Source organism: Nilaparvata lugens, chromosome 9 (assembly GCF_014356525.2).
Source record: "Nilaparvata lugens isolate BPH chromosome 9, ASM1435652v1, whole genome shotgun sequence".
In the NCBI taxonomy this organism is placed as follows: Eukaryota; Metazoa; Arthropoda; class Insecta; order Hemiptera; family Delphacidae; genus Nilaparvata; species Nilaparvata lugens.
The window spans coordinates 16,665,579-16,809,757 of record NC_052512.1 but is presented as its reverse complement, the minus strand read 5'-3'; the positions used below and the strand labels follow the sequence as shown (position 1 = coordinate 16,809,757).

Sequence of the window (144,179 nt, the reverse complement as noted above, 5' to 3'; positions counted from 1 at the left end):
TACACTGAAAATTATATAAGAGGTGAAATTGGAGAGAATTCTTCTCAGTTCTCTGTCTTCGAGTTCAGAGGAAAATTTTCAGGTACTCAGAAGTTTCAAAAGTCAACAATTTGCTAGTTGACCGAGCGAAGTGAGGTCTAAGATTCAAGTCGACGGTTTGGCATTTCTCTTAATGTTTAAATGTTTAAATGTTTAAATGTTTAAATGTTAAATGTTTAAATGTTTAAATGTTTAAATGTTTAAATGTTTAAATGTTTAAATGTTTAAATGTTTAAATGTTTAAATGTTTAAATGTTTAAATGTTTAAATGTTTAAATGTTAAATGTTTAAATGTTTAAATGTTATATGTTTATATGTTGCGCATTTACGGCGAAACGTGGTAATAGATTTACATGAAATTTGACAGGTATGTTCCTTTTTAAATTGCGCGTCGAAGTATGTACAAGGTTTTTGGAAATTTTGCATTTCAAAGATAATACTGGGTGCGGCAGGAAGGGTGGATGTTTTTAGAACAGATAGTATTCTGATTTGGGTAGTCGGATTGGGCCAGCTGAAGTGAACATGTGTTCGGTAGATCATACCATTTTTTCTAGTCATTGTTTAATCGACATCATGGATTCGTGGAATGTGCAACATCGTGTGTTTACTTACGACAGTTTTGTGCGTAATAATGAGAGTATCATTACAGTTCAGCGCGAGTTTCGTCGTCATTTCAATCTTGCGAGAAATGAAAGTGTACCCACTCGTCACACCATTTTACGTTGGGTAAAATCATTTCGTTCAGTAGGAACAGTAATGAATAAACGACCACCAGGGGCTCATCGCACTGTACGCACTCCACAACATGTGGAAAGAGTTCGGCAAGCCATACTCCGTAGTCCTAATCGATCTGCTAGGAGACATTCTTCTGAACTGAACATCAGTGATCGGTCAGTAAGGCGTATTTTACATAAAGATCTAGGATTTCATCCCTACAAAATGGCCATGGTTCAACAATTGAATCCTGGCGATTATGTAAAGCGGCTGAATTTTGCTCGAGAAATGGGTGCCATATTTGACCAAAATGAAAACATCATTTTGTTTACGACAGATGAAGCACATTTTTATTTGAATGGTACCGTTAATCAGCAGAACTATCGTTATTGGTCAGATGAAAATCCAAAATTAATGCATGAGAGACCATTACACAGTCCCAAGGTGACAGTTTGGTGTGCTGTGAGCAGTATATTTGTTATTGGTCCATACTTTTTTGAAGACGACAACGGGACCACTGTAACTGTAACCACAGAACGTTATAGACAGATGTTCACTGAATAATTCTTCCTTCCTGAATTAAGAAGGAAACGTATTCCTATCCGGCAAGTATGGTTTCAGCAGGACGGGGCGACAGCTCACACAGCAAGAAATTCAATGGAAGCAATTCGGGCTGTTTTTCGTGGTCGCATCATTTCTCGGTTTGGTGACATTGATTGGCCTCCTCGTCTCCAGACCTGTCCATGTGCGACTACTTCTTGTAGGGTTCCTGAAGTCACGTGTTTACCAGCATAAACCACGTACACTTCAAGAACTAAAGGGAGCAATTCGTGAGGAAGTCGAACAAATTGGCAGGGCAATGTTAGAAAGAGTACAATCCAACTTGCTGAAAACGGCCGTCACCTGTCAGATATTGTTTTCAAACATTAATTTTCTAAAATTGTAAAATAATGTGAATATTGTTCTGTAAATAAATGTTTTTTTTATGCATAGATAACGACATATTACTTTTTTGAAAACCGTTCATCCTTTCTGCCGCACCTTGTATGAAAGGAAAAAGGAGCCTCTTTCATACGTCAATATTAGAGTAAAAATCAGACTATAGAATTATTCATCATAAATCAACTGTCGAGTTCACTATAAATTGCATGCTATGACGCATGCAATTCAATATCTCAATGTAACTTGTTAAAAAATTAACAGCTTTGTAGACTATAAATTGCATGCCTCATTGCAATCCGCATTGAATGCAATTTTAATGCACTATTGAATAGGATGCAAAGAACTTTTAACTGCTCGTCTGGGCGCCTATAGTGTGGTCCACGTTATAATGGCAGTAGATAAAGATAGAAGAATTGCGATGCCGATTCTCTGCATTAATTAATTATTATATTTCTACACTGTTAAAAACATAATTGACATCGTTGTGGACCTAGAAAAGGATAGTAAAACCGGCTTTGTCAAATGATAGACAAGGATAGCAAAACCAAAGTTGATCAAATCTGTCATTATAACGTGGACCTCACTATAGATGTCTTCTAGTTTTCTCGCTCTAAATTCCGGAAAGCGTTATATGATAATTAAATCTTGTGTAAGCATGATCTGATCAAATAAATAGTTAGTGTATCAGTGTGGATGTGCTTATGGTTTGGGACGTCGTTATGACTGCGCGAGGTCTACTGTTCACAGAACTACTAGTATTTATAACATTTCCCAGAAGAGGGCACTTGGAGCCATTTGAGTGAGGGGGGACCAACTGCAATGACCGGTGGAGTATTCCACGCCTCGCCACTGAGTAGACCTCGCGCTCAGTAAGTTACATTGACCTGTTGCTATGTTTTCTGGAAAATTAATAAATATTTTTTTAATTTATAATGTCTAGAAAAAATCCTAAATTTTAATAAACATAAAGCTTTCTGTCCTATCGTACCGTGGCGTGTCGTCCCAGAATGTGAGTGTGAGCGCTGTTATCGGGACTGGCTGCAACTATCTACAACGTTGATGGAAAGATACATTTTCAAGATGTTCGATGTTTTTGAACGGGTAGTATTATAGTCTACTAGACAGCTGATTTATGATGAATAATTCTATAGTCTGATTTTTACTCTAATATTGGCGTATGAAGGAGGTTCCTTTTTCCTTTTATTTTATCGTTGAAATGCAAAATTTCCAAAAACCTTGTATATACGTCGACGCGCAATTTAAAAAGGAACATACCTGTCAAATTGCATGAAAATCTATTACCGCATTTCGCCGTAAATGCGCAACATATAAACATTTAAACATTAAAACATTTGAACATTAAGAGAAATGCCAAACCGTCGACTTGAATCTTAGACCTCACTTCGCTCGGTCAATAATAATTAACAACTTATAATTTATTATATAATTATATATAAGGAATTAAAATTATTTAATCATTTTTAAAGAACTTGCTGCTGGCGATCTATTCTAAATTTGTAGTTTAAACTCTAGTTCTATTTTGTAGGGTTGCTTGTCTTGAATTTTTTGGCAAATGAATTGAACAAAATACCTTATTAGTATGAATATAATCATAAAACATGTATATTTATTTTGTACAGCATATAAGATGTCTGTTAATAGTTCAAACAGATAATTAGTCGTTTTTGTTTTTCAAATTGTATGATAATAAACTATTGGTAACTGTCTCTTTTTGTTCTCTTAGCACATTCTTGAAATTATCACAGTAAAGCTGCGTTTACACCGGAGTTAATAACACACGAGTTATTAACAAAAAGCTATCAATTTGACTGAATCGTCAACAATTTCTCTTGACAAAAGTTAATAACTCATGTTTCTAACAGAAAATTCCTTGTTAATAACAAGATCTTGTTATCAATATAATTGACTTCCATATGATTTAATTTAACGAGAGCATTCATATGATATAACAGCCAGAATAAAAAGCAAAAAATTGTCTTCAAAATACTTTAAATTGAAACATGTGTGTGATCATTTACATAATGATCTTCATCTGATCTAATGTAAATAAATTATAATGCGTTTACACCAGAGTTTAAAATAAAAGTTTTCAACATAAGTTAATAACATTTTCTTTTGGCTGCTAGTTTTGTTATCAAGAGAAGTTAATAACTTTGTCACGTGTTTTGTCTGCAGCTGTAGTTATTAGGGAACAACTGTAGTTGTAGGGTAGGGATGCTGGGCGAGGGGGTTGCGGGGAAGATAGTAACCTGTTATTAACTAGTAGTTCTGTGAACAGTAGACCTCACGCAATATTCTCATCAACAAGTACCTGATTGAAAATATAGACCTTATGGAGATACAGCAATAGACTGGCTTCTCCACACATCTGTGTAAACACTTGTCAGCTGATTTATGATGAACTAGATCCAAGATCCGTTCAATCTGATAGGGAAAATAAATATTTTTCTAATAACTTTGGTGTAAACGCAGCTTTAGGGCTGGTTTCCGAGCTCGGTATTCAGCTAAGTTCTAGACTTTAAACAGCTGGAGTCAGAAAATTGGCTCGGGGCGTAGTCGTAGATTTTATGATAATCTTTATTTTATCATTTCTATAAAATTATTATTGGAAACGTTTTTCCTTGACGTAATGAAACATTCCTGAATAATTCAGAAAAGATGAAACTTTACACATTTTCTCTTCATTTTATTTTGTGTTCAATTTTCTTGTTTTTCAAAATTTAATTCAAACGTGTACCACGACTACGCCCCGTTTCGGAAAGCCAATTTCCTGACTCCAGCTGTTCAAAGTCTGGAACTTAGCTAAATCCCCAGCATGGAAACCAGCCCAAATTGTTTCCAAGGTAAAATAACTTGTCGCATTGAATAATGAGAATCAGCTTTTCCTGATTCGAAAAATCTCTCCTCTCATGAAATGCTGCGAAGTATTTTTTGATTTTTCAATTTCATATTCCAAATAAAACAATTTTCAAATGTCTTCGAAATCAAAAACTGCAATTTGATTGAGCTCATTTCTTATGCTACCATATTTTGAAACATTTCAGCAACACAAACGGAAATCCAAATCAAATGCTGTAAGTCACCCCGAAGATATCTGCTATTGCAAATATTGACAACAGGGTAAACAGCTAAATGGAAATTCGATGAGCGTTAGTATCCAAAAATTCAGCTTTGAATAGCGCTTATCGAATCTCCATTTAGCTGTTTACCCTGTTGTCAATATTTGCAGTAGCAGAAGTCTTCGGGGTGATTTACAGCGTTTAATTTGGATCTTCGTTTAATAATAATTATTATTAAAATTCATAGTTTCAAGGATGAATTGGAAGAAGCCGAGTAGGTGAAGGAGGGAAAGAGAAAGATGACGCTGATAAAATAGGGAATAGGAGAGAGAAGGATGAGGTGACGTCAGTTAGAAGAATGATTGATGAAATGCCAAGCCTTGTCAGTTTGGTTGATGGATCGTGAAGTCTATTAGGCGTAACTTGTGCAGAATTTTATATTGTAGGTGGTAATATTTGAAGAAACCCAATCAATTTCCGTCGTAGTTTACTTTGGGTACTTATCAGCTGCCAACTTAACTATTGGCTGGAACTTGAAAATTCTCTGTGGCCAATTGCAAAGTTAAGAACGGTTCAGTTGGCAAACTTGAAACCTCCTTGAAAGCTTTTCTATCAGAATGTTGTGGAACTTGACCGTATTTATAGTGAGGTCCACGTTATAGTGGCAGTGTTTGATTAGCAATGGTATTGCTATCTTTGTCTATCATTCAACAAAGTGGATAGCGCTATCTAATTCTCGCTTTGCTTTGTTGCCAGATCGTCTTTCAACAATGTAGAATTAATAATTAATTAACAAAATATTTTATCTTAACTACGAAAATTCATAATGAAATTATTGCTCGCTTTGCTCTGTTGCCTGATCGTCTTATAACAATGTGAAAATATAATTAATTAACAAAATATTGAATCTTGATTATGAAATTATTGAATAAACAATTTCTTGTTTGATAGAATATAACTGATTATTTTAAACTAGAATGAACAGTTAATATTACATCAATAAACCGGTATCAGTTACCGTCTATAGAAGCCATTGACAAGACATAGGATCGGCAACGTTGTTCTGCTATCTTTCTCCACTGTCATTATAACGTGGACCTTACTATAGAAGGTTTGAAACTCATAAGTAATAGAAACGGCCCTCTCAACATTTTCAAAAATAAATGACATTTTGAATGATGAATCCAATCCATGTTTTGGACCTATTTCCTTCTGTTTACTCTCTCATATTTCCTACTAGCAGGTAACCTGTGATCCGCAAGGGTCTATTTTAAAACTTGACAAACTGAAAACTTGACGTAATGAAATGTTTGAGAATTTAAAGTAGGCCCATAACCATCCTCGGTTGATTAAGAATCTATGCAAAATTTTAAGATAATCAGTCCAGTAGTTCAGACTTTATTATAGTATAGATTTTCAGCAGAGTTATTGTAAGATCTCTCATGATTTATGCATTAATGAAGAATAATAGTAGTGTTGACAGTGGAGAAAGATAGCAGAACAACGTTGCCGAACCTGTGTCTTGTCAATGCCTTCTATAGACGGTAGCTGATACAGGTTTATTAATGTAATATCAACTATTCATTCTCGTTTAGAGTAATCAAGTATATTTTATTAAGCAAGAAATTATATTTTTCAATAATTTCATGATGAATTTTCATAGTTAATATGAAATATTTTGTTAATCAGTTATTAATTCTCCATTGTTAGAAGACGATCTGGTAATTATCGATTTTGGCATATTATGGCATATGTGGCATATTATGGCATATTATCTGGCAATTATCGATTATCAATTCTGGCATATCAAAGCCAGAAAGAGATAGCGCTATCCGCTTTGTTGGATGATAGACAAGGATATCAATACCATTGCTAATCAAACACTGCCATTATAAAGTGGACCCCACAATTGTTTAGATTAATACGGATCTTGACAAACATCATCTGTTTAGTATCGATATCGGCGCACCGAGCTTCACTCGTTATTTTTACTTTCCTTGCCCTACTAGAAAAGTATTGCTTTCCAAAAAAAAACTAAGGTACCCTAATTACAAGTTTTCTATACGTTTCAAGGTCCCCTGAGTCCAAAAACATTATTTTTGGGTATTGTTCTGTGTGTGTGTGTGTGTGTGTGTGTGTGTGTGTGTGTGTGTGTGTGTGTGTGTGTGTGTGTTGTCACGTTTTTTTTTATAATTAAATAACGATTAGCCTCCTGCTTGGCATCAATCGGTAGAGCATGAAAATATTTTAATAATTATAAAAATCAGGTCGTGGTTTTTACTAGGATATAGTCTCATAAAAATCTTTATAGGCCCAGATATGAGCTTCCACAATAATACTGATAATTTATTAAAAATATATATGTATATATAAGGCTTATATCCTACAGTATAGAGGAATAAAAACTGAATCATACACCATAAAAAATTTGATACATATATTAACAAATATCTCAAAAATAAATCAGAGCAAAAATATATAGAGCGACAGAGATATATAATATAAGACAAAACAATAATCGAAATCAATAAAATATCACAGGCCAATACTATTCTTTAAGTTCTATAGCACGAAACGCTACCATGTGCTTTCATTTTATGATCATATGCATTTATTTGCATGCAGCTTCGATATCAGCTTGCTGATACTTGTGAACTTGGACGATCCTATTTAGAATCTGAATTTCTTAAATCAGCATGATAAATTGACAAACTAGTAACCCAAATATATATATTTAATTCTATAGTTTCCAATAGATTTCTTTGTAATAAATATATTTTTTATTTCAGGGTGCGAGATTCGGCACCTGATGGAATAGATAGATCAATTCATCTAGTGAATCAGAGCTACATTAAATTATCGCAAATTATATTGTAGAAATTAATGATCATATAAATAATGTATTAACAGCCTAGATCTTAGTATTCTTTGATTGATGGATCATTTGATATATGGACTGATTCGTTACTATCTAATAAAATACCTTTTATACTATCTTTACTTGCGCAAGTATTTTTACCAAATTCTTAATTTATAAAAAACCCTTTCGACGAGCTAGCTTTGATTCTTATTTAATTTCGAAGCACTGAGGGCGCCCTATCACTATTTCAATATTTTTCACTCACGTGCCGGAATTTTCTATGAGCTGCTGGTGTCGACCCAAACTCCTGGTGGTCCTGGATTATTGTAGCCGGAGTCGTCTCTTCCAAGGGGTTATAAAATTATTCAAAAATGACTTTTGCTTTACAATAGCATCACAAAGTCTTATGAGAAAATTTAGTAATTCAATTTAACTTTAAATTATTGAAAGGTACAGTAAGGTATTGCGCTCTATAATTTTTGGTGACCTCTCATGGTGGTAGTTGGCAGGCGAGTGTTGGTTCTCCTCTCTCATTTTTACAATTTTCATTTCCGATTTCCAAATTTACATAAAATTTAAATATTCTGTTCCTCCGCCATTCAAGGCTCAAATAGATTGTATCAAACTATTAAATTATTACTTATGTTACATCTTTCATAATTTCTTTGCCTTCAGGCCATATACAAAATATAAACTGTACAACAATAATTTACAATTTTTTATCATTTGTAGAAATATATACAAATATATTTGAACTGGCTCACTATTGCCGCCTATCAATTGCCACTATTTGATTGGTGCATGCAAATTATTACAGTATTCATGCGCCCAGTAACCTCCTACTTCCTTAATACATTTAATTATTTTTGTTGGGGTTTTTTAATATGCCTTTTACATGCCAAGTAATTTTATAAAGGTTATAGATTGATTCCTAAATTACAACAATTAGCCACGTGTAACGTTTAGTTCCTCAAGTTGCATACTGTTTTGCCACAATAAATTTCTGCCAAGGTGTTTGGTCAGATTCTACGTTGTGCGACTCGGTCAATCATTAGGTCGCCGATCAGTAGATGTTTTATGCCTAACCTCAAATTTTCAATATTTTATATAATATTATACCGGTAGCAAAAATTATTTCCATTTCTATTAGGCTGTTGTACAATTTAGCCAGGATGTCTGATATTATCTAATCTTTAATGTTATCATCTTTGGCGATATTAGCCTATTACTTCACTTAGACCTATAAATCTTTCAACTAGGGATTTTTATTTATCCATCCAAATTTAAATACGTTACACAATGTGTGTGTGTGTGTGTGTGTGTGTGTGTGTGTGTGTGTGTGTGTGTGTGTGTGTGTGTGTGTGTGTGTGTGTGTGTGTGTGTGTGTGTGTGTGTGGTGTGTGTGGTGTGTGTGTGGTGTGTGTGTGTGTGTGTTGTGTGTGTGTGTGTGTGTGTGTGTGTTGTGTGTGTGTGTGTGTGTGTGTGTGTGAGTGTGTGTGTGTGAGTGTGTGTGTGTGAGTGTGTGTGTGTGTGTGTTGTGTGTGTGTGTGTGTGTGTGTGTGTGTGTGTGTGTGTGTGTGTGTGTGTGTGTGTGTGTGTGTGGTGTGTGTGTGGTGTGTGGTGTGTGTGTGTGTGTGTGTGTGTGTGTGTGGTGTGTGTGTGTGTGTGTGTGGTGTGTGTGTGTGTGTGTGTGTGTGTGTGTGTGTGTGTGTGTGGTGTGTGTGTGTGTATGTGTATGTCTGTGAACACCATAACTCCATTCCTAATTAACCGATTGACTTGAAACTTTAAACTTAAGGTTCTTATACCATGAGTTCCGACAATAAGAAATTCAATAAAATTCAATTCAAAATGGCGGAAAAAATGGCGGATAATTACTAAAAAACCATGTTTTTCACGGTTTTCTCGAAAACGGCTCTAACGATTTTCTTCAAATTTATATAATGGATAGCTATTTATATGCCCCATCAACTGACATGAGTCTCATTTCTGGCAAAATTGCAGGAGCTCCGTAATATTCTTGAGAAAAATGGCGGACAATTACTAAAAAACCATGTTTTTCACGGTTTTCTCAAAAATAACTTGACCGATTTTTTTCAAATTCATACCCTGTATAGTTATTTATCAGCTCTATCAACTGTCATGAGTCTCCTTTCTGGGAAACCAATGGGGGGTCTACCCATCCTTGAGAAATCGACTTAGTAACCTCCTCCTCGTGCATGAGGTAGGTAGGTAGAGCAGTTCATAAATAGAACACATAGTCGAGATGTTTTATCTAAAGAACAGCTGTTTTGACGACTTAAAAAAAATATCTCACAATTTCACAATTTACACAAAGGAAAAAGTACTCTGAAAACTATTATATACACATATACACAAAGTAGTCTGATCATAGTTTCAAATATGTTGCCGCCAATCATCATAATGTTATTCCCCTAAATTATTCCCGTTTAAGAATGAGGCTCACAGTTCAATGAGCAAGAAAAGTTGTGTGAGTGTACCACACCACATTTTTATTTATTGATAAACAAAGCACAATTCTATAAAATGATCATATTTTTATTTCACGTCATCTTATGAATTTGATATGGCTCGTTCATCAATTGGGCTAGTCAGTCGGGTCGAGCGAGGGGTTTGTTACCACTGTCTGAAAAAATGGCTTTTGGTGGCCCTGAAAGGGCCAAGTTTGTTGCTGGTGGCTCTGAAAAGGGACCAAGATTGCTGCTGGTGGCCCTGAAAAGGGACCAAGATTGTTGCTGGTGGCCCTAAAAGGGACCAAGGCAGGCTAGATGTTTAGTAGTCGTCGACTGGCGCAATACCACGCCGCGCGAGGGTCCCGGGCAGGTCCGTCTGGTGCGAGAGCAGGCCGGCAGGGGCTCAAGTCAATGGTTCGCAGTCTCCACTCTGGTTACCCGGGCTACGGAGAGGGCTGACCGGGTGATCTACTAGCCAGAGGTCGTGCCGAATCTCCGCCGGGAGGACCTCCTCGACCACTTCCTCGTTTAGAAGGGGCCTTCGGTCAAACCCCGGTCAGGCAGGGTCGTAGGCTTCCGCTGCACACACTCCGATGTCGGTTCGGCACCCAACCCGCGCGCCAGTTTTTAGGCTGGGGCGCTAAGTCTTGGGGCGCAGCTGGCGCGGCGGTGTACAGCCTCAGCCTCTCCTCCACCTGGCGAAGCCGACGTAGGGCCCTCCTCTTCTGGATTCGGCGGCCGGCTCGGTTCCTCCTAGGCATCGGCTGGGTAGTAGACAAGGAAGACACCTCAGGTTGCGGTTAGTCTCGCCGTGGTTCCCTCATTGGCCTGCTCGCTGCTCTGCTCCTGGTCTCGGTAGTGGTCTCGGCTGGTAGTGGTCTCTGGTAGTGGTCTCGGCCGGTGTTCTCTTCTGGCTCTTCAGTGGAAGGCTGCTAGTGAGCAAGTGCTGAGCGAGGGTAACTGAGTAGCCCCCTTTTATTCACATTCCCCGAGTTCACCTGCGCTGCTATTGGCCGGCGGTGCTCGGCCAATAGAAACGCAGGAACCGGTGGCGGCGACTGAGGCGCACCCTGGTGGCAGGTGGGTCAACCACTCATTTGGTTGATGCGTGGCGTGGGGAGCAGAGCATAGCGGCAGGCTGAAAGGTAGCGAACGCGAGGGAGGTATCAAATTTCAGGGATGCGATATTTTGATTTTTCACATACTTAATTTTTTACTATCCACAGCTGTTTCAGCCAAGGATGAATTATCCTTTTAATGTCGTTCAGCGAGATTTCCAAGAATGAGACCTAGTGCAATCGAATCTTCATATCATAAACCTACTATGTTCAAATTTCATGAGAATCGTTAGAGCCGTTTTCGAGATCCGTAAAACATAAATAACCAGATATAAAAATCTGGTGTGGTACACTCACACAACTTTCCTTGCTCATTGAACTGTAAGCCTCATTCTTGAACGAGAATAATTAGGGGAATGACATAATGACGATTGGCGGCAACATATTCGAAACTACGATCAGACTGACCTACTGTATATGTCTATATATAATTGTTTTAAGATTGAGTCTACTTTTTCCTTTGTGTAAATTGTGAAATTCGATGATTTTTTTTAAAGTCGTCAAAACAGCTGTTCTACAGATGAAATATCTCGACTGTGTTCTTTTTATAAACTGCTCTACCTACCACCTACCTCATGCACGAGAAGGAGGTTACAAAGTCCATTTCTCTGGGATGTGGTGGACCCACCATTAGTTTCCCAGGTAGGAGACTCATGCCAGTTGATAGGGCTTACAAATAGCTATCCATGGTGTAAATTTGAAGAAAATCGTTAGAGCCGTTTTCGATAAAAACGTTTAAAACATGGTTTTTTAGTAATTATCCGCCATTTTTTCCGCCATCTTGAATTGAATTTCATTGATTTTCTTATTGTCGGATCCTCATGGTATTTTAAGTTGAAAATTTCAAGTCAATCGGTTAATTAGGAATGGAGTTATCGTGTTCACAGACATACACACATACACACACAGACCAATACCCAAAAATCATGTTTTTGGTCTCAGGAGACCTTGAAACGTATAGAAAACTTGAAATTGGGGTACCTAGTTTTTTTGGGAAGCAATACTTTCCTTACCTATGGTAATAGGGCAAGGAAAGTAAAAATAACCAGATATATAAATACAGAAATTGTTTGCTTAATATAATAGGATAAAATGTATAAGGACGGAAAAATACCATATGAACACAAAATCGATCTCCCATAGGTACCTTGGTGTAGATTATTTAGTGGAGAAGAAATAATTATTTGTGCCATCAAGGAATTAGACGTTGAAAGAGCATGTTTGAAAGCGGAATGGTGAATTTACGTGAGTGGCTTAGTGGGAGAGCAAAAGCATTTGCCTCACACACACTCACACACTTACACACTCACATATCTGAACAGGCTCTCCAAAGTGAGTCATAATTCACTTCTTACTCCCCTTACAGCCTTGTCAGGGGGGGGGGGTAGGTTTGTTCTCCATTTTGGGCAACGCTCGCTTGCAACCCTTTACGGACCAACTCTGTATATATAGTATAATACTCAACAACAACTAAGCCAACGCTTTGAAGGCTCCGTTGGAGTTGAGCGAAAATTTGAAGTTATAGTTTGTGTGCCATGTTTCCACCTATTGCGTACACTCCTATTCATTTTCTTTCTCTCTCTTTTTCATTCACGATCATTCTCCTCCTTTATCCGTCTCAAAATGTTATTCCCTTCGCTCGCTCTCTCTCACTCTTTCTCTCTCTCACACATACACACACATCTCACAACCTCTTCCCCCCTCTCTCACACTCTCTTTAGTAGAGAATTAGTGGTAAGGATATTTTTAATATTCTTTTCGAAGAATGGACATTGATATGTCCAAAGCTCCACCAATTTATGTAGATGCATGACAAAATTATCTATAGTTATTCCAAATTGATTTTTTCATATCATAAACAGTTTAATGATTATTTTCTTAGTCTATATTATTTTAATTCATCTATAATTTTGCTGTATTGTAAGCTATTGTATATAAGTGTATAAGCCAGTATATATTGTAATCTACATAAATAAATTACTCAATCAATCTCTCTCTCTCTCTTTCTCTCCGCCAATTTATGTAGATGCATAACAATAATATCTATTTTATCTATAGTTATTACAAATTGCTTTCTTTCATATCATATACAGCTCAATAATTATTTTCTTGATTTATATTTTGTAAATTCATCTATAATTTTTCTGTATTGTAAGCTATTGTATATAAGTGTATAAGCCAGTATATATTGTAATCTACATAAATAAAGAACTCAATCAATCAATCAATCAATCACCCGGTCGCGTGTTGATGGGAAGGATATTATTTTATATCCTTCTCAAAGAATCAACAATTATTTGTTGAAACACCGCCGATTTATGAAGTTACATTACAATTTTATGTTATCGTTATTCTAATTGCATTTAATCTTCATTCTCATTGATTAATTATCTATACTTTGTAAAATTCGTTGAATAATTAGCATTACCGTCATTTAATGTAAATTAGTGTATAAGCCAGTGATTATTGTAACATACATAAATAAAGAAATCTAATCTGATCTAATATAATCTCTCGTTTTGGTAGAGAGTACTGGAAGAATATTTTGAATGATATTCTCTCCGAAGAATGGACATTGATAATGTCCAAAGCTCAACAGTTTTATGTAGATGCAAAACAATATCTATTATATATAAAAGCGAAATGGCACTCACTCACTGATCACTCACTCACTCACTCGCAGAACTAAAATCTACCGGACCAAAAACGTTCAAATTTGGTAGGTATGTTCAGTTGGCCCTTTACAGGCGCACTAAGAAAATGGCTTTTGGTGGCCCTGAAAGGGCCAAGTTTGTTGCTGGTGGCTCTGAAAAGGGACCAAGATTGCTGCTGGTGGCCCTGAAAAGGGACCAAGATTGTTGCTGGTGGCCCTAAAAGGGACCAAGGCAGGCTAGATGTTTAGTAGTCGTCGACTGGCGCGATACCACGCCGCGCGAGGGTCCCGGGCAGGTCCGTCTGGTGCGAGAGCAGGCCGGCAGGGGCTCAAGTCAATGGTTCGCAGTCTCCACTCTGGTTTACCCGGGCTACGGAGAGGGCTGACCGGGTGATCTACTAGCCAGAGGTCGTGCCGAATCTCCGCCGGAGGACCTCCTCGACCACTTCCTCGTTTAGAAGGGGCCTTCGGTCAAACCCCGGTCAGGCAGGGTCGTAGGCTTCCGCTGCACACACTCCGATGTCGGTTCGGCACCCAACCCGCGCATCCAGAACCGCGCGCCAGTTTTTAGGCTGGGGCGCTAAGTCTTGGGGCGCAGCTGGCGCGGCGGTGTACAGCCTCAGCCTCTCCTCCACCTGGCGAAGCCGACGTAGGGCCCTCCTCTTCTGGATTCGGCGGCCGGCTCGGTTCCTCCTAGGCATCGGCTGGGTAGTAGACAAGGAAGACACCTCAGGTTGCGGTTAGTCTCGCCGTGGTTCCCTCATTGGCCTGCTCGCTGCTCTGCTCCTGGTCTCGGTAGTGGTCTCGGCTGGTAGTGGTCTCTGGTAGTGGTCTCGGCTGGTGTTCTCTTCTGGCTCTTCAGTGGAAGGCTGCTAGTGAGCAAGTGCTGAGCGAGGGTAACTGAGTAGCCCCCTTTTATTCACATTCCCCGAGTTCACCTGCGCTGCTATTGGCCGGCGGTGCTCGGCCAATAGAAACGCAGGAACGGGTGGCGGCGACTGAGGCGCACCCTGGTGGCAGGTGGGTCAACCACTCATTTGGTTGATGCGTGGCGTGGGGAGCAGAGCATAGCGGCAGGCTGAAAGGTAGCGAACGCGAGGGAGGTATCAAATTTCAGGGATGCGATATTTTGATTTTTCACATACTTAATTTTTTACTATCCACAGCTGTTTCAGCCAAGGATGAATTATCCTTTTAATGTCGTTCAGCGAGATTTCCAAGAATGAGACCTAGTGCAATCGAATCTTCATATCATAAACCTACTATGTTCAAATTTCATGAGAATCGTTAGAGCCGTTTTCGAGATCCGTAAAACATAAATAACCAGATATAAAAATCTGGTGTGGTACACTCACACAACTTTCCTTGCTCATTGAACTGTAAGCCTCATTCTTGAACGAGAATAATTTAGGGGAATGACATAATGACGATTGGCGGCAACATATTCGAAACTACGATCAGACTACTGACCTACTGTATATGTCTATATATAATTGTTTTAAGATTGAGTCTACTTTTTCCTTTGTGTAAATTGTGAAATTCGATGATTTTTTTTAAAGTCGTCAAAACAGCTGTTCTACAGATGAAATATCTCGACTGTGTTCTTTTTATAAACTGCTCTACCTACCACCTACCTCATGCACGAGAAGGAGGTTACAAAGTCCATTTCTCTGGGATGTGGTGGACCCACCATTAGTTTCCCAGGTAGGAGACTCATGCCAGTTGATAGGGCTTACAAATAGCTATCCATGGTGTAAATTTGAAGAAAATCGTTAGAGCCGTTTATGAGAAAAACATTGGTTTTTAGTAATTATCCGCAATTTTTCTCAAAAATATTACGGAGCTCATGCAATTTTTCCAGAAATGAGACTCATATCAGTTGATAGGGCTTATAAAAAGCTATCTATGGTATAAATTTGAAGAAAATCGTTAAAACCGTTTTCGATAAAAACGTTTAAAACATGGTTTTTTAGTAATTATCCGCCATTTTTTCCGCCATCTTGAATTGAATTTCATTGATTTTCTTATTGTCGGATCCTCATGGTATTTTAAGTTGAAAATTTCAAGTCAATCGGTTAATTAGGAATGGAGTTATCGTGTTCACAGACATACACACATACACACACAGACCAATACCCAAAAATCATGTTTTTGGTCTCAGGAGACCCTTGAAACGTATAGAAAACTTGAAATTGGGGTACCTTAGTTTTTTTGGGAAGCAATACTTTCCTTACCTATGGTAATAGGGCAAGGAAAGTAAAAATAACCAGATATATAAATACAGAAATTGCTTGCTTAATATAATAGGATAAAATGTATAAGGACGGAAAAATACCATATGAACAAAAATCGATCTCACCATAGGTACCTTGGTGTAGATTATTTAGTGGAGAAGAAATAATTATTTGTGCCATCAAGGAATTAGACGTTGAAAGAGCATGTTTGAAAGCGGAATGGTGAATTTACGTGAGTGGCTTAGTGGGAGAGCAAAAGCATTTGCCTCACACACACTCACACACTTACACACTCACACATATCTGAACAGGCTCTCCAAAGTGAGTCATAATTCACTTCTTACTCCCCTTACAGCCTTGTCAGGGGGGTAGGTTTGTTCTCCATTTTGGGCAACGCTCGCTTGCAACCCTTTACGGACCAACTCTGTATATATAGTATAAATACTCAACAACAACTAAGCCAACGCTTTGAAGGCTCCGTTGGAGTTGAGCGAAAATTTGAAGTTATAGTTTGTGTGCCATGTTTCCACCTATTGCGTACACTCCTATTCATTTTCTTTCTCTCTCTTTTTTCATTCACGATCATTCTCTCCTCCTTTATCCGTCTCAAAATGTTATTCCCTTCGCTCGCTCTCTCTCACTCTTTCTCTCTCTCACACATACACACACATCTCACAACCTCTTCCCCCCTCTCTCACACTCTCTTTAGTAGAGAATTAGTGGTAAGGATATTTTTAATATTCTTTTCGAAGAATGGACATTGATATGTCCAAAGCTCCACCAATTTATGTAGATGCATGACAAAATTATCTATAGTTATTCCAAATTGATTTTTTCATATCATAAACAGTTTAATGATTATTTTCTTAGTCTATATTATTTTAATTCATCTATAATTTTGCTGTATTGTAAGCTATTGTATAAAAGTGTATAAGCCAGTATATATTGTAATCTACATAAATAAAGAACTCAATCAATCAATCAATCAATCACCCGGTCGCGTGTTGATGGGAAGGATATTATTTTATATCCTTCTCAAAGAATCAACAATTATTTGTTGAAACACCGCCGATTTATGAAGTTACATTACAATTTTATGTTATCGTTATTCTAATTGCATTTAATCTTCATTCTCATTGATTAATTATCTATACTTTGTAAAATTCGTTGAATAATTAGCATTACCGTCATTTAATGTAAATTAGTGTATAAGCCAGTGATTATTGTAACATACATAAATAAAGAAATCTAATCTGATCTAATATAATCTCTCGTTTTGGTAGAGAGTTACTGGGAAGAATATTTTGAATGATATTCTCTCCGAAGAATGGACATTGATAATGTCCAAAGCTCAACAGTTTTATGTAGATGCAAAACAATATCTACTATATATATAAAAGCGAAATGGCACTCACTCACTGACTCACTCACTCACTCACTCGCAGAACTAAAAATCTACCGGACCAAAAACGTTCAAATTTGGTAGGTATGTTCAGTTGGCCCTTTACAGGCGCACTAAGAAAATCTTTTGGCGATATTTTAACTCTAAGGGTGGTTTTTAAGGGTTTTAAGTTCTTTTAACATGTATATTCTTCTTATTCCAATATCTTAAAATTATAATTTTACTAGCCGTCAGGCTCGCTTCGCTCGCCTTATCCGTCTAGCCAGGGGGCTCCGCCCCCTGGACCCCCGACTGGATCGTCCAAAAGTGAGATCAGCGGGCTCGCTTCACTCGCCTGTATGTAGACCTCAACGGAACCTCTGTACCGAATTTGAACGTATTATGTCAATTTGATCTCGAGAAACACCTGTTACTATATCGGCGTATCTTTGGCGAACAAAATTCTTCCACCTCAGCTAAACCTGTGTACTGAATTTTTTTTAATACATTTCCATCAATTATTGAAAAAGGTGAGGAAACGCAGAAAAGCTGAGAAAATGCTAAATTTGGCTAATTGGATAAATTTGTATTTAGGAGGTCCTGGATAAATGCATTTCAATCTTCAACTTGGTGCCAACCTAACAAAGTCAACTCAACTTAATATGCCAACCTGACAAAATGTTTAATTTAGTTACCAGAACAACTGTATCGAAGAGGTACTCTCTCTAGAATATAGTTCTATATTAACATATGGCTAGACGGATATGGGGAGCGAAGCGAGCCTGACGGCTAGTTATCTATATAGTTACTCCAAATTGCTTTATTTATATCATATACAGTCCAATGATTATTTTCTCAGTCTATATGTAAATTCATCTATAATTGTATATAACATACAAAATTTTAATTATAAATGCTTAATTTTTTTTGTGATTGTCAAGGAAGATATTTGCTTGGTTTTGTATTTTAAAATTAATTAATCTGATGAATTCAAAATTATTGTAGTACATACATTTTTGGACTTAAAATAGTGTGTGAATTAAGTTATCATTTACATAACCTCTAGACTGTGTATTCTAAATTAAGGTTTCAAGCAGTTTTGGGGAAATGCCTGTTGTTTTTACCTGCATTGCATCTATTGTCTACTAATAATTTTGCTGTATTGTATATAAGTGTATAATCCACATTAATTGTGGATATAAGTGTATATTATAATCCACATTAATAAATTACTCAATCAATCAATCTCTCTCTCTCTCTTACACACACACACATGAAGATGGTTATAGGCCTATTTTAAATTCTCTGAGATTCCATTACATCAAGTTTTCAGTTTGTCAAGTTTTAAAATAGACCCTTGAGGAGCACGGATTCTCTGCTAGGCAGCTACAGATAGCAGATCTCCGTACCTGAGCCCATGTTAAACCATGCAGCCATTCGTCGAAGCATTTTCAGATAATACGGTAGCCTATATATATGTGACCTTTATCAAAAGCGTGACAATCATGACGTAAGTAAACTATGAAGGTATTCCCACTGAAATGTGTATTATGGGAGCATGTAGCCTACTTTTGATTGGAATAAATTTACATGACCACTTGCGTTAGATTCACTGTGAACTGATGTCCTGAAGCAGATTAATTTTAGAATGCCAGCCGATGACGCAAATGTAGCTGTAGTGAGTTCCACATTATAATGGCAGTGGAGAAAGATAGGAGAAAAACGTTCCCGATTCTCTGTCTTGTCAATGCCTTCTATGGACGGTAGCTGATACAGGTTTTTTGATGTAATATTAACGGTTCATTCTCGTTCAAAATAATTGATTATATTCTATAAAGCAAGAAATTATATTTTTCAATAATTTCATAATGTATCTTTATAATCAAGATGAAATATTTTGTTTATTATTAACTAGTAGTTCTGTGAGCAGTAGACCTCACGCAGTATTCTCATCCACAAGTTAGTACCTGATTGAAACTATAGACCTTATGGAAATACAGCAATAGACTGGCTTCTCCACACATCTGTGTAATCACTTGTCAGCTGATTTATGATGAATAATTCTATAGTCTGATTTTCACTCTAATATTGGCGTATGAAGGAGGTTCCTTTTTCCTTTTATATTATCCTTGAAATGCAAAATTTCCAAAAAACCTTGTATATACGTCGACGCGCAATTGAAAAAGGAACATACCTGTCAAATTTCATGAAATCTATTACCACGTTTCGCCGTAAATGCGCAACATATAAACATATTAGTGGAGTGGCCGTAGTCGAGTGGATCAGATGCTGGCTTTATGATTCAGAGGCCCGGGTTCAAATCCCGGCCTGGGCAAAAAATTTATCTCGGGCCACTCCCGTGTTTCGGATGGAAACGTTAAGCCGTCGGTCCCGGCTGCCTAAAAAGCAGTCGTTAGGTCATGTCAGAGGCCCTGAAATTGATCAGCTGCGACCTGAAAACTCTGACACCAGACCTGAGCCAGCTAGGTCACTCGATATTATTATTATTATTATTATTATTATAAACATTTAAACATTAAGAGAAATGCCAAACTGTCGACTTGAATCTTAGACCTCACTTCGCTCGGTCAATAATTGGTTTTGCATTGTTGAAAGACGATCTGGCAACAGAGCAAAGCGAGAAAGTGATAGCGCTATCCGCTTTGTTGAATGATAGACAAGGAAAGCAATACCATTGCTAATCAAGTCATTATTACGTTATTATAAATGGACCTCACTATAGTTATAAATATGGGGGTACCGAGTTCGCTGGAAATTACAAAGGCAGAGATGCAAATTTGGGAATAAATGGACGCGTAACAAATTCTATTTCCATCAAATTTCACAACTTCAGAGTTCACTGTGATTCACTGAGTTTCAAGCTTATTTCCAATTTTAGGTGGAAATGTTACTGAACATTAATTGTAGGGATTTTCATGCTGAATCTTTTCCACTTTTTTTGTTTAAATTGTATCTGAGGCCTGATAATTGGGAATCTAAAATCAAACTTTGCAAAGATGAGGTGGAGCTCCTGAAATTTTTACAGATATGGGACTTGTGGCAGTTGATAGAGCTTATCAATGACTATTATAAGTATAAATTTGATCGAATTCGATGGAGCCGTTTTCGAGAAAATCGCGAAAAACCCTGTTTTTGACAACATTTTCGTCATTTTAGCCGCCATCTTGAATTGGATTTGATCGAAATTGTTCGTGTCTGATCCTTATAGAGTCAGAACCTTAAGTTCCGAATTTCAAGTCATTCCGTTTATTGGGAGATGAGATATCGTGTACAGAGACGCACATACACTCATACACACACACCAACTCTGGCAACTGCCAATCAACAAAGTATTGTTGCCAAATCAACGAACTATCGATTCTATGCTAGTATGGATATGGATATAAGTATCCGTGACGTCATGCTTATCATGACGTCGAGACTCTGCTCTCTTCCTTGTGAAAAAGTGTTCACCAATACCATTGCTAATCAGACTCTGCCATTATAATGTGGACCTCACTATAGGAGAAACGGATAGTGATAATGATGAATAATAATAAGTAAAAATGAAATAAATTTTATTCAATACAAGATTCAGTAAACATGGATCACATAATAATGAGAATCATCAATACAATATTATATCTATTTGCGTTCTTCCCTGTCTGAATTACATAATACAACATACACAATCATGAAAATTTATTCCATCATTTACAATCATTCAAACCTATGAATAAGAATGCGCTTTTAACCTTCCGGCCGTCGCGCTGTTGTAAAAAGTACAACAGTGTCAGTTTTTGCTGCACAAAACTATTGGATGGGGTGGTGACAGTGAATGAGTCACCTATGCATTCCAAAACTTTCCCCCCATCACTCCACTGAGTTGCAGTATCAACCGAGCAATGGTTCAGTCTTTAGGTGCCAGACTGGCACCTAGACTGGGAATAGACTGATAGGGAAAGACTGTATACGGGGACTTTAAACGAGCCAATAGCACAGAATTGATGGCTTTGCTTGGTGTACCTTATTGGGCTGTGAAATGGTAATCATTCAAATTTTCATAGGCGTAAAATAATCCAAGATGGAAAAAGTAATTATACAATTAATTAATGTTTCGACAGTAAACAGAGTACTTAACACTTGGAAAATTGGATGATGTAAAAAGTACAACACGCGACTCCTCGTGAGAGTGAGTAGGGCGCGACTACCGGAAGGTTAATACAGTGTAAAAGTATAATAATTAATAGAAAAATCACAATCTTTTCATAGCATCTCATTCACTTAACAAAATATGGTTTCTCGAAAGTTATTTCCAAGTTTAGCCTACTAACTCACGGTGTTGGAACATTTCAAAAGTTTGATGAAATTGCATCAAATATATTAAAATAAGAGTATATTGAGAAACACTTGACTCACTTGGGAGACTTTTCAACAAATGAATATAAACAATATAAAAATCTTGAAGTACCCTTTATTTTTTGAACAGAGTTGTTGAACTATTTCAAAGTTTAATAAAGGGTACTTCAAGATTTTATATTAAATATGTTAAAATAAGAGTATATTGGGAAACACTTGACTCACATGGGCTACTACTCTTCAACAAATGAATATAAACAATATAAAAATCTTGAAGTACCCTTTATATTTTGAACAGAGTTGTTGAACTATTTCAAAGTTTAATAAAGGGTACTTCAAGATGTGTATATTGTTTTTATTAATTTGAGGGCATTGAGGTATAGCTGTAATAAATTATAATGTAATGAATGAAATACATAATTTTTCTCAATGAAACTTGAGAAATATTTTACTCTTTTAATATTTGAATTGAAAGTTGAAAATGCATCTTGAATGGAAATTCAGGAATTTTCAAATATAAAACTGGAATTAGGCCTCTCTAAACGCTAGTTGCAATATTGAGTTTTTTACAACCAAATTTATTCAATAAATAAGTTAGGTATTATAAAACTAAGGAAAATACCCTCCATACTCAGATCTATAATATATCACTAGCGAGTCCAACCCGTGTTGCATTGAAATACATCATTACTTGATTTAATACATTTATGTTTTGATTAGGATTTCTAGAATCTAGACTTTATACAAAACGAGAAGTTAGCCAACATTAAATACTTTACAATGGTTTTTACCACTAGGAACCAATAGGACATAACTTAATAACTTGTCTTAAACTTAATTAGTAATATAGGATCATTCGTCATAATTAAGGCTGCGCAAAGGCTAAAAATAAACTTTCCACTCGTGACATTTTTCAAAGTTTTTCGATTTGTATATCATCAAGCTATCAAAATGAAAACATTTTTTTCCGATCATTACTTTTTGAGATATTTTTAATAGCCTGAAGTTTAAATTTTTGGAACAGAACATTTCAAATTCGGTAAGTAATAAATCCATGAGATTTACAGGGTAGATTCTTCATGATGTTGTTGATCTAGTAAAGTGAATATTTTCTGAAAATATCAAATTTTGAGATAGTAATTCAATTTACTAAAATGGGCAAAAATAAATTTTAGTTGAGTTATTTTTGGTAAATTGAATAACTTTTGCAAAAATTGAATAACTTTTGCAAAAATTGATATTTTCAGGAAATACTCTTTTTACTAGATCAACAATACTATGAAGAATCCATCCTCTGAATCTCATGGATTTATCTCTTACCGTACCGAATTTGAAATGTTCTGTCCCAAAAATTCAAACTTCAGGCGCTCATATCTCAAAAAGTAATGATCGGAAAAAAAATGTTTTCCTGAGAAAACTTTTTCATTTTGATAGCTTGATGATGTACAAATCGAAAAGCTTTGAAAAACATCACGAGTAGAAAGTTTATTTTTGGCCTTTGCACAGCCTTAATTTGATAGAATTTCATTTAATGAACGATATGAGTATCAAATTCAATATGGTCGTTGATCACAACTTTAATGCAACCACGACCGTTGAAACGTTGCATTTATTCGAGCACATAAGAAATGCAATTCATGTAAGAGCACCTTCAACCCCAGAAATTGAATATAAAAGGTTGTAATGGAACAATTCGACGTTGAAAAAAGAATAAATTCATAAAAATTAAGAATTAGCAACAAATCAATAAAATTTCAGACAAAATTTCCAAGTCGCTCTAAAACTTTCATGACGCCTTGCTTTGAGATTATTTTCTCAAGTATGAATTTCAACAATCTGAAGTTATTCTATTTACATAATTAAATGTAGTTTTTTTATCTACAAGCAATTTTTCAAGAAAGACGACGCGAAACATAGGCTACATCCAATCGATAATAGATATATTGTTGTACACAATGGCTTGAGCCAAGGTTGTCTAAAAAATGTTCTTCACAAATAGGTTTCTTCAAAAATATGGAATAAAAACGATGTTGTCAGTTGCACATAATTTATTTGAGCCAAAATTGAGTTTCAATGCACTAAGGCATCATCTTTAGTGGTATTTTTTGGTTAGATTGTCTAGTCGCGAGAAAGACTAAGGCTCAACTCACACTTACGCGACTCAAGTCGAGAAGAGACTCATCTCTAGTCGAGAGCATGTCTTTTCAAATGGTGACGTCGCGGAGACTAGAATCGACTTGTCCGAGTGTCACCATATTTGGAAACACATCGACTAGAGTCGAGTCTCTTCTCAACCTGAGTCGCTTAAGTGTGAGTTGAGCCTCAGAATTTAGACATTTAGACGCTTAGACTGTCTAACCAAAAAATACCACTAAAGATGATGTTTTAGTGCATTGAAACTCAAGTTTGGCTCAAATTAATTATGTGCAACTGACAATATCGTTTCTATTCAACCTTAATATGGAGAAATTCCACAATATATCTATTTATAATGTAAATTTTTTTCAAAAAATTGTATTTTTTTCCTGTAGAAAACAAGAAATAGTTTAGAAATAGAGCCTTAGAATTTAGACGCTTAGACTGTTTAACCAAAAAATACAACTGAAGATGATGCCTTCGTGCATTGAAACTCAAGTTTGGCTCAAATTAATTATGAGAAACTGACAATATCGGTTCTATTCAACCTTAATATGGAGAAATTCCACAATATATCTATTTATAATGTAAATTTCTTCAAAAAATTGTAATTTTTTCCTGTAGAAAACAAGAAATAGTTGAATGTTGCTGTAAAAAATGCGAACAAATTACCAAAGTTTGTTAAATTCTCACTTGACAAGTCTGGTGTTGACATGGCTTTAACATAATTTGTTCAACTACATATTGAAATTGATAAAATACAAACATTATCAACAAATTTCAAAGAACATAGGGTGTAAGATTTGTAATGATGGCTTGAACACTAGATTTCCCAGAAAAGATTAATCATATATGAAAATACTGAGATATTGCAATTATTCAAATGCTAAAAAATTAATAATTATTATTAAACCAAAATCCAAATTGAATGTTTTAAATCAACCCAAAGACTTCTGCTACTGCAAATATTGACAACAGGGTAAACAGCTAGATGGAAATTTTGATGATTATTCCCGGGCTGACAAATAATTTTTGAACAGTAGCGCTCATCGAATCTCCATGTAGCTGTTTACCCTGTTGTTAATATAATTGCATTAGCAGGTGTCTTTGGGTTGATTTGAAACATTCAATTTGGATTTTGTTTAATAATTATATATTATGTTGTATAAATCGACTTGAATCTATCAAATATACAATATCTAGAATACATATAAATAATTAATATATATGATTTATCACAAATAAAAATACCGTCAACATCGAGATAGGCTTCTATGCATAAGAGTTAAAAACACACATTTCTAATTTTTGTTCGAAACTTTTCTTGCACTTATTTATCTTATAATATCAATATGCATAGCACACTAATGACACCATCGATATCAAAATACTGTACAATAGTGAAAAACAGGCTTCAGCTCGTAAAAAGTGCATTATTTATTCTTCGTTAACGATTAGGCCTGATTCGAAAATGTGCCTTAATCCTACACAAATCAGATCTGCATTTGTTTTGAATTACAATAAAGTATCAAAATACTGTATAGAGATGGAAATAAATTTATTGGAAAACAGCATTTTTTGCAAATGCTTATTAATGAATAATTATTATTTAACGGAAATCCAAATTAAATGCTGTAATTCATCCCGAAGACTTCTGCCACTGCAAATATTGACAACAGGGTAAACAGCTAGATATAAATTCGATGAGCGCTACTATACAAAAGTTCTCAGCTTTGAATAGTAGCGCTCATCGAATTTCCATCTAGCTGTTTACCCTGTTGTCAATATTTGCAGTAGCAGAAGTCTTCAGGTTGATTTGAAGCATTTAATTGGGGTTTTAGTTTAATAATAAATACTGTATACAGAGTGGGTGAGAAGTTCGAGAACGGCTTAATATCTCATACACAACGGTAATTTGATGGTGGGTGTGATTGGGATCCCACTCAAATTGATAATACTACTTTACTATGACTAAAATGGTACACAATCTTGGATCCGCCATATTGAGTGCAACTTCATTTTTTTTCAATAGGAAGGTGGTCATGCAATACATGATTTAGATACGAAATTTCAAGAAAAAATTAATGGCGAAAACCGCATATCGATATCTCAAACCGTTCAGAAGATATTCACATTATTAATCAATATCATCCATATCAGAAATGAAATACATAGGTGGTATTGATTAATAATGTGAATATCTTCTGAACGGTTTGAGATATCGATGTGCGGTTTTCACCATTCATTTCTTCTTGAAATTTCGTATCGAAATCATGTATCGGATGACCACCTTCCTATTAAAAAAAAAAGTTGCATTCAGTATGGTGGATCCAAATGGCGGACCAGATTTTTGAAGTCATAGAAAAGTAGTATTTTAAATTTAAGTAGGATCTCAATCACACCCATCATCAAATTACCATAGTGTATGAGATATTAAGCCGTTCTCGTACTTTTCACCCACCCTGTATGTTGAAATGATTCAAAGCTGTTGGAATTGATACATGACACCATTATTGTTTTCAAATCCTTAATATTAATTTCAACCTCAAGGTGTTTGTGTAAAAAGTCACATTACAATGTGTATTTATTTAAATGCGAAAACAGCTCACAATTTCCGAACGAGGATACAGTTCAAGAGCAGTCAGGTACTCACACCTGCAGTGAGGTCCACGTTATAATGGCAGTGTTTGATTAGCAATGGTATTGCTATTCTTGTCTATCATTCAACAAAGCGGAAAGCGCTATCTCTTTCTCGCTTTGCTAGATCATTTTTTAACAATAATTACGAATTAATAATTAATTAACAAAATATTTCATACTTTTTATGAAAATTCATTGTGTGGTTATTGTAAAATAAAATTTCTTCCTTGATAAAATATCATTGATTATTTAAAACGAGAATGAAAAGTTAATATCACATCAATAAAACTGCATCAGCTACCGTCTATAGAAGGCATTGATAAGATAGAGGATCTTTCTCCACTTTCATTATAAGGTAGACCTCACTATATCAAGCAAGACTTTTTATTTATTTTTTTTCAAATTCATTCTTTATTGCATCTGGCTTTAGAAGTAGGAAACTTCTTAAAATAGTTAACAATATTAACTCAATATTCTTACTATAGAAATGAATGGATTCAGGCCCACACTCAGGTACGATTATATTTTTATAATCAAGGAATACTTGACTTCGAAATCGAAATATTTTTGTCAGAAACGTTTGGAGCCTTACATCAATGAACTTGGTCGTGTTTCTTATCGTCTAGCACTCTGCTTCTCCAGTATTACGAGGCAGAATATTATTCAATAGCTGTACAGTTCGCTAAATTTTTCTGCTCAATACATAACCTCGTAAACTGTGGCTTTTTTATCTCCAGAGCCTGTCACTATGTATTTATCATCCGCCGAGATATCACAGCTGAGCACTGAGGAGGATTCTTTCGACTGAAAAAAGAGAGGAAAATTTATTAGTCTCAACCAATGTAACTAGAATACTAGAATACAGATGGAAATTACTGAGGTATTGCATTTATTCAAAATATCGGGGACCGAGCTTGGCTCTGGAGTACAAAAGCATAGAAAATTTATCACGAAAGAAGAAATTATAATAACATTCATAAAGAAATGTTCTAGCTAATCACAGTAAATTGAGATCAATTCCCATAGGAATACAGAAATTTCCCTCACAAAGGCCCGGTTGCACAAAAGCCGGTTAAATTTTAATCCTGATTGATTTCACGTGAACCAAATCAGAGAAGACGATTTCAAAAAGATGGATCCACTGGAATTAATCAGGATTGAAAATAACCTGGCTTTTTTGCAACCGGCACCAAGTACCTGATTGAATGATTACAAAATTTCAACAGCTGAATCATAATTTTGACACAGTCCCACACACATGAACTCGCTCACTCACTTCTATCATCAACAGACGACGAAATAGGTATTATCAGCTGTTTTTCCAAGGATGAATAATAATTATCCTCTTAATGAGCTTCAGCGAGTTTTCCCAGGGATTTGACCCAGTGCAATCGAATCTTTATATTATAAACCCACTATGTTCTGAATTTCGTGAGAATCATTAGAGCCGTTTTCGAGATCCTGTGAAATACAAACATACAAACATCTAAACATCTGAAAATATAAACATAAATAATTGCTCGTTTAATAGTATAGGATAATAATGGATTTATAATTATTATTAAATGAAAATCAAAATTAAATTCTGTTATTCACCCCGAAGACTGCATTTCGCTACTGCAAATATCGAGAACAGGGTAAACAGCTAGATAGAAATTGACAGCATTTAATTTAGATTTTCGTTCAATATTAATTATTACCTAGAATGTATTATCTGTATCTCGATGCCAGCATCAGTACTACTTGATAATGCTGGACCCAAAATATATTGGGATCGGCCACTACCTCCGTAAACAAAGCCGTAGTGCATTCGTGTGACGTCAGCACAGGTAGGGCTCCTACACCAATAAAAGCACTAGCTGATATATCAGCTGAAATCAACTAATTTTTATTGGTGTAGGAGCCCTACCTGTGCTGACGTCACACGAATGCACTACGGCTTTGTTCACGGAGATAGAAGACCAGCCCATTACATCTGTTCTGATCAGTTATATTAGATAAATAAATTAAATGTTTATTTCCCAAAAAAACTAAAACTACTACATCAATTACAGAAAATATTAGATAAATTACAATTACATACAATAGTTGACCGAGCGAAGTGAGGTCTAAGATTGAAGTCGACGGTTTGGCATTTCTCTTAATGTTTATATGTTGCGCATTTACGACGAAACGCGGTAATAGATTTTCATGAAATTTGACAGGTATGTTCCTTTTTAAATTGCGCGTCGACGTATATACAAGGTTTTTTGGGAATATTGCATTTGAAGGATAATATACAAGGAAAAAGGAGCCTCCTTCATACACCAATATTAGAGTAAAAATCAGACTATAGAATTATTCATCATGAATCAGCTGTCTAGTGGACTATAATACTACCCGTTCAAAATCATCGAACATCTTGAAAATGTATCTTTCCATCAACGTTGTAGACAGTTGCAGCAGACCTGATAACAGCGCTCACACTCACATTCCGGGACGACACGTCACGGTACGATATGACAGAAAGCTCTATGTTTATTTAGGATTTTTTCTAGACATTTTAAATTGATAAATTATTTATTAATTTTTGAGAAAACATAACAATAGGTCAATGTAACTCACTGAGCGCGAGGTCTACTGTTCACAGAGCTACTAGTTAGTTACAAAAAAAAATATAATATGTCCTCTACATGTTTAGTGATTTCTGTGTGGAAATTGACCTACTCCACTATGGCCTACCATGTTCTAGAGTAGGTAAGAGTAGGTAAACAAACGAGATAGAAAGACTCCACTTGAATGGGCTACTTTTACAAATTAATAAAAACAATATGGAGACTTGATATAACGCATAGTTATATCAATATAAATTCTGATATGAAAATATTAAGCATTGGTAATGAAAGTAATAAATTGAAGAAGAATGTAAAAGAAGAATTTCATATCTATAAAACTGCAAAATTAAATAAGAATAATTTAATAAATATAATTCAATTTGACTTAAATAATCCTATTTTTGATAAAATTGAAAGTGAATGAAATTTAAATTTATCCTATATACTATTGAACGAGCAACTTCTGTTCAAATGTTTAGAGGTTTAGATATTTCGATGTTTATATGTTTGTATTTCATCGGATCTCGAGAACGGCTCTAACGATTCTCACGAAATTCAGAACATAGTAGGTTTATAATATGAAGATTCGATTGCACTAGTCTCAAAGGATAATTATTATTCATCCTTGAAAGAATATCTGATAATAATTATTTCGTCGTCTGTTGATGATGGAAGTGAGTGAGCGAGTTCATGTGTGTGGGACTGTGTCATAATTATGACTCAGCTGTTGAAATTTTGTAATCATTCAATCAGGTACTTAGTGCCGGTTGCAAAAGAAGCCGGGTTATTTTCAATCCTGATTAATTCCAGTAGATCCATCTTTTTGAAATGGTCTTCTCTGATTTGGTTCACGTGAAATCAATCAGGATTAAAATTTAACCGGCTTTTGTGCAACCGGGCCTTTGTGAGGGAAATTTTTGTATTCCTCTGGGAATTAATCTCAATTCACTGTGATTAGATAGAACATTTCTTTATGAATGTTATTATAATTTCTTCTTTCGTAATAAATTTTTTATGCTTTTGTACTCCAGAGCGAAACTCGGTCCCCGATATTTAAATTTTATAACTTCAAAAAAATAATGAATTCTTCAATGAGAAAATGAATCTTCTCTTCTTCTTCACGTGCCTGCTCCGTTTCGGATGTTGGCGATCATAATAGCTATCCTGATCTTGTTGACGGCACTACGGAACAGCTCTGCAGATGACTGGTGAAACCATAGCCTCAGATTTGCCAGCCATGAAATTCTCCTTCTGCCAGGTCCCCTTTTTCCGTTGATTTTTCCTTGAAGGATCTCTTGCAGAAGTGTGTATCTTGAGCTATTCCTCATAATGTGGCCGAGGTATTGGAGTTTTCTACTTTTAATGGTATTCAGGAGCTCCGGTTCTTTATTCATTCTCCTGAGAACCTCTTGATTAGTAACTTTTTGCGTCCAGGATATTTTCAGCATTCTTCTGTACAGCCAGAGTTCAAAAGCTTCAATCTTTACCATTGTTTCTTTTGTGAGGGTCCATGCTTCTACCCCATACAACAGAACGGAGAACACATAGCAACGCAATAGTCTCAATTTAGTTAATAGAGTAAGGTCGTGACTCTTGTACACCTTACTCAATTTATTGAAGACAACTCTTGCTTTTTCTATGCGGCATCTTATCTCTTGTGTGTTATTCCATTTCTCATTGATGATGGTACCCAGGTAGTTATAGTGTGAGACTCTTTCTATTGCATCTCGATTAACAAACAATTGTACTCCACCTACATTCTCCTTGCTTATTAGAAATGAATTAATCACATGAAAATAAGCATAATATGTTCATATTGAATAGTATCAGCTTGTTTATTTATTTTCCACATTTCAACTTAAAAATGACCTGTCGAAACTAGTCGTTGTAATAAATAATAAAAGGTACTTCAAGTTTCCATATTGTTTTTATTAATTTATATACTAGATATCTATACTATCTCTACTTATATATATACTATATCTATACTATAATATATACGACATAACTGTATATCTACTCTTTGATATGTAATGATGAAACAAGTATTTTTCATTCACTTGAAAATGACTTTAAAGAGTTGAAACATGTTGTGTAAAAGAATAAAAATGAATGTTAGAGAGGGTAATTTGTAGTTGATTTAGATGTAATTCACCTGGAATATGCTGGCACCATAGGGCGTTCGCCAGGCATTGAGCAGGTTGTCCTTGCCGGTGGAGACAAACCACTTGCCACAAGCGGCGAATCGCAGAGAGAGCACACACGACTCATGCAGGTGCAGCTGGTACTTGTCAGGCTTGTGCGCGTGCAACACTTCCACATTGCTGTTCTCCATGCCCACCGCCAGCCACTCGCCTGTCGGGCAGTAGCCCAGCGAGAAGATCTGCGAAGCGAAGTCGTGTTGGTGCAGTTGCCGGCCCTCGCGCAAGTCCCACGAACGCACCGTATTGTCCAGACCTATCACAAAATCAACATAATATTTCATGTGACTATTGTATAATTACAGTATTTCATCAATGTATTATGATTGATTGATTGATTGAGTACTTTATTTATGTAGATTACAATATATACTGGCATATACACTTATATACAATAGCTTTCAATACAGCAAAATTATAGATGAATTTACATAATATAGACTAAGAAAATAATTATTGAACTGTATATGATATGAAAAAGCAATTTGTAATATAATAACTATAGATAATTAGTTATTTGTATATCTAGAGTGAAAAGTACGACTTTTTCTCCCTGTGGGAAAAAGTTTGAAGCCGAGGCGAGGCCGAGGGCAGCAATTTTCCTGAGGGAGAAAAAGTATTTTTCGCTCGTGATGTACACAACATTTTTCCTCCATCTACATTTTTTATAGAAACTGCAAATAAAATCATTGTAATAACTTAAGTATTGGTGACAATGATTCCTAACAACATAACCTAAATCTAAAACCTAAAAACCGGTCGTCTGATTAGCACTGCCGATTGCGCTATCTATCGGCAAAAGTTGTAACAATTATATCAGCTGAGCAGCTACCAAAAATGGCTGATTCCAGATCACGCGGTTCAGATTCGAATTGCAGATCAAAAATATTTGTTGGCTGGTATTTTGAATAGAATAAAATATTTTAAAATTTGTATAAATTTTTATCGTCTACTTAAATTAAGAATATAATAATTATCATACAAACATATATTTCATGAGTTAATCAAATTTCTGGTTGTGGTATTGAATTCAGTTGACTCAATGACAGACACCTCTATTATGCTTTCTCATCTGAGCTTAGACCTTCTAACCTATTACAATGTAAGTTTCAAAATAGAGATGCTCCCCATGTTATTTAAATGGAGTCACTTTTACTCCCTAGGGAATTTTTCTGTTTTTTACTACCGAGAGCGAAAAAGTGACACTTTAGTATTAGGTTTCAGGGAGTAAAGTGAGTACTTTAGACTGTAGGTGGAGGAAAAATTATATTGTTATGCATCTACATAAATTGGCGGAGCATTGGACATATCAATGTCCATTCTTTGGAAAGAATATTAAAAATATCCACCCCATTAACTCTCTACCAAAAATGATATGTGTTGAGAACCTACTTTAGGTTGCTCTTCTTGACTTATCCTCAGTCTGATTATTCGGATGTTTGGGATGCAATGAAAATAATAATTGGCTAATAATAATCAAATCAATTATTTTTCAATGGCATTAAGGAGGCGATATGCACACCGGAGAAACAAGTTTCAGGAAACGTGAAACGAAAGTTGCTTGCAATCGACTGATAAGATTCCACAGGATTGTGCACACTGCGTTTCATGAAACTCCAGTTTCTTTGATGCGTGAAACCAGATTTCGTGAAACTCGAATAATCGGTTTCCTCTAGCTGTAGTTTCACATTGAGAAATTGTGTGATTTGTAAAAAACTGTGTGATAGCTATTTGTAATTTGTGTGATAGCTTAATTTGAAATTTGTTTGAATTATATCTGAGACCTGATAATTGGAAATCTAAAATCAAACTTTGCATAGATGGGGCGGAGCTCCTGGAATTTTTACAGATATGAAACTTGTGGCAGTTGATATAGCTTATCAATGACTATTTTAGGTATGAATTTGACACACACACACACACACACACACACACACACACACACACACACACACACACACACACACACACACACACACACACACACACACACAACACACACACACACACACACACACACACACACACACACACACAGACCAATACCCAAAAACCACTTTTTTGGACTCGGGGACCTTGAAACGTATAGAAATTTAGAAATTGAGGTACCTTAATTTTTTTCGGAAAGCAATACTTTCCTTATCTATGGTAATAGGGCAAGGAAAGTAAAATGACCTGTCGAAACTAGTCGTTGTAATAAATAATAAAGGGTACTTCAAGTTTCCATACTGTTTCTATCAATTTATATACGAGATATCTATACAATATCTACTTATATATATACTATATCTATACCATATATACGACATAACTGTATATGTAGTCTTTGATATGTAATGATGAAACACGTATCTTTCATTCACTTGAAAATGACTTTGAAGAGTTGAAACATGCTGTATAAAAGAATAAAAATGAATGTTAGAGAGGGCAATTTGTGGTTGATGTAATTCACCTGGAATATGCTGGCACCATAGGGCGTGCGCCAGGCATTGAGTAGGTTGTCCTTGCCGGTGGAGACAAACCACTTGCCACAAGCGGCGAATCGCAGAGAGAGCACACACGACTCATGCAGGTGCAGCTGGTACTTATCAGGCTTGTGCGCGTGCAGCACTTCCACATTGCTATTCTCCATGCCCACCGCCAGCCACTCGCCTGTCGGGCAGTAGCCCAGCGAGAAGATCTGCGAAGCGAAGTCGTGTTGGTGCAGTTGCCGGCCTTCGCGCAAGTCCCACGAGCGCACCGTGTTGTCCAGACCTAGCACAACAGATCAAATCAACATAATATTCCATGTGACTATTGTATTACAGTACTTTATCAATGTATTATGATATGTGTTGAGAACCTCCTTTAGGTTGCTCTTTTTGACTTATCCTCAGTCTGATTATTCGGATGTTTCGGATGCAATGAAAATAATAATAATAATAATCAAATCAAATATTTTTCAATGGCATTAAGGAGGCGGGATGCACACCGGAGAAACAAGTTTCAGGAAACGTGAAACGAAAGTTGCTCGCAATCGACTGATAAAGAGTACACAGGATTGTGCACACTGCGTTTCATGAAACTCCAGTTTCTTTGATTGCGTGAAACCAGATTTCGTGAAACTCGAATAATCGGTTTCCTCTAGCTGTAGTTTCACGTTTCACATTGGGAAATTGTGTGATTTGTAAAAATTTGTGTAATAGCTATTTGTAATTTGTGTGATAGCTTAATTTGAAATTTGATTGAAATAAATCAAAGTATAATATAACTAATTGAATTATAAGTAATTTAATTAACTTAATTTGTGATTGTAATTTAAAATAGTTTTACAAAAAATTATGGCAGGAATTTCATTCCAAGTAAAGTTGGCCGGAGCTGTAGAAAAACGCCCGTGCCTTTATGACTTTAAACTGAAGGAGTACGACTTTAAACAGGGAAAAAGTACAGATTGCATGGGAAGTAGTTACAAAAGAAGTGAACAGTTCAGGTATTCATTTTTATTTATTTGAAATAGTTAATCGAAACCAGTAAATCAACAACAAACAAAATGGCTGGCTCACAGCCAGCCTCCAGTTGGTGTCCCTCTTCGTTATTTGTGCACCAACCAATGTCACCAAACGATCAAAAAGTGGCTTAGACATTCGGAAAAAAATCCTTAAATTTGATAGGATCACTTATGAGCAGGTTCGCAACAACGAGGGAACTATGGTCTCGATCCCTGATCAGTGGGTGTACCCAGTATTTTCGTCTTTTCTTTTTATTCCGTAGCCAGCCATCATGACAAAACGACCAAATTGAATTGAATGGAATTGAATTGAAAATGTCTTTAAATCGTCATCGCAATCCATTGTGAAGCTGACGGGAAAACAGTTTATTTTGTATGCATGCGAGAGTAAAACGGATTGCATGAAACATGCTACCTGGAACTTGTTTCACGAAACGCGTTTCTCCTGTGTGCATCCCGCCTTATGTGGACAAACTTTCCCACTGACTTTAATAACTATATTACTTTACTCACTATATTATGATTCAATACAAATTTGTACAATCTATTGACTACAATATAGATAACGGATATATTGAAACACCTTTCTGTAGGCTGATTGATGACAGTGGATAGAAGCTCCATTTCAATTATTTAGAAAAAGGCTACAGTACCACAGAATATACAGAATGGAAACTTGTAATCAATCGCCTATCTAACCAATGCTTTTTACATGACGCCAATACTAAACACGTCACGTGACCTTGGGAAGTTCCAATCCTGGTCTTCTGATTGGCTCGTAGCAGTGAACGAGATCAATTGATCCGGATCATTAAAGTGATCCGAACCTACCATCAATACTATTACAATGCGGCGCTTCCTAACAAGATGGCGGATTTTGGCGTCAGGGTATAGCCAAGTTTCCATACTGTATGTATACTGTGACAGTACACAGCTGGTTGATTGAAAATCCATTTTAAGGCCGGAGCACACATAACCGCACCGAGCCCGCGCCGCGTACGGCCGAGTGTCGGACGTACTACGGCCAGTGAGAAAACAAAGTCATCAAACGTGTACATATACTACCGCACCGTGCCAGCACCGTCGCCGTGTTTGTCACCGACTAGTTTAGTTTACTTTTTAACGGTGATGATGCGGCCTCGTGTAACATGGAGAGTGAAAAACTTATTGAAGAGATACGGAACTTTCCAGTTCTGTACGACCAAAGTGATGAGAAATATCGCAATGCCGAATACAAGGAAAGAGTATGGAAAGGTTAGGTTATTTCCAAGTATTTTTTGTCATACGAAAATATTCGTAGAACTTCATTTCATCATCAATGGAACAAGGTATTAAATTCTCCCTCAATGGGTCTTGATTTCCAGGCACTATCCACTCTTCCTTCACCTACTGTAATTGATGTTTCCTCTTTTTTTCTTCTAGAGTCAAGGCAATCATTGCTAAATAACTGTTCCGAAATTTAGAAAACATGATTGAGATCACACCCAGAGATCAGAGCACAGTAGCACAATGTCAAAATCTTATAAAATTTAAGAATTAACACAATTTGAGTAGTTTTCTGATCACATTCAGAAATCAGACGACAGTAGCACTACAGAACTGAGACACTGCTGCCGCTCGGCTGTCGCACGGATATGTGTGTTCTCCTACCACCATCACCGTGTCGCGGACGTAGCTCGGCCGTACGTCGGCGCGGGCTCGGTGCGGCTATATGTGTCCCGGCCTTTATTCTGTTAAAACAATTTTTGGAATCGCAATATATTATTCTTCAAGATGAGCTTTTTTCTAGTATTTATACTAACTTCTTCTATGTGATATTTTAATTGAATGTTATTTTGACAGGTGTTTTCTAATTTAACCCTTCATGTTATATAGATTGCTAAACTATAATTTCTGACGTTGTCCATAACTTTTGTAATGTTGAACGGCAATAAAATTATTTTTATTCATTTACAGTAATTATATTGATGAACTGACCTCCAGTCCATAGCTTGGTGCCATCAGCGCTTATATCAATGCATGATGCTCCGTCAGTGTGGCCTTGGAATTGCCGTACCAAAGTCTGATTCTGCAGATCCCAAACGGCTATATTACCGTCTGAACAACAGCTGAAACATACCTACAAACAAAAATGCAGACATATTAATCTATACTATATTATAGGAAAGAACTGGCTTATACACGTACAGGATAGGAACATTATGATTGACGTATCATCACGTCTGAACTACTCAACTGATATACTTGAAATTTTGCATATAGATTCTTGATTAACCGAGAATGGTTATAGGCCTATTTACAATTTTCCAAGATTCCATACCGTCAAGTTTTAAGTTTGTCAAATTTTAAAATAGGATCTTGCGGAACATGGGTTACCTGCTGATTTAGAATAAAACCAATGAATAATCAAATAGAAAAATGTTTAATCATTTCAAACTGAAATAGAATGGAATAACTGCAATGGATTAATCAGTACAATTCAGCTACATTGAATTTCTTCATAGTATATTCTTAAGGCTGTGCAAAGGCTAAAAATTAACTTTCTACACGTGAAATTTTTCAAAGTTTCTCGATTTGTATATCATCAAGTTATCAAAATGAAAAAGTTTTTCAGGAGAACAATTTTTTTCCGATCATTACTTTTCGAGATATGTGCGCCTAAAGTTTAATTTTTTGGGGACAGAACATTTCAATTTCGGTAAGAAATAAATCAATGAGACTTGGAGGATAGAGTCTTCATGGTATTGTTGGTCTAGTAAAATGAAAATTCTCTGAAAATATCAATTTTCAAGAAAGTTATTCAATTTACCAAAAATAACTTTCACTTGAGTTATTTTTGGTAAATTGAATAACTTTCTTAAAAATTGATATTTTCAGAGAATTTTCATTTTACTAGATCAACAATACCATGAAGACTCTAACCTCCAAGTCTCATTGATTTATCTCTTACCGAAATTGAAATGTTCTGTCCCAAAAATTTAAACTTTAGGTGCTCATATCTCAGAAAGTAATGATCGGGAAAAAATGTTTTCCTGAGAGAACTGTTTCATTTTAAGATCTTGATGATATACACATCGAAGAACTTTGAAAAATATCACCAGTAGAGAGTTTATTTTTAGCCGTTGCACAGCCTTAAAATGTGAATTCAAGGCTACTTATTTTTTATTTATAAAATAACATCATAATACCCTTTTTTGAAAAGTTTTTAATATAAAATAAATTATCAAAAACACAAATTGGAACTTTATAGTAAACTTGAATTTCAAAAACACTTATCAAGTGAAAACGTACTTTCAATGGGTGCATTTTCACTCCATAAGTGTTTTTAAAATTCAAGTTTAATTTTAATAGTGAAAGTATGGATATGAAACAGTGTTATTTATAGTAATAGATAGTGAAAAGCAATAAAACTGATTTACTCTGACAATGTCTCATGCAATTTTGAAACTGTTCTTCAACAAATAAATATTATTATCATTATTTGGAGAGAGCTATCCATAGTTTTCTGATTTCTTGGTCCCTACTCAATGTCTAGCTCATAATTATTATCACTGTGATATTCTCTCATGTCTTATATATTTTTCGGTTTATACAATATAAAGAAAATATGACAGAAGTTAATCAGTGGCTGATCCGGCCAGAAAAAAAGTTTAGGTCCTATTTCAGGGGGGGGGGTTCCTATATCTTCAAATCCTCCCCTGGATACATGTCGCCCCTGAGTACATGGAGTGTTGCCTACATGAAGTGTTGCTATAGTGAGGTCTACGTTATAATGGCAGTGGAAAAAGATAATAGAACAACGTTGCCGAAACTCTGTCTTGTCAATGGCTTCTATAGACGGTAGCTGATACAGGTTTATTGATGTAATATTAACTGTTCCTTCTCGTTTAAAATAAGCAATTACATTTTATTGAGCAAGAAATTATATTTTTCAATAATTTCATAATGAGTTTTCATATTTAAGATGAAATATTTTGTTAATTAATTATTAATTCTACATTGTTGAAAGACAATCTGGCAACAGAACAAAGCGAGAAAGAGAAAGCGCTGTTCGCTTTGTTGAATAATAGACAAGGATAGCAATACCATTGCTGATCAAACACTGCCATTATAACGTGGACCTCACTGTAGCCTAAGGCATGAATGCTCACCTTAGAGTCAGGACTTATTGCAAGCGCATAGCAAGCCGGCGCGCTGGAAGTAAGCTCGGCTTTGATACGGGGCGTGGGAGTAGCTAAGTCCCAGATGCTTAGATTACTTGCTTCTCCTCCCACAATCAAAGTACGGGCATCAGGCAGCAACTTCACCGATCTTATGTAGTTGTCCCGTTGCTGCAATAGTCAAACATATGATAAATGATTATTATCAAACGAAAATCCAAAAATGACAAATAAAGACATTGAATTGTTAAAAATAATATGAGGGGGTCAGAATACAAGTGGTCCAAGTGACATTTTTCATTTTTTTTTTAGTTAGCTACAGTACCACAGCTGTAATCCATAGCTGAAAGTGGTAAAAATCTAGTATACAAGAGGTATAAGCGTAAGTCTAATCAGTGCTGACATCTGGTGTAAAAATTTTAAACAACATTTTCATACAGCTTTTTATTTGATTAAACTAGTAGTTCTGTGAACAGTAGAACTCACGCAGTTATGAACCGCAGCCTCCTCTTATACTGTCCATAAGAGTAAATCCTGTCTGTATGTCGTATCGGCGAGATATCGGTGTGAAAACGGCTAATGGCTGTTGGGGTTGGTGTATCAAAAATGCTAACATCAAAAGCTAATCTCCTTCAAGACATACTGGCAACAGGACAGCCCGAGTTCAAAGCAGAGAAAGTTCGAGAGACAATCTATGTTATTTTAGTTATTAATTGCATGCGTTATTGCAAGCAATCAATAGTTCATTTTTAATAGTGCATAAAAATTGAATTCAATAAGGCATGCAATTTATAGTCTACACAGCAAATGATTTTTTATTTTTCAAGTTATACTGAGATAATAAATGAAATAAATAAATGAAATAATGAATTGCATGCGTCATTGCATGCAATTTATAATCAACTCGACAGCTGATTTATGATTAATAATTCTATAGTCTGATTTTCACTCTAATATTGGCGTATGAAGGTGGCTCCTCTTTCCTTTTATATTATCCTTGAAATGCAAAATTTCAAAAAACCTTGTATATACGTCGACGCGCAATTTAAAAAGGAACATACCTGTCAAATTTCATGGAAATCTATTACTGCGTTTCGCCGTAAATGCGCAACATATAAACATTTAAACATTAAGAGAAATGCCAAACTGTCGACTTCACTTCGCTCGGTCAACAAGGGGTCCAAGTGACTTGGATCCCTTGTTTACAGGACAACGGTTGCTCGTATCCATAAAATTAAATTTAACCTTGATTAAGCCATGTCACCAAGCGAAAGATACCTCAAGAACCAATTAGCGAATCAGATAATATTGCAATGACGTCATTAACCATTGTTCAATTGCTGGTAAATTTGATAGATTTATGTGTAGCTAGACAATAGAGTTTTGTTTAGTAAACAAGGGGTACAAGTGATACTTCTTATCACTATTTAGCTGATAATTGAAAAAGGAGAGCAATTTGAGACATGAAACTGTACGTTTGATTTGGTAAAAGTATACTGAATAGTTATAGGAATAGGTGAATATCATTTTTTATATTCATTTCATGAATGAAGAATTAATTAATGTAAGTAAACTTAAGGCTCAATTCTGGGAACTAACAATATGCCACTTGGACCCCGTGCATTAAAACCCCTTCATATGCACCTTTCCTTATAGGGCCACCACAAAACATCCAAAAACATATAAAAAATAGAACATTTCAAAAGGGTAGCCTACTTGAGAATTTTTATTTCATTACATCGAATTATGTAGAAGAGCAGAAGATTCATTTATGATTTGTTTTTTTCTTTGTGTGTATTGAATGCTTTGACAATGATTTTCACCTCAAATCTGAAAATAATCTTAGGAAGCTCTCAAAAACATACAATTATTGTATGCTAAATCTTCTTCCTATCTGTCTGAGAGCTTCAAGTTTCTGTCTGAGGTCAGTGTGCGAGCAACTCGTCGTGGGGACTCACTGCTGTATTTTCCTATATACAGGACAGCAACTTTCGAAAAGTCGTTTACCATCACGGCATGCAGACATTGGAACAATCTTCCCGATGAGATTAGGAGTATTGAAGGACATGCTCGCTTTGGGGTGGAGGTCAGGCGACTGTTATTGGCGGGTCTGCGGGGGTAGTGCGATGGTGGCTAGTTGCGATGCAATTTGTGGGCTGTGTGAATGTTGTATGAATGATTTTTGCTGAATTTTCTTTGTATCAACGTTCTTCCTATATTATTTACTTGAATTTATTTATTATTATTTTTAGTTATTTTGTAATTGATTGATTTACTTAATTTACTTTTTCACCAGACAAAAATGGTTGATTTTTATTTACAATTTTATGCATTATTCTCAGTTTCATATTGTTATAGTTCTTTTGTATTATTTCTTATTGTAATGTATTATTATTTGCCTGTAAGGTTGAGTGGTAGAAAGGGCTGGCTTTCTAGTCCTAACTCCGCCTAATAAAGAGTATTTTCATTTCATTAATGTATATAGTAATTATTATTAAACAAAAATTCAAATAAATGCTGTGAATCACCCCGAAGACTTCTGCTACTGCAAATATTGACAACAGGGTAAACAGCTATAGTAAGGTCCACGTTATAATGGCAGTGGATATAGATAGAAGAACAGCGTTGCTGATTCTCTGCCTTAATTAATTATATTTCTACACTGTCAAAAACAGATTTGGCATCGTTGCGGATCTAGAAAAGGATAGTACTACCTGCTTTATCGAATGATAGAGAAGGATAGCAACATCAAAGTTTATCAAATACTGTCATTATAACGTGGACCTCACTATAGATGGAAATTCGATGAGCGCTACTATTCAAAAATTATTTGTCAGCCCGGGAATCATAAATAGTTAATGGATATTCAAATTCGAATTTTATTTATTGTCCACATTATAATAACATATCGTATAGGCACAGTCAATAAACATTTGAGTCACACACCTTGAAATTGAACACAAAATAAAATAAAGAGAAAATAGTGTGAGGTTTAAGCTAGTTTGAATTATTCAGGAATGTTTCATTTCGTCAAGGGAAAACGTTTCCAAACATAGAAATTATAAAATAAAGATTACCATAAAAAATCTGGTGTGGCGCACTCACACAACTTTCCTTGCCGTTATGAAAATTGATCAACTGACGCTAGTGTACTCGCGCATCACAAGTCTACTACTCAAAGATATGAGACAGCTGGTGATGGGTCAATAACGCTGGAAACACACGAGGTCTGCTATCTCTTCTTAGTGAATGATTTAATAGAACCAACAGCTGCCAACAGTTTGCAATTTAATAATCACATTTTCTCGGATTTCGAGCGTATTTTCATTTTTAGGGAACCGGAGCCTGGCCATCGCATTTCACATACTCCCATCACACTCAATTTCATGTGAGTCATCTCCTGTATCGCATTGTGAATTTTACCGCTCTGACTCATAGTTTTCACATTCCATGTGCCAATCCTGATCTCATTCTGGCACTTCAATCTCTCAGTTACACTTGAAACTGCTCCTCCCGGAGATCCGATTGAGGAGCTTACTCCGGAATTGAATTTCGCTGCAAGCATAGCCATTAGATTCTACTAGGACTTATCCTGTGTGGATCTTTAATGAGGTGCTCGTCCTTCCTTTCTTCCTCATCTCTATGCCGTTGACCGCATTTTGCAGTTCATCCGCCTTTGGAGCCCGTTCCCAAACTCCAGGACAAATGGGTGCCCTCTCTATTGTCTAGCTACACATAAATCTATCAAATTTACCAGCAATTGAACAATGATTAATGACCTCATTGCAATATTATCTGATTCGCTAATTGGTTCTTGAGGTATCTTTCGTTAGGTGACATGGCTTAATCAAGGTTAAATTCAATTTGATGGATACGAGCAACCGTCGTCCTGTAAACAAGGGATCCAAGTCACTTGGAACCCTTGTTGACCGAGCGAAGTGAGGTCTAAGATTCAAGTCGACAGTTTGGCATTTCTCTTAATGTTTAAATGTTTATATGTTGCGCATTTACGGCGAAACGCAGTAATAGATTTTCATGAAATTTGACAGGTATGTTCCTTTTTTAATTGCGCGTCGACGTATATACAAGGTTTTTGGAAATTCTGCATTTCAAGGATAATATAAAAGGAAAAAGGAGCCTCCTTCATACGCCAATATTAAAGTAAAAATCTGGTGTGGAGCACTCACACAACTTTCCTTGCCGTTATGAAAATTGATCACCTGACGCTAGTGTTCCCGCGCATCTCAAGTCTACTATTCAAAGATTTGAGCCAGCTGGTGACAGGACAATAACTCTGGGGACACACGAGGTTCTTCATAGTGGATCATTAAATAGAATCAACAGTTTGCAATTGGATAATCACATTTTCTCGAATTTCGAGCTTATTTTGAATTTTAGGTGAAAATGTTACTGAACATTAATTGTAGATTCTCATGCTCAATCTTTTCCACTCGAAATTTTCCGTTGAAATTGTATTTGAAGCCTGATAATTGAGAATCTAAAATCAAACTTTGCATAGATGGGGCGGAGCTCCTGAAATTTTTACAGATATGGGACTTGTGGCAGTTGATGAAGCTTATCAATGACTATTTCAGTTATAACTTTAATCAAAATCGTTGGAGCCGTTTTCGAGAAAAACGCGAAAAACCCTGTTTTTGACAACATGTTCACCATTTTAGCCGCCATCTTGAATCGCATTTGATCGAAATTGTTCGTGTCGGATCCTTGTATTGTAAGGACCTTACGTTCCAAATTTCAAGTTTCAAGTCATTCCGTTAATTGGGAGATGAGATATCGTGTACACAGACGCACATACATACACACACACACACACACACACACACACACAACACACACACACACACACACACATACAGACCAATACCCAAAAACCACGTTTTTGGACTCAGGGGACCTTGAAACGTATAGAAATTTAGAAATTGGGGTACCTTAATTTTTTTCGGAAAGCAATACTTTCCTTACCTATTGTAATAGGGCAAGGAAAGTAAAAATCAGACTATAGAATCATTCATCATAAATCAGCTGTCGAGTTAATTATAAATTACATGTCATGACGCATGCAATTCATTATCTTAATGTAACTTGGTAAATAAAAAATCATTTGCTGTGTAGACTATAAATTGCATGCCTCATTGAAGGTATGCCTCAAGAAGTCTTGATGGACTAAGGGCTGGTTTCCGAGCTCGAAATTTAGCTAAGTTCTAGACTTTAAACAGTTGTAGTCAGAAAATTGGCTTTCCGAGACGGGGCGTAGTCGCAGTCTATGTTTAAATTAAATTTAGAAAAACTAGAAAATTGAACACAAAATAAAGAGCAAATAGTGTAAGGTTTCAGCTAGTTTGAATTATTTAGGAATGTTTCATTTCGTCAAGGGAAAACGTTTCCAAACATAGAAATTATAAAATGAAGATTATCATAAGAACTATGACTATGTAAAGCGAATTTTCTGACTCCAGCTGTTCAAAGTCTAGAACTTAGCTGAATCCTGTGGATTGGGGGAGCTTTGAGTCGATCATCGTACTCAAGAATGTGTTGAAAACCAGAATTCACCCACAGTATCCCTGCTTGTCATAGGAGGCGACTGAAATGGACCTAAAGTTAACTCCAGAAGTAGCCTTGCCTTCAAACCCACGGGATCTGCCCCATCAGGGCAGTTTCGGAGGGGCAAAAAGAAAAACCCAAGAGACCAGAGATGGGCGAAACTCCAGGCACAAATGTGGGTCGAGAGGCTGATTCGAGGGTGGCCGGGCGCCCTAGAGGCACTTTGGCGTCCCCTCTCTCAGCGGAAGGACCTATACAGAAAAGCCATGAGTGGAACTCACGTAGGTCACGAGTTTGTGGGTGGAGAGGCCAACTCACCACTGCTCGAAGAAGGGCAGCCATTTAGGCAAGACTTCTTGGGAGAGAAGAGGCTTTTGACCCTGCGAAGTTTCGGAGCGGCAAAAAGGAAAAACACAAGAGACCAGTGATGGGTGAAAAACCAGGCATAAATGTGGGTCAAGAGGCTGAGTCGAGGGTGGCTGGGCGCCCTAGAGGCACTTTAGCGTCCCCTCTCTCAGTGGAAAGACCTACAAAAAGGCCAGGATTGAAACTCACGTAGGTCACGAGGACTAATCAGTCTGAAGAGACTGCCAAGCATATCACACTGGATTGCGACAAGGATTGCAACCAGGTGATGGATGGGATGTTAGTATAGGGGAAATAGGGAATTTGTAATTACGGGGAATTAGAAACTCTAGAACATTTTTTTGTTGCGCTGCCCCATGTATAGAGGATGTAGAATTAAATTTCTGGATATAGGCTATATTGTCGAAATATAGTGAATAATGAGGACAGGTTAATGGTATTACTGTCGAATCTGACGGAGGAAAAATAAACAGAGTTTTCATCTATGTGGTTGAAGCATTAGAAATAAGACAAATGATATGTGATCTTGTTTGAGAGTGATCAGAAGCTAATTATTCCTCATAGGAAATATTGTAACCTTTACCATCAAAATTGTGTAATATTGTTGTTTATTTGTATATTGTTATGTAGAGAGTTTATTTTTTTACTGTTTGTTGGCTCAACTCTATTTGTATGATTAATGTAAACAAATAAATTGATTATTATTATTAGTATAGGGAAAAACTCCTAGTTCTTGTAAGGGACATAGGTATTGGTTTGCCTAACTAACTCACTACTAGGGAACACAATAAGCTTCGGTTGACGTGGAGGGTTCTTTGAACCTTTGGATCCTTGAATCCGTTTCTTCAAAAACAATAAACAATAGCTGAATCCTGAGCTCGGGAACCGGCCCTCATTGTTATTTTCATATCCTGAAAGATGTAATTAGAGCTGCAAGACAGGCGACTTGGAACCGGGTTGACTGATGTCCCAGACCTTCACGCATCCCTTGCCGTTGGTAGACAAACTTGGTTAGGTTAGGTGTGATTATTTGTTAGGTTAGGTGTGGTTATTTGTTAGGTTAAGTGTTGTCAACTGTTATGTTAGGTATGATTATTTACCAGACAGTCAAGCTGCGAGACAGGCGACTTGGAGCCGGGTTGACTGATGTCCCACACCTTGACGCATCCCTTGCCGCCGGTGTAGACGTACTTGGTGGGGTTGGAGATGGTGACGGCGCAGACCACCTCGCCGTGAGACAGGGTGTTGATTTGGCGCGCGTGCCGTGGAATGCCCGGACCAATCAGCGCATCCGGCGGGAACGGCACCGGCTGTAGCTGGCCTTCGCCATTCATGTGAAATGAGTAGGCACTGGAACATTTGTTTCATCTATTTATTAATTAATTTGTGACGTGTTTGGCTTGCCACTAACGGTAGGAAATGCATTTTAAACATGCATGTTATCATGCACACGTGTGTGTGCATGATAGCATGTTTTGTCATCAGCGAGAAGAATTTATTTATTTATTTATTCACTATTTTTACAAGAAAGCACTTGAGAAGAGCAATTACTATTTTTTAGATGACACTTCTAACATAACATAAACAGCCAATAACAATAAATAGATCACTGGAAAATTACAATCCTATTATATTGAGCGAGCAATTTCCATATATATGTATATTTTTATCTCTTTTCTGTATAGGGCTACTTGTAATATAAAAATAAAGAAAATGAAAATCTCAGTACCCTTTTTCGAAATATTTTATCACAACTTGAAAATGGCATAAATGTCCGAAACATTTTGTGATAAAATATTTCAAAAAGAGGGTACTGAGATTTTTATTTTCTTTATATTTATATGTATATTTGTATTTTTATATCTGGTTATTCATGTTCAACGGATCTCGAAAACGGCTCTAACGATTTTCACGAAATTTGGAACATAGCATAGTAGGTTTATGATATAAAATTCGATTGCACTAGGTCTCATCCTTGGGAAAACTCGCTGAAGGACATTAAAAGGGTAATTCATCCTTGGCTGAAACTGCTGTGGATAGTAAAAAATTGAGTGAGCGAGTGAGTATGTGAAAAATCAAAATATTGCATCCCCGAAATTCATGAGATGACATATATAGCCAACTATGAAATATAAACACAATCATTTTAGAGAACTGTGTTCGGTTTATCAATAAATAAAAGTAACGAGCGGAGCTTGGTGCCCCGATATTTTATGATGATAAAAAATTCAAACTCCAATTGAGCAGCGAAGAGAAAATTACCAACATGATCAATATTGGTGTTGCTATCCTTGTCTATCATTCGATAAATCAGATAGTCCTATCCTTCTCTAGCTCTGCAAAGCTGCCAGATTGCTCTTCAACAATGTAGAAATATAATTCATTAATAGAATATTCAATCACAATCATGAAAATTGAGTCATTTGGTGAATGAAATGTAATCGATTATTTCAAACAAGAAACATAATTCAAGAAACGTGAAGTTAAATAAATGACAGCATGCTTAAATTATTGGAATTTTTCAATATTCGCTGACTGAAGTTTTAAAAAATTCTCTTTTTATTGTCACTGCCGCCGCCTCAACAATAAAAATGTATTATTACTGTTGTGTTAAACAATTTTTCCCCTTTCCTTTTTATTTCATTCCTTTCTAATAAATTTTTGTTATTTTCCCTTTTTCTATTAATACTCTATCAAAATCTGATGTATATTTCATATTTTCTTTTTGAATTTTTATTTGTTTTCTTTCATCTTATACTTTTAAAATCTAAGTGTAATATTTATTTTGTCTAAGTTTATTTATCTTTGTAACTCGTATTTTTTTGTAACTGGGCACCCGCCGAAAATCTTTCGGGTTTGGCAGGACCCTCAATTGTAAATAAAAATTTTTATTTGATTTTTTGAATGAACAGTTGATAGTAAATCACATAATACCGGCATCAGCTATCCTCTACTGACTGCAGAGAATAAGCAACGCTGTTTTCATATCTTTCTCCACTGCCATCATAGCGTGGTTCTCACTGCAGTTGAATAGAATAAATAAATAAAATGTTTACTTCCAAAAAAAAAACTAAAACTACAACATCAATTACACAAAATATTAGATAAATTACAATATTACATACAATAGTTAGTTACAAAAAATTGTATAATGTGTCCTCTACATGTTTAGTTTTTTCTGTGTGGAAATTGACCTACTCCACTATGGCGTACCATGTTCTAGAGTAGGTCTTGTTAGTTTTTTGTGCGTATTATTAATTAGTTCGTGTTTAGTACGTCATTAGGTGTTATTTGCAGATGATTGTTGTTGAATAATCAAGTGAAAGTACTTATTCATTCTATTACACTGTTAAATTACTGACATCTGAACAACAATTTCTGACCTTGTCCAAAACTATTGTAATGTAGAGCGGCAATAAAATTATATTCATTTATTCATTTAATTTACTCACGGTTTTCCTCCTGGAGTTCCAATACCGTTCGTCCCAGACCTAGCATGTGGATGAGCATCATATCCTCCCATCTGGAAATAACAAAATTAATTAAGAAAAGAAAACTAAAAATATAATTGAGAATTAGTAAAAACCATGTAGGAATATATGACAATCACATCAAGATGTAGAATTATACTCTGTGAAAAACAAATTCAGACCTGGACAAAGTTGAGACTCGGTTGCCAAATTGTGCGTTTTTGCGACGCTTCATTCAAAGATTTCAAACCCTTAATACATGAAGATTTTGTGAAGTGAAAATCTACAAGATTTAACCTATTTCGGACTATGTGTAACCTTATCTAAATTTGGAAGAGGAATAGAACAAGGTTACGGTACCTATTTTTTCTCTCCCTATCATTTTGTTGATGTAGGCTACTTATTGTATGGATCAATGAAGAATAAAGAATATAACAGAATTTATCAAATGAGACAACCCAGAATTACTGTGTTGTCAAACTAAATTAAAGTCGAATATGGTCTTGCAACTTGCACAAAAAGGTCGCACAATATTTTGCAAAGCGGATATTTTTCTCAAGTCTTTTTATTCTTTTTTTATTGATTCATACAACAAGTATATCATCAAAAATTATAAGGAGAGAAAAGATAAGGTAACCTTGTGCTATTCCTCTCCCAAATCTAAATAAGGTTATACATAGTCCGAAATAGGTTGAGTCTTGTAGTTGTTCACTTCACAAAATTTTCAGTTGGTTCTCAATTATTTTCACAAAATGGCGATTTTTAAATTAAGATGCTTCAAAACCAAACATAGGAGAAAGATTTCACATTATTATCACTAAAATAGGAAATATTCACATATTGTTGGAGCCAGCTCTAGTTTTCATTTTTCGTTTTTGAATTGGACGCGCGCTCCTCGTTCAGTTCGTATTTCTTTCACTTGAGTGCGTCGCGCTCACTAGCCGGTTAGGCTGTTTCTTTCAGTTCAGTCTCGCTTCGTAATAGCTTGCCTCGAGTCGGGAATTGATAATTATTATTCGTCGATCATTCCCAGAAGAAAATTGTTCTTCAAATTATTATTTTTTCATTAATGTGAAATCGTACACCATAAACCTACGTGTGGAAGAGTGTTTGCCAAACTCCCTTTAGTTGAAAGTTTTAAACTATTATTTTTCGATTGGAAAGTTCACCGATCTATAGTCTTTAAAGACATTGTAAATATCTCGTCAGAAATATATGTGCAACGTTATATGATGGAAGCCGAATTTACCAACAGTAGATGACAATTAAGCTTGCCTTTTCACCATCCTTGATTCATCTCCTACCTCGGGGACACCTGAATACCTTACCTGGGAGTTGTAAGCTTAATAATATAAATATTACATTAGGTACTCTGCAGATTTTCGGTGAGTTGTTCTTTTATATATTCATTGCATGTACTTGTTTCTGTAGAGATATCACTTGTTTCTTTTCTATTCAATACAGTCCACTTTACATCAAAATTATTGATTACCAATTTAAAATCAATATAAATTTCTTAAAGTTGAACCTTAGAGTTTACACTGGTCCTCCGGGCCGGATTTTATTGGCTATTTTTTATTCAAATATTTGGCAAGCACTTATCCAATTTTATTGTAAATCGTTTGTGCATGCTAGGGTTCAAACCTGTTTGTACATTATGAATTGAGCCGATCAAGTTGGTTCACTCTTATCTCTATTGTCCGATCGGAACCGTTACTTTGCAATGCTGATAACGTTATCGCTTAGCTTGCTTCGTCTATTGAGCTTTCTCTGTTCAATTTGTACTAACATTATCATTTTGCTTGCTTGAATCATCAATGAAAATCGTTCATTGTTGCATTCGTAATTTTATTCAAAAATTAGTAAATGAAAATCATTAAGACCTTTCCAATATCCAATCATGAGTGAAAAGAAGTTAAAGCTCAAACGAGCTAAACTTGAGCAATATTTCTATCGTATTCAACGTACTTTCGATTTGTCGAAAAAGGCTTTAAAAGAAGAAGCTAGTGCTAAACAATTTCTAATTCTCTATAGTTCCACTCTTAAAACTGTTCAGGATTATGAAGCTGTTGAAATGGAAATACAGGAGCTTGAAATGGAAAAAGACCCGGAATTTGTACCCAAATTTAGTAGTTCACATATGGAAATGTTCGAACATATGGAAGCAATTGCTAGTGAATTGAAAAAACGCAGTCAGGTTGTACCTAGTGTTTCTACCCCGGCTCAACCTGTATCTTCCAATAAGGATTCGTCTAATATTTTACCGAAAATTGAAATTCCTGTGTTCGACGGAGATCAATCAAAATGGGCGGTATTCTACGAAATGTTTAAATGCATGATTCATGACAACAAATCGATTCCAAATCAACAAAAGGTCCAATATCTGGTGTCCAAACTATCTGGAGAAGCGGCTAATATTTCACGTCATCTACCACCTATTGCTAATAATTATGAAATTATTTGGGATGCATTAATTAAGCGGTTCAATGACCCCCGCTCACTCTCAAATGTGTACTTGAAACAAATTTTCGAATTCAATTGTCTAAAATCTGAGTCTCGTGCAGGTTTAGTTTCTATAGTCGATCAGTTCTGTGGTTCAATTACTGCTTTAAAACGCCTACGAGGTGAAGATGTATCTGATGCAATATTTCTGTTCCAAGCGTTGAAAATTTTAGATCCTGTTTCTCGAAAGGCATTTGAAGCTTCAGTTCATACTAAGGATGATCCCACATATACTGATTTTGTTTCATTCATCGAAAGGCAGATTAAATCGTTACCGCATGACGAATCGTCTAAACAATGCAAGCCAGTAGTGAAACCAATACCAAAATCCAAAGTGTTGGTTGTTCAATCGAATTCGCAAGTGACCAAATCACCGGTAAAAATATCAGAATGTCTGAAATGTTCGATGACAAATCATAAATTGATCAATTGTCGTCTTTTTCGTCAGTTATCACCTTGGGACCGTTTTCGTTTTGTTAAGGAGAAGGGTTGCTGTTTGAAATGTTTCTCCCCAGCCCATCGTAGTAAAGATTGTACTTCTTCCAACTGCGAGGAATGTAGTCAGAAGCATAATTCGCTTTTACATTTCGGAAATGCTTCAAATTCGGATGCGAAAAAGGTAGAAAATAATACTATTACCTGTTGTTCTATCGATTCGAAGTCGGCACCGTATAGTGTTCTACTATCAACTGCTCAAGTCGAGGTATCTGATAAGAGAGGTAGATTGCACAAAATAAGAGTTTTAGTTGATTCAGCTAGTCAAAGTCATTTCATTACTCGTAAACTTTGTCGTAAATTGCAACTATCGATTTCTCCTTTCCAATTAATTGTGAATGGTTTTGGCGGAAATTCGCAATCAGTTTTTGGTCGTACTTTTGTCACGCTTCAATCTCGACTCGATTCTAGTGTTAAATTTTCCATTGAACCATTAGTTGTCGAAAAAATCATGGAACAGCTTCCCACTAGTAAAATTGATAATTCTAAATTATCAAATTTGTTTGGTCTTCGACTTGCTGATGAAAGTTATCACATTCCCAGCGAAATTGACGCTATTATAGGAGCTGAATTAGTGCCCCATATTTTCCGAAATGGTCGTGTGGAAATTGATTCGAATTATTTGATGGCCTTGGAAAGTGTTTTCGGTTATATTTTGATGGGTAGAGCCCCTATTTTAACTCAATCTTCAGAAAATTCAACGTGTTTGATGACTTGTCTAACATCACCGTTGGATAAGTTAGTTCGAAAATTTTGGGAAGTGGAAAGTGTTCCAGATGTAGGAAAACAACTCACTGCTGATGAGTTGGAATGCGAGAAGGATTTTGCATCGTCCGTTCGTCGTGAAAATTCGGGTAGATTCGTTGTCTCATTATCGTTTTCAAAATCCCCTGATTGTCTTGGTGATTCTTATGCTATGTCAGAACGTCGACTCATCAGTTTGGAGAAACGACTGGCACGTGATCCAAACATGCGTTTAGTGTATCACGATGTCCTCTTGGATTATCTCAAACAAGGACACATGGAATTGATAAAAAATCAGAGTGATAAAAGTGGTTATTTTATACCTCATCATGCTGTAATCAAAACTCAGAGTCAATCAACGCCTTTGCGTATTGTCTTTGACGCAGGCGCGAAAACTACTACTGGAGTATCATTGAATGATATACTTCATATCGGCCCCAAGTTGCAAACGGATATTTTCGTTCTGTTAGTCAATTTTCGGTTATTTTCTATCGCTGTAACTGCTGATATAAAGCAGATGTATAGACAGATTCTTGTCGATGAATCGTGTCGCAAATTTCAGCGTTTGTTATGGAGATTTTCGTCCAATGATCCCATACAAATTTTTGAATTAAAAACTGTCGTATTTGGTCTGAGTGAGTCACCGTTTCTAGCTCTCAGAACTGTCCATCAACTTGTTCAAGAAGAAGGTGAAAATTTCCCCGATGCTAAAGCTCGTATTCCGAGTGACATGTTTATGGATGATTTGGTGACAAGTGTGTCTTCTTTAGGTGAAGCAAATCGTCTTTGTAGTCAGGCTAAAGAATTGTTCGAGAGAGGCGGATTCGAACTTACTAAATGGAGTTCCAATTCACCTGAATTGATGAATGATTTCTCGGAAGATGAAAAATCGGCCTTGTCTAAAGATTTCGAGATGGGAAATTTGTTGGCTGTCCTAGGTTTGAAATGGCAACCTGGTAGTGATTCGTTTTGTTTTTCAGTGAATCCTAATCAGTCTGTTCCTACCAAACGTCACATTTTATCGGTAGTAGCACGCATTTTCGATCCTTTGGGACTCTTGTCACCCCTAACTTTGTTTCTTAAATGTTTAATTAAACAATTATGGAATGCTGGTCTTGATTGGGACGATTCAGTACCTCTCTCTATTGCGCTTCAATGGGAGACATGTCAGAAGGAGTTCCCTTTTATTGTCCAATCTCTTCATACCACGTCATTTAGGAGTGATGAATGATTCGAAAATTAATGTCATTGGTTTCTGTGATGCATCGACTTTAGGTTATGGTGGTGTGATCTACATAAAATCTCAAATGGATATGCAACCTGCAACTATCACATTGTTGTGCGCTAAATCAAAAGTCGCGCCATCTAAGACTTTATCCATACCTAGGCTTGAATTATGCGCAGCGCTCTTGCTCGCTGAATTAATACAGGTTGTTGTCTCTGTTTTGAGCCTTCGTTGTCACGTGACTCGCGTTGTTGCATTATCGGATTCTACTGTTGTCTTACATTGGATCAGGGGCTGTCCATCCAGATGGCAATCTTTCGTCGCTAATCGAGTTACGAAAATTCAAGACTGTCCTATCAACGACTGGTTACACGTGGCAGGAAATTCAAACCCAGCTGATCCCATTTCGAGAGGTTTATCCCCTTCTGAAATAATTAATCATGATTTGTGGTGGTCTGGCCCCTCTTGGCTAATGTTAGAAGAGAGTGATTGGCCCGTCAAGGTCGATCTGGAACCTATAGAGTGTCTACCTGAGGTCAAGGTTCACTCAATTGTCACTGTAGTACAGTCGGAAAATTCATCTATTAATTCGATTCATCTTTTAATTGCTCGTTGTTCCAACTACCAACGTCTATTGCGTATCATGGTGTTAATATTGAAAGTACTTCGTCTATTGCCTAAACCTCATGAATTAGATTTCGATTTGGCAGAAAAACATTTGTGTAAAGTCGTACAAAAAATTCATTTTTCGAAAGAATTACTGGAATTGAAAGCTGGAAAGAATGTACTTCTCATCTTCAACAACTGTCACCCTTTCTTGATCATGATATTATTCGTGTGGGTGGACGTTTACAAAATTCTGAGTTGAATTATGACAGCTATCATCCGATTATATTACCGAAAAATGATCCATTGGTCACGCTTTTGATTGATTATTTTCATGAAAAGCACTGTCACGCTGGACCTCATTTATTGGCGTCTATTTTGAGACAAAAATATTGGATTTTATCAGCCCGTGTCCTTATAAGGAGTCATGTACGAAAATGTAACAAGTGTTTTCACTATCGTCCCACTCTTACACCGCCGAAAATGGGCAATCTGCCAGCCTGTAGAACTCTGTCGTCTAAACCATTCGTCAAATGTGGAGTTGATTATGGTGGACCCATTCGAATCACCATGGCCAGGCGTCGGAATCCTTTCATATTTAAATCGTACATTTGTCTTTTTGTCTGTATGGCAACTAAAGCCGTTCACATTGAATTAGTTTCGGACTTATCGACCCAAATGTTCTTATCAGCTTTTCGCCGTTTCCTTGCTCGACGAGGTCCTTGTAAGGTCATGTATTCCGATAATGGTACCAACTTCGTCGGCGCCTATGATGAGCTAATAAAATTGTCACGGATGCTGAACTCCAAGGAATATCAAAACCTGCTCCAGAATGAACTTGCTGATCATAGCATTGAGTGGAATTTCATCCCGCCAGGTTCACCTCACTTCGGCGGTCTTTGGGAGGCGAATATAAAATCAGTAAAGTCACACCTGTTTCGAGTTATTGGTAACCAGTTGTTGACTTACGAAGAATTGAACACTGTCTTAGTTCAAATTGAGGCTGTACCTAACTCACGCCCGTTATGTCAAATGAGCGCGGATCCGAGTGAACCCCTCGCCCTCACACCGGCTCATTTTCTCACTTTGACACCTCTTAAGTACCTTCCTATGTTAAATGTGGAAGATCGTCCAATGAATCGATTGGATCGGTTTGAATTAGTCAATGAAATGGTTCAGTCTTTCTGGAGTCGTTGGCGCAAAGAATACTTACATGAATTACAAACCCGTGTGAAATGGTGTAAGGATTCCACCCCTCTCACGGTTGGTACAATCGTCCTAGTGGATCAACCAAATGTCGCACCGTTGAAATGGCCTATGGGGGTGATTGAGGAAGTATTTCCCGGTGCTGACGGTGTCGTTCGAGTGGCTATGGTGCGGTGCGCCAATGGTCGCTTCAAAAGGCCGGCTACAAAGTTGTATCCGTTGCCTACTCAATAATTTTCCTTTGCATTTTTTGTTTTATTCTCGTTTTGTTTTATTTTTATTTCTTTCGTCGTTTATTCATTGTTTTTTCGTTTCTTTGTTCTCTAGCCTTGTCTGAAAATAGCTTTTCAGCCGGGGGGGGATGTTGGAGCCAGCTCTAGTTTTCATTTTTCGTTTTTGAATTGGACGCGCGCTCCTCGTTCAGTTCGTATTTCTTTCACTTGAGTGCGTCGCGCTCACTAGCCGGTTAGGCTGTTTTTTTCAGTTCAGTCTCGCTTCGTAATAGCTTGCCTCGAGTCGGGAATTGATAATTATTATTCGTCGATCATTCCCAGAAGAAAATTGTTCTTCAAATTATTATTTTTTCATTAATGTGAAATCGTACACCATAAACCTACGTGTGGAAGAGTGTTTGCCAAATTCCCTTTAGTTGAAAGTTTTAAACTATTATTTTTCGATTGGAAAGTTCACCGATCTATAGTCTTTAAAGACATTGTAAATATCTCGTCAGAAATATACGTGCAACGTTATATGATGGAAGCCGAATTTACCAACAGTAGATGACAATTAAGCTTGCCTTTTCACCATCCTTGATTCATCTCCTACCTCGGGGACACCTGAATACCTTACCTGGGAGTTGTAAGCTTAATAATATAAATATTACATTAGGTACTCTGCAGATTTTCGGTGAGTTGTTCTTTTATATATTCATTGCATGTACTTGTTTCTGTAGAGATATCACTTGTTTCTTTTCTATTCAATACAGTCCACTTTACATCAAAATTATTGATTACCAATTTAAAATCAATATAAATTTCTTAAAGTTGAACCTTAGAGTTTACACATATTAAAGAAATGGGTAATTGAAAAATACAATTCTCAACTTGTAGTACTGTATTCAGATTATGTTCTATATGATTTTAATAATTTTTTATTTGTTTTATATGATTTATTGTTTTATTCAGAATATATTTTAAACCAGATAAGGTTTATAATTTTCATATTGATATCAATGTCAATCGTTTACCCTCTTCATCCTGATCAGGAAATTTAGGTCCAAATATACTACTATAGTATTCTCAAGACACGAAGAATGTCCTTGGAAGAGTAGTTTTCTAAATAAAAATAACCCAAAGTGAAATATTAAACAGGCCAACTTTTATACAATAATTAATGAGCGAAAATAAAGTGTATTTTTATGTTCACAGCGAAAATACACGATCTGATTAATGGCAGAAATATACTACAGTTGAACCTCTGTATAACGAAGTCGATTATCCCGAGAAAAAATTCGCTGCAGAGAGGTATTCGTTATTGAGAGGTTCTGTCAAGAAAACTGCCACGATCCTATGGATCTTATAGCATCGTATCACGGCGGTAAATAAATGAATATGGTACATAGAACATCGTCGCGAACGTAGGTAGGGTACCAATATTAATATGGAAATTTGAAAATTCATGAAGTTTAGAATAAAAAACACATTTTTTGAATATTTATAAAATGTAATAAGTAAGTAAACTCACCAATTTATTTTCAGAGAGCTTGATTTGTACTATTAGTAGAGTTTAATCGAAGTATATACTCTGTAGGAATATTTTTCAACTCTTTACACTACTATTGGATGGAACGCAAAATACGGTTATTTTGTCAATAACTTCACTATAAATACTATAATAACTCAACTTTCCTATTTTTTTAATGTTTTATATTTGAAAAAGTGAGTAATTTTCGGCTGAATTTTGCATTTGAATAAAAAAAATCATGTTTCATAAACGACTGACATCTATTCAAACAGTCAGACATGTCTGGCACACTATTATTCAGTTTTAATCCTTGCCTGATAATTTTGAAAGCTTCTAGAACTATTTGATCTGACAGATTCTTCTCTTCAGGTTCGTCACAGCTATCATCATCATAGACAGTTTAAAGAATTGAAATGTGTGACAAAAGCAAGAATGGGGAAGTCCAGTCGTTCACCTGCCTGGTCTGCAATAATAACAAGTTCTTGGAATTCAATTTCCAGTAGCTTGCATTCAATTTCCAACATGTGTTTCACCCTCTATTGACTGTCTACCACCCTATCTTCTTCCTACCTGAATTGCCATTATTTTTAGTCTATTGACCTTTCTGCTGAAACTAAACAATTCCTTGAAAATAACCGTCTGCTTCCTATACACACTACACTTTGTATGTTGAAGTCAAGAGAAAACTTTGTTGTTGAGAGGTCCAAAATACGTTAAATAGAGGTAAATAAGCAGCCAAAACTCAAAAATGTCATGGGACCAGATGAAAATTCGTTGTGTAGAGGATTTCGTTAAGTGGAGGTTGGTTATAGGAAGGTTCGACTGTATTTCCTTTAAATCTAAAACAACCCATCAATTTACAATGATTAGGCCCGATTACACAAAAGCCGCTTAAATTTTAACCGTAATTATTTTCACGAGAACCAATCAGATAAGACCTTCCTGATAAGACGGCTTTTCTGATAGGTTCTCGTGGAAATAATCACGGTTAAAATTTAACCGGCTTTTGTGCAAATGGCACATAGACCACATGATCAATCATATTCTTGGGGAATAATGTATCTTTTGCACCTGCTAATGTGAAATTGACCTACACCTGTACTTAACAATGACTTCTCATGTGCTGATAATTATTTATAATTATTGGTATTAGATTTTTTTTAAATTAAATTATTTGTATTAGTAGATACGATAAGTGATTAGAGGTACTAAGGTATTTTGAACTTAAGCTGCGTTTACACCAAAGTTATTAACAAAATGTTAACATATTCCTTATAGATTCTATTAGATTGAACGGAACTTGACAAACTCATATGTTCGTCATGTGTATGATAAGTTATGTTCAATCTAATCTTCTTCTTCTATATATATATAAAAGCGAAATGGCACTCACTCACTGACTGACTGACTGACTCACTCACTCACTCGCAGAACTAAAAATCTACCGGACCAAAAACGTTCAAATTTGGTGAGTATGTTCAGTTGGCCCTTTAGAGGCGCACTAAGAAATCTTTTGGCAATATTTTAACTCTAAGGGAGGTTTTTAAGGGTTTAAAGTTCGTCTTTTAGCATGTATATTCTTCTTATTCTCTTAATTATAATTGAAACAATATCCATACCATATATTAATATAGAACTATAATCTAGAGAGAGTACCTCTTCGAAACAGTTGTTAACTGGTAACTAAATAATTAATAATTTTGTCAGGTTGGCATTAAGTTGAGTTGACTTTGTTAGGTTGGCACCAAGTTGAAGATTGAAATGCATTTATCGCGGAAAAATTGTTTGGGCACTGCTACTTCAATCAGAGAAAAAATATTTCCTGTGAATATTATATTACTAGCCGTCAGGCTCGCTCCGCTCGCCATATCCGTTTAGCCAGACGTTTAGTCTGGACCCCCGACTGGATCGTCCTAAAATATGATAAAAATGCTGAAATGAAAAATGCAGGCGAGCGAAGCGAGCGAAGCGAGCCTGCTGATCTCATTCTTGGACGATCCAGTCGGGGGTCCAGGGGGCGGAGCCCCCCTGGCTAGACGGATATGGCGAGCGAAGCGAGCCTGACGGCTAGTTATTTATAATTATTGGTATTAGATTATTTTTAATTTTAATTATTTTGTATTAGTAGATACGATAAGTGATTAGAGGTACTAAGGTATTTTGAACTTGAGCTGCGTTTACACCAAAGTTGTTAACATATTCCTTATAGATTCTATCAGATTGAACGGAACTTGACAAACTCATATGTTCATCATGTGTATGATAAGTTATGTTCAATCTAATAGAATCTATAAGGACGGAGAAATAAACATTTTGTTAATAACTTTGATGTAAACGCAGCTTAAAATATTTTGAACTAAGTTGTAAATTATGTTGTATATCAACCAGCTAGATTCATGTGTCAGCGCATGAAGGTCTGTCTGTGTGATAACTCCTAAATAGCCTCAACTGATGTTATGAATGAATAAATGAAAAAAAAAACTGTTGTAATTGCATGCAATGAATTCTTCATCTGACTAAATTATGATAAATCAAAACACATTTTTTCCCTATGCACTTTCAATGTTATTTGTTATATCATGGGAGAGGACGAAGGTGTGAGTCAATTTTGTTGTCCAACGAACTTGACCTATGAAAAGGTTCGAACGTGTTCAAAGTTTGAAGCTGATTGATCAATTCAAAAGTTATTGTAGAACATACAAACAGACGGACAACGACTTTGGCCTTCAGTAAGTCAAAAGTGAGAACTCGCTAACGCTCGTTCAATTGTGTATGGTTGTTTGCAGAGCAATGTAATTTAAAGCTGATTGATCAATTCTTTCTAAAGTTATTGTAGAACATACAAACAGACGGACAACGACTTTGGTCTACAGTAAGTTGAAAGTGACTCGCTAACACTCGTTCAATTATGAATGGTTGTTTGCAGAGCAATGTCAATTTGAAGCTGATTGATCAATTCTCTCTAAAGTTATTGTAGAACATACAAAAAGATTGACAACGACTTTGGCCTTTAGTAAGTTGGAAGTGAGGACTCGCCAACGCTCGTTCAATTGTGAATGTTTGTTTGCAGAGCAGTGTCAATTTGGAGCTGATTGATCGATTCTTTCTAAAGTTATTGTAGAACATACAAACAGACGGACAATGAGTTTGGCCTTCAGTGAGTTGAAAGTAGCGCTCGTTCAATTAATTTCATGTTTATTGCTTCTGATAAAAGTAAATCGTACCATGTTGGGCCTAATGTAAGGGTTAGCTGCATTGTAGGGGTCGTTGGCATTGGCCCCGCGGGCGAAAGGGGGCGCCGGGGGGCCCCCCATCAGCAGAGGGGGAGGTGCCCCGCCCACTGGGGGCCCCCCTTTGCTGGGCCCCGGTGCCCCGGGTAACAGGGGTGGCAGGGTAGGGGTGGTTGCCTTCGACACCGGAGTAGGGGGTTTGTCCATCTGCAACATACAGACACAACATGATATAGTAAGGTCCTCGTTACAGAAAATAATAGCAGAACAGCGTTGCCGAATCTCTGCCTTATGACAATGCTCTCTCTAATCTTTGAGATATTACTTTAAACTTGAAGAGGGGAAACCGGTTTATCGTTGTCGATTCTCTGCCTTGACAATGCTTTCTATAGACTCTATAGTCTGAGAGATATTACTTTCAACCTGAACAGGGGAAACCGGTTTCTCGTTGTACAGTTTGTAGCATGGACACAACAGTAGGGAGAATTCTATTGGGTAGTGGCAATGATTAGTGAAGGAAAAAGCATCGGGCCTCTCTGTCATCTAGAAACAGCCGTTCAACAAGTAATATCTATGAATCGTTTCCACTCATTCCCATACAACTCTTTCTACTAAGATTATGGTAATCAAAATATATTCAAGAAAATGTAAATAGAATCCTAACTTGCGCTTTTGTGACTGGTTCAATATATTATTGTTTCTACAGTTACCTTGAAAATTGACCATTCCTCCACTGATTACAGAACGCAAAGAATCACTTTTCCACTCTAGTGCGCAAAGTACGTGCATAAACGTTTCATCAATCCGGTAAATAGCTGTTTGCAGAACAAATAAACATATGATACTCATTACAGCATACTCTACTGTAATGAAACCTTAGACCAGAAACATTAGACACGGCCCATTGTATATTCATACTGAAAGTCGATGAAGCCAACATCTAACTGCCAAATCCGCCCACCTTGACGTCACAAAAGTTTGTTGTGTAGGTGTTTGTGGTGTTTAACTTACATTGTTGTTATTCAATGCATTGTTGTTAGCTTGGTTGTGACGTCAAGGTGGGCGGATTTGGCAGTTAGATGTTGGCTTCAGAGGCTAGGCTTCCCAGCGTGTCTATTCTATAAATTATCTAAGAATGAAACCATATGTTTTCTTTACAGTCGAGTATGTTTCCTAGTTCCGAAATAGGAACTGCAAAACTGCTAAAAAAACACCTTCAGCGCTCCAGGTGGAAGTTTTGTCAACTTCCACAAAATTCCTGATTTGGAATTTCTAAACTAGGTTATGTTCATGGAATGCATGTAGTAACGTCAGCACAAGCAGTTACTGTTTTCTATTTCTCAATTATTCTTCTTCAGATGACAAAAAATAGTGTACGTTACTTGGACGTGAATGTCTTTTGTAGTGCTCGAATGAAATTCTGGTCTCGGCTAACGCCTCGACTAGAAACATACATCATTCTCGCCTGCAAAAGGCCCCTTCCCGTCCTTGTTACGTAAGATACTATTGAATAGCTTATGCTTGTAAACTACAGCAGTAGAAAGTCAACTTTTTCTTTCTTGTATTGTGTCTATTGTTGTATTGACTCCTCCTCTAAACACGGACTTGTTCCATATTAGAGGGAGTAATTTTCAGGCAATATATTGTAAAAGGTACTTTCTGGAAATAAAATTAATTTTAATTGAATTATATTGTTCACGACGCTCCTCAACATCACGCTCCGCTTTCAGTGTGTTTGTACCCTAATTTATTCGCTACTTTTTACATGTTACTTTTGTTGTCTTCACTGCAGTCAGCTGACTATAGTTCCCCAAACGAAAATGGGTCTTTCAAGGCCACTGCAATGTTGCCACTGGTGACCACCCCTCACTCTACCAGTCTATATACACTGACTATATTTCTACACCCTGAACATCGCTCTTTCCTTCTCATACCTTCCCTCTTCCTCTTTTCCGTCACTACCCGTCACAAATTCTTTTGAGCACGTCAGGTTCAAAAGTTCTATTGTGTCATTCTTTGAAGTTAGAACAATAACATCCCCCGTTACCTCCTCACCTCCTCCGCTATCTTCTTCAACATCATGAAATGGAGGAAAGAATATTGTTATGTATAATGTATAACTCTTTCTTGAGTCATGCCATCAAGAAATCCAATTTTATAATCATGATTCGATTTTTCTTTATAAATACAACTATTTATAAACTGAGCTATTACTTCATAAGGGTTACTTGAAGACTTTTATAATAATCAATTGGAAGTGGAGTGATGTAATTTAAGCTATTGCATCAAAGTGTATAAGCCAGTATATATTGTAATTTACATAAATAAAGTACTCAATCAATCTCACACACATTCACTTTCTCTCTTACTAGCCACCCTTAGTACAAAGTGGCAACAGTGTTGGTAGAGACGAGTGGTGGTGTCAAGAGGAAGCTTTGACCTTGAGAGACCCATTTTCGCTTGGGGAACTATAGACAGTCATCAGCGCTTGAACGGGGGTTTCATGCCGTGTGAAGTAGCAGAAGTCTTTGGGGTGATTTGCAGCATTTAATTTTGGATTTCCGTTCAATAATGATGGTGTTATATGTGTTAATGAGTTTGGTTAGTTGAGATTGAGTGAATCAACTGACATCTTTGCTCTTGAGGGAGGGAGTACTCCTGTTGGAGCTGCAGGATCCGCTACGACTACCAGGTCGCTCCATCTTGATGCCAGCCACCCCAATCACCTTCTCCGATCCGTTCTCCCTGATGTCGCCATTATGGTGGGGCGAGTCTGTCTCCTGAAACCAATCAATTTTTTATTTGAAAACACAAATTGCAATTGGCAACCACTTTTATTATTATACTAGTAGGTAACCCGTGCTTCGCAAGGGTCTATTTTGAAACTGCAAAATGAAAACTTTACGTAATAAAGAATTCGAAATTTGAAAATAGGCCTATAACCATCCTCGGTTAATGAAGAATCTTTATGCAAAATTTCAAATCAATCAGTCCAGTAGTTCAGACGTGATGATGTGTCAAACATAATTTCCCTACATCACGTACGTGTATGAGCCAGCTCTTTCCATTATTATAATAAAGATGATGGATAGATGGATGATTTATCAGTATCTTTGAATGAGAATAACTTTTGAAAGGTTTGAGAAATCGGTGCGGTTTTGATGCAACAGAACATCAGTTATTTTTATTCGAATAGGATCCCCAATCATACCTATCATCTAGTGTCCCTTTAAAAAGAAATGTTCAGCTGCTTCTGCACAACAACTGGAAGCATGACAAATTGAAAACTTGACGTAATGAAGTCTTGAAGAACTGAAAATAGGCATAAATAACCATAAATAACCATCCTCGGTTAATTAAAAATCTATATGCAAAATTTCAAATTAATTAGTTGAGTATATTTCAGACGTGATGATGCGTCAAACATAGTTCCCTATTCCTTACGTGTATAAGCCAGTTCTTTCCTTTATTATAGTATAGAAAACTGAAGAATACATAATACTCGAAAACCTCACAGAATCATATTGATTTTTCCAATACATCAATAAATTTTAGTTCGATTAAGATCCTCCTCAATTTGAATCAGGCAGCCTTTTGTTTTCCCAATTCCAAACAAAATACCTAAAATACTCGTTTCACTGGGAATTCGTGTCTGATAGTACATTATAACTTAAGAATATAAATAATTACTTATTTTATTGTGATCTATTCATGTTTTTCTTATGAAATTCAATGATAGGCCTACAACATGAAGACTATGTCCAATTCATTTGTACTGGTGGCAAAATTTTACATTAAAAATAATTATTTGATAAAATCCAAGTTCAATTGTAATGAAAACAAATTCCTTCAAAAAATAATTGATAATACGTTGAGGGAAAAAATTAAGAACAAAAAAATTGGGAAGCATCGGGATTCGAACCGAGGAACCATCACTCCGTAAGCTAGCGTTTTACCATTGCGCTACACTGCCGTTCGAAAATGTTGTCTTGTAACAGCATTACAACCTCCTCATAAAAAACACACTTTGGGCTGCAACAATATGTAGCCTATGGAACTTCATGTACGGTAGGATAGATGAATTTGAACATCAATTCTGAAAAATCTAGAAGGAAAATTGAAATTTGGGCTTCCAGGTGGACGAGATCGATATTTTTAGAATATATCTTCAAAATTTGGAGAACTAAATCATTCCCGTTTTTCCGGTATGCAATCCACAAGTTGACATGTTTTGATGAGAACAAACGAACAAAGACAACCCTACTCTCTCTTATTATAATTATAGACTAGCAGGAAACCTGTGCTCCTCTCAAAGGTCTATTTATGAACTTGACAAACTGAAAAATTGCCATGATCTATTGTATGGTAGATCTGCTCGTTTGAATTGCCTTGTTAACCCGACTTCCCCCGATTAAAAAGTTGACAAACTGACGTTTCATTATTTGTGACTAGCAGGTAACCCGTGCTTCGCAAGGGTACATTTTTAAACTTGACAAACTGAAAACTTGACGTAGTGATGAAATCTTGAAGAATTGAAAATAGGCCTATAACCATCCTCGGTTGATTAAGAATCCATATGCAAAATTTCAAGTTAATTAGTCCAGTAGTTGAGAGGTGATGATGCGTCAAACATAATTTTCCTATTCCGTATGTGTACAAGCCAGTTATTTCCTTTATTGTAGACCGAACGAAGTGAGGTCTAAGATTCAAGTCGACGGTTTGGCATTTCTCTTAATGTTTAAATGTTTGAATGTTTAAATGTTTATATGTTACGCATTTACGGCGAAACGCGGTGATAGATTTTCATGAAATTTGACAGGTTCCTTTTTGAAATGTTCCTTTTTTAATTGCGCGTCGACGTATATAGAAGGTTTCTGGAAATTTTGCATTTCAAGGATATTGAAGGCAAAAGGAGCTTCCTTCATACGCCAATATTAGAGTAAAAATCAGACTATAGAATTATTCATTATAAATCAGCTGTCGAGTTGATTATAAATTGCATGCTATGACGCATGCGATTCAATATCTCAATGTAACTTGGTAAAAAATCATTTGCTGTGTAGACTATAAATTGCATGCTTCATTGAATTCAATTTTTATACACTATTAAAAATGAACAATTGATTGCTTGCAATGCAATTAATAACTAAAAAAATCTGGTGTGGCGTACTCACACAACTTTCCTTGCCGTTATGAAAATTTATCACCTGACGCTAGTGTTCCCGCGCATCTCAAGTCTACTATTCAAAGATTTGAGCCAGCTGGTGACAGGGCAATAACGCTGGAGACACACATGAGGTCTGCTATCTCTTCATAGTGAATGATTTAATAGAATCAACAATAATTTGCAATTGAATAATCACATTTTCTCGAATTTAAAGCTTATTTTCAATTTTAGGTGAAAATGTTACTGAACATTAATTGTAGAGATTTTCATGCTCAATCTACTCCACTTGATTTTTTTCGTTCCAATTGTATCTGAAGCCTAATAATTGGGAATCTATCTGCATTGATGGGGCTAAGCTCCTGAAATTTTTACAGATATGGGACTTGTGGCAGTTGATAGAGCTTATCGATGACTATTTTAGGTATGAATTTGATCAAAATCGTTGGAGCCGTTTTCGAGAAAATTGCAAAAAACCCTGTTTTTGACAACATTTTCGCCATTTTAGCCGCCATTTTGAATTGCATCAGATCGAAATTGTTCGTGTCGGATACTTATATCGTAAGGACCTTAAGTTCCAAATTTCAAGTCATTCCGTTAATTGGGAGATGAGATATGTGTACACAGACGCACATACACTCATGCACACACACACACAACACACACACACACACACACACACACACCATTTTCGCCATTTTAGCCGCCATTTTGAATTGCATCAGATCGAAATTGTTGGTGTCAGATCCTTATAGGGGAAGGACCTTAAGTTCCAAATTTCAAGTCATTCCGTTAATTGGGAGATGAGATATCGTGTACACAGACGCACATACACTCATACACACACACACACACACACACACACACACACACACCACACACACACACACACACAAACACACACACAGACCAATACCCAAAAAACACTTTTTTGGACTCAGGGGACCTTGAAACGTATAGAAATTTAGAAATTGGGGTACCTTAATTTTTTTCGGAAAGCAATACTTTCCTTACCTACGGTAATAGGGCAATATAGTATTGTCTCTCGAATTTTCTCTGCTTTGAACTCGGGCTGTCCTGTTGCCAGTATGTCTTAAAGGAGATTAGTTTTTGATTAGCATTTTTGATACACCAACCCCAGCAGCCATTAGTCGTTTTCAGACCCATATCTCGCCATACAGTTAGGATTTACTCTGATGAACAGTATAAGAGGAGGCTGTGGTTAATAATCAATAATCAATCATCTATAACTGCGAGCAATAACTGCTAATCAAAATTATAACTGCGAGCCTAGCAATGGTTTACAAAACATTCCACGGCGTGGGTTGCTTGTCATGGATTAGCGTGGGTCTACTTTGCGGCGGGCCTTAATATTACATCAATAAACCTGTATCAGCTACCGTCTATAGAAGGCATTGACAAGACAGAGGAGCGGCAACGTTGTTCTCCTATCTTTCTCCACTGCCATTATAACTTGGACCTCACCATAGAACAAGAAGGTAGAAGAGTGTCCATACAACATTTTTTGTGCGTGGTGCCCATACGAGGCGAGGGCAACAGTTATCAGAAAGATAATATAACAAGAGATGGATGGATCTTCAATTTTATATGGGTTACGAACCATCATATTGTGAGGTCCACGTTATAATGGCACAGGAGAGATAGGAGAACAAGGTTGCCGATCCCTCTGTCTTGCCAATGGCGTCCAAGGTAGCTGATACAGGTTTATGATGTAATATTCATTCTCGTTTAAAATCATCAATTATATTTTATTGAGCAAGAAATTATATTTTTTAATAATTTCTTAATGAATTTTCATAATTTATATGGAATATTTTGTTGATTAACCATTTATTCTACATTGATAAATACTGGCTCTTAGAATAGCTTATACTCTCTATGTTCAAGTGGCAAATTCGGACAGAAGGCACTAGATTTCTTGTCTGGTAGTCCTTAAAAGGACTGTTGGGTGAGTGTGTATACATATTAAGATATAGTCTGTCTAATTATAATGTAAAAGGAGAGTTGTGTCTTGTATGGTCAGGAGAACAATCGTTTGTCTGACCGCCAGTATGCGTTAGTCCATTTTGCGTTATCCAGGGTGCACCACGAGGAGGCCAACTAACATTACACCCCGCAACAGCACCATCAGGAGGCAACAACACCATTTTGTGAGTGTGGCGCTGTTCAGACAGTGACGGACATCGTCGAAGAGTGTCCAACAACAGCATACACGGGTGGACCTGACGATTTCCTGTTAAGGTGCGTACAGACTTTCGCTCTGCTCCGCAACCGAACGTCACTCCAGCAGAGCGATTGATGATCGACCGGGGAGCAACAGTGGAACGCGAGAAGATCTAACATCTTCCATAACGTTCATGATGGGTGCGTGGGCGGCGCGACTGTAGTTCGATGGAGGAACGAGGGCGGTACGAGGGAGGAGCGTGCTCGGTGCGGGTTGGAAGAGCGTATATGTGTACGCAGCTTAAGCCACACCAGAGTCAATAGCTTATTTAAATGTATTAATTGTTTGCCTATAGTTTTAAAATCTATGACTGAGACGAATCCATTCGTTGTTGATATATGAACACATAAATGTGGTACATAATTTTACCCATCCCATTTTACTATTAGAATTTAATTGTCTTTTGCCATACGCTAGATAGATATTCTACATTGTTAAAAGACTATCTGCCAACAGAGCGAAGCGAGAAAGAGATAGCGCTATCCGCTTTGTTGGATGATAGACAAGGATAGCAATGCCATTGCTAATCAAACACTGCCATTATAACGTGGACCTCACTATAGTTGTTTAGAATACTTACTTCGTTTGCGACATCCACTACTAACTCGGTGTCACTCTTCTCCCCATCACTGTCCTGAAAAATTATAAAGAGAAGAAAATTAAATTTCAGAAGAAAACTGATACTCTCAACGATTAATATGAAAATTACTGAGATATTGCAATTATTCATATGCTAATGAATTAATAGTTATTATTAAACGAAAATCCAAATTAAATGCTGTAAATCCTTCTATCTGTTTACCCTGTTGTCAATATTTGCATTAGCAAAAGTCTTCGGGTGATTTACAGCGTTTGATTAGGATTTTCGATTAATTTAGATATTGTGAAAATATTCTGTCCACGCACAGTAGTAATCATGTCTCAGCTTGAAAATAATGGAAAGGTTGCAACTAAATAGTAGGCCTACTCGAGTCTTATGCAACTGATATATATAGATGGTACTAGCCGTCAGGCTCGCTTCGCTCGCCATATCCGTCTAGCCAGGGGGCTCCGCCCCCTGGACCCCCGACTGGATCTTCCAAGAATCAGATCAGCAGACTCGCTTCGCTCGCCTGCATTTTTCATTTCAGCATTTTTATCATATGTTAGGACGATCCAGTCGGGGGTCCAGACTAAACGTCTGGCTAAACGGATATGGCGAGCGAAGCGAGCCTGACGGCTAGTAATATAATATTCCCAGGAATAGTTCTGATTGAAGTAGCAGTGCCCAATCAATTTTTCCGCGATAAATGCATTTCTATCTTCAACTTGGTGCCAACCTAACAAAGTCAACTCAACTTAATGCCAACCTGACAAAATTTTTAATTTAGTTACCAGTTAACAACTGTTTCGAATAGATACTCTATCTAGATTATAGTTCTATATTAACATATGATATGGACATTTTTCAATTATAGTTAAGAGAATAAGAAGAATGTACATGCTAAAAGACGAACTTTAAACCCTTAAAAACCACCCGTAGAGTTAAAATATTGCCAAAAGATTTCTTAGTGCGCCTCTAAAGGGCCAACTGAACATACCTACCAAATTTGAACGATTTTGGTCCGGTAGATTTTCAGTTCTGCGAGTGAGTGAGTGAGTCAGTCAGTCGGTGAGTGAGTGAGTGCCATTTCGCTTTTATATATATATATATATATATATATATATATATATATATATTGTTTGAATATCTAATTCACTATACAAACTCCTAGTATCAAACGCTTCAGGTTTCTTTAAAATTGTCTTCAAGGTTTTTTTTCATTAAATGATGAACAATTGAATGAATATTATTACTGTCTAATAATTAATTCAAAAATCCAATGAAAGCTATTTGAAAGATGAAAATTACTGAGAAATTACAATATTCTGTCAATATTCAGCAGCAGAAGTCTTCGGGATGATTTACAGCATTTAATTGGGATTTTCGTTTAATAATAATTATTAAAACTATTTAAGCTTCATTAGAGTGCCTGGTGGGCGAAGGGTTTAAGCCGCTCCACTGGCAATGGAGAGGTACCGGGTTCGATTCCCGGTTGGGCACAGTTCTTGGGCAGTTTAATTCAACAAATTTCCTCCTGCTATTTAGTTCTACGGTCAATGTTTGCAGTAGCAGGAGTCCTCAGTTTTATTTGTGTTTACCCAAGTAGCAAAAACATATTTTTAAACTAGTAGTTCTGTGAACAGTAGACCTCGCGCTCAGTAAGTTACATTGACCTGTTATAATGTATTCTCAAAAATTAATAGATAATTTATCAATTTAAGATGTCCTAAAAACCTAAATAAACATAGAGCTTTCTGTCTTATCGTACCGTGATGTGTCGTCCCGGAATGTGAGTGTGAGTTTTTATCAGGTCTGGCTACAACGTTGATGGAAAGATACATTTTCAAGATGTTCGATGTTTTTGAACGGGTAGTATTATAGTCCACTAGACAGCTGATTTATGATGAATAATTCTATAGTCTGATTTTTACTCTAAAGGTGCGTACAGATTTACGCGCCGCGAACATGAACAATTCACTTTCAATCAGCTGATGCCAAGCTTTTTATATCTGTATCTCACCGTTTCTGTAAAAATACAGATATACAGATATAGTCAGCTGATTAAAAGTGAATTGCTGTGATAAAATTCAATTCACTATTAATCATCTGATGCCAAGCTTTTTATATCTGTATCTTACCGTTTCTGTAAAAATACAGATATAGTCAGCTGATTAAAAGTGAATTGCTCATGTTCGCAGCGCGTAAATCTGTACGCACATTTATATTGGCGTATGAAGGAGGCTCCTTTTTCCTTTTATATTATCCTTGAAATGCAAAATTTCCAAAAGCCTTGTATATACGTCGACGCGCAATTAAAAGAGGGACATACCTGTCAAATTCCATGAAAATCTATTACCGCGTTTCGACGTAAATGCGCAACATATAAACATTTAAACATTAAGAGAAATGCCAAACCGTCGACTTGAATCTTAGACCTCACTTTGCTTGGTCAATTAGAGTTGTTTATTAATATTACAATATTTGCTGGCTTATACACTAAATTACATTAATTGACGGTATTGCTAATTATTCAACGAATTTTACAAAGTACAGTAGTCTAGTCTTATTAGATCAGATTGGATTAGATTAGAGTTCTTTATTTATATATGTTACAATATTTACTCGCTTATACACCAATTTACATTAGATGACGGTATTGCTCAATGAATTTTACAAAGTATGAACAATTAATCAATAAAAATAGAGACAATAATATAATATGAAGGAGGCTCCTTTTTCCTTTTATATTATCCTTGAAATGCAAAATTTCCAAAAGCCTTGTATATACGTCGACGCGCAATTAAAAGAGGGACATACCTGCCAAATTTCATGAAAATCTATTACCGCGTTTCGCCGTAAATGCGCAACATATAAACATTTAAACATTAAGAGAAATGCCAAACCGTCGACTTGAATCTTATACCTCACTTCGCTCGGTCAAATATTAATATATTATTCAATATTGTGAAAAATATTGATAAGTAAATATGTTTCTAACATTATCTAAATATTTTTACAATATGGAAAATATTTTCTTGAAAATATTGTTTTTCGTAAAATTACAATATTTTTGCAATATTAAACAAAACAATATTTGTATAAAAAATATCTACAAAGTATTTCCGACATATTGTTGCAATATTTTACAATATTTTTGGTAGATATTTATTGATATATATATATATATATATATATATAAGTTCGTTTCAAAAAAATGTTTATAAAACGTTAAAAAATAATTTTCAATATTGTAAATACATTGACCAATATTTTCTACAATAAGCTTATTGCTTGAATATCTTCCTGCTATTTGGGTAGCTTTCATTGGATATTTTAAATAATTAAAATCACTCTACTTGTATGGGTTATCTAATTTAAAATTATTAAAAACAATTTTAAAATATGAATTACCCTTTGAAATGTTTTAAAGTTTGAAAAGTTTTAAATAGAAGGGTACTTCATGCTTTTATATTGTTTTTAATACAATGACAATATACAATGTTCACATATTATACAATGATAATATTCCAAGCAAACAGGTCTCAAAATGAATAATAATAAGACAAAATATATGCACAATAGTAGAAAAGATACCAAAGTTAATGAAAGACGTTTTGTGTATGGAGACAGTAGTTTTGAGAAGGTTGAGGAATTCAAATATCTGGGAGCTGTAATAACACAAAAAAAACCGAAGTCCCAATAGATATCAAAGCTAAAGTATCAGCTGGGAATAGATGTTATTATGCTTTAAAAACTTTTATCAATTCCCGACTTATCTCAAGAAGGCTAAAAGTGCAAGTTTACAAAACTGTCATAACCTATAGTGATGGAGACCAGCCGTACTATATGGTGCAGAAACCTGGGTACTTACTCAGAGGGACGAGACCATACTCAATGTCTGAGAAAGAAAGATCCTCCGAAAAATCTACGGACCCACCTATAGTGATGGAGACCAGCCGTACTATATGGTGCAGGAACCTGGGTACTTACTCAGAGGGACGAGACCATACTCAATGTCTGGGAAAGAAAGATCCTCCGAAAAATCTACGGACCCACCTATAGTGATGGAGAGTGGAGGATCCGCACTAACAAAGAGTTGCGAGAGCTCTGCAACAACCCAGACATTGTAGTTGGAATAAAAATGAGACGTCTAGGTTGGTTAGGACATGTGGAGCGCATGGATGACTCAAGGAGCGCAAAGAAAGTCCACAGAATGAATCCTGGAGGAAGAAGACTGAGGGTAAGACCAAGAATGTGTTGGATTGACGACGTGGAGAATGACTTGAGGCAGATGGGTATCAGAGGATGGAGAAGGAAAGCTCAAAATCGGGACGAATGGAGAGGCATATTGCGTGAGGCCAAGACCCTCAATGGGTTGTAGAGCCGAGGAGTAAGTAAGTGAGATAATATTCCAGCAGTTGGTTAAGTGCAACTTCTAATGAATATTCCATCATTGTAGATTAGGTCAATTTCCACACAGAGAACACTAAACATGTAGAAATTTTCACATTATAAGAAATTTTTATTGTTACTAACTATTGTATGTAATTGAAAACTATATCATTTTTTTTGTAATTGATGTGATGATTTTAGTTTTTTGTGAGAATAAACATTAATTTATTTATTGAAATGAATTTCTTACATGTGATTGTAGTTTGTCATGTTTTCGTCGTTTTGAGTCATGGTCTGGAGATCTAGTTCTATACTTTTCGGAAGGTGATGCTGCTGGACTTCTCTGCAAAAATAATTATTTCAATTAATTTAAATATTGTGTGCAATTTGATGACAAAATAATTCAATCGACACACCATCTTTTCAAAATGATATAATTACAAAATTCGCATCTAATCTGTATCAGAGGATCATAATCTGTACCTCCCCCGGTCGTGTGTTGGTGGGAAGGATATTATCTTGTATCCCTTCCAGAGAATCGACAATTATTTGTTGAAAACCGCCGATTTATGGAGTTACACCACAATATTATATTATTGTCTCTATTTTTATTGATTAATTGTTCATACTTTGTAAAATTCATTGAGCAATACCGTCATCTAATGTAAATTGGTGTATAAGCGAGTAAATATTGTAACATATATAAATAAAGAACTCTAATCTAATCCAATCTGATCTAATAAGACTAGACTACTGTACTTTGTAAAATTCGTTGAATAATTAGCAATACCGTCAATTAATGTAATTTAGTGTATAAGCCAGCAAATATTGTAATATTAATAAACAACTCTAATTGACCAAGCAAAGTGAGGTCTAAGATTCAAGTCGACGGTTTGGCATTTCTCTTAATGTTTAAATGTTTATATGTTGCGCATTTACGTCTAAACGCGGTAATAGATTTTCATGGAATTTGACAGGTATGTTCCTCTTTTAATTGCGCGTCGACGTATATACAAGGTTTTTGGAAATTTTGCATTTCAAGGATAATATAGAAGGCAAAAGGAGCCTCCTTCATGAGCCAATATTAGAGTAAAAATCAGACCATAGAATTATTCATCATAAATCAGCTGACAAGTGATTACACAGATGTGTGGAGAAGCAAGTCTATTGCTGTATTTCCTTAAGGTCTATAGTTTCAATCAGGTACTTGTGGATGAGAATACTGCGTGAGGTCTACTGTTCACAGAACTACTAATCTTATCTAATCTAATCAAACTAGAATCTAATCTAAGAAGAACTCTAATCTTATCAGACTAGAATCAGCCTTATTAGACAATATTCGTCAATATTGGTTAAATCAGTGGTTAGGGTATGGCTCCTATTGCAATCTTGTTAGACCTATTCTTTCTTGTTAGATATAGAATCTATATAAACTACTAGAAAATAAAACATCATGATTGGTTGAGTTTAAAGCCACTGATCAATTCCATCGGGTTTTTTTACGTTCAGTAAAAAACCTGATCACAGATGAACCACAGAATGGAAAGTCGGCTAGTATCTTGACGCCATAATCCGCCATCTTGAACTCAACCAATGATGTCATCAGTTCAGTACCACGTTCTGAATCAACAAATAGAAACTATTTGAAAGATGAAACTCGATAAAACTTATAGAAAAAATATTAACTCATAATACAATGGTTGAGTTCAAAGCCACTGATCGGTGAGTGAACGATGAGATCGGTGAGTGAACGTGGCTCTGAACGAAGTACTGTTTTGTCATTGAACAATGCATAGACTCACATGCAGCGCTAGATTATTTGGAATTGAAATCGGCCATTAAGTGACAGCCTGGAAGATTATTACATACTAAAGATCTTGAAAATTGTTGTGATCTATATATTACAAAAAATATGTATTATATAATATCTCGTGCTGAAATACCTCAATGGAACCTTTAATTTCACGTAAGAGCTAGCATTGGGAAGGCATAGGTATTGTGCGTTTATACCTCTTCAAGGTCTTTGGTCTAACTGATAAGAAAAAAAATACGTCATATCCGGTTCGTTCACTGATCAGTTAATCATACTTTCCACCAATGGAAAAGAACGTAAATAGAGTAGAACGTAAACAGACATGGCTGAATACGAGGTTGTTTATAAATAATTGAATCCATTATGTATTTGGGAGCAGAGAAATGCATGATTACATAAATTCAATAACATTTGAAATATTTTACAAAGCATCTAAAACTACTCGAATCACCTGATGGTTTTCCATTTTAATTTATTACAATGGAATAGGTTAAGTTCTAGTTCTGTTTACAAAATATGATCAACAGGGGAAACATCTGTCAGTCACAACTCATGAGCAACCGTTCAGCCACAGAATACACACAAAATGGAAGGTATCAATCTAACCAAGATTTGAGTGCACCAAGACCACGACAAATGACTGCATCATCTTGTTAGAAATTGAAACTACTGCTGTATTACAATTCTACACTTTCATTCAAGATGGCGGATTATGGCGCCAAGATACTAGCCGACTTTCCATTCTGTGGTTCATCTGTGATCACTAATCTGTGATCCGGTTTTTTACTGAACATAAAAAAAACCTAATGGAATTGATCAGTGGCTTTGAACTCAACCTTACACACACACACACACACACACACACACACACACACACACACACTGTCACGTTATTTTTTATAGTTAAATAACGATTAGCCTCCTGCTTGGCATCAGTCGGTAGAGCATGAAATATTTTAATAATTATAAAAATCAGGTCGTGGTTTTTAATAGGATACAGTCTCATAAAAATCTTGATAGGCTCAGATATGAGCTTCCACAATAATTCTGCTAATTCATTAAAATATATATATATATATATAATACTTATCCTATAGTATTGTGGTATAAAAATAAATCGCACACCATAAACAATTTGATACATATATTAACAAATATCTCAAAAAATAAATCAGAGCAAAAATATATAGAGCGACAAAAAATATATAATATAAGATAAAAATAACAATCGAAATCAATAAAATATCACAGGCTAAATACTATTCTTTAAATTTTATAGCACGAAACGTTACCATGTGCTTTCATTTTTATGATCATATGCATTTATTTGCATGTAGCTGCGATATCAGCTTGCTAATACCTGTCGACTTGGATAATTCTATTTTAGACTAAATTCTTAGGTCAGCATGACAAATTGACAAGCTAGTAATCCAAATATATATCAAATTCTATAGTATCTAATAGATTTCTTTGTAATAAATATATATATTAACTCAGGGTGCGAGATTCGGCACCTGAAGGAATAAATAGAGCAATTCATCTAGTGAATCAGAGCTACAATAAACTATCGCAAATTATATTGCAGAAATTAATGATCATATGAATATTGTATTAACAGCCTAGATCTTAGACTCCTTTGATTGATGAATCTTCTGATATATGGATTGATTCGTTATCTTCTAATAAAATGCCTTTTATACTACATTTACTTGCGCAAGTATTTTTACCAAATTCTTAATTTATAAGAAACCCTTTCGACGAGCTAGCTTTGATTCTTATGTAATTTCGAAGCACTGAGGGCGCCCTATCACTATTTCAATATTTTTCACTCACGTGTCGGAATTTTCTTATGAGCTGCTGATGTCGATCCAACTCCTGGTGGTCCTGGATTATTGTAGCCGGAGTCGTCTCTTCCAAGGGGTTAAAAATTTATTTAAAAATGACTTTTGCTTTATAAGAGCATCACAAAGTCTTATAAGAAATTTAGTAATTCAATTTAATTTTAAATTATTACAAGATATAGCAAGGTATTACGCTCTATAATTTTTGGTGACCTCTCATGGTGGTAGTTGGCAGGCGAGTGTGGTTCTCGTTTCTCAATTTTACAACTTTCATTTCTGATTTCCAAATTTGCATAAAAATTGAATATTCTATTCCTCCGCCATTCAAGGCTCAAATAGACCATACTAAATTATTAAATTATTACTTATGTTATATATTTAATAATTTCTTTGCCTTCGGGCCATATCCAAAACATAGACTATACAACAATTTTTTATAAATTCTTATTATTTGTAGAAATATATACAAATATTTTTGAATCGGCTCACTATTGCCGCCTGTCAATTGCCACTATTTGATTGGTGCATGCAAATTATTACAGTATTCATGCGCCCAGTAACCTCCTACTTCCTTAATACATTTAATTATTTTTGTTGGGTTTTTAAATATGCTCTTTACATGCTAAGTAATTTTTTATAGATTATTAGTTGTTTCATACATTACAATAATTAGCCACGTGAGACTTTTAGTTCCTCAAATTGCATACTGTTTTGCCACAATAAATTTCTGCCAAGGTGTTTGGTCAGATTCTACGTTGTATGGCTTGGTCGATCGTTAGGTCGCCGATCACTAAATGTTTAAGCCTAACCTCAATTTTCAATATTTTATATAATATTATATAGTAGCAAAAATTATTTCCATTCCTCTTAGGCTGTTGTACAGTTTAGCCAGGACGTCTGATATTATCTAATCTTTACGTTATCTCTTTGGCGATATTAGCCAATTACTTCACTTAGACCTATAAATATTTCAACTAGGGAGTTTTATTTATCAATCCAAATTAAATATGTTACAACACACACACACACACACACACACACACACACACACACACACACACACACACACACACACACACACACACACACACACACACACACACACACACACACACACACACACACACACACACACACACACACACAAAACCCACCTTTACAATGTCGTGCCACGCGGTATGGAACACCCCCACCAAAGGGGGGTCCAGGGGTTCTCCCCCGGAAAATTTTGAAAATATACCTTCAATTTGGTTAGATTTTACGAAATTTCCATTCAAGTTTTTTTGGTGATCAGTAGAACACTTATTTCGATTTTCCCTTGAAAATATCATAGGCCTATGTGTTTTTCATTAAATACCAAATAGAATGGGATGGAGTATAATTTTATTTGTCATTCAATTGTTAACAAAAAGTGCTTTTGTAGAAGGCCTACTCATTATTTGATAACAAGCTAGAATGCTTCAATTTTGGCTCCAATAAAGCACTATTTCAACCAACTTTATGGGTTTAGTTTTAACTTGAATAACCATTTCTTTTCAAATTCACATGATTTTTACTTCAAGTAAGTTACAATACATTCTAGTTTATATACGAATCTACAATAAATTAAAGTACAACAGCTAATTATGCAACAAATTTCACATATTATGAAAACTTATTAATTACAATGAAGATTGAATGCAACATTAGAATATTGATAATATAGTATTGTAATGCAACTACATAAATCAGCGGTGTTTCAACAATGAATAAATGATAATTTCAATGAATAAATATACACCCCACTATAAATTATATGTGTTGGGGTATAAGTAATTAGTTGCTTATTGCGTGTTATAATTACTATTTACAAACTTCATTCACTGATATGGGATTAAAGTTTTTTATAATAAAATTAGTAAAAATTTACATTACAAACAAAATTATGAAATTAGTAGATAAATATTAATGTTCTATTAAGGATAATAATAAGAAAGGTTATTTTTAGAAAAATGAAAAAAGTAAAGAGAACAATGAAGAATAAATAGTTTCAATATTTACAGTCTAAATTTTCACAATTTTCCACTCCAATATCAACCAACCAGGAAAATAAACTTTCCTTGAACCTGTGTCTATTGAATTCTTCCCTAATGTAACTTGGTATTGAATTGTAAATTTTTGGTCCCAAATATATGTAGTTTCTTTGCCCAAATGTAGTGTTTATCCTTGGTACTATTGAATGCGTGTTTCTCTGCCTTGTTTGATGGTTATGATCTGCCAGTCTTATGTGTTCGTTGTTTCTCCTCATTCGCGTGATGGTAGCCTGGATGTAGAGTTGTCTTACACTCAGTACTTTACTGTCCTTGAAAATAATTTTCGTGGGGAATTGATTCTCCTTGAAGCATATTATTTTTAGTATTGGTTTTTGGAGTTTATAGAGAGTTTCAACTAACTTAAGTGTTCAAACTTACATTGTTTGAGGTGGGGGGGGGATAAAACTTTTTTTTCAACTATAGTGTCCCTCCTGTCCAGGAACTAAGCCCATTCATCATAACTTTAAAATTTTCGGGGGTGTTCTCTAGAAGAAGCTGTTTGAGCTTTGTTCAAGGATATGCATGGAACTGAATATACTATGATCAACTAGAGCAATAATAAGCTATATTGATTTTCTTCATAATAATAGATGGTATAAAGTGAACCAACTTTGAAGTGCTATCTGTATTTCTCTATTACCTAGTCCCTGTGCACTAGATTACACCACTCACTGTCTATAAAAAAAAGCTCATTATTATTATAATTGCTCTTCTCTGATCCCTTATATTATATTTCTCGACTTACATAGTACAATATAACAAAAATATGACATTATATGCTAATTTTTGTGGCTGAGCCAGCTACAAAAAAATCCAGGTTCCAATTCGGGGGGGGATACATCCCCATATCCCCCCCTGGATACGCCACTAAAGATAGTATGTATGGAATACTCTCTATGGAATACTATTCAATACAGAGCGCATGCGTTAACGTGGGTACTTGTGTTTCCCCAGTGTCAAGTGCCAAAGAAGTTGGAACTACAGTAACTATATTACCCAATGGATAATAGAGTTGGAACAATCTGTCGGATAGTGAATGGCCCGCTTACCCAGGATTTGATTTATTATATTAAATATTGAAGAGATTTTTTTACTTTCCTTGCCCTATTACCATAGGTAAGGAAAGTATTGCTTTCCGAAAAAAATTAAGGTACCCCAATTTCTAAATTTCTATACGTTTCAAGGTCCCCTGAGTCCGAAAAAGTGGTTTTTGGGTATTGGTCTGTATGTATGTATATATGTGTGTGTGTGTGTATGAGTGTATGTGCGTCTGTGTACACGATATCTCATCTCCCAATTAACGGAATGACTTGAATTTGGAACTTAAGGTCCTTACAATATAAGGATCCGACACGAACAATTTCGATCAAATGCGATTCAAGATGGCGGCTAAAATGGCGAAAATGTTGTCAAAAACAGGGTTTTTCGCGATTTTCTCGAAAATGGCTCCAACGATTTTGATCAAATCTATACCTAGAATAGACATTGATAAGCTCTATCAACTGCCACAAGTCCCATATCTGTGAAAATTCCAGTAGCTCCGCCCCATCTATGCAAAGTTTGATTTTAGATTCCCAATTATCAGGCTTTAGGTACAATTTAAACAAAAAATTCCAATTGGAAAAGATTGAGAATGAAAATCTCTACAATTAATGTTAGTAACATTTTCACCTGAAATTAAAAATAAGCTTGAAATCCGAGAAAATGTTATTATTTCAATTGCAAACTGTTGGCAACTGTTGATTCCATTAAATCATTCACTATGAAAAGATACAAACTTTGTGTGTCTCCAGCGTTATTTTCCTGTCACCAGCTGGCTTGGATCTTTGAATAGTAGACTTGAGATGCGCGGAAACACTAGCGTCTGGTGATAAATTTTCATAACGGCAAGGAAAGTTGTATGAGTGCCCCACACCAGATTTTTTGTACTTGACAATGTTCATTTGTATAGTTGTGATCAATTTGACAGAACTAGGCTATATTGAACAAATGAAAATATTTTATTCTAAACTGTAAAATCTATTTAAATTCCAAATTCTATTCTAGAAGTGAAAAGTGTACTGACCAGTCGATCATCAGCCATGGTCGGCGGTTTAACGTCCGCTTCGGCGGCGGCGGAGGCAGCACCTCGTGAGGCGGCGTGAGCGGCAGCAGCTGCCGCGTGCATTTCTGCCGCCTTCACCAGCGAGGCGGGATGCGGCGGAAGTGCCGCCCCTGGCGGGAATCCGAGTAGGCCGGCTGCCGCCCCCGGAGGACCTCCGCCTGGTGGACAGTGCGGCAACTGCTGGGCGTGCATCTGTTGCTAACAAAATGGCAAATTACATTTATTTCGACAAAAGCAGAGAGAACTTATTCTATTGTGAGGTCCACGTTATAATGGCAGTGGAGAAAGATAGAAGAACAGCGTTGTCGATTGTATGCCGCCTCAATAATTCACTATATTTATACATTGTTGAAAACGGATTTGGCAGAATTGCAGAGCTAGAGAAGGAGAGCGCTATCTGCTATGTCGAATGATAGACAAGGATAGCAATACCAATGTTAATCTAATACTGTCGATTATAACGTGGACCTCACTATATATGTTTTGTACTGTGAGTGTTTGAAATTTGACTGCTTAGAGTGAGTTATTCAAATTTGTCACCTGGTCATATGGGACACATTATATTATTCATATATTTATCTCATATTGTGTACGTTCTGTGTAGCCTACAGTAAATTGTTCCAGTTCCAATCGTAAATTGTTCCATCACGTGACTAGTGCAAAATGTTCCCATGGAACGCCATTTCAAAATCGTTGGTTCAAGCTTTTAGCGCGCACATATAAATTTAATTTACACTAAACTGTGTCGTTTACTAGCTGCGTGAATGAAGAAAGGCTGTTTTACAAACCTACCGTATAGAAAAGTGTAAATTTCTTTTATTCCATTACTCTCAAATTTTCTATCGAGAAAAATTCATTTAATGAATGGTTATCAAACATCATATTGTTGGTTATGGATTCTATGCTATGCTATGGTGAACAAACTATAAGCGCATGCGCAGAGAAGCAGGCAGACTACAATAGTCGACCAATGAGAGCTCAGATAGTTGGAACTGTACCAGGTCGGACCATTTACCACACTTCGACTGTGGGGCAGGATTTGGAGCTGGAACAGGTTTCTGGAACAGAATCTGTCAAAATTCCTCTCATGGAACGCGGAACTTTTTACTTGATAAATTGTGAATGGGACAATTTACCACATTCCATGTACACAGAACGGGCCCAATGATCAGGATTTTAGAGTTTTTAAATAAAAAGTTCAATGAACAGTATTAATTTTGTCTTTGAACAATCATTTGTCATCGACAGATGTCTATTTTATTTGTTGTCAATATTAACGTTAGCATCTTTCTATTAATAAACGTGCGCTCGTGCGATAGATAGAAATATCAATTCGAGATGGCTTTCATGTTTGGCATTGACTGAGTTTATATTAATACCCAAAATGTATCTTTTGGGGAGAGCTCGTTCGTTAGGACTGTGAGTAAAGTCCGGCTGATCCAGTGGAAAAGGATAGACTTGTTTCGTTTTATTCTCTCACAGATCGGGCAGTTTAGAAATACAGTCAAACCTCTCTATAACGAACCTTCAGTTAACGAAATCCTCTACACAACGAATTTTTACCTGGTCCCATGACATTTTGGAGTTTTGGCTGCTTATTTACCTCTATTTAACGAATTTGGGACCTCTCAACAACAAAGTTTTCTCTTGACTTCAACATACAAAGTGTAGTGTGAATTGGAAGCAGACGGTTATTTCCAAGGAATTGTTTAGTTTCAGAAGAAAGGTCAATAGACTAAAAATAATGGCAATTCAGGTAGGAAGAAGATAGGGTGGTAGACAGTCAATAGAGGGTGAAACACATGTCGGAAACTGAATGCAAGTTACTGGAAATTGTGTTCCAAGAGCTTGTCATTATTGTAGACCAGGCAGGTGAACGACTGGACTTTCCCATTCTTGCTTTTGACACACATTTCAATTCTTTGAACTGACTATGATGATGATAGCTGTGACGAACCTGAGGAGAAGAATCCGTCAGATCAAGAAGTTCTAGAAGCTTTCAAAATTATCAGGCAAGGATTAAAACTGAAAAATAGTGTACCAGACGTCTGACTGTTGGAATAGATGTGAGTCGTTTCTCGAACATGAATTTCTATTCAAATGCAAAATTGAACCGAAAATTACTCACTTTTTCAAATATGAAACATTAAATAATAGGAAAGTTGATATTTATAGTGAAGTTATTGACAAAATAACCGTATTTTGCGTTCCATCTAATAGTATAAAGAGTTGAAAAATATTGCTACAGAGTATGTACTTTGATTAAACTCCACTAGTAGTACAAATCAAGCTTTCTGGAAATAAATTTACTCACTTATTACATTCTATAAATATTCAAAAACCATGTTTTTTCAAACGGCATGAATTTTCAAATTTCCATATTGATATTGACCTAATAGGTACCCTACCTACGTTCGCGATGATATGCTCTATGTACCATATTCATTTATTTACCGCCGTGATACGATATTATAAGATTGATAGGATCGTGGCAGTTTTCTTGACAGAACCTCTCAATAACGAATACCTCTCGGCAGCGAATTTTTTCTTGGGATAATCGACTTCGTTATACAGAGGTTCGACTGTAATTGTATTATTGAGGGAGACAGGTTCTGAACCTTTTCATTGGTTCAGTTAATTTTGTTTCTTTATTACTAACTGTAAAATCGCGTTTTAACCAGTGAATGCCAAGGGGGAAGCCATCTTCGAAAGGTAGGTGTTTACTGGATAAGATCTTTTTGTTTTTAATTTTCATAACCACAAAGATTGAATCATTAGCAACAAGCGAGTAGCTTCCCTATTTATTTCATTTTAATATTGTGTTTGTTCATTTATTTATATTTTACCTTTTGAATAGTCAAAATTAATATTATCATATTCAACTGAAAGTACCAATTAATTAAAGTACTAGTTATTCTGTTCTCTTTTATTATCATTTTTCATTCCCCATTTACATATTCAGAGGAAGTGTCACATCTTGCTTACATAGTTGGTGGAGGCTTCTCCCCAATGCTTACAAATTGTATTGTTCAGTTCAGTTCATTTATTATTTGCCACCGGCTGAACAAACAGTAAGCATTGCCAATAAAATAATAATAATAATTATTATTATTATATATTTATTTCCACAAGAAAAGAACAATATAAACAAACAACTTGTGCAAGTGTAAGAAAATAACCAACTACTTATTAATACTAAAATACAATAATGATGACACATAATAATGAAGTATGATACATAAAGGAAATTCATCACTTAAATATTAAAAAATAAATAATAATACTGATAATCTCCTTTCTTGCCTACACTATACAGCTATAAATGAAAAATATGTGGAAATAATCAACCATGCAAGTGATGCATGTACAATTAAATGCAATAGTCATGTACATTAGAAATTTAAAAATTATAGATTGCATATACAAAGATGAACTTGATAAATTATTAAAATAGTGAAAATATAATTTAAGAGCTTGCAAATAATAATGTCAGTTACAGTCCAATTCTATATAGAAACAGTCATCAATAAAATCTGGAAACATGAACATTATACTCGAAAGTAACACGTGAGAGTCTTTCATCTTAATACATTTTTTTCAGTTATATTTTATTTTTATCAAATCAGCTTATAAGGGATTGCCAACTATAGGGAAGGACACTGGGCCATCAACCAGCTTTTCAGTCTTGCCCTAAGAATTGTCAGTGTTTGAGCCGCTTTCCGAGGTCTATAAATACAGGTCATGACACAATCCCGTGATGCATTGCAAAATCGCCATTTTATGGGGTCCTAGTTCACAAATTTTCAATTTTATCAGCTGTTATCGTTATGGATTGAACATCATGATTTGTTATTTTGTAGTCTGATATTGTTCAAGGAATATTGCTTGGCTTTGAATTGTTAAATAAATTGTTCCGACAGAATAATAATATTTAGATTCCAACTAGGAACTGAACTGTCGATTTTTAGATTTAATTTATCGATAACTTGAAACTCTTTTTGAAATTGGCCTCGCATATTTCTGCCTTGTCCCAATGCCTTTTGAATCATAATCCTTGAGTTACAAGAATAAGAACAATTTTTAATGAATTATTGAAACATTTATTATTGAAATTTCATTATTAAAAAATTGAAAACCTGAATTCACATATTATCTGAACTAGAATATTGTTTTTGACATGCACAATTTTGTTACGAGCAAATTGAATTAGATTAGATTTTCAAATGTACCGCCATAAAGACCCCACATAATGGCCGCTCCATAAGGAACATGAGTGTCATGACCTGTATTTATAGACCTTGCCGCTTTCAAGTAGTTCGGCAACGAATTAAATACTTTCTTTCCCATATGCTGTGAGCTAGATTTGTAAATAGTCGTTCTGTGTGGTTCAATTCTCAATGTACCTCTGGATCTTGTTCCATGATTATTGTATATTTGACCCTATTTTCCAATTTTTCTTGTATTCAAAGGCAAATATAGATAAGTTGATATTTATAAAAACATCTACCGTACAGTAAAACTTGCGTATTCTTAGAGGAAAATTCATGCAAATTGATGGGAACCAGGGGCGCCATTTAGGGGTGACAGGCCCCCCCCCCCCAGGATCAGAAAAATAATGAAAATGCGGGTCTATCTACACGAGTCCTTAGAATCTCATACTGATTTAATACTCTTTTTCAACAGCAGTAGTATAATTCCTTCTACAGTATTAACAATGTAGGAAAATTGCCTTGAAAATATGAATACGGGTACGGAGTAATAAAGAATACTGTATATTTTTCTCTGTGGTATGGTCGAAGCTTGAATATAGAATGGGTAATTATTGATCATGGCACAACAAGTGAATTATTGCATAAATTTCAACGTGAGAATTAACAAGTTGCAAGATGTCACAGTGAAAGCAAAGGAAATGGCACAATCAGACAATCAAAAATGTTTGTACAGAGTTGATGAGAATTATGGGAACAGCTTATAAATGTTTATTTAGCTTTCTAACTGGAAGTTATTTTCCAATTAGAATATGATCCCCAATGAAATTGTTGAAATTGTCATTGTAAAAGAGAAATTTATCTTTTTCCATGATTTTTAAGAAATCTGTTTCAGTGTATTCCTACTTTAGGGCCTCCCTGTAGACCTATATTTCTAATAAATATTTCATGATTATAACTAATAATGTTTGTATTGATACTTCAACCACATTTGTATAAAACTGGAAAAAATGAAGCATATTATAACATCTTCGAATGTAACATTTATGAGGAAAAAGCCAGGACCTTTAATCCTTCGATGGTATTCCTTCCCCCCTCCACCTCTTGGTTCCCCCCCCCCCCTAGCAGTTTGGTGAAATGGCGCCACTGTGGGAAACTGACAAGATAATCACATCACAGCATGCAAAAGTTGAAAAGTTGGATAGTTTGGGAAAAAAATTGTTGAAATTTATTTAATTTTTGAACCAAACTTACTAGTAATTGTTGCAGTCCCTGCTGCTGCTGTTGCTAGAACATACACAGATGCAAAAGATTTCAATTTTTTCAACAGAAGATAAAAGACAAATTAACACACCACCAACACTATGGTGAGGTCCACGTTATAATGGCAGTGGAGAAAGATAGGAGAAAACGTTGCTATTCCTCTGCCTTCTATAGACGGTAGCTGATACAGGTTTATTGATGTAATATTAACTGTTCATTCTCGTCTAAAATAATCAATAATATTTTATAAACAAGAAATTATATTTTTCAATAATTTTCATAATTAAGATGAAATATTTTGTTAATTAATTATCAATTCTACATTGTTAGAACACGATCTGGCAACAGAGCAAAGCGATAAAGAGATAGCGCTATCCGCTTTGTTGAATGATAGACAAGGATAGCAATACCATTGCTAATCAAACACTGTCATTATAAGGTGGACCTCACTATGGAAACCAACTACATTGCAAACAAAATTACTCAAATCTACTTTTCTATCAACAATTCATTCATTCATTATCCACCCACTACCCAGGCACAAGCCTAGTGCTCATGTGGGTATCACCCTCAGCAAAACTAATCTACCTTTCTAATATATTCATCCATTCATTATCCACCCACTAACCAGGCACAAGCCTAGTGCCCATGTGGGTATCACCCTCATCAAAACTAATCTACCTTTCTAATATATTCATCCATTCATTATCCACCCACTACCCAGGCACAAGCCAAGTGCTCATGTGGGCTTCACCCTCAGCAAAACAAATCTACTTTTCTATCATCAACTCATCTATTCATTATCCACCCACTACCCAGGCACAAGCCTAGCGCTCATGTGGGCATCACCCTCAGCAAAACAAATCTACAGTCTCCCGTTGTAGTGTGAGCACAATATCACCTCGCAATTCTACATGGCAAAAGAAACTGAGATGTTTACCGAATTCTAATTATTTTCTTTGAATTGGACTATTAATTCAGAATTTAAGTGGACTTTGTATAATAATTTATCTACTGATATTGAACTATCTTCAAACAGATTTAAAAAAATAAATTGACAGAGAGTGCCTACTATTCGGTGGATGAGTATCTTCAGTGTTCAATAGAATCAATGCTCATTATGCAACATGTAACTTTTAATTTTTGGTAACTTTTTAATTATTATTAATATGAATTGTAGTTTGTTTCTAAGACAAATTGTTATTGTAATATTTTCATATATTATACGATTTCTATTATCTTAATGCTTAATTTTATATCATCATTTCTCTTTTATTTCACAAGTGTTATATTATTGTTATTATTTTTTGACGTGCTCATACAATGTAAAGTTGTTCTGGCAATAAAGAATCTTGAATCAACCAACAATTATTTTATAGTTGTAAATTATAACATGTGAACAAATGATTGATTAGGCTTTTGTTTATGTATGTGCATGTTATAACGTACGGTAGCCTTAAAGAGTACATACACATCGATTTTTGGACGTACGATTCTCTGGCGTCCTCATAAATTCTATCAGAGTAAACAGATTATGTTTGTCATGCTATTGGAATGTATGAAATCAGGGCTACTTATTCTTGTTTGTAAAATAGAATAAATTATAGTACCCTTTTAATTAAAATAATAGATCAAGAATACAAATTATAACAACAAATTTCAGTGTTCACACCATCTTAAGGTTATAAAATAAATACAAGAATACAAATATGAAAACAACTATTACTTCCCTTGCCCTATTACCATAGGTAAGGAAAGTATTGCTTTCCAAAAAAAAAATTAGGGTACCCTATTTTCTAAATTTCTATACGTTTCAAGGTCCCCTGAGTCCAAAAAAGTGGTTTTTGGGTATTGGTGTGTGTGTGTGTGTGTGTGTGTGTGTGTGTGTGTGTGTGTGGTGTGTGTGTGTGTGTGTGTGTGTGTGTGTGTGTGTGTGTTCCGTTAATCCCAATTAACGGAATGACTTGAAATTTGGAACTTTAGGTCCTTACACTATAAGGATCCGACACAACAATTTCGATCAAATGCAATACAAGATGGCGGCTAAAATGGCAAAAATGTTGTAAAAAAATTTTTTTTTGCGATTTTCACAAAAACGGCTCCAACGATTTTGATTGAATTCATACCTAGAATAGTCATTGATAAGCTATATCAACTGCCACAAGTCTCATATCTGTAAAAAATTCAGGAGCTCCACCCCATCTATGGAAAGTTTGATTTTAGATTTTCTATTATCAGGTCTGGGATATAATTTAAACGAAAAATTTTGAGTGGAAAAGATTGAGCATGAAAATCTCTTCAATTAAATGTCTTGTAACATTTCCACCCAAAATTGAAAATAAGCTTGAAATTTGAGAAAATGTGATTATTCAATTGCAAACTGTTGGCAGCTGTTGATTCTATTAAATCATTCACTATGAAGAGATAGCAGACTTCGTGTGTCTCCAGCGTTATTGTTCTGTCAGCTGACTCATATCATTGAATAGTAAGTAGACTTGAGATGCGCGGGAACACTAGCATCAGGTGATCATTTTTCATAACGGCAAGGAAAGTTGTGTGAGTGGGCCACACCAGATTTTTTTTTGTGTTCAAACCATCTTAAGGTTATAAAATTAATTATAAAAGAAAATGTGTATTCTTAATCTGTTATCTTATTATTCTAAGAAAAGGGTACTAAAATTATTTTTAATTAAGTGTCAAGTTCTGTTTAATCTAGTAGAATTCATGAGGACGACAAAAAAAATCTGGTGTGGCGCACTCACACAACTTTCCTTGCCGTTATGAAAATTGATCACCTGACGCTAGTGTTCCCGCGCATCTCAAGTCTACTTACTATTCAATGATATGAGCCAGCTGGTGACAGGACAATAACGCTGGAGACACACGATGTCTGCTATCTCTTCATAGTGAATGATTTAATAGAATCAAAAGTTGCCAACAGTTTGCAATAAATTATTGATATACGGTAATCACAATAAATTTATCGAAGTTCGAGCTTATTTTCAATTTTAGGTGAAAATTTTACTAAACATTAATTGTAGAGATTTTCATGTTCAATCATTTCCGCAAGAAATTTTTTGTTTTAAGTGTATCTGAAGCCTGATAATTGGGATTCTAGAATCAAACTTTGCATAGATGGGGAGGAGCTCCTGAAATTTTCACAGGTATGGGATTTGTGGCAATTGATAGAGCTTATCAATGAATATTTTAGGTATGAATTTGATCAAAATAGTTGGAGCTGTTTTTGAGAAAATCGCGAAAAACCATGTTTTTGACTGCATTTTTGCCATTTTAGCCGCCATCTTGAATTACATTTGATCGAAATTGTTCGTGTCGGATACTCATAGTGTAAGGACCTTAAGTTCCAAATTTCAAGTCATTCCGTTAACTGGGAGATGAGATATCGTGTACACAGACGCACATACACTCATACACACACACACACACACACACACACACCACACACACACACACACACACCACACACACACACACACACATACAGTCCAATACCCAAAAACCACTTTTTTGGACTCAGGGGACCTTGAAACGCATAGAAATTTAGAAATTGGGGTACCTTAATTTTTTTTGGAAAGCAATACTTTACTTACCTATGGTAATAGGGCAAGCAAAGTAAAAAACATAGGTAGCTACGTACAAAAATCGATGTGTGTACAGGTAGAGGTAGCTAGCCTTTCTATCTACTCACTAAATCTGATCTATAATTCTAGAATCCTATCTTCTAAACCATCTGATGTGATAATTATTATCCACCATTTTCTTTACGTTACTCTATTTCCCTATTCTTTCTCTTAATTATGACTCTAGAGATACACTCTACTTATTAAACAATATCCTATTTATTCATAGAAACTCTTTAGGATAGAAGAGCAGGGAGTGGAAGTGTTAAATGTTCAGTGATAAAACTTGAAGAACTCAATCTATGATCCTGAGTGTAAATAGGAAATGACATTGGGTAATACGGCAAGGCAGAACATTCAAAAGGATCTCTCTGCTGATAAAAGCCATATATGAATCTATATAATAAGAGAGAGTAGGGTTGTGTTTGTTCGCATCAAAACATCATGTCAACTTGTGGATTGCATACAGGACAAACGGGAATGATTTAGATCTCCAAATTTTGCACATAGATTCTAAAAATATCAATCTCGTGCACCTCCAAGCCTAAATTTCAATTTTCTTTCTAGATTTTTCAGAACTGATGATCAAATTTCATTCATGGGACATGAATACATAACATATATGTTAATATAGAACTATAATCTAGAGAGACTACCTCTTTGAAACAGATGGTTAAAATTGGCAACTGAATTAATAACCAGTCCAATTTTGTCAGGTTGGCATTAATAATTTGAGGAAGGTTTCTGAACAAGATTTGAGTTCGGTCACTTTATAAGGTTAGCACCAACTTGGAAAACTTATCTATAGAGGATAAGAGCCTGAGGTTAATGATAAAGGTTACTGTTACAGATGATAATTATTATTATCATATGATTTCAATACATTAGTTACCAGAACGTTAATAACAGTTTAGAGCCTGTTCACATGACAGCGAATTTACGTTCGGTTGTCGCTCGGTTGCCGGGCGGCTCGATATACTAGAGCAGGCATGAGAGCGTACACCCATGTCTTCAGTCAACCGAGCGGTTTTGATCAGAGCAGTAATATAGTGATTAAGTACATAGATTAAGATATTCAGATTGAGTATAATAGATGTTGTACCTAGCGTAAATTGCTGTCATGTGAACAAGCTCTAAAGAACTGGCTCATACACGGCAGGGATAGGAAAATTATGTTTGACGCATCATCACGTCTGAACTACTCAACTGATTAACTTGGAATTTTGCATATAGATTCTTAATTAACCGAGGATGGCTTACAGGCCTATTTCAAACTCTTCAAGATTCCACTTGGTCAAGTTTTCATTTTATCAAGATTCAACATAGACCCTTGCGGAGCACAGGTTACCTGCTAGTCAGATCTATAATATATTCTAGAATCCTATCTTATAAATCATCTGATATGGTAATTATTACTATCCACCATTTTCTTCACGTTACTCTATTTTCCTATTCTTTCTGTTAACGTCGAGCGCTTAGCTCTAGGGACAAACTAATTCCGCTAGATCGCTGACCAGCTGTACTATTCGCATGCTGCCCGAGCATAGCAGGCGTAAAACCGTGCTTTAAAGGTACACATACCAGCGGCTATTATTGTGTCTATAAAAGAAGTTTAAGCATCAGCTTTATTCATCAAGAACAGCGCTACAAGTTGCTATGAATTTGAAGTCTATAGAACTAACATTTGATGTGAAAAAGGAGTTTAAAATGCAAAAAAATTTAATTTTTTTCAGATTTTCAAAAACAAAGTTGACGTAATTTTTGCTATATTGAAGAGACTTGTATATTTTTCTCAAATTTTTCTGACCAGTAGTTTTTGTAGGATATGTGTATCATCTGCCTTCAAAAAAGTGACTTTTGAAGCCCTATTGTTAGCTAACAGAAGCTGATGAAAATATTTCAATTGCATAGATTATGTCCTAAGAACCTGTCCAATTGATTTGAAAAAGAAAAAAATTTTGGAAAAAAAATTATAGAATGCACAACCTTAATTACGACTCTAGAGTTTTATTATAAAATGAATTTTTTTATTATAAAAAATTTTACTTATTATAAAATGGAAGCTCTTTGATGTGTCTATGGTGAAGCTACGTTTACACTAAAGTTATTAACAAAATGTTAATAATTTAAACATTATAGATTCTATTAAATTGAACATAACTCACCATAAACATGATAAACATATGTGTTTGTCAAGTTCCTTTCAATCTATAAGGATTAAGTTATTAACATTTTGTTTATAACTTTGGTGTAAAAGCAGCATAACCTTTTGGTGTGATAATACATATTACTAGTAGAATGGAACAGTAAGCAATGAAGTGGCGTTTACATGTGTGGCGTTTACTCACCCCAATTATAGCATTGAGCTCAGACATGGTGACCTGTTTCGCCCGGTCTACAGCTGTGGCCACCTGCTGTTGATGCTGTGGATAGATAAATGTATTCATAGATAAATGATTCATAAAAATCTGTGGTTTTTGACAATTTTCTTAGTTTCTTATTTTAATATGAATAATTACCACAATATCAACTTCTCAACTACACAAAAAATTGGAAATTAAATTTAAAAAAAAATATCATTCAATGATTGTGTATCTTTCAATGAAAAAAAGAAACTAATTAATAAATGCTTGAGCTGATGTGCTTGTTCATTATAGTAAACTGCCTTCTAAAAATAATTTGATTAAATAGTGAAAATAATCCGGGCGCAAATGTCATTCCGTGGTCATTTTTGGGTAACAGCCGTGGAAGATGTCTCAATTTCTTCGTTAGGTCTAGCATAATAAGGATCGTGATGATGATGATAAGTCGAAATCACAGGCAAACACCTCGGGAACAAGATGGCCGCCAAAATCTCCAGGGTTTTGCTATATCGTTTGTTTTTCAATAACCGTTCAAGATATTCAACCCTTTTTCAAGACGAAAATATTTTAAAAACCTTCCTTTACAATTTTTGTTCTATAAAATATTCCTCTAAAACGCATCTTTTTTTAGTTATAGCCTTTTAAAAGCCCAAAAAAAGTTTTTTCTAATTGTTTTCACATTTCATTCCATTGTAACTTTTTTCGAGATACAGAGAAATTTAGAGCGTTTTTTCAACTTTGGAACGATATATCTTAAAAATGAGTTCTCCAGCGCCCTCAAAAGAAAACCCTGCACGGTTTCTGGTGCATTTTTCCATATGCATCAGGTAACAAGCTAGAACTATAAAATCGATTTTTTCATGACTACTTCAAGATAGAGACTTGCAAAATGGTCTCAATCTCTTCGTTACAACAAGCCGAATAAGAATATTAATGATGGAAACAACGAAAATATTCGACATCATTGAAAAATTCAAGATTACGGTCATTATTGACAGAAATTTTTATATCGCTTGCTATTTAGTTATTGTGCGAGATATCGGATTGGTTTTACCACCAAAGTATTCAGAATTAACCAAGCTATGATGTTCGAGAGAATTGACTCATTTCGTCTACTCTTTTCATGATTTATTAAACTTCAAAAACTTGAAATTTTGGGGACAATATTTCACTTTCCACCCTGTAAAAGTATTGGCAGTAGACATACACCAGTGTTATTGGCACAGTGTTCTAGAATATTTCCGAAGCTTCAAAATGACATCTGGTTGGAGGCTGTAAGTTCATATTCCACGGCTGGAGCGTCATCGGAAAAAGAGTAAAAAGTACTGTTTGCAGCGGAAAACGCTTTTTCCACCAAATGCCAATCCCAACAATTAAAAAACCGTGTAACTCATGGCTCCTTTTTTGGGCTTTTGAAGGTTATAACTGAAAAAATATGGGTTTTAGAGGAATATTCAATAGAACAGAAATTGTGGAGGAAGGTTTTTAAAATATTTTCTTCTAGAAAAAAGGTTGAATATCTTGAACGGTTATTGAAAAACAAACGATATAGCAAAACCCTGGAGATTTTGGCGGTCATCTTGTTTTCGAGGTTTTTCTTGTGTTTTCTCGACTTATCATCATCACGATCCTTTATGCTAGACCTAACGAAGAAATTGAGACATCTTCCACGGCTGTTACCCAAAGATGACCACGGAATGACATTTGCGCCCGGACTAAAAAGAAAATAAGTGGCTACCATTTCTGGTTGGCTTTGGTGACATTTTATAGGCACTTGACAACATACTTTTATATGTTTTACATATGTATTCACAAATCTATTTCATGAATAAATGTCAAACCGTTAGTAAATTGGTCTACTGAGAATTAGTTTATAGTAAACTTACCTCTTGTGCTAAGAAGGGTAAAACTTGAGCTATTATTGCATTCAACCGTTTAGCTATTTCAGTCTGTAACAGGAAAAACATATATTAAACTTTACTTTGAAAGATAAGTTTGAAATGTATACAATCCTAGAAATATTCTAATCAAGATCTACAGCTACAGATGAAAATGTCACCAGTAACAAGTTTCCAAAGGTGCACAACCTTCATTTAATTTTTTCTAACCATTTTTGACGACACTACAGTCTCAGTCTAATTTTTTGGATGTGAAAGTCGGAAAATGCTCTAGACATGGGTAATAATTTTATTGTCATAGTCATTCAATTTCAGCTGTTTTACATCAATGAAATCAAGCCGGTAAACAGCTGATTGTAGAACAAATAAACTTATGATTCTCATTACAGCATACTGTACTGTAATAAAATCATATGTTTTCTTTACAGTCGAGTATGTTTCCTAGTTCAGAATTTGGAACAGCAAAACTGCCGCCTTTTAGCGCTCCAGGTGGATGTTTTGTCAACTACAATCAAGAAATTCCTGATTCGAAACTTGTAAACTAGGTTATGTTTATAGAATGCATGTAGTAATGTCAGCACAGGCAGTTAATGTTTTCTGTTTCTCAATTATTCTTTTCTAGATTGTTATGACAAAAAATAGTGTAAGTTACTTGGACGTGAATGTCTTTTGCAGTGCTCGAATGAAATTCTAGTCTCGGCAAACGCCTCGACTAGAAACATCATTCTCGCCTGCAAAACGGCCCTTCCCGTCCTTGTGACTCAAGATACTATTGATAATTATTTTTCCAAAAGTTAGACTCAACTATCATAGCACTTTACATAACAAGTCCGGTAACGATAATTTACCGCATAAGTATGATTGTTTCTGCCCAAAACGTAGATGAGGGCAGAATTATAATACGAATGCGGTAAATATGTTACCGTACAAGTTAAATACAATAATTTTTGTCATACTCATCTGAGAAAGAATAATATTGCTGAGAAACAGAAACCATTACCTGCTGCTGCTTGAGCTACTGCATTCTATAAACATGACCTAGCCCGTAGCGCCTAGTTCATAACAGACAGACCCTTCGAGCTCAAATAAAATAATAAAGGCCTAAATTATAAGATTTCAGATGAGTTCATAAAGCTTGAAACTCCTTAAATGAGTTCTTTAATTATTTGAGTTAATATATTAATTACTCAGATGATATTAGGACGAGTCCCAACATACTCGACTGTGAAGGGAACATATGATCTCTTTACAGTATAGTATGCTGTAATGAAAATCACATGTTTTCTTGTTCTGCAAACAGCTGTTTACCGGTTTGATTTAATGCATGGAACAGCTGCAATTAAGTAAGTATGACAAAATAGTCATTTGTGCAATTAGTGTGCAAAGTGACAGTTTGCTGTACCAAATGAAACGTTTACGCACAAGCCATAGGCGAGGGCGGAATGGTTTCTTGAGTGCAGCAGAGGAACTTTGCTCACATATTTCACATTAAATTTTTCCTACTAACCATCTTCCTACTAACCAATTTTGCTTGCTAACCATCCGCGCATGCGCAGTAGATTTACTTTACGCTCCCAAATCATTCGCGCATGCGCAGAAGAGTTTCTTTACGCTCCCTAATAAGCTGATTGTAAGCAGCTTGCCAAAAAGTCAGATCTTGACCTAAAACGTCAGTAATAGTAACTCCGCCGATATAAGTAATTTAACAGGTTTGGGCAGTTGTAGAAAAAATTTTGTATGTAATTCGCGCGTAATGCATCTTTATCGCTCTTGAAAAATTATCACGCTCTGCTTCGCGTCGCATGATAACAGTTTTGCGCGAGCGATAAAGTCGTGCATTACGCTCTTAATACATAAATAGCTAAACTAGTGATAAACTAGTGATAATCCAATTGAAAATTAATAATCGATAATTTATTCAAATTAAAAATGAAATTAATCCAATAAATTTGAATAATTTTGAGTGAATCTTTATTTCTAAGTAATACTTTGCGCACTAGAGTGGAAAAGTGATTCTTTGCATTCTGTAATCAGTGCAGAAATGGTCATAGAAGAGTCTAGTGTCATATCAGTGTAGGAAGTGAAATAGAAGAGTCTAATTAATATCATGTTTGTCTTCATAGTTATAGAGAAGATATTTATTATGAAACGATAATCCAAATTAAATGCTGTAAATCACCCGACTTCTGCTACTGCAAATATTGCCAATAGGGTGATAACAGATGGAATTTCCATCTATCTGTTTACCCTGTTGTCAATATTTGCAGTAGCAGACGTCTTTGGGGTGATTTACACCATTCAATTTGGATTATCGTTTCATAATAATTACTAATTAAAAATGTTTATTCTTCCCAGATATTTTCAACAACAAAATAATAAGGATAAACATGACATAATAAAATTTTACTAATAGGCCTATAATAAAACTGTGAATAGCTCAGAACTCAGTACTCACTTGCTTATGCATTTCCACATTGAGTCCATATGACATTTCATAATACTGCAAAAGAGATCAAGTTATTAGAAAAATAATACAATTTTCTGAGTTTTGATTCAGATAAAACGACTATAAATATCAAGAAACATGATTATTATGAGGAATATTGAGCTCCAAAAAGATCATCAAATATCTGAATCTCTCTTTAGTCATCACGTGTTGGAAAGTCTATAAAAATCATTGCTAATCTCAATGGGAGGACAGTTTTGGTGATGATGATTGAAACCAAAAATTAAGTGTTTTTGTAAATACCATGAGCATTGTTGTCACGTGTACCTGAAAATCTATAGTGAGGTCCACGTTCTAATGGCAGTGTTTGATTAGCAATGGTATTGCTAACCTTGTCTTTCATTCAAAAAATTGGATAGTGCTATCTCTTTCTGTCTTTGCTCTGTAGCCAGATCGTCTTTTAACAATGTAGAATCATAAATTAATTAACAAAATATTTAATCCTAATTATGTCAATCCATTATGAAATTATTGAAAAATATAAATTCTTGCTTAACAAAATATAATTGATAATTTTAAACGAAAATGAACAGGTAACATTACATCAATAAACCTGTATTAGCTACCGTCTATAGCAGGAATTGACAAGAAAGAGGATCGGCAACGTTGTTCTCCTATCTTTCTCCACTGCCATTATTATAACGTGGACCTCACTATAGGCGTCAGGGTTTTATTATTCAATCTCAATTGTAAAAAAACTATTATCCAATCAATGAAAAATATATTTTCTCGAATAAAATGAAATAATTATTGATCATATTAAACACGAATGAACAGTAATTATTACATAAAATATGATTGATTATTTTAAACGAGAATGAACAATTAATCACATATATATAACAGTATCAGATATCCTTTATAGAAGACAGTGGCAAGGCAGAGAATCGGCAAAGTTGTTCTCCTATCTTTCTTCACTGCATTATAACGTGGACCTTAATATAGTACCGTACCTATTTCATGAATGCATTGTTTCAAGACGAAACAATCTCACAGTGCCATGAAATTACAGTAATTTTCTCACCTGATGTTCTTTCATCAATTCACTCTCTCACTCTCACTGAATCCTCCCACTCATTCCCACTCCCTCCCAATCCCAATCACTCACTCACTCTACATCTCCCTCTCACTCCATTCACTCACTCAGACTCTCTCCCACTCACTCTTAGTCTCTCTCTCTCTCTATTTGGTAGAGAGTTAGTGGGGAGGATATTTTTAATATTCTTCCCAAAGAATGGACATTGATATGTCCAAAGCTCCGCCAATTTATGTAGATGCATAACAATATGATTATTATCGATAGTTATTATATTACAAATTGCTTTTTCATATCATATACAGTTCAATAGTTATTTTCTTAGTCTATATTATGTAAATTCATCTATAATTTTGCTGTATTGTAAGCTATTGTATATAAGTGTATAAGCCAGTATATATTGTAATCTACATAAATGAAGTACTCAATCAATCAATCAATCAATCTCTCAATCACTTGGTAAAGAGTTACTGGGAAGGATATTTTTAATACTCTTTCCAAAGAATGGACATTGATATGTCCAAAGCTCCGCCAATTTATGTAGATGCATTACAATATTATCTTTTATAGTTATTCCAAATTGCTTTTTTCATAACATATACGGTTCAATCATTATTTTCTTAGTCTATATTATGTAAATTCATCTATAAGTTTGTAGTATTATAAGCTATTGTATATAAGTGTATTAGCCAGTAAATCTACATAAAGTACTCAATCAATCAATCTTTCTCTCTCTCTCTCTCTCTCCCTCTCTCTGAATATTGTATTCACTATAACTCATTCTAATATGATTCATCTCATTCATTCATCCCATAATTATAAGATTCAAATCAACTAGTTCTTAACTTATTAAGTAGAGTTTCCTATTTAAACATTACTTCGAGTTATAATTCCCAACAGCTCTATTCCAAATTGATTTTCTTATATCATTGTACCGTTCAATAATTATTTTCTCAGTTTAATATGTTAAGTAAATTCATTTAAAACTTTGCTGTATTGTAAGCTATTGTATAAGCCAGTATATATTGTAATCTACATAAATAAAGTACTCAATCAATCAATCACACTCTCACTCACTCCCCCTCACTAAATCATTTTTGCGGTTCCCCACTAAGTCTCTCTCTTACTCATGTTTCTCATTTTCCTTCTTTCTTTCTATCATTCCCTCTTTCTCAATCACTTCCTACTATTGTTCTTTTATGTGAAATTCATTAATTTCGAATTATTGCGTTCTTTTATTTTCATGCAATTTCATACGAATCTTGTTTTCTCACTTCTAGATTGGAATAAATATAATAGTGATTCTAACTTCCCTTAACAATTATTGATAACAAATGATCTCAGTACAAAGACAGACTTCTGTCTTTCAGAAAATACAATTCTTCATTTCTTCTTCTCCTTTCACTTCTTCTTCTTCTTCTTCTTCTTCTTCTTCTTCTTTTTCTTCTTCTTCCCTCTTTGGGCCATTTGTACAGTCAAAGCTTAAACTGAATTTAATCAGCTGTTGGCTTAAACTCAAAATTATTAAACTGTCACTGTGCAAGCGGCCCTTTGTAACCTATTCAATACTACCACTAAATTTATCGGTTGAAATTAATCTGATCTTCCAAACTTATCTGCGAATTACCATTTTTACTCTCTCTATTTCTAAATACTTGAGGAGATAGGATTAACTAGAGTAACGAGTGAAATAAGTAGAGTAACAAATGATAATTCACAGTTGAGTTTGAACGATGATAAGATTCATTTTAACCAATACAACACACCAATCTAGTTTTAGCATGAAGTTGTTAGTCACTTCGTGCCGGTTGCAAAAAATCCGGTTGAACTTCAACCGTGATTAATTCCACGACAACCAATCAGAGAAGCCGTCTTATCAAAAAGGCTCTGATTGGTTCTCGTGAAATAGATATATTATGACATATTATGATAACTATATTATGGGTAATATATCTCGTGAATTCGATGAAGATATATTATGATTTAATAAATATTTGCGTTCAGAGTGAGTAACATCAGGTAATATCCCAGAGTGACTATCTTGTTAATTGTCGCTTACCAAGTAAAGTCTTTTTCTATAAGTCTTATTTCGTTTAGTTAAGTCAGTTTAAATTAAGTTAATTTATGGTGCAATAGACAAAAGAGAACAATCAGTTACAAAAATGAAGAAATATAAACAGAGATTGAGTTTATCAGAGATTGACAATGGTGTAATAACGGAAACCGGTCTTTCTAATTATCAATAAATCAGTGGATTTTTGACAATTTCTTAGTCTTTTTCATTCAATATGGATAATTACCACAATATCAACTTCTCAACTACACAAAAAGTGAAAATATAATCAGGTTAATTAAGAAATATAATTAGTGTTATTGATTGTTTTTTATTGTATGTAAAGGATTATTTTTATATATCCCTCGAATAGCTTACAGCTAGAGGGATTTTATCGCACTATATTGTTAATACTAATTGTAATACTCTTATTGTAATACTATTATTGCACTAATTGTAATACTCAAATAAATAAATAAATAAATAACTTTTGGCATTTGTGCAACCGGACCAAAAAGTGCAAGATTCAACTCTTGGTGATAATAAGAATGAATACAATTCATTTTTTATTCCTAAATATTGAAAATAATTGCTTTTCATACATACCATAACGTAATGCCTTTGCATTTCAGTCTTTTCTCCCGCTAGTTTTTCACATTCAACTTTTAACCTGAAATGTAAGGAATAATTTCAACCGGTTACTATAATTCATATCCAAATAATGATAATAAAAAATACAGTTTAACATAAAGCTTAAACTTTGGGCCATATGATTAAAGTTGAGCATTTGCTCATACTTCTAAAATATGGAGCATTTATGCTTCATTTTCTATAAATAAACGTGAGCGAAACCTTTTGTTCATGCTCATAAAAAAAATAGTTTGAGCATATGCTCAAAAGTGAAAGCTATTGCTCAAAATTCTATCAATAAACTAGAGCATTTGCTCAACTTTTGAAGCAAATACTTCAAAAAATGTGAGTCTAGTCTGGAGCAGCTTGTCACCTATTGCTCATAGTGAAATGGCTCAACTAGTTCGTGTAAGAGGAAATTGTGTCAGATACGATCACAACCAATAGTTGAGAGCTTTGAAACTCTTTTCAGATTCAACCATGATATAATATCACCATTATTCCTACAAAAGATACCTATCCGATATAAAGATAGCCATCACAGAATAGAAATAGGCATTTAAGGAGATGAATGTGTAGACGATTATAAGAAGGCTATTGAGATTATAAGATTATGTTGAGGATTATTATAGAGATGACATTTTTCACGCTGTTAATTCAAAATTCAGAACTCAACTAACCCGAAACTCAATTCATGGCTTAGACTTATAACTGATTTACGCATGACAGCGATTAACGCTCGGTTGTCGCTCGATTCGCAAATCGCTCGGTTTGCCAGCCTCGTACACATGACAGCGATTCATGAGCGGTTTGTGCTCGGTTATGATAAATAATTACTAGGTACAACATCTTTGTACTCAATCTTAATATCTTAATCTATGTACTTACTCTTAAACATATTATATTACTGCTCTGATCGAAACCTCTCGGTTGACTGAAGACATGTGTACGCTCTCATGCCTGCTCTAGTATATCGACCCGCCCGACAACCGAGCGGTTGGACTGGAGACTACAACCGCCGCGATTCGCCGGCGACTACTAAAACCGAGCGATGCATGTGTACGGCACCATGTGTTTCCCTATACCTGGCAATCGCTCGGTTGGTCAACCGCGCGACAACCGAACGTAAATCGCTGTCACGGTGTCAGCAAACACAATATTCTATACTTGAATATTTAGCGCTTACGTGAGCTATAAAAACAAAGTAAGGCCACAAAGGCGAATCAGCTGATGATAAATCTTTAAAATAAATGAACATTTGCTCCAGAGTTCGGGAGCATAAGGTAAGAGTATAAGGTAAAGCTTATTCATATAAAAATGCGCAAATGCTTATGCTTATGCTTCTACCTAATGCTCATGAGCAAAACCTTTGCTCCATGCTCATGAGCCTATGCTCTAGTTTCATTCATACGGCCTATCATCTGTTTTGAAACTTCCCAATGTCGATAAAAATTCTTGAATACAAATTGATGATGTGGAACTTCTCCACTATTGAAAAACACTGTTTTTGTTTTATCTCGGGATACTCCCGTGTTTCGGATAGACACGTTAGTCGTCGATCCCGGCTGCCTGAAAAGCAGTCGTTAGGTCATGTCAGAGGCCCTGAAATTGATCAGTTGCGACCTGAAAACTCTGACACCAGACCTGAGCCAGCCATGCCAAGCTGGATTTTCATGCTGAAATCAACACATCTTTAGTTGTAGTGCTAAGGCCGGCGGTTACAGAGCTCGACCGACCGTCAGTGCGTACGTCAGTCGCGCTTGTCTTTTCCATTGATATTCCATGGCTCCGTACAGAGCAGGACTGACGGCACGCATGCGCACGGTCAGGACCAAGCGTTTTATACAGCGTACGAATACAGTCACTCTACGCATAGCCTAGGCGTATATTTTTGCAGTCATTGAGTGAGCCTTTACGCGCCCACTGCTCCTGCAACCTGCAAGTTGTCATTGGTCGCTTCATTGTACAAGCTGGGTGATGAAACTTCTTATTTTATACTCTTTTCTAACCTTGTATTCTGCAGGCTAAAACCTATTTAATTTTAAATTCTTGTTGATATTCCTGAATTGAAAAATTTCAATCAAAAATAAATTGAAACTTTCTCAATTCAAAATAAATTGAAAATTCTCCAATTCAGTTATATCAACGGAAATTTAAAATTAAGCTGGTCCGGATGGTTTAAATATGGAGCTGTTCAAGCATGGGGAACTCTTTTTCAAACTTCTTCCTCCATTTGATAAATATGTGCTGTATTGAGGATCCCAGAAGTTAGAAAGTGGCTACAGTCAAATCGCTTTTCAAGAAGGGAGATATAGTCCAGTCACTACATACATTGGTGCTTGCAATTTATATATTGGTACTGATTTTTTAATATATTATTTGGATACATGAGAGAAATCCAGAACCAAATTCTTCATGCAAAATTTCCTTGTGCTAGATACAGTGGCCCAAAACCTCGTATTTTCGGCTCATTTTACAGTTTTCAGCTATTTCTGCCAAATCCAGTAATAGGACAGAAAAATTTACTCTAGTCTTTGTTTCAGATTATGTAATTCTGAATAAAATGAGATTATTCGAAACTCTTTATCTCCAATAAGTACTGAGTTATGATTTTTCAAAAATGAGTAAAATTTAAAGAAAAAATCAATTCTGATGAATTTTAGTATTTGATCAATAATATCTTTCGATTGTTACACCATTTATTTTGTTAATACAAGGAGCATTGTTGCCAGGTGTACCTGGATATCTCTGTCTATATGGGATAGAGCGCTCTACCTGATCTTAGATTGTAGAGCACAAAAATACCCCCAGAGCGACTTTGAATATTGTACATCTGAATAAATGGTAACAATTGGAAGATATTGTTGATCAAAAATTAAAAATCATCAGAATTGATTTTTTTAATTTTACTCATTTAAAACAAATTATAACTCAGTACTTATTGGAGATAGAGAGTTCCGAAAGATCTCATTTTATTCAGAATTTTATAATCTAAAACAAAGGCGGGAGCAAATTTTTCCGTCCGATTAGAAATAGCTGAAAACTGAAAATTGAACAGAAAATACGAGGTTTTTGGGCGACTCTGTATCTAGCACAAGGAAATTTTGCATGAAGAATTTGGTTCTGGACTTCTCTCATGTATCCAAATGATATATTAAAACATTAGAACTATAATTGCAAGCACACCACCTTTTTCATGTCTAGAATGGACAAAATGTTCCTGTGACAACTATAGAGCTTGCTAAACACTACTTACAAAATCTATAGTCTGATTATCAAGGAAAGGATGCAGCCCATTATGGAAGTTCTCCTCCAGGAAGAGCAATGTGGCTTTACTTTCAAATACTACCTTACCGCGCTATACTGGTGGAAAGGGGGGGGGGCGCATATCAAAATTTCGCCCCGGGCGCCTATTAGCCTAGGGGCGACCCTGCTAGTCTGGAGCAGCTTTTCATCTTTTGCTCATAGTAAAATGGCTGAACTGATGCCATGAACTGGCTCAACTGAAGGAGGAGGAGGAGGAGGAGGAGGAGGAGGAGGAGGAGGAGGAGGAGGAGGAGGAGGAGGAGGAGTAGGAAGAGGAGGAGGAGGAGGAGGAGTAAAAGGAGAAAAAGGTGGAAGAAGAGGAGGAGGAGGTGGAAGAGGAGGAGGGGGACTAGGAGACGGAGGAGGAGAAAGAGAATGAGAAGGAGGATGGATAGAATTAAATAAATTATAAAAGTATAACTGTTTGCTAGACTTACGTATGGTATTGTGCCTGCAAGAAGTTAAATTCTTCCTTGATTCGTTCACATGTTTCAGCTATGGTAAACTTCAGTTGCCCTCCTGGAGGTGGAGCACCCTACAAGAAAAAAGAATTTTCATGAAAAATCAACATAATTTTAGCACAAAAACTATTGAACAAAAAAGGAAAATCAAGGAATAGATTCATTTGAATAATTCTAATATAAATTATTAATACAAAATTGATTATTTTAACAAGACTTAACCTATTTCGGAATATGTGCAACCTTATTTAAATTTGAGAGAGGAATAGCACAAGGTTACCTTATATTCTCTCTCCCTATCATTTTTCATGATTTACTTAATGTATCAATCAATAGAGAATCAATAAAGAATTCAAGATAATGAAGTAAAAAGGCTATTATGAAAATTATTGCATCTCGAAAGATTGAAGAAGTAGTAGAAGGAAAAGGAGAAGAAGTAGATGTGAAGGAGAAGAAGAAAAAATCTGTTGTGGTACACTCACGCAACTTTCCTTGCTCATTGATCTATAAGCCTCATTCTTAAACGAGGATAATCTAGGGGAATAACATTATGCCGATTGGCGGCTAAATAACTACGATTATACTATTGTGATTGTGTTCAGAGTACATTTTCCTTTGTTTGAATTATGAAATTTCAGGATTTTTTAAAAGTTGTCAAAACAGCTGTTCTACAAATAAAATTTCGACATGTGTTCTTTTGAATAAACTGCTCTACCTACCTACCTCACGCACAAGAAGGAGGTTACAAAGTAAATTTCTAAAGGATGGGGTGGACCCCCTGTTAATTTCTCAGGGAGGAGACTCATGCCAGTTGATAGAGCTGATATATAGGGTATGAATATAATGAACTATACAGGGTATGAATTTGGAAAAAATCGGTCAAGTCATTTTTGAGAAAATCGTGAAAAACATGGTTTTTTAGAGATTATCCGCCATTTTTCTCAAGAATATTACGGAGCTCCTGCAATTTTCCCAAAAATTAGACTCATGTCAGTTGATAGGGCTTATAAATAGCTATCAATGGTATAAATTTGAAGAAGATCGTTAAAGCCGTTTTCGAGAAAACCGTGAAAAAAATGTTTTTTTAGTGATTATCCGCCATTTTTCTCAAGAATATTACGGAGCTCCTGCAATTTTCCCAGAAATGAGACTCATGTCGGTTGATAGGGCTTATAAATAGCTATCTAGGGTATGAATTTGAAGAAAATCGTTATAGCGGTTTTCGAGAAAACCGTGAAAAACATGGATTTTTAGCCATTATCCGCCATTTTTTCCGCCATTTTGAATTGAATTTTATTGAATTTCTTATTGTCGGATCCTCATGGTATAAGGATGGTTTGAAATTTCAAGTCAATCGGTTAATTAGGAATGGAGTTATCGTGTTCACAGACATACACACATACACACACACACACACACACACACACACACACACACACACACACACACACACACACACACACACACACAGACCAACACCCAAAAATCATGTTTTTGAACTCAGGGGACCTTGAAACGTATAGAAAACTTGAAATTAGGGTACATAATTTTTTTTGGAAAGCAATACTTTCCTTACCTATGGAAATAGGGCAAGGAAAGTAATAAAAAGGTGATGAAGAAGTAGGAGATGAAGTAATAGAAGAAGAAAAAGTAGTAGAATAAGAAGAAGAAGTGGAAGAAGAAGAAGATAGACAGAGGTTTAGCAGTTAGCAAGGGTGTGTATTTTGTACAGTGGGGAGGAATAGGTGTACATATTTATATATATATATACACGAATACCCAGTGGGGGAACATGCTATAGTAGGCTTGTAAATGGTTTAGGAGAGGACCCACACCCTCTCCCTCACTCTTCACCGCTTGCTCTATGCCCTTTCTCACTCTATCTGGACCCTCACCCTCTCACTAACTATTCACCGCTCGCTCTATGACCCTTTCTCACTCTATCTCATTCTTGTTTACTTACACCTCCTTCAAACCCACTTATATCTCATCATCATCTTTTTCTTCTTCCTCTACATGTTTTACTTCATCTTCTACTTCTTATTTTTCTTCTTCTTCTCCTTTTCTACCTTCTTTTCTTCTACAACTTCCTCTTTTTCGTCTTTTCCTACCCCTTCTTCTTCTTCTTCCACTTTTTCTTCTTCTACTAAGTCATCTTCTTCTTCTTCATTTTCTACTTCTTCTTCTTCTTTTATTTTTCTTCCTCTTCTTCCACTTTTTTTCTTCTTCTCATTCTTCTTCTTTTTCTTCAACCACCATGTATATGTTTTACTTTATCTTCTACTTCTTCTTCTCCTTCTTCTTCTTCTCCTTCTTCATTTTCTACTTCTTCTTCTTCTTCATTTTCTTCTTCTTCTTCTTATTCTTCATTTTCTACTTCTTCTTTTTTTCTTCATGTTCTACTTCATCTTCTCATTATTCTTCTTCTCCGTCTTCCTCTTCTCATTCTTCTCCTTCTTCTTCTTCTTCTGCTTCTCCTTCTCATTAGTCCACCATGTAGAGAGGTGGTTAGGGTTTGTTAAGGGTTTTGGTGGTAAATGGGACCGAGAGAGGGTTATGAAACCAGGGTTGTAGGAGGGGAAGGAGTGAGTGAGTACGCTGAAGGTGAAAAAAAGAATAGAAAATTTGAGATTGTATGTATACAGGATAAGGTTGTTGGACAGAGAGGTGTATCCCCTAGATCATGTGTTCTCTCTCAACCGACTGTCGCTCTCTAACTCCTCACTCTAACACACTCTCTCTCACACTGTGGTACTCACTCCTACATCCTTTACTAATCAACAATCTCTCTCTCATTTTTCTCTTCCTCTACGAACCATTCATTGAACCCACTCATTCATTATATCTCTCTCACACACACACACTCTATCACTTCCTCTCACAGCGTGGTATTCATTCGTACATCCTTTTCTAATCAACAATTTCTTTCTCATTTTCTAACTCTCTCATTTTTTCTGTCTCTACTAACCATTTATTCACCCACTCATTCACTCACTCTATCTCACTCCAGCAGCCTTGTCACTCTTCTGCAAATTGTATTCTTCCTCTTTTTCTCCTTCTTCTTCTTCTTTTCCTTCTCCATTCTCTACTTCTACTTCTTCTTCTTCTTCTTCTTCTTCTTCTTCTTCATTTTCTTCTTCTTCTTTCTTCTTCTTTTTCTTCTTCTTCTTCTCATTCCTCTTCTCGTTCTTCTTCTTCTTCCTCTTCTCATTCTCCTCCTTCATCTCCTCCTTCTTCTTCCTCTTCTTCTTCTTCTTCTTCATCATAATTTTCTACTTCTTCTTCTTCATTTTCTACTTCTTCTTTTTTTTCTTCATGTTCTACTTCATTTTCTCATTCTTCTTCCTCTTCTCACTCGTCACCTTCTTCTTCTTTATCTTCTACTTCTTCTTCTTCTTCTTCTTTTTTCTTTTCTTCATGTTCTACTTCGTCTTCTAATTCTTCTTCTTCTTCTTCGTCTTCTCATTCTTCTTCTTCTTCTTCTGCTTCTCCTTCTCCTAAGTCCACCATGTAGAGAGGTGGTTAGGGTTTGTTAAGGGTTTTGGTGGTAAATGGGGCCGAGAGAGGGAGAGGGTTATGAAACCAGGGTTGGCGGTGGGGGAAGGAGTGAGAGAGTAAGCTGAAGGTGAAAAAAAGAATAGAAAATTTGAGATTGTATGTATACAGGATAAGGTTGTTGGACAGAGAGGTATGCAAGGGTGAGGTGTATCCCCTGGATCGTGTATTCTCTCTCAACCGACTGTCGCTCTCTATCTCCTCACTCTCTTTCTCACACTGTGGTACTCACTCGTACATCCTTTAGTAATCAACAATCACTCTCTTTTTTTTCTCTTCCCCTAAGAACAATTCATTGAACCCACTCATTCGTTATATCTCTCTCTCACACACACACACACACTATCTTTTCCTCTCACAGCGTGGTATTCATTCGTACATCCTTTTCCAATCAACAATCTCTCTCTCATTTTTCTCTTCCTCTACGAACCATTCATTGAACCCACTCATTCATTATATCTCCCTCACACACACACACACACTCTCTATCTTTTCCTCTCACAGCGTGGTATTCATTCGTACATCCTTTTCTAATCAACAATTTCTTTCTCATTTTCTAACTCTCTCATTTTTTCTGTCTCTACTAACCATTTATTCACCCACTCATTCACTCAATCTATCTCACTCCACTCACTCCAGCAAACGAATCACTCTTCTACAAATTGTGTTCTTCCTCTTTTTCTCCTCCTTCTTCTTCTTCTTTTCCTTCTCCATTCTCTACTTCTAGTTCTTCTTCTTCTTCTTCTTCATTTTATACTTCTTCTTTTTTTCCTTCATGTTCTACTTCATCTTCTACTTCTTCCGCTTTTTCTTCTACTTCTCATACTACTTCTTCTTCTTCTTTTTCTTCTTATTTTTCTTCGTTTTCTCATTCTTCTTCTTCCTCACTCTCTCTTTTGGTAGAGAGTTAGTGGGAAGAATACTTCGAATATTCTTTCCGAAGAATAGACATTGATATGTCCAAAGCTCCGCCAATTTATGTAGATGCATAACAATATAATTATCTATAGTTATTATATTACAAATTGCTTTTTCATATCATATATACAGTTCAATAAGTCTATATTATGTAAATTCATCTATAATTTTACTGTATTGTAAGCTATTGTATATAAGTGTATAAGCCAGTATATATTGTCATCTACATAAATAAAGAAGTCAATCACTCTTCCTCTTCTTCTATCTCTCTCTCTCACACACCCTATATTCTCCTCTCACAGCGGGGTATTCATTCGTACATCCTTTTCTAATCAACAATTTCTCTGTCATTCTATTCTCCAACTCTCTCATTTTTTCTCTTTCTACTAACAATTTATTCACCCACTCATTCACTCATTCTATCTCACTCCAGCAACCGTGTCACTCTTCTACAAACTGTGGTATTTACACGTCCTTTTCTCACTCTTGCTCTCTCTCTCTCTCTCACACACACTCTCAGTGTTAGCAACTCTACTTCTTTCTCAGTTTCTCGCACTTCAGTGTTCACCCCACTTCTCTCTTTTTATGAGGGTGATGCCCACAAGAGCTCCAGGCTTGTGCCTGTGTAATGAGAGAATTAGACGGATGATAAGATAACACATCATGAATGATAAATAGAAATGATTTTAAAAACAAAAAATGGAACATGGGTAAATTGGAATAGATAAAATGAATAGATGTAGATAAATTCAAACATGGATGGATCATAAATTAATCACAAAAAAAGTTTAAAAAAAATCGACATTTTAAATGAAAAAATCTGGTGTGGCACACTCACACAACTTCCCTTGCCGTTATGAGAATTGATCACCTAACGTTAGTTTTCACGCGCATCTCAAGTCTACTTATAAATTAAGATCTGAGCCAGCTGGTGACAGGACAATAACACTGGAGACATACGAGGTCTGCTATCTCTTCATAGTGAATCATTCAATAGAATCAACAGTTGCCAACAGTTTGCAATTGGATAATCACATTTTCTCGAATTTAGAGCTTATTTTCAATTTTAGGTGAAAATGTTACTGGACATTAATTGTAGAGATTTTCATGCTCAATCTTTTCCACTTGGAATTTTTTGTTTAAATTGTATCTGAAGCCTGATAATTGGGAATCTAAAATCGAACTTTGCATAGATGGGGTGGTGCTCCTGAAATTTTTACAGATATGGGACTTATGACAGTTGATAGAACATTTATCAATGAATTTTATCATAATCGTTGGAGCCGTTTTCGAGAAAATCATGAAAAACCCCTGTTTTACAGCATTTTCACCATTTCAGCCGCCATCTTGAATTGCATTTGATCGAAATTGTTCCTGTCGGATCTTTATATTGTAAGGACCTTAAGTTCCAAATTTCAAGTCATTCCATCAATTTGGAGATGAGATATCGTGTACACAGACGCACATACACTCACTCACACACACACACACACACACACACACACACACACACACACACACACACACACACAAACCAATACCCAAAAACCACTTTTTTGGACTCGGGGGACCTTGAAACGTATAGAAATTTAGAAATTGGGGTACCTTTTTTCGGAAAGCTATGAATAGGGCTAAACCTATGGTAATAGGGCAAGGAAAGTAATAATCACAATTATTATGAAACGGAAATCCAAATTAAATACTGTAAATTTCCATCCAGCTGTTTACCCTGTTGTCAATATTTGCAGTTGCAGAAGTCGTCGGAGTGATTCACAGCATTTAATTGGGAATATCAGGGACCGAGCTTCGCTCTGGAGTACAAAAGCATAAAGAATTTATTACGAAAGAAGAAATTATAATAACATTTATACAGAATGTTCTATCTTATCACAGTAAATTGAGAATAATTCCCAGAGGAATGCAAAAATTTCCCCAACAAAGGCACAGTTGCACAAAAGCCGGTTAAATTTCAATCCTAATTAACTTCACGTGAACCAAATCAGAGAAGACCATTTAAAAAAGATGGATCTACTGAAAATAATCAGGATTGAAAATAACCCGGCTTTTTTGCAATCGGCACTAAGTACCTGAATGAATGATTACGAAAGTTCAACAGCTGAGCCATAATTTTGACACAGTCCCACACACATGAACTCGCTCACTCACTTCCATCACCAACAGACGACGAAATAATTACTATCAGCTGTTTTTCCAAGGATAAATAATAATTATACTTTCAATGTCCTTCAGCGAGTTTTCCCAGGGGTAATTGAATCTTTATATTATAAACCTACTATGTTCTGAATTTCGTGAGAATCGTTAGAGCCGTTTTCGAGATCCGGTGAAATACAAACATATAAACAGAAGTTGCTCGTTTAATAGTATAGGATTTGCGTTCAATAATAATTAATAATTCATTAGCATCTGATTAATTGCAATATCTCAGTAATTTCCATCTGTAAAATAATAACACTTCTATGATGAGAAGACAGAGAATCTATGTGAGAGAGAGAAGAGGCAACGCTGATCTCCCATCTTTCTCCACTGCCATCATAATTCGAGCCTCACTATATGGTTGTGAGAAGGTGGCAGAGAGTAATAGGGAGTGAGTGAGACAAAAAAGAGCAACGAAGAGGGTCAGGGAATAAGTGAGAGAGTTATTAAACTGAGTTTGCCGATGAGGGAGAGAAGTAGAATGCAGCATTCAGCGATGGAGAGGGAGAGAAAGTGAGAAAGAGAGAGAATTAGAGAATGAGAGAGAGAGAGTGAGTGAAAGAGGGAGTTTGTGAGTAAGAGAGATTTTTGAAGAGGATCAAAGAGAAGTTGGCAACGTAATGTGTGAGAGAGTGAGAGAGATTGATTGATCGAGTACTTTATGAGTAGAAAGAGAGAGAGAGTGAGTGAGTGAGTTCGATAATTGAGAGCGGAATAGTGAGTTGGAAATTGTGGTAGGGGGAAGAAATCGAATGAGGAGCCAATTCTAGAAATACAATTTTCCAAGATATCGATTTATTGGTCTTCCGATATAACGCTAACATAATAATATCTATGACAGAGAATTTAATATAAGCGCAGAGACATCTAACTATGCATATCGATATATCGGACTTCAAATATCGATATTTCCGAGCTTTCATACAGTACAACCTCGATAATTCGGACTTATATAAAATTCGTCAACCTCCCTAATTTGTAGTGGATGCTTGGTGTATTGAAAAAACATCTATAACCAGGGAAAACTTCTATAATACTTCTAAAATATCTTTATCCTTTTATCTTATCTTTATCTAATATCTTTATATCTTTAATATATTTTTATCCTATTATAAAGCGAGCAATTTCTGTATGTCTGTTTATATTTTTATAATATCTAGTTATTTATGTTCAACGGATCTCGAAAACAGCACTAACGATTTTCACGAAATTTGGAACATAGTAGGTTTGTAATATAAATCTTCGATTGCACTAGGTCTCAACCCCAGGGAAAACTCGCTGAAGGACATTAAAAGGATAATTCATCGTTGGAAAACAGATGATAATTTCCTCGTCTGTGGAAAACAGAAGATGCGTGTGCCTGTGTGGGAGATCAGCTATGTAATCAATCAGTTTACCGTATCTCGCGAGAAATCTAGAAATTTTAATTGACTCAATCAAAATACACACATCACACTTTGTTGACATGAGATGGTATATCATAATATTCAAAGTAAGTCATTATTTTATAGTTCTAAGTGATTAGTGAGTGTTATATTGTTATTCAATTTGGTTTGTAAACAATCTAAATTATAACTTTTATGTTTTCAAAATATTTGGACTGAAAATTTTACCTGAATTCGAGTCTATGGAACATAACCTACTTTTTGGAATATTTATAGTGTATAGTCTAAATCAAAATTCGTGGGAGAAACAGTTTTGGGCTGTGCATGTTAATCCTTCCCTAATCACTTTAAAGAATTGAGTTCTGTTTATTGACAAATGAATAACGAGGGAAGCTTCGTTCCACGATATTATCTGGTTAACTGGTTATTTATGTTCAACGGATCTCGAAAACTGCTCTAACGATTTTCACTAAATTTGGAACATAGTAGGTTTATAAAAAATTCGATTGCACTAGGTCGCACCCTTCAGAAAATTCGCTGAATGACATGAAAAGAATAATAATTCATCCTTTGCTGAAACAGCTGAGACTTTTGTCGTCTGTAGATAGTAAAAAAGGGAGTGAGCGAGTGAGTATGTGAAAAATCAAAATATCACATCCCCGAAATTCATAAGATGACATAAAATAGCCAGCTGTGAAAATATAAACACAATCATTTTAGAGAATTGTGTTCTGTTTATCAATAAATAAAAATAAAGAGGGAAGCTCGGTGCCCCGATATTAGATTCTTAATTAACCAAGGATGGTTAGAGGCCTATTTTTAATTCTTCAAGGTATTATTCCGTCAAGTTTCAAAATAGATCCTTGCGGAGCACGGGTTACCTGCTAGTTTTCAATAATCCAATTATAAATTTTCATAACTGAGGTTGAATATTTTGTTGGTTAATTATATATCTACATGGTTATAACACAATCTGGCAACGTTGCGGAGCCACAAATGTATAGCACTATCTGCTTTGTGGAATTATAGACAAGGGACGCAACACCAGAGTTAATCAAATACTGCCATTATAACGTGGACCTCACCGTACTACTGCTGTTTCATCGACGCTCTCTCTTCCACCACCCCAAAACAAAACATTCAACTCTGAAACTCTCTCACTCTATCACGCGCACTCACACTCCCACTCACACACTGGAAAGTTTACATCTTTCATTCGCCAGCACTAGAGAGAGAGAGGGTGCGCATGTGAGAGAGTGAAAGACTCACAACCACCAAGGGCTCGTGCTCTATATTTCCTTCTTTTCATTCATTTTAAATGGTTGCTGCTCCCTCTACCTCATTCTCTCTCACTCTTACTTACTCTCACACGCTCACCGTCACACTCACACTCTCTCATTTTCTATCTCTTGAACTGTCCATCCATAGAATGTCTGTCAATCAATTATTTTCTCTGTGCACCTTGTCCGTATCTGTTCTAGTTTTTTTTTCCGTTCCAGTTTTCTTTCTACGTCAATGTCTATGTAATTTGAGTCCTGGGTTTTCAGTTATTTTCCAGTTTCAAAATGCATTCTTTCTTAATGAATGTGAAACATTGGAGAATGTATGAACATCAGAATGTCCTGGGTATCTGAAGAAGAAAACTATAGGGAAATTTTTTATCACAAGGTTCAAATTAAATTCTACTGTTTATTGATTCATTATTACATTGGGAAAACACTCAAATCAAATAACCAAAAGTGAGGTCCAAGTTATAATAGCAGTGGAAAAAAGTAGGAGAACAATATTGCCGATCCTCTGCCTTCTATAGACGGTAGCTGATACAGGTTTGTTGATCCTATTATATTAAGCGAGAAATTTCTGTATATATATCTGATTATTTTTATATCTGGTTATTTATGTTTTACGGATCTCGAAAACGGCTCAAACGATTTTCACGAAATTTGGAACATAGTAGGTTTATGACATAATGATTCGATTGCACTAGGTCTCATTCTTTGGAGAACTCGCTGAATGACATTAAATGATAATTCATCCTTGTAATACAGATGATAATTTCGTCGTCTCTCGATAACAGAAGATGCGTGTGCCTGTGTGGGAGAGAGACAGAATTATTTCCAGCTGTGTAATGATAATCAATCAGCGAGAAATTTTATATAGCTAGACAATTTGATCGATTTGATCAACATAATCTGATTTGATAATCCTCCTAAACTAGAGTATATCATAATATTCAAAGTTGATCATTATTTGACAATCTCAAGTGATTAGTGAGTGTTATTTTGTTATTCAATTTGGTTTGTATATAATCTGAATTATAATTTTTTTGTTTCCAAATGTTTGAACAGAAATTTGAGCCTGAATTCAAGTGTATGGAACATAACCTACTTTCTGGACTATTTATAGTGGATAAATCAAAATTCGGGAAAAACAGTTTTGGGCTGTGCCTGTTAGTACTTCCCCAATCATTTTAAAGAATTGTGTTCGGTTTATCAAAAGTCAGTAAATAAATAACGAGCGAAGCTCGGTGCCCCGATATTAACAGTTCATTCTAGTTTAAAATAATCAATTACATTTTATTAAGCAATGAATTATATTTTTCAATAATTTCATAATTAAGATGAAATATTTTGTTAATTAGTTACTATAATTCTACATTGTTAAAGGATGATCTGGCAACAGAGCAAAGCGAGAAAGAGATCGCGCTATCCGCTTTGTTGAATGATAGACAAGGATAGCAATACCATTGCTAATCAAACACTGTCATTATAACGTGAGCCTCACTATGGTAGTTCAGTGAACAGTAGACCTCACGCAGATATAAACCACATCCTTCTCTGTCCATACTGTCCATCAGAGTAAATTCTGTCGTGTCGGCGATATATCGGTGTGAAAACGACTAATGGCCGTTGGGGTTGGTGTATCAAAAAAGCTAACATCAAAAGCTAATCTCCTTCAAGACATACTGGCAACAGGACAGCCCGAGTTGAAAGCAGAGAAAGGTCAAGAGAAAATACTATGTTACTTTCAGTTATTAATTGCATGCAACTAATAGTCCACACAACAGCTAATATTTTTACTAAGTTACATTGAGATATTAATTGCATGCGTCAGTGCATGCAATTAATAATCCACTCGACAGCTCATTTATAATGAATAATTCTATAATCTGGTTTCACGGTAATATAAGCGTTCAAAGGAGACTCTTTTTCTTTTTGTATTGTCCTTAAAATGCAAAATTTCAAAAAAAAAACGTTTATATATACGCAGAGAGAGTAGAATGTAATATTATATTCTATACTCACTGTATATAAGTTGACGTGCCTTGAATCAAAGTAGGCTACTACTTGTATACCAAATTCTATCCAAATCGGACAATAACTGCGACTGTAACTGCGGTACAAACAAACAGACAAAAACCGATCCAGACAAATCTATAGACCTCAGCTTCGCTTCAGTAAACAAATAACGTTTTATCAGGAGATTCAAATTAAATTCTACTGTTTATCAATTCATTTTTACATTAGGAGAACACAAAAATCAAATTAATGATGAGAATAGATCCAATCACAGATAAGGCAAAATATTCGGGCACCGAGCTTCGCACGTTATTTATTAAATAAATTTTATTTATTGACAAACCGAACACAATTCTTTAAAATTATTGGGGAAGTACTATACTAACTGGCACAGCCCAAAACTGTTTCTTTCCCGAATTTTGATTTTGTATACACTATAAATAGTCCAGGAAGTAGGTTATGTTCTATACACTTACTTGAATTCAGGTTCAATTTTCTGTTCAAACATTTGAAAACAAAAAATTATAATTAAGATTATATACAAACCAAATTTAATAACAAAATAACACTCACTAATCACTTGAAATTGTCAAATAATGATCAACTTTAAAAATTATGATAATTATACTCTAGTTTAGAAGGATTATCATGTCATGTCAACAAATCAGATTATGTTGATCAAATCGATTAAATTGTCTATGATGACAAAACAGAACACAATATCATAGAGAAACGATAGCTTAAGTATAACGATATCCCATGGTATAGTGCGTTTATGTCGCAACTTTTACTGTTATCCCAAGCCGATAGTTCATGTAGTTCTTTTCTATGCAGCTGTGTGAGGCTGGTAGTCTCTCAAATTGTGCCGTTCATACACTATCACCCCAACAAAACAGTAAAAATTGACAATAATCGACAGTAATCTGCTTGAGATAACAGTAAAAGTTGCGACATAAATTCCCTGTACCATGGGATATCTACTTACGCTATTGTTTCTCTATGACAATATTCTCTAGAGTTGGCCAAACGAAAATGGGTCCCTCAAGGTCAAAGCTTGCTCTTGACACCACCACCCGTCTCTACCAACACTGTTGCCACTTTGTACTAAGGGTGGCTAGTAAGAGAGAAAGTGAATGTGTGTTTGAGAGAGGGTGTGATAGTGAAGTATTGTTATTGTGGGGAGTATTGTTTGTCTTCTCTGTCCAAAGCCTGGATGAAGTGTGATGAGAATCAAATGAGAATTCATGCAAATTGAAAAATGCAGAGTGAAGTGGGCACTTCAAGAATATTGACTAAAATAAATAAAATAACATCACTCCACTTCCAATTGATTATTATAAAAGTCTTCAAGTAACCGGTAGTCATGAAGTAATAGTTCAGTTTATAAATAGTTGAATTTATAAAGAAAAATCTAATCATCATTATAAAATTGGATTTCTTGATGTCATGACTCAAGAAAGAGTTATACATTATACATAACAATATTCTTTCCTTCATTTCATGATGTTGAAGAAGATAGCGGATGAGGGGAGGAGGTAACGGGGGATGTTATTGTTCTAACTTCAAAGAATGACACAAAAGAACTTTTGAACCTGACGTGCTCAAAAGAATTTGTGACAGGTAGTGATGGAAAAGAGGAAGAGGGAAGGTATGAGAAGGAAAGAGCGATGTTCAGGGTGTAGAAATATAGTCAATGTATATAGACTGGTCGAGTAAGGGGTGGCCACTAGTGGCAACATTGCAGTGGCCTTGAGAGACCCATTTTCGCTTGGTCAACTATGATTTTGTTTATATTCCACAGCTGGCTATACGTCATCTTATGAATTTCGGGGATGCGATATTTTGATTTTTCACATACTCACTTTTTTACTATCCACAGCTGGTTCAGCCCAAGGCGAATAGAGAAAGAGAATAGAGAACCTATCTCTATTCGCCTTGGGTTCAGCCAAGGATAAATTATCCTTTTAATGTCGTTCAGCGAGTTTTCCCAAGGATGAGACCTAGTGCAATCGAATCTTTATTATCATAAACCTACTATGTTCCAAATTTCGTGAAAATCGATAGAGCCGTCTTCGAGATCCGTTAACCATAAATAACCAGATATAAAAATAACCAGATATATAAATACAGAAATTGCTCGCTTCATATAATAGGATGTACTTTGTTCATTAGCCATTTTATAAAACACTTATTGACATGGGCTGCTTTTAAATTAATAAAACAAAATAAATCTTATAGCAGCCTTTATTCTTTAAAAAACTTTAAACTAGTTGAACAACTAGTTTCGGTTTACACCATCTTCAGGTAAAGTATTTATTTTAGAACCTGCAGATGGTGTAAACCGAAACTAGTTGATCAACTATTTTAAAGTTTTTTAAAGAATAAAGGGTGCTATAAGATTTATTTTGTTTTATTCGTTCATTGATTTTGTTTGTGCTTATCAGCTTTTCCTGTGATTCAATATGGATCTATCTTTCTCACTTTAAAAGGAGTAAAACGGAGATGTTATACTGTGAATATTTTGTTAATATTTAAACGAAATTCTAATTAAATGCCTTTATATGTTTACCCCGTTGTCAATATTTGCAGTAGCAGAAGTCTTCGAAATGATTTACAGCATTTAATTGTGATTTTCGTTTAATAATAATCATTCATTAATTAGCATTTGAACAAATTCAATTTCCAATTTATTTCCATTTGTTAAAATTGGATGTTTATTATCATTGTTATAGTGTCTGTATTTATTCACATAATTATCCAGACAATTGGCCTTCAGAGTTCATTCAAGGAATTTTTATTACTCAGTGGTGAAGACAACACATTCTGCTGATACTTTTTCATCAATTCTTTTATGAAGAATAAAGAATCTTTCAACGTATGTTTAACTTTTTTTACTGTATAGAAGAAGAAGAAGAAGAAGAAGAAGAAGAAGAAGGAAGTGGAGAAGGAGGAGGAGAAGAAGAAGAGGAAGAAGAAGAAGAAGAAGAAGGGTAAATATCATTTCTGTCTCATTACTTTTAATTACGAATATTATTTGCATTCTTCCTTGTCAATTCCCATCTCAAGTCTTTTCCTATAATTATTTTAGTCATAGTGAGAAGCTCAAATACGCATTCATTTACTTTCTCCTTTACTTTACTTCCTCATTTACTTTACTTTTAGACTATAGTCGCTAGTGAGGAACAGAGAAGATTGAAGTGAGAGAGCAAAAATAAGAAAATAGATGAAGAAGCTACTTAGTTCAAGGGAAAATGTTCTTGGTGGAGGTAGAAATAAGGGGGATGAAAATGGCGTTGCTGCCGTGAAATAATGAAAGAGAGAGCAAGAGTGAAAGTGAGGGAGAACGAAGTGAAATTGTGTTAGGTAGCTTTTCCTGAGGAAAATCAACCTCATAATCTATTTCCGACCTCACTCATCTCATCTCTGAAATACATGAGGAAAATCCTTGGTGTAAGTTAGTGCTGTTTCATTTTATTAAACTTCTTTTCTCACTACTTTCGAGTTCCACTCTAGAGAGAGCCGGCTGCGCCCTAACTACGCCAGATTGAACAAGCATCTATCTATTGCAAAATACCGGATGTATCAAAAAGAATGACTAAATTTTCAAGTTATATTTATTTTTACTTTCCTTGCCCTATTACCATAGGTAAGGGAAGTGTTGCTTTCCGAAAAAAATTAAGGTCCCACAATTTCTAAATTTCTATACGTTTCAAGGTCCCCTGATTGCAAAAAAGTGGTTTTCGAGTATTGGTCTGTATGTGTGTGTGTTAATGAGTGTATGTGTGTCTGTGTAGGCCTACACGATATCTCATCTCCCAATTAACAGAATGACTCGAAATTGGGAACTTAAGATCCAATGCAATTCGAGATGGCGGCTAAAATGGCGGAAATGTCGCGTTTTTCTCGAAAAGGGTTCCAACGATTTTGATCAAATTTATACCTGGAATATTCATTGATAAGATCTATCAACTGCCACAAGTCTCATATCTGTAAAAATTTCAGGAGCTCCGCCCCATCTATGCAAAGTTTGATTTTAGATTCCCAATTATCAGGCTTCAGATACAATTTGAACAACAAATTTCGAGTGGAAAAGATTGAGCATGAAAATCTCTACAATTATTGTTCAGTAACATTTTCACCTAAAATTGAAAATAGGCTTGAAATGCAAGAAAATGTGATTATTCAATTGCAAACTGTTGGCAACTGTTGATTCTATTAAATGATTCACTATGAAGAGATAGCATGTCTCTCGAGAGAAGAGACCTCGTAAGTCTCCAGTGTTATTGTCCTGTCACCAGCTGGCTCAGATCTTTTGTTTATAAGTAGACTTGAGATGCGCGACAACACTAGCGTCAGGTGATCAATTTTCATAACGAAAAGGAAAGTTGTGTGAGTGCCCCATACCAGATTTTTGAAATTAATATCGGGGACCGAGCTTCGCTCTGAAGTACAAAAGAATAACAAATTTATTACGAAAGAAGAAATTATAATAACATTCACATTCATAGAACAGAAATGTTCTATCTAATCACAGTAAATTAACATTAATTCCCAGAGAAATGCAAAAATTTTCCTCACAAAGGCCCAGTTGCACAAAAGCCGGTTGAATTTTAATCCTGATTAACTTCACGTGAACCAAATCAGAGAAAACCATTTCAAAAAGATTGATCTACTGGATTTATTCAGGATTGAAAATAACCCGGCTTTTTTGCAACCGGCACTCAGTACCTGATTGAATGATTACAAAAGTTTAAAAGCTGAGTCATAATATTGTCCCACACACACATATCAACTCGCTCACTCACTTCCATCACCAACAGACGACGAAATAATAATTACAGCTGTTTTTCCAAGGATGAATAATAATTATCCTTTTAATGTTCTTCAGCGAGTTTTCCCAGGGATGAGACCTAAGGCAATCGAATCTTTATATTATAAACCTACTATGTTCTGAGTTTCGTGAGAATCGTTGGAGCCGGTGAAATACAAACATATAAACATCTAAACATATAAACAGAAGTTGCTCGTTTAATAGTATAGGATAATGGAAATTTTCATAACGGCAGCGAAAGTTGTTTGAGTGCGCCACGCCAGATGTTTTAAAATGGTGCACACAAACCAATTTTACATCAAATTACTAACACAAGTATCAAGTTCATGATTATGTATTATAAGTGCTCTAGGGCACCTCCTTTTGAGGATGATGGGCATGGACGTTGAATATAATAATATTATTCATTTAATCTTCCTGCAGTCGCGCTGTTGTAAAAAGTACATCAGTTTCAGTTTTTTTGCTGCACAAAACTATTGAATGAGGTTGTGTCAGTGAATAAGTCACCTATGCATTCCAAAACTTTCTCCCCATCACTCCACTGAGTTGCAGTATCAACCGAGCAATGGTACAGTCTTTAGGTGTCATTCAGTCGCCACAGTGCATAAGATAGAGAAAGGCTGTATACGGGAACTGTAAACGAACCAATAACGCAGAATTGATGCCTTTTCTTGATGTACCTTATTGGGCTATGAAATTGTAATCATCAAAATGTTCATAGGCGTAAAATAATCCAAGAAAATGGAAAAAGTAATTATACAATAAATTAATATGTTTTGACAGTAAACTGAGTACATAACACTTGGAAAATTGGATGTTGTACAAAATACAACACGCGACTGCTCGTCTGATTGAGTAGGGCGCGACTACCGGAAGGTATAACTGTATGATATTGGGTGATTCTTTTTGAAAATCCCGGTGTATCTCTTTCATCATAGAAAAGTTTTTTCGATCAATTATTTTCCCCTACGCTTTTCTCGTTAGTGATAGCAATTACTGTCGTATTTCCTGTTAGACTACAATCAACAAAACTGGAAAATATTAATTGCTCTGATCAAGACAGTTTTCCGTTTGAGATATTCTCGAAAATCACTGAAGTGATACTGGGTAGATCTGCTCGTTAAAATTGCCTTGTTAACCCGACTTTTCCAGATTAAAAAGTTGACAAACTGATGTTTCATTATTTGTGACTAGCGGGTAACCCGTGCTTCGCAAGGGAACATTTTAAAACTAGACAAACTGAAAACTTGAAATCTTGAAGAATTGAAAATAGACCTATAACCATCCTCGGTTAATTAAGAATCTATATGCAGAATTTCAAGTTAATCCTCATCCACCTCCTTCTCCTCCTCCTTCTCCTACACTACTTCCTCACCCCCTCCTTCTCTTTCATCTCCTCCTTCTCCCACTCATACTCTTCTTCCTCCACCACCTCATCATACTTTTTCCCCAACATTCTTCTCAATGATTGTTCTCCTGTCTTTGTCTCTGACATAGATCCTTTTTCCTCTCCATCGTCCATTCCATTTCCCTCCAAACGTAATTCTGTTCTTGGCTCTCTCTCTCTCTCACACACACACACACTTCCTCTCTCTCTCTGAGAGCTCTATTCACCTATCCCAGCATCTAATCTGACAGCTATTTCTCAAGAGGATCGCCTTATTATTTCGCAGGTTTCATTGCTTTTATTCTTTCTCTCTCTCGTTGGGGTTGGGTGGCTGGAGTCCTAACTCCGCCCTTAATAAAGGCAATAAATTAATCTCTCTCCCTCTCTCTTCTCTCTCTCTAACTCTTTGGTAGAGTTTGTGGGAAGGATATTTTGAAAATCTTTCCGATAATGGACATTGATATGTCCAAAGCTCCGCCAATTTATGTAGATGCATTACAATATTATCTATTGTTATTCCAAATTGCTTTTTTCATATCATATACGGTTCAATCATTATTTTCTTAGTTTATATTATGTAAATTCATGTATAATATTGCTGTATTGTAAGCTATTGTATATAAGTGTATACAACATAACATCAACATAAATAAAGTACTCAATAAATCAACCAATCAATCCCTCTCTCTCTCTCTCACTCTCTCTCTCTCTCTCACTCCCTCTCTCTCTCTCTCTCTCTGAACATTGTATTCCAAATAACTCATTCTAATATGATTCATCTCATTCATTCATCCCATAATTCTAAGATTCAAATCAACTAGTTCTTTAACTTATTAAGTAGAGCTTCCTATTTAAACATTACTTCGAGTTTTAATTCCCAACAGCTCTATTCCATCACAACCCGGACGTGTGTTGATGGGAAGGGATTTTATATCCTTCTTAGAGAATCAAATCAAATCAAATCAAATTTTTATTCTCACAATTAACAAATAATATAGTACAGTTACAGTGCATTTATATATACCCTTACGTTATGAGAGACTCACATGTAGGCAAAAGCCTGTGTTTGTGAGAGCCTGGCGTAATTCGCTGAATTTAAAATCGATAAACTAAATTATGAAAATTGATATTTATAAACTAAATTGAGAAAAATACAGATTGAAAAAAAGATATGAGTAAATGTTGATATTATAGGCAGAAAAACAAATAATTGGCTGCAGAAACAGCCAGTTATAATTAATGACTAAAAGTTAGTAAAACTAAAAGGTAGATACAAGGTAGAATCGACAATTATTATTTGTTGAATACCGCCAATTTATGAAGTTACATCACAAAATTATATTATCGTTATTCTAATTGCATTCAATCTTTATTCTCATTGATTAATTAATTATACCTTGTAAAATTTGTTGAATAACTAGCATTACTGTCATATTAAATGTAAATTAGTGTATAAGCCAGTAAATATTGTAACATACATAAATAAAGAAATCGAATATAATCTTATCCGATGGAGAGGATATTTTTTTATATTCGTTTCACAGAATTGACAATTATTTGTTGAAACATCGCAGATTTATGTAGTTATATTACAATTTTATTGAAAGTTCTGAAGTCTAGAACTTAGCTGAATCCCGAGCTCGGTGACCGGCCCAGCTATCAAAATGAAAAAATCTGGTGTGGTGCACTCACACAACTTTCCTTGCCGTTATGAAAATTGATCAACTGACGCTAGTGTTCCCGCGCATCTCAGGTCTACTTTTCTAAGATCTGAGCCAGCTGGTTGTTTCAACAAGCTTAACCGATCTGTGCAAGTACTGCGAAATATTTATATATGCCTATTCCTACATCAGACTCATTCTCGCACACAGGCAGTAATGCCTCTGCGAGAGTAAATATTTCTATATAGTATATATTTATATATTTGTCTTATATATTCAAGGTCCCCTGAGTCCAAAAAAGTGTTTTTTGGGTATTGCTCTGTGTGTGTTGTGTGTGTGTGTGTGTGTGTGTGTGTGTGTGTGTGTGTGTGTGTGTGTGTGTGTGTGTGTGTGTGTGTGTAAGTGTATGTGCGTCTGTGTACGCGATATCTTATCTCCCAATTGACGGAATGACTTGAAATTTGGAACGTAAGGTCCTTCCCCTATTCCCCTATAAGGATCCGACACGAACAATTTCGACCAAATTCAATTCAAGATTGCGTCTAAAATGGCAAAAATGATGTCAAGAACAGGTGTTTTCAACAACGGCTCCCACGATTTTGATCGAATTTATACTTAAAATAGTCATTGATAAGCTCTATTAACTGCCACAAGTCCCATATCTGTAAAAATTTCAGGAGCTCTGCCCCATCTATGCAAATTATCAGGCTTCAGATATAATTAAAACAAAAAAATTCTAGTGGAAAGATTGCGCATGAAAATCTCTACAATTATTAATGTCAGTAACATTTTCTCCTAAAATTGAAAATAAGCTCGAAATTCGAGAAAATGTGATTATTCAATTGCAAACTGTTGGCAACTGTTGATTCTATTAAATGATTCACTATGAAGAGATAGCAGACCTCGTGTGTCTTCAGCGTTATTGCCCTGTCACCAGCTGGCTCAAATCTTTGAATAGTAGACTTGAGATGCGCGGGAACACCTGCGTCATGTGATCAATTTTCATAACGGCAAGGAAAGTTGTGAGAGTACGCCACACCAGATTTTTTTATTGTAGCGTTCAAAATTTCTTTCAATGTTTTTTTGTATTTTAGGCTAGGCAGCCAGGTAGAGAAGAATGTATCAATCGTAGAGAAAATTAATAAATTAAACCAACCTTCATAGAGTAAAAAATTAGCTTTATTTAAACCACATTTACACTTTAGAAAAACAGTTCTTAATATCTAATCTACCCGATAAATTACACCTGAGAAAACTTCTTCATTTTGATAGCTGGATTGTATACAAATCAAGAAACTTCAAAAAATGTCACCAGTAGAAAAGTTTTTTTAGCCTTTTCACAGCCTCATTATAATGATGACGATGATGATGATGATGATGATAATTATGACGATGATGATGATGATAATTACGATGATGATGATTTTGGAGAAGGCTGTATGCCGGGAAATACAAATAAAAGCCATCCAATGGAAACTTCCTTATTATGATGATGACAATGATGATGATGATAATTATGACGATGATGATGACGATGATGAATTTGGAGAAGGATGAATGCCGGGAAATACAAATAAAAGCCATCCAATGGAAACTTCCAGCACATCCGAATACTGTACTGTATTATCTAATTAAATATTACAAGATTTATCACAAATGTCCCGATCAATAAACTTTGGAGGTTACATGAGATAATATTATCATAGCTTCTCTACTTATGGCTCACACCAGCATTATTTATATACATTTATTTACACTCTCAAATCAGAGCCAATGTTTGTCTTACAAACTGACGACTCTTATTAAATTAAAACAAACAATACATAAGAGTAGGACAAATTTTATTTATTTCAACTGATCAAACAAAGATTTGAAGTTATATGTACATTTCCCACTTCCAGTGAGAAGACATTCATTTCATCTCGGATTTCAGTTGATCTCGAACTAGTCTCAGTTCCGCAAAATTTCACTTCGTCAAGTTCCCGTTGCTAAGTCCAGTAGATACAGTATATTCAGATGATAACCTATTATATTGAGCGAGCAATTTCTGTATTTATATATCTGGTTATTTTATATCTGGTTATTTTTATATCTGGCTATTTTTATATCTGGTTATTTATGTTTTACGGATCTCGAAATTGCTCTAACGATTTTCACGAAAGGAACATAGTAGTTTTATGATATAAAGATTCGATTGCACTAGGTCTCATTCTTTTGAAAACTTGCTGAATGACATTAAAAGGATAATTCATCCTTGTAATACAGATGATAATTTCGTCGTCTCTCGATAACAGAAGATGCGTGTGCCTGTGGGGGAGAGAGACAGAATTATTTCCAGCTGTGTAATCATAATCAATCAGCGAGAAATTTTATCTAGCTAGACAATTTTATCTAGCTGGACAATTTAATCGATTTGATCAACATAATCTGATTTGTTGACATGACAAGATAATCCTCCTAAACTAGAGTATATCATAATATTCAAAGTTGATCATTATTTGACAATTTCAAGTGATTAGTGAGTGTTATTTTGTTATTCAATTTGGTTTGTATAAAATCGAAATTATAATTTTTTTGTTTTCAAATGTTTAAACAGAAAATTGAACCTGAATTCAAGTGTATGGAACATAACCTACTTTCTGGACTATTTATAGTGTATTTATCAGAATTCGGGGAAAAACAGTTTTGGGCTGTGCCTGTTAGCCCTTCCCCAATCATTTTAAATAATTGTGTTCGGTTTATCAGAAGTCAATAAATAAATAACGAGCGAAGCTTGGTGCCCCGATATTTCATATTATACGAGTATTTGTAATAATAATATTGAGTGTCCTGGCTCGCTCAGGACTGGTGGATAGCGGTCAGATGTAAAAAACACAGTCCACTGTAGGAACGGAGGAGTGTATCGAGTATATCGATAAACGATATATAGATTGTCGATAAATTGATAGTATACAGCAAGCAGTGTATAAACGTATTGCAATGAAGAAAATACAGGTATTCAATTTATCGGCTCCCTTGTACATATTTTGATGTCATCCAAACTTTTTTCACACTAGATTCACATACCTAATAAAGTTAGCATCAGTTTGTTTTCTGCCAATAGACAAAGCAGATACCTCCATCATTTTCTAATCCCATCTCTCTGCTATATTGACAGGAATGTTTTTAGGCAACGTAGAAATACTAGTGATCCACTAGGTTAGAGAGCTCGCTCAACATTGTGATCTTTGAAACTATTAATTATACAGAGTTGGTGAAAATGATGGAAACAGGGAAATATTTCTTCTACAAGATTATTTTGACCGTAGGTTTCATTGAGGTTCCTATTTGAAATGGAAAATTACTCGGTCACTTCAACATCTTTGTCCCTCATATTCATGATACATGATTTCGATACAGAGTTCCAAGAGAGAATAAATGGCGAAAACCGCACATTGAGATCTCAACCCGTATCAGTTTGTTACTTCCCTTACCCTATCACCATAGGTGAGGAAAGTATTGCTTTCCGAAAAAAATTAAGGTACCCCAATTTCTAAATTTCTATACGTTTCAAGGTCCCCTGAGTCCAAAAAAGTGGTTTTTCGGTATTGGTCTTTATGTGTGTGTGTGTGTATGAGTGTATGTGCGTCTGTGTACACGATATCTCATCTCCCAGTTAACGGAATGACTTGAAATTTTAAACGTGAGGTCCTTAAACTATAAGGATCCGACACGAACAATTTCGATCAAATGCAATTCAAGATGGCGGATAAAATGGTGAAAATGTTGTCAAAAATAGGGTTCTTCTCGAAAACGGCTCCAACGATTTTGATCAAATTTTTATACCTATAATAGTCATTGATAAAGCTCTATCAAATGCCACAAGTCCCAAATCTGTAAAAACTCCAGGAGTTGCGCCCCATCTATGCAAAGTTTGATTCTAGATTTCCAATTATCAGGCTTCAGATACAATTTAAACAAAAAATTCCAAGTGGAAAAGATTGAGCATGAGAATCTATACAATTATTAATGTTTAGTAACATTTTCACCTAAAATTGAAAATAAGCTCGAAATTCGAGAAAATGTTATTATTTCAATTGAAAACAGACTGTTGGCAACTGTTGTTGATTCTATTAAATCATTCACTATGAAGAGATAGCAGACTTCGTGTGTCTCCATCGATATGTCCTGTCACCAGCTGGCTTGGATCTTTGAATAGTAGACTTGAGATGCGCGTGAACACTATCAGGTGATAAATTTTCATAACGTCAAGGAAAGTTGTGTGAGTGAGCCACACCAGATTTTTGATATAGAAGTTGTGAATAATAATTATGTTGCATATTATTAACCAGCTGAAATCATGTGTCAGCGACTGTGTGATAGCTTCCAAATTGCCTCAGCTGATGTTATGAATAGATAGAAAAACTGCAGTAATTGCATGCAATCCTATACTATTAAAAGAGCAATTTCTGTTTATATGTTTAGATGTTTTTATGTTTATATATATATATATATATATATATATATATATATATATAATATATATATATATATATATATATATATATATATATATGTATGTGACCGGATCTCGAAAACGGCTCTAACGATTCTCGCGAAATTTGGAACAAAGTAGGTTTATGATATGAAAATTCGATTACACTAAGTCTCAACCCTGAGATAACTCGCTGAAGGATATTAAAAGGATGAATATGTCCTTGGAAAAACAGCTGGAAATTTTGCCGTCTCTCGATACCTTAATGGAATTAAGTGAGCGAGTTCATGTGTGGGTTATTCCTCAGCTGATCTCACGAGAAGAATAGTTCAGCAAGAAAAACTTTTATTTTCGTTTATTTCTCTTTTTTTTATAAAACATGTTTAGGCCTACTTCAGAAATTACAAAATAGTAACTAGATGCTGTTAGTGTAGAATAGTACATAGTATATTAAAAAATATTGTAGCAAACGTATATCATTCTAAATCGAATTCATAGTATATCTATTTGTAATTGATGATGTGTTTTGTTTTTTGAAGTGTGAATTAATTTATAGTTATTTTGATGAGTGATAGTAGCTTAACCTAGATTTTGATTTGGACTGTAGTATGAATTTGAAAAGGGACAGTTTTGGGCATAAGCCTGTTGTGCCTCCTCATATAACTGTAATAACTGTACGACTGAGAATAATATGAATAAATAAATATAAACTATAAATTCAATCTTTCGTTACAAATTGTCTAGGCTTTTACACTCCAGAGCGAAGCTGGGTCCCCCGATATTGAATTCTTTAACTGACTATATATTATAAATCAAACAGTTTTTTCTTATGCACTTTCAATGTTATCTATATATCCTGAAAAAGGACGAAGGAGTGAGTCAATTTTGTTGTCCAACAAACTGGTAACGGGGTTCGAAGTGTTCAAAAATTGGAGCTGATTGATCAGTTCTTTCTAAAGTTATTATAGAACATACAAACAGGCGGACAACGACTTTGGCCTTCAGTAAGTCAAAAGTAAGAATTCGCTGACGCTCGTTCAATGAGATACAAAAATCAGATATGATGTACCCCGGGATGACTTGAATCACAGCTATTCAATATAGAAGATGGTGGGAGGGGAGAGGAAGCATGACAACAATGCTCTCCTGTAATGAAATCCAGTTAGCTTTGGAAGTTGCAGTAGTAATCTAGTCTAATCTAATCTAATCGCAAATTCAATTTCCAATATCTAAGAGATAAGACTTTTATCATTTATAGAATTTTGACATTTCTATTTCTAGTCACCTCTGGAATGTGATAGGCCTACTTGATAAATGTGAATCATCTCTTTTTCATAGACAAAATATGAGAGGAAATATTTTTATAGTATCTGGAAGGTATTAGTCGAGTAGTCGATCAACAATTCCATATATCTTGGAAATAAAACTATTATCATTTATTGAACAAGAAAAATAATGCTCACAATGAATTTATATTACAAGATCTATCGCCAAGATACTACTATAAATTGAATTTTCCAATATCCTCCAAGAAGGAAATCTGGAATAAATTCTTAAATAAATATGGAATCCTATACTATTAAACGAGCAACTTCTGTTCATATTTTTGTATTGCACCGGATCTCGAAAACAGTTTTCACGAAATTCAGAACATAATAGGTTTATAATATTAAGATTCGATTGCACTAGGTCTCATACCTGAGAAAACTCGCTGGAGGACATTAAAAGGATAGTTATTATTCATCCTTGGGAAAACAGCTGATAATAATTATTTCATCGTCTGTTGGTGATGGAAGTGAGTGAGCGAGTTCATGTGTGTGGGACTGTGTCAAGATTATGACTCAACTGTTGAACTTTTGTAATCATTCAATCAGGTACTTAGTGCCGGTTGCAATAAAGCCGGGTTATTTTCAATCCTGATTAATTCCAGTACATCCATCTTTTTGAAATGGTCTTCTCTGATTTGGTTCACGTGAAGTTAATCAGGATTAAAATTTAACCGGCTTTTATGCAACTGGGCCTTTGTGAGGGAAAATTTTACATTCCTCTGGGAATTAATCTCAATTTACTGTGATTAGATAGAACATTTCTGTATGAATGTTATTATAATTTCTTCTTTCGTAATACATTTTTTATGCTCTTGTTCTCCAGAGCGAAGTTCGGTCCCCGATATTAATTCTTGAATTGATTACACTTTACAGAAACTGCCTGTATTGGACTTGATTCAGATTCAAGAATATAATTTATTATTGATAGAAAATATTTCCTCTTATATTTTGTCTATCAAAGCAAGGTTCACATAATTATCAAGTGAGCATCGGAAGACAAAGGAATTTCTTGATTAATGTATACTATAATAAAGGGAAGAACTGGCTTATACACGTACGGGACAGAAGGTATTGACAGAAACGTCAACTAGCCAGAGTTTTAGCCAACTAACCAAGCAAAAAGCAAAGTTTTAGAAGATGATTAATAGGAGTTTTGGATGAAATCAGAACAATATTGTATTCCAATAGAAATGTATTATAAATAATAGGCTTTTGTTGCATTTCTGTACTTCTGATGCATTTCTATAAGACAAAACTAGTTTTGAAATTCAATAGAAATTCTAAGCCATCCTGCAATACAATAGAGATTAATCACAATAGTATAGAATAGAAGTTAGCATAGAAATGCAAGGGTTACACTGGAAATTGGAAGGAACTGGGAGAGAGAGAGAGAGAGGAGTGAGTGATAGAGTGAGAGGGAAGTTGAGGATTGTGTCAGATCCCGTTACAAGCTTTAAACGGTGGGTTTCTTTCAAGAACTATAGGCCTACACTAGCCAAATATATTTATTTATATAATATGAGCTATGTGGGAATGTACTGAAATATATAGTCAAACAGCAACCTGCTTCAAGAGGAAATAAGAGGAAATCATCGACAATGAGCACAGTCAAAAATTGTATTTAAAACATTCCCTCTAAATTCCATTCTCAATTGATTGGTAAGTTGTTGCAAAACTGGAAATGTCACACACAACACTACAGTTGCTGCAAAGTCGTAGGGAAATGCTTGAAAGCATGAAATTATATAAGGAATTGAAGAGAATTTGATGCTCTATAAAGCTCATAATCAGCTGTGTTTTTTTCAATGATTCTAAGAGGACAAAATTGGAAGCAAACGTGTTTCTTTCAAAAATGTCACACCTTAAGGACCGAAAATCATAAATCAGCTGACAAGTGATTACACGTGATGTGTGGAGAAGCCAGTCTATTGCTGTATTTCCATAAGGTCTATAGTTTCAATCATGTACTTGTGGATGAGAATACTGCGTGAGTTCCACTGTTCACAGAACTACTAGTTAAGATGGAATATTTTGTTGTAAATAACTAGTAGTTCTGTGAACAGTAGACCTCGCGCAGTTATAACGACGTCCCAAACCATAAGACATCTATAGTGAGGTCCACGTTATAATTGCAGTGGATAAAGATAGAAGAATAGCGATGCCGATTCTCTGCATTAAGTAATTATATTTTTACACTGTCAAAAAAATAATTTGAATCGTTGTGGACCTAGAAAAGGATAGTACCACCGGCTTTGTTGAATGATAGACAAGGATAGCAAAACCAAAGTTGATCAAATACAGTCATTATAACGTGGACCTTACTATAGGCGCCCAGACACGCTGTTATAAGTTCTTTGCATCCTATTTAATATAGTGCATAAAAATTGCATTAAATGAGGCATGCAATTTATAGTCTACACAGCTGCTAATTTTTTACCAAGTTAAATTGAGATATTGAATTGCATGCGTCATGGCATGCAATTTATAGTCAACTCGACAGCTGATTTATGATGAATAATTCTATAGTCTGAATTTCACTGTAATATTTGGCGTATGAAGGAGGCTCCTTTCTCCTTTTATATTATCCTTGAAATGCAAAATTTCCAAAAACCTTGTATATACGTCGACGCGCAATTTAAAAAGGAACATACCTGTCAAATTTCACGAAAATCTATTACCGCGTTTCGCCGTAAATGCGCAACATATAAACATTTAAACATTAAGAGAAATGCCAAACCGTCGACTTGAATCTTAGACCTCACTTCGCTCGGTCAATTATATTCATTTTTTATATTTTTCAATAATTTTATAATGAATTATCATAGTAAAGATGAAATAATTAGTTACTTAATTAATTATTCTACATTGTTGTAAAACGATCGGGCAACAGAGCAAAGCGAGAAAGAGATAGTGCTATCTATATATTTTATTTTTCAATAATTTCATAATAAAGATGGAATATTTTATCAATTAATTATCAATTTTACATTGTTGAAAGACGATCTGGCAACAGAGGAAAGCAGAGATAATGCTATATGCTTTGTTGAATGATAGACTAGAATATCCATTGCTATAGTGAGGTCCACGTTATAATGGCAGCGAATAAAGATAGAAGAATAGCGATGCCGATTCTCTGCATTAATTAATTATATTTCTACACTGTCAAAAACATAATTGGCATCGTTGAGGACCTAGAAAAGGATAGTACCACCGGCTTTGTCGAATGATAGACAAGGATAGCAAAACCAAAGTTGATCAAATACTGTCATAATAACGTGGACCTCACTATATGAAGTTGTTGGAATGAGAATGTTTAATAAATTAATTTCAACAAATTATTCTTTAAGATTAACTATTTTATACTATTATTTCTAGTATTCATGTTATTTCTTCTATGTAATATTTTACGTGTATGTTATTTGACTGGTGTTTCTTACATTACCCTCCATGTTATAATATAGGTTGACTATGTTTGCTAAACAATAATAATTTCTGACGTTGTCCATAAACTATTGTAATGATGACGGCAATAAAATTATATTTTGTTTATTTATATTTTTCAATAATTTTATAATGAATTCATAGTAAAGATGAAATAATTAGTTACTTAATTAATTATTCTACATTGTTGTAAAACGATCGGGCAACAGAGCAAAGCGAGAAAGAGATAGTGCTATCTATATATTTTATTTTTCAATAATTTCATAATAAAGATGGAATATTTTATCAATTAATTATCAATTTTACATTGTTGAAAGACGATCTGGCAACAGAGGAAAGCAGAGATAATGCTATATGCTTTGTTGAATGATAGACTAGAATATCCATTGCTATAGTGAGGTCCACGTTATAATGGCAGCGAATAAAGATAGAAGAATAGCGATGCCGATTCTCTGCATTAATTAATTATATTTCTACACTGTCAAAAACATAATTGGCATCGTTGAGGACCTAGAAAAGGATAGTACCACCGGCTTTGTCGAATGATAGACAAGGATAGCAAAACCAAAGTTGATCAAATACTGTCATAATAACGTGGACCTCACTATATGAAGTTGTTGGAATGAGAATGTTTAATAAATAATTTCAACAAATTATTCTTAAGATTAACTATTTTATACTATTATTTCTAGTATTCATGTTATTTCTTCTATGTAATATTTTACGTGTATGTTATTTTGACTGGTGTTTCTTACATTAACCCTCCATGTTATAATATAGGTTGACTATGTTTGCTAAACAATAATAATTTCTGACGTTGTCCATAACTATTGTAATGATGACGGCAATAAAATTATATTTTGTTTATTTATATTTTTCAATAATTTTATAATGAATTTTCATAGTAAAGATGAAATATTTAGTTACTTAATTAATTATTCTACATTGTTGAAAGACGATCTGGCAACAGAGGAAAGCAAGAAAGAGATAGTGCTAACTGCTTTGTTGAGTGATAGACTAGGATAGCCATAGCAATACCATTGCTAAACAAAACACTGCCATTATAACGTGGACCTCACTTTAAAGAAGTTGGAGTCAGTCACTCACCCCAGCTGATGGATGCCTCGGTGCCGAATACATGTTCATAGAACACACCTCATCACTAGAAACACACACAACCAAACACTTTCACACAAACTGATACACATCGTAATAAATAATCGACATTGTTGCCCAATAACCACACATTATGAACACGTTAATTTAAATTCGCAGAAGACGCTAACATAGAGCACTACTGCTTTTCACGCTTGTTCTGTGAAGACTGAGCTTCGGAACAGTTCGGCAAACATCGGTCGAAGTTCCGAAGTGTGATTTGTGTGTTGGTGGGAGTGCGCGTGCATGCTGGTGCGTAGGAATGGCAGAGAGCGGTTTGGGGGCCCTAATGGCATAATAGGCCACGTGGTCTGGTGAGAAGGAGCCCCACATCGAAACCGACCAATGGGAACGCTGCTTTCTGGTTCAGGGTCCCCCCACCACCTAGTGACAAGCACTCCACGTGGAGTCCTTCCGTTCATCATAGCTATGCAGAGCATGTTGATGATGAGGATTTTGAGGAGGTGATGGAATAGTCGGAGGAGGAATACGTGCTGAGGGAGGGGTTGAAGAAGAAGAAGAAGAAGAAGAAGAGGAACAGATATCACCTTCTCCTTGTCAACCTATATCTAAAGCTATATATTTATGTAGCTATAGGCTACTCTTCTTCTTCGTATTCTCCTTCTATTCCATCTATATAGATATGTAGCTGTAGTTATCTATAGCTACATATCTATATAGATATTTAGATATGAAGGAAGAGAGGAGAAGACGAGCTATATATAGCTGCCTATAGCTACATAAATATATAGCTTTAGATATAGGAGGACAAGGAGAAGGTGAAATAGAAAAAGAAGAAGAAGAAGGAGGAGGAGAAGAAGAAAAAGAAATGGTGACGGAGAAGAAGGAGAGGGTAAGAAGAAGAAGATATATTAAAGCTATAGTTATCTACATATCTATATAGCTATGGTTGTGTTGTGGAGATGAAAGGTGGAAGAGAAGGTTGTGAAGAAGAAGAGAAGAGCTATATATAGCAGTCTATAGCTTCATATAATATATAGCTATGGATGTAGGATGACAAGGATAAGGTGAAATAGAAAAAGAAGAAAAAGGAGAAGAAGAAGAGGAATGATGAGGAGGATGAGGAGAAGAGGAAGAGAAAGAAGATGATGAGGGAGAGGAAGAAGAAGAAGAAGAAGAAGAAGAAGAAGAGGGTGGGAGGAGGGTGAGGGAGGAAGAGGATGAAGGAAGAGAAGAAGAGGAGAAGAAGAAGAAGAAGAAGAGGAGGAGGAAGACGAGGAAGAAGAAGAAGAAGAAGAAGAAGAAGAAGAAGAAGAAGAACAACAACAACAAACAATAGATATAGAGCTCTATATCTACATATATATATATCCAGCTATCGTATCCCAACATCCTCTACACCAACACACAGACTCATAATAATATATAGATATACTGACACTAGTGCCGAATCCTCACCCTCAATCACTATTAAACAACTCACACAATGACACAGGCACACTCACCAACGCGCACGAGCCAGCTTTGTGTGAGTTTACGAGACTCGTTGACACGCAGAGAGCGAGAGGGAATACCTCTATTTTCAATGAATTATTTTTATCATTACTTTTGGAAATAAGTACGATTTTTTCTAAATAATATTACCCTATCAATCCTAGGTGTGTGTGTTATGAGAGGAGGTGGATTGATTGATTGATTGAGTAGCCTACTTTATTTATGTAGATTACAATATATACTGGCTTATACACTTATATACAATAGCTTACAATACAGCAAAATTATAGATGAATTTACATAATATAGACTAAGAAAATATTATTGAACTGTATATGATATGAAATAGTTATTTGTGCAACTAGTGCGCAAAGTGATAGTTTGCTGCACCGAAAGAAACGTTTACGCCCGAGCCGTAGGCGAGGGCGGAATGGTTCTTGAGTGCAGCAGAGGAACTTTGCGCACGTATTTCACATTAAGTTTTTCCTACAGTTACCATTGAATATGAAAAGTGGGTAATTATGGGTAAAATTGCCTGAAATCCATCAAATGTTTTCTGTGTAATTTTATTATTGATAAAAACCTAATTATTGTCAAATTGAATAAAAATGTTGTCCTTGGTTATAATAATGATTAATAATTTGCGCGTTGTGCTTGGTTGCACCTCTGCTCACTATAGCAGCCACAGCAGTCACTGTTACCAACTTCATTTTGATTTTGCTGCACTGTTGCTCCATATAACCTACTAAGTATTTTGCGTTGCCATGTTGCAAATCTGGAGTGCAGAAAATTTTTCCCGCACTAGAGCGGAAAGTGATTCTTTGCGTTCTGTAATCAGTGCAGCAATGGCCACTTTTCAACGTAACTGTAGGAAAAAGCAATTTGTAATATAATAACTATAGATAATAATCATATTGTTAATGCATCTACATAAATTGGCGGAGCTTTGGACATATCAATGTCCATTCTTCGGAAAGAATATTAAAAATATCCTCCCCACTAACTCTCTACCAAAAAGTGGAGGGGTAGAAGGAGGAGGAGGTGGTGGAGAAGGAGGGTAGGAGGTGGATGATGAGGAGGAGGAGGTTAGGAGGTAGAGGAGTTGGTGGAGGAGGAGTAAGATGAGGAGGAAGGAAGGAGGAGGTGGAGGAGGAGGAGGAGGAGGAGTAGGAGGAGGAGGGTTAAGAGGTGGAGGTTTTTTCTAAAGAATGTTACCCTATGAATCCTAGGTGTGTGTGTAATGAGAGGAGGAGGATTGGTAGGAAAAGTGGGAGGAGGAGGAGGAGGAGGTTATGAGGAGGAGGAGGAGGTTAGGAGGTGGTGGAGGTGGAGGAGGAGGAGTGGTGAGAGGTGGAGGAGTAAGAGGAGGAGGGGTAAGAGGCGGAGGAGTAGGATGAGGAGTGAAAGAGGTGGGAAAGAGGAGGAGGAGGGTAGGAAGTTTTGGAGGAGGATGAGGAGGAGGATGAGGAGTTGGAACAGGTGGAGGAGTAGGAAGAGGAGCATCATATATATAAACTAGCCGTCAGGCTCGCTTCGCTCGCCATATCCGTCTAGCCAGGGGGCTCCACCCCCTGGACCCCCGACTGGATCGTCCAAGAATGAGATCAGCAGGCTCGCTTCGCTCGCCTGCATTTTTCATTTGAGCATTTTTATCATATGTTAGGACGATCCAGTTGGGGGTCCAGACTAAACAAACGTCTGGCTAAACGGATATGGCGAGCGAAGTGAGCCTGACGGCTAGTAATATAATATTCCCTCTGATTGAATCAGCAGTGCCCAATCAATTTTTCCGCGATAAATGCATTTCAATCTTCAACTTGGTGCCAACCTAACAAAGTCAACTCAACTTAATGCCAACCTGACGAAATTATTAATTTAGTTACCAGTTAACAACTGTTTCGAAGAGGTACTCTCTCTAGATTATAGTTCTATATTAACATATGGTATGGCCTTTTTTCAATTATAATAAAGAGAATAAGAAGAATATACATGCTAAAAGACGAACTTTAAACCCTTAAAAACCCTTAGAGTTAAATATTGCCAAAAGATTTCTTAGTGCGCTCTAAAGGGTCAACTGAACATACCTACCAAATTTGAACGTTTTTGGTCCGGTAGATTTTAGTTCTACGAGTGAGTGAGTGATTCAGTCAGTCAGTGAGTGAGTGCCATTTCGCTTATATATATATATATATATATATATATATATATAATATATATATATATATTAGATATAGATATAATTTATGAGCAATTAGATACCTTAATTATAGGTATTTAATTGCTCATTAAATGGTATTTACGAACTATGATACGGAAGTAAGCCTTCCTATAAGTAAATTTTGTTGGTATACACTAATCAAGGTACACGTTATAATGACAGTATTTGATTACCTTTGATGTTGCTATCCTTGTCTATCATTCGACATAGCAGGTAGTACTATCCTTTTCTAGCTGCCAATATTAGTCCAGTCACTATATACATTGATGCATGCAATTTTATATTGTGGTTCTGATTTTTAAATATATTATTTGGGTACATGAAAGAAGTCCAGAACCAATTTCTTCATGCAAATTTTCCTTATGCTAGATACAGAATGGCCCAAAAACCTCGTATTTTCGGCTCATTTTCCAGTTTTCAGCTATTTCTGTCAAATCTCGTAATCGGACAGAAAAATTTGCTCTTGTCTTGTTTTTAGATTATAAAATTCTGGATAAAATGAGATCATTCGGAGCTCTTTATCTCTAACAAGTACTGAGTTATGATTTTTCAAAAATGAGTGAAATTTGAAGAAAAAATCAATTTTGATGAATTTTAGATTTTGATCAACAATATCTTCTGATTTATACCATTTAGGGCCGTTTGCACAGTCAAAGCTTAAACTGAATTTAATCAGCTGTTGGCTTAAACTCAAAATGAAACAAATAATAACAAACGAGACTTGATACGGATTTAATCCACTTTAAAAAGAAATTTAGTTTAAACTGTCACTGTGCAAACGGCCCCTAGATGTTTAATTCAAAATCCCTCTGGGCGTATTTTTGTGCTCTACAATCTGAGATCAGGTAGAGCGCTCGATCTCATATAGATTTCCAGGTACACCTGACAACAATGCTCCTTGTTTTGTGAAAAACACCTAATTTTAAGCTTCAACCATCATCATCAACTACATTCTCCTAACATTGATATTTCGAAATTTATTGTTGAGTGTACTTAAGCCCACATTCCAAATCACAAAAAATGGCCAATTTCTATATTCAAAGCTATGTATCACGGTAACCCCTTATTATAAAAATCATAACTTGATCAATACAAAGGAGCAATGTTGTCAGGTGTAGGCTACCTGGAAATCTATATGAGATCGAGCGCTCTACCTGATCTTCAGATTGTAGAGCACAAAAATACGCCCAGAGGGATTTTGAATTATACATCTAAGTGGTAACAATCAGAAGATATTGTTGATCAAAATATAAAATTCATCACAATTGATTTTTTTCTTCAAATTTCACTCATTTTTGAAAAATCATAACTCAGTACTTGTTGGAGATAGAGAATTCCGAATGATCTCATTTTATCCAGAATTTTATAATCTAAAAACAAGGCAAGAGCAAATTTTTCTGTCCGATTACAAGATTTGACAGAAATAGCTGAAAACTGGAAAATGAGCCGAAAATACGAGGTTTTTGGGCCACTCTGTATCTAGCACAAGGAAATTTTGCATGAAGAAATTGGTTCGGGACTTCTCTTATGTACCCAAATAATATACTAGTAGTTCTGCAAACAGTAGACCTCGCTCATGAATACAACTTTCAATCTGATGAAAAGGGCCAGTACAGTAAGTACAGTATATTGTGAAGATTTAGCCATGATTGTCATCTATTATTTTCTCCATTGAAAGTGTTAGAGACACTGTTTCCAGGGACACCGGACTTATCAAGAAGTACTTTTATATGAAATACATACCTTTTAAATGAAAAAACTAAGAAATTGTCAAAAAACAACAGATTTATTGATACTCACAAAGATCGGTTTCGGTCATTATCAGTGTTTATCGGAGATTGACAATGGTGTAATTACCGAAACCGGTATTTCTAAGTATCAATAAATCTGTGGTTTTTTGACAATTTCTTGGTCTTTTTAATTCAAGTTAATAATTACCACAATATCAACTTCTCAACTACACAAAAAGGAAAAAATTACCTTTATACTTACATACACATTTTTCTCTCAACTGCAGTATTGGACTCCAATATAATAAAGATTTTTTTAAATAATTTATCCAATTAGTTTGTTAAATCAATCTAATAATAATATAATAATGATAATAATAATAATAATAATAATAATAATAATAATAATAAGATGATTCAATTTAATTATTCTATCTCAACATAATAGTTTATTTTATTATGATATATTTTTAGAATAAGATAAAACAATATTAGTATTATCTGCAAAAAAAATCTGGCAGGAACGCGAATTGAACCTGGGTCCTACAGAGTGACAGACCACGGTTAAACCGACTCACCCGCCATGTTCTCGTTAGAATAGATGCGAAAAAGTATGATAATGAATCGCTCTATGTTCAAAGACACATCCTTTCTGGATTGAGGTTAGTTTGGTTTTTCAAATATTACCAAAAAACCGGAGGTCTTACCAAAAATCGTTACACATACGTTTCTGCGCCTTGTTTCAAAGAACTTGTATACCAAATTTCATCCAAATCGGACAATAACTGCGGTACAAACAAACAAACAAACAGACAAAAGCCGATCGAGTCGAAACTAAGACCTCAGCTTCGCTTCGGTCAAAAAAGAATGATCATGGTTCATGGACAACACCCAATCATAGATTTTCTCCCAATGTATAACTCTGTAGCATAGCCTAATAATGAGGTCCACGTTATAATGGCAGTGTTTGATTAGCAATGGTATTGCTATCCTTGTCTATCATTCAACAAAGCGGATAGCACTATCTCTTACTCGCTCTGCTCTGTTGTCTAATCGTCTTTCAATAATGTAGAATTATTAATGGATTAACAAAATATATCATCTTAATTATGAAAACTCATTGTAAAATTATTGGAAAATATAATTTCTTGCTCAATAAAATATAATTGATCATTTTGAACGAGAATGAACAGTTAATATTACATCTATAAACCTGTATCAGCTACCGTCTATAGAAGGCATTAACAAGACAGAGGTTCGGCAACGTTTTCCTCCTATCTTTCTCCACTGCCATTATAACGTGGACCTCACTATAGATGAAAATTCGGTAAGCGCTGCTATTCATAAATTATTAGGATTTTCGTTTAATGATGAAAATTATTAGTTTAATCTTATTATTTGGCCAGTCCAAATAATGTTCAAAATTAAAAATTTGAAATGTTTAATTGGATACTTTATATTTGATAAATTCCAAATAAATCGATATTGAAGCAAGATATTCTATAGTATAGATATTCTATATTTGTGATTTTTCTGGCATCAAATTTAGCAAGTTTTTTAAATGTTTCTCAATTAATTAATCATTCTTCAAGTGTAATAATAGTAATCCATTCCATTTACTGATCAACCCAGATACAAATTTTTACTTTCCTTGCCCTGTTACCATAGGTAAGGAAAGTATTGCTTTCCGAAAAAAATTATGGTACCCCAAATTCTAAATATATATACGTTTCAAGGTCTGTATGTGAGTGTGTGTGTGTGTGTTGTGTGTGTGTGTGTGTGTGTGTGTGTGTGTGTGTGGTGTGTGTGGTGTGTGTGTGTGTGTGTATAAGTGTATGTGCGTCTGTGTACGCGATATCTCATCTCCCAATAACCGAATGACTTGAAATTTGGAACGTAAGGTCCTTACAATATAAGGATCCGACACGAACAATTTCGATCGAATGCGATTCTAGATAGCGGCTAAAATGGCGAAAATGTTGTCAAAAAAGGGTTTTTCGCGATTTTCTCGGATCGGCTCCAACGATTTTTATTGAAGCTATACATAAAATAGTCATCGATAAGCTCTATCAACTGCCACAAGTCCCATATCTGTAAAAATTTCAGGAGCTTCGCCCCATCTATGCAAAGTTTGATTTTAAATTTTCAATTATCAGGCTTCAGATACAATTTGAACAAAAAATTTCGAGTGGAAAAGATTGAGCATGAGAATCTCTACAATTGATGTTGTCACGTGGTATTTTAGCACCACAAAATATTTTTGAAATGAACTATTGAACCGTAATGGAATTATAAAATGGAAAAGAAAGTTAACCTAGTCAAAGAACCACTCAAGTAAAATCGAATGTTGTTAGCGATAAAGAATAATCGTATTATCTAAAATTATAAGAAAAAAAAACATGTATAACTGTGATTCAACAACTAATGAGGATCCATTGGCAGATTTAAAAATTATAAAGCGGCTCATTTATTATTGGCAGATCATAAAAAAGGTTAGAATTATTTGTTTACACTTTTAAATGAATCAATCGATCTAGAATAAATCGATAGTTATTTGAATCAATACCTAGTGAATCAGCTGATTGTTTGATCAACCAGTATAGGTTGAATTATAAAGTTTACTCACAAAAGATGTATTATGTATACTAAGGAAAGTTTATGTAAATAAATAGGGACAACTATTATTGCTGTATAAATATTTATTACAATCTAAAAAAGCACGAAAATCAAGAGTATACAAAACTCGTATAAAAAACTAAATATATATATTACATGTTAACATTGTATATCGCGATTTATTTATCAGAATAGTTTAAGACAATCACTCCGTATATTTATATAAATATTTTTATTTATTTTTTTCTATTATAAAGTTGAAGAAGCCCTGATTCTGAAGCAACCAATTGTATTGAGTTTGCTAAATTAAAAGCCAATCAGAAAGAAGCTTACAAATCGTTCAAGGAAGAGATAAAATTTTTCTGAAAACCACTTTCTTCTGGCTTGTGATCTCGTTCTGAAAGGATGAACATGGAGATTAGGGTCTTCCTTCTTGTTAAAGTTTAAAAATTATCAAGCCAATCCCTCTATTAAATGTGAAATATTTGTAATTAATGTTAAATTATCTGTGAACTCAGTGTTGTTGAAGAGTTCGTAATTGTAATCAATTCCCATAAATATATCTTTAATACGGAAAGAAATCTATAAGAAATCTGGACCACGCTCGAGCCCAGCCGAGACGAAAAGGACCTGCACAATTAATTATTGGAAATAATTAATTTATTCTACAAGACCTCCAAGAACATCATTACTGTGAGTGTTTGTTCAAACGAGCTCGTTTAGGAAAGGCCTCTTTTTTATTAGAGTTGGGGAATTAATCAAAGCGCTATATAAATGAATTCGAATCAAAGAAATTTTGCAACGTGTTGAGTGCTATCACATAGTTTATAAGAACGTTTTATAAATTTATTTGATATATGTAGGAAGCTTACTTCCATGCACGGCACAAACTCATAAAAAACCCTGAGATTTTATTTTTTAAATATCAATTTTATTTATTATTATTTGCTAATTGATCAAAACATGTCTTATTAAATCTACAGACCAGGCAGGTTTTAAATTGTAGAATTCTGAATTGACTGGAAGTCCAAGTATCAGTATTAAATATAATATATTATATATTTTAAAGCCCACAATTGTGAATGCTAGTAAACTTTGTGATAATTATTCAAATATTAGAAAAGAATTTATTTAAAGAAAGTTATAGATATAAGAATATTTTATGTACATTGTTTTATGGGAATATATTTTGTGTTTTATGTCAGCATACAAAATCATAGAAGTTTATTTTATCCTAATTCATCTCGTGATATACAGTTTGGGCTATCTCAGTACCAAGAAAAAATATTCTGCAGCATATAAAATTAGTAAACCAATTAATATCGATCTTATTAGGAGCACTCAGTATTTATCATCCTTTGATGATAATCAAACTAGTCCGCCAGAAAAAACATATTGATAATTATATTAATAAGGTTCCAGTTATATCATATAAGGATCCAGAGAGCTTCAAGAACTGGCGTTGTAAGTTCTAAGGAATTTCAGAAGGATAAATTGGTGGATACCTGTATTCATGGTGAGCGTTTTAAGGATCAACTAGAAAAAACCATAGTTGGTCTTCATTATTCTCTATTGTATACATGGTTACTGATAATCAGTCATCAACTATTCTTTTGATTTCCTCATTGGTATTCTTCAAGAACTTCATAGAAGCAGCGGTAAGAATCAATAATCACCGATCATTGAACCTTATGTTGATTAATTGTATTTGGAAAATTCATGTATCTACCACTGAGCTAGAACTGCGGTTTGAGCCCAGCAATTTTGCGAGCCGGACGGCCTTAATTATTTGTGAATTTATTCACAAATTAGGGACTTTAGCAACTGCTCTTGCAAATATCAAAAGCACCATTTTACAATGTCTCGTAACATTTTCACCTAGAATTAAAAATAATATCGAAATTCGAGAAAATGTGATTATCTAATTGCAAACTGTTGGCAACTGTTGATTCTATTGAATGATTCACTATGAAGAGATAGCAGACATCGTGTGCCTCCAGCGTATTGTCCTGTCACCAGCTGGCTCGGATCTTTAAATAGTAGACTTGAGAGGCGCGTGAGCACTAGCGTCAGTGGATCAATTTTCGTAACGGCAAGGAAAGTTGTGTGAGTGCACCACACCAGATTTTTTAGTATAATATGTATGTGGACTGTAAATTTTTGTGACCTTTTTAAAAAATGTTTTCATAACCTCATTTGGACTATTTTTTTTAAAATTAGGATGAGAAACAGTTTTTGGTTTATCCTGTTGATTCTCCCTCAATCATTGACCGAGCGAAGTGAGGTCTAAGATTCAAGTCAACGGTTTGACATTTCCCTTAATGTTTAAATGTTCAAATGTTTTAAATGTTTAAATGTTTAAATTTTTAAATGTTTAAATGTTAAATGTTTAAATTTTAAATGTTTAAATGTTTAATGTTTAAATTTTTAAATGTTTAAATGTAAATGTTTAAATGTTTAAATGTTTAAATGTTTAAATGTTTACATGTTTAAATGTTTAATTTTAAATGTTTAGATGTTTAAATGTTAAATGTTTAAATGTTTAAATGTTTAAATGTTTAAATGTTTTGAATGTTTAATGTTTAAATGTTTAAATGTTTAAATGTTTAAATGTTTAAATGTTTAAATGTTTAAATGTTTAAATGTTTAAATGTTTAATTTTAAATGTTTAAATGTTTAAATGTTTAAATGTTTAAATGTTTAAATGTTTAA

The 144,179-nt window shown here is 35.3% G+C and overlaps 1 protein-coding gene and 1 non-coding gene across 11 annotated transcripts; one reads left to right on the top strand and one right to left on the bottom strand.

The window, feature by feature from the left end:
- Nucleotides 1-26,276: 26,276 nt before the first annotated feature.
- LOC111053289 (protein groucho) lies at nucleotides 26,277-133,615 on the bottom strand. 10 transcript variants are annotated; one of them, XM_039435563.1, is made up of 18 exons: nucleotides 133,401-133,615; nucleotides 103,777-103,874; nucleotides 100,010-100,073; nucleotides 96,264-96,308; nucleotides 93,797-93,859; nucleotides 91,896-91,970; nucleotides 85,898-85,930; nucleotides 80,397-80,633; nucleotides 72,856-72,948; nucleotides 68,211-68,264; nucleotides 62,852-63,001; nucleotides 60,216-60,428; nucleotides 48,453-48,523; nucleotides 46,101-46,350; nucleotides 39,064-39,243; nucleotides 36,890-37,031; nucleotides 33,878-34,179; nucleotides 26,278-27,434 (listed from the first exon to the last, which is right to left on the bottom strand). In XM_039435563.1, the coding sequence occupies exons 1-18, from the start codon at nucleotides 133,437-133,439 to the stop codon at nucleotides 27,327-27,329; spliced, it is 2,217 nt and encodes a 738-aa protein (XP_039291497.1). In that variant the 5' UTR covers nucleotides 133,440-133,615; the 3' UTR covers nucleotides 26,278-27,326. The 10 variants fall into 10 exon arrangements, with proteins under 10 accessions (XP_039291505.1, XP_039291497.1, XP_039291503.1 ...); XM_039435562.1 differs by lacking the exon at nucleotides 33,878-34,179 and adding an exon at nucleotides 31,380-31,681 and having other exon boundaries at nucleotides 26,282-27,434; XM_039435564.1 differs by lacking the exon at nucleotides 33,878-34,179 and adding an exon at nucleotides 31,380-31,681 and having other exon boundaries at nucleotides 26,282-27,434; nucleotides 80,397-80,627.
- On the top strand, nucleotides 69,640-69,713 carry Trnaa-ggc. Its single transcript has one exon. It is a non-coding gene; the product is annotated as a tRNA-Ala (tRNA).
- Nucleotides 133,616-144,179: the final 10,564 nt, after the last annotated feature.

Bases quoted from the DNA above. Each gene is read 5' to 3' on its own strand.
- LOC111053289 (XM_039435563.1), bottom strand. From the start codon at position 133,439: ATGAACATGTATTCGGCACCGAGGCATCCATCAGCTGGG. The intron at 103,875-133,400 runs GTGAGTGACTGA...TTTTTCTTGTAG, and splicing joins CGAGGCATCCATCAGCTGGG to GGTGCTCCACCTCCAGGAGG. The intron at 60,429-62,851 runs GTCAGTTGATTC...TGTATGTTGCAG, and splicing joins CCTCCCTCAAGAGCAAAGAT to ATGGACAAACCCCCTACTCC.